The sequence below is a fragment of the Talpa occidentalis genome, unplaced genomic scaffold (genome assembly GCF_014898055.3).
Source record: "Talpa occidentalis isolate TD23 unplaced genomic scaffold, MPIMG_talOcc4v2.1 talOcc4.7, whole genome shotgun sequence".
Taxonomy (NCBI): domain Eukaryota; kingdom Metazoa; phylum Chordata; class Mammalia; order Eulipotyphla; family Talpidae; genus Talpa; species Talpa occidentalis.
Window position 1 is genome coordinate 51,413,984 of NW_023605083.1, and position 144,179 is coordinate 51,558,162.

Here is a 144,179-nt window from a genome sequence, read left to right on the forward strand (position 1 = left end):
CCAAACACAAAGTAAAAATTAAAGCAATAAGACATCAAAGCACATCAGGTCTAAGGTACTTGAGCCGCCACAGCAGTTGATCCATCCTAGAAACAGTTTTGAAGAGAAGCACGTTTACTGAGGGAAGAACTAGACAACATTCAGAACTGGAGCTTGGCAGGTTAATTAACATGAACAAAAATACTTTTCCTAAACAATTTACTTGTCTATGGGAGACTGAACCAAATGCGTATCAGAAGTCAAAAGGGTTAGTTAATAGATTTTGTTTGGATGGAAGTCAAGGAGGTGAGACGTCATGGGACCAGTGGTATTCTTAGAAATATATTACTCAAATATCTTCAGAATAGACTACAAATCTAAACATTTAAAAAAAAAATCACAAGTACTTCCTGTAAAAAGCTTACTGGAAATGTAAAGGAAAAAACAAAGTATCAACATTCAAATCATTGATTGAAATGCTTATATTGCTAACTGATGATGTATGATATTGCACCTTCTTTTAGGAAACAGCGAGTTGGATATTTAAAAATTTTTTTTTCACAAATGAATCAAAAAATCAGGTTCATGGAGTGAGAATCTGTTACACTTTTTTCTTAAGTAACCCACTGGGGATCACCACGAAGAGAAGGTGACAGCTGCCTGAAGCAAAGGAAGAAGGCTTTTCTCATTCCATTCATTGATGGGGGAAAAGGGAGGGAGTATTCAATGCTTATAATTGATGCACCCTTAGCAATCAGTGTGCAACAGCAAACACAAGGAAAAAAAAAACCAGTGTACAGTACTAGTGCTGTTTAAATAACACACCAGATTATACATTGCAGCATAATTAAAACTACACACACATTCTTGGTACATGCTGGTATATAGGATCTCATACACACATTAGCTACCATGCCCTCACACAAATAGTTGCATACTCTCACACACACGGATACATTTATCACCAACAGTCACACGCTGCATTCATTTCCACTCACAGTTTCTGAAGGCTCTATATAAGGTAGATTGCTATATCATCTGGAGCTACCACTTTTTATAAAAGCACATGCTAAAAGATCACGTCCACTGTAATCTTGCAGCAACACTCGGAATGATCACACAAAAACCAGGGAATGTTAGTGCACACACGAAATTAAGCTAAAGAAAAAGTCTTTGGAGTTCCAATCACACGGTTAGTATAACAATCCCATAATTGTGAAGACTAATTGTAAGCTTTTATAGTTGATTAAGTCACACAGTGCAAAGAAAGGTCCATTGACCCTTTTGGTAAAGGGAGGGCTGGAAGCCACACAGATTAAGTTCAATGGATAGTCCATATATACATGTGATGAGGAACACCCAAACTGAATTTGTGCTTAGGTTGGTCATTCGGAATCCCGATGCACTTCTGAAGCATCAGCTCGGCAAATTGGGCAAGTACGGTTTGCCTGAAAAACAAGAGAAAGTTGCCTGAATTGTGGCTCACGTGATGAAACATGTTCATGACAATGGAACTATTTTTACTTCTCATACAGCTTTTACATTCTTTGTTCCTTTGAGGAAGTACGAAGCAGTCATTTAATCTATCTTTAAAAATAATACCCCACAACCTCAAAGATGTAATAGCATATGGATGAAATTTTAGTAAGTCCGTTCACCTAGCACCTCTTCAGATAAACTAAATAAGTGGCTTAAAACTACATCTCAACAAAAGGCACCAGAGTGTCTGCGAAACTCAGAAACAGGCATAATCTGCTCTTTTACTTTGTTTTTTCAAAATTTATTTATGCATACAAGAGCTGGGGCACAGGCCAGAGGTGTGGGGGGTGAGAGGCTTCACCAGAGACAGAGTGGGGAACAGAACAGGCAGATTGACTGAAATACACTGCTGAGGGGAGCAGCGGGCGAGGCAGGAGAGGTCTGATGCGCCATGTGGGTAGCTCCCTGGTTGGGGATCGAACTCGTGCTGCAGTGGCTGTGGATAGCTTCACAGTACTGACACTTAAACCCTTGCGCCACCAGGGAGGCCCTGCTCTTTTACTTTCAACCAATTATTCTCCAAACACTGTCATTTCTAATTTATGACAGCTCTCAAGTCAGTCCTCTTCTTTTTACCCAATTGTTACTAATTGTTCTCTACTGCTCCAGAACATCCTTATCCATCACCCTGACTCAGAAAATTTGTCTTCTATTCCAGCCTCCAAATAGTGGCCAAATATCTTTTCTAAAAAGTATCAGTCATATCCTTTCCCATTGCTTTCAGGATCATGTCCAACCCCCTTTCCACTTCCTAGTAACTCCACAATAAGCAGATCACTGGTTATCTCTGATCTCATGTATTACGGCTTTGTATCTATCTTTTTTCCTAAAAAGTTAAAGACGCTTAGTCTTTAGGATTCAGTTTGGGCTAAACCGGGTGTCCTCTTAGTCACACAGAGTAAGACTGATCTTATTTTAACTCACTTGCTTTCCTCACCACACTGAAATGATCTAACCCACTATTATTACCCCCTACTGAGAATATTCTTTATATTTGTGTCACCTCAGTTTTTTATTTCTTTTTCATAGGAAAAAGGAGAAAATGGTCTGAGAATTAAATGGAAGCACTACAGGTTTATTCCCCCATGTAGCTTGCTGACAAAGGAGCTCCAGTGAGGTCTCTGGAACTCACAGAGCAAACTGTGGCCTAACATATTCAGGGGAAAGTCAAACACATTGCTAAAGGCAGGTAAACCATTTTCATGGTTTTCCATAATCACTCCCACAATGATGATCAAAGTTAATTTTAATTAGTCTTTTCATTTGCATATATTTTGAAATCTGTGTTTCACTTTTGTTTCCCATACCCACCACCCGACCAAACCATGGACTTTTTAATAATAAAGAAAATTCAATGTCATTCTCCTTACAGATGCCATAACTTTACCTTAAGCCATTTGTCAACACACTTGGCATGGAACTCATGGTTACAGGGTAAAACTCTAAGTAGCTGCCTTGACTCAAAATCACACATGCATACTACACACCTAGACAAAAAGAAAGAAAAAAGATCATTTTGCCTCAAAACCAAAGTGCCTTTCCATTTTGTTATGACTATCAAAGCTTACAAAACAGTTTATCATTTCACTTGTCAAAACACAGTAACATCTTAGGGCAAAACATCAGTACCCTAAAAAAAAAAAACCCCACGATATGAAGGCATTTAGGAAGAATGCTGTGCTTTACTAATAGATGATTAAGAAAATATCCGGTTTAATATCTAAGCCAGTCTTACTATTGAATAATATTCACCAAACAGTGCTGAAACAACTGATTACACGCTGAACAATGAAGGTGATTCCTACTGAACACATATACAAAAATTAACTCAAAATTGGATCAAAGGCCTAGACAGAAGCAGATCTTTGACTAGGCAATAGCCTTTTAAGAGATGATACCAAAAACAGAGATAAGTAAACTTAAAAAAAAAAAAAAGGTGAGTCAAAAGATATAATCAAATTGTAAAAAGACAATTCATAGAATGAGAGAAATTTTTGAAAATTCCTGTCTCTCAGTAAAACTTGTAAATATGTAATATACAAATAACTCTTAACAAAAACAATAAAAATATAGCCCAATTTAAAAGTGGACAATGTCTGAATAGACATTTCTCCAAAGAAGATGCATTAACAGCCAGTAAGTACATTAAAGAAACTCAACAGTACTAGCTCCCAGGGAAATGGAATTAATATTTCAATGAGATCAATTTCATCCCCACTAGAATGGCTAAAGTTAAAAGACAAACAATAACAAGTGTTGGGAGATATGGAGAAATGAAAACTTTTTATACTTCTGGTGGTCAAAAACTTAAATACAGAGTAATCATATGACCCAATATACCTAGACACCTAAGAGAAATTTACAAATATGCACAGAAAAACTGCATGAGTGTTCACAACAGTATTATTCATACTAACCAAAAAGTAGGGACAATCTAAATAAATTTATATCTGATGTAAGAATAAATAAAATTTGCTGTATCTATAAAATGGAGTATTATTTGGCCATAAAATGATTGACACTAAATAATAGCAAGCTATACCATGAGGGGCCTTGAAAATGTTATGCTAAGTGTAAGAGCTCAGACATAAGAGACTATGATTCCATTTGTGTGAAATGTTTAGAACAGGCAAATTTACAGAAACAAAAAAGTAAATTAGTGGGGCTATGCTGGGTGCAGAGGATTGGGAAGAAATAGGAAGTAGCTGGTAATGCATAAGGGGTTTCTTTTTGGGATGACAAAAACTGTATAAATTTCACTGTGGTGTTCATTACACAATTCTATGAATATACTAAAAGGCACTAAATTGTACACTTTACCAAGGAGTTGTTATATAGAAGATAGTATAATAAGCAGAATCATTAAATAAAAACCTCAAACTTTACACATTTTATATATAGCAATCTTATATAAAGCACTCTAGAGTTTGAATTAGAAACCCTAAAATTGCTAAGTAACCTAAAAACCCAGAACACTTCTAACAGAGCTTCATGAGATGATAAAAAAGTCCTCCATTTATACCTTCCTAGTTAGTGCAACTAAGAAACAGAACTTTTATTTAAATTAAATAGCCCCACATAAGTAGCAACTGCCTTATTAGACAATACAGGCCTAGAATATGAGATAAAGATTACTTAAATCTTTATCAAGTTATTTTTGATTACGAGCTTTTATCTTACAAAGTACAAAAAGAAATTTATCACTAGTGATATGTGAGAAAGATGTACTTACAAAGTCTGTTCTGACTGGTGGTTGTTAGGATTAAACCGGTAAGAAGGAAGTTGTTCAATATCTGCCTTAGTCAGCCCTCGAGGCTTTGCCTCTCCTAGTCTCTCTGCCAGGTTTAACAGGGCCTGTAGAGGGAAAGGAGACATCTTAATCTTTAAGTTTCTATTACAACAGGTTTTTGATTTTTTATTAAGTCTACTAAGGAAAAAACCTAAATACATACAAAAGTGGAGAAAGAACATAATGAACTTATATAAGCCTATTATCCAGGCTCACCATTCATGACTAATTTTATTTCATCTATTACTTTCTAAACCTCACATTATTTTGAAACAAAGCACTGGTAAAATAGTTCTGTGTAAACAGTATGTTAATCTCAGCACTTCGGACATTTTGGGCTAGATAAAGTCTTACTGTGGCGACTGTCCCGTACATTATAGGATGCTTAGCAATATTCCCAGACTCTAGTCAGGAGATACCAAGAACACCTCCCTGCCCTACTCCCAAATTGTAGCAATGAAAAATGTCTTGAGATATTGCTAAATATCCTCTGGGGAATAAACTGTCCCCAGGTTGTGAATCACAGCTCTAAAAAATAAGGAATATCTACAATATCATACCTAAAAAACTAACAATATCAAATATCTTCATATCAAAAAACTTCAATATCAAATCTTTTTTTTTTTACAGATTTATTTTATTTACTTATGCATCCAAGAACTGGGGTACAGGCCAGAGATGTGGGAGGTGAGATGATTCACCAGAAACAGAGTGGGGAAGAGAACAGGCAGACCTACTGAAATACACTGCTGAGGGGAGCAGCAGGCGAGACAGGAGAGATCTGCTGCGCTATGTGGGTAGCTCCCTGGCCAGGGATTGAACTCATGCTGCAACGGCTGGTGATAGCTTCATAGTGCTGAGACTTAACCCCTCGTGCCCTCTTTTGGTTTCTTAAGCACCCTTTTTGTTCTTATATTTGTTGACAAGATCAGGACCTGAAGAAATTTCCAGTCTCAATTCTGCTCACTGAACCTCAATTCTGATTTGTGTAATTAATATATTCTTTGGCCCCTGTATTTAGGCACATCATGTTTACTTGTTATGTTAGATCCACTGATGGAACATTGCATAATTTATTTAAGATGGTAAAAATAGTAACTCCTAATTTTATCATTCTTTTATTAGATGGAATATTTCTATATCAAGCAACTACCCCCCACAAAACTGTACTTAGTAAAATTTATATAGAAGACAGTAAAAGACCAACAAAGTTTTTTTTTAAGTTTCATTATTAATCATAGATTTTAACAAATGATTAATCACAGATTTTAACATTTATTCCAATATACTGCAGCAATTATGCTCTTTGATCCTTACATCATACCTCCTTTCTCCCAGTTTTTAATGGTTCTGATTACTCTGGTTTTATCCTACAATCAGGCAGTCTTTTCTGTGCTGCTTTCCCTCTTTTCCCTCTTTTAAAGGCTGCCACAGGATTAAGAGGATGGGTATCAAATAAAAGATGATGGACAACGAAAGGAACACAATTTTCAAAAATCTCAATAATTAATGCTGTGGTAGCTATGTGTTTTAATATGATGGTGCCACAACACTGGCCTCAGGGCAGCTTTATTTGGAAAATTGGGTCATTTAAATAAATTGCTATCCCCTCATCATGTCCCTGAATCCTTCTAAATGCTAAAATAGATGTTTGAAAATTGTTATGTTTATGTTTACTTGATGCTAATTGCAATTAACATAAAATTTTAATATACTTTCAATACTATTACATATACTATAGGACACTAAGGTGAACTAACAGAATTTGTGACAATTATATTCAATTAAAAAATGTTCATTAAGTCTTTACTGGACAGAGAATGTAATTATAATGAAGTCCTCAACAAATGTATATGATCTAGTAATCCAGACACCAAAAGGCAAGACATCCCTAGTTTTATATTTGGTTTTATAAGAACAAAAAGGAATAAGTAACTCATAGAAATCTGGAAACAGACTAAAAATGCCTTCCACAGAGGTATTTAGCTGGATCTTGAAAAATGTCCACGACCCAAACTGTGGAGGGAGGGGGGAATTTTCTTAGGCAGAAAGACCAAAAGGAATAAAAGCAATTAGGCAAGAATGTATAGAGCAGATTCAGAAAATGGTGAGTACTCTGAAGTAGGGTGTGTTGTAGGTATATATACCATGAGATAAAACCAGAAAAGCAAGTAAGACTTTCTGATCGGAATAAAGCAGAATGTCAAGCGTTCAACTCCAAATACACTTTAGAAAAGGATTTCAATGCCAAATATAAAAACATTTTTTTTTTTAAACAGGGAAGTTATCACCATTTTCCTATAATATGTACATAAAGGTTTAATGAAGAATGTCTTTTCAGTATGACTTGATTTTAATATAAAATACCTATAGGATAACCAACTTTTTCTTACTGCTTTGTACACACTAACATAAACAGTATAGAATCAAAAATTATTAGAGACCTCTCCTCTCCCAGCGATATCTGGGAGTGGAATATAACTGCATTTTGAAAAACTACATAAGAATAAAAAGCATTTGGCTAAATCTCTTCCACATGCACTAAAACAAAACAAAGGTAATCTAAAATTTTGTTTCTATATGCGTCTCTTGCCTGTCCCCAGGTTCAATTCACCTAAACTGCTGTAGTATTTATATTGAGGCTGGGGTAAAAGAGAGAGCTAGCAGCATCAAATAGAAGTCATACAGTCACTCACATTCAACATATATAAACAAATCCACATTTGCTATCCAACCCCTAAACTGTACCTATTCCTAATCTCAAATAATAACAGTATCTAAATTAAAAGATGCCATCTATTTGACCAACTGTATCTTTGATAGTTTCTTCACAGGCATTTGCAGAACATTAAGAGCATGTTCTGTTGCAACTTTCTCATCCCTGCCTTAGTCTTAAAAAGACCTTTCTTGTTCTTTAAGAACTGGTTCAAATACTTCTGCTTCCACAGCATCTTTTCAGAAAAACCCATCATAATTCATCATTCTTTCATTTACATTCTCTCAGAAGAACTTTCTGTAATTCTAACAGAGCACCAATCTCATCTTATCACAGCTGTGTAATAAGGGTTGAAGGGCTGAAATATCCTTGGGTATGCTAAACACTTTCATGACATATTTGTTATTTTAAAATGTATAAAGCACTTGCCTAATTAATATTTAATCAGATGAATGAGTAGAACAATACTTTTTATATACATACTACCTCTTAAATTAATTCAGTTCACCTACTAACCTCATAATTTTCTACTTCTCCATCTTCCACATCCAATTCAAAGCTGAAAGTTGGCCCCACTGTAGGTGGCACTGGAAGCATGGATCTGCAGTGACAATAACCAACACTAGCATTGATACATTAGTACATTATTTCAATGAACAAGACAACAACAAGGCCAACCCTACATTAGGAATGAGAAATAGTCAGTGTAATCAGTGTTTAAAAGAGTGATTTTCACTAGCAATAAGCAATTAAAAACTGACATTAAAAAATACCATCCACAATAGCAGAAAAAAAGAAACAAGGAATGTATTTAAACAAAGTAGGGCAGAACCTATATAATAAAATCTATAAATTACTGCCAGATAATTTTAAAAAGATGAATAAAGAAATATACCGTAAGAAGACCAGAAGACTCAACACTGTTTTCAATTTTCTTCCAAAACTTACTTACAGATTTCGTGCAATCCCTACCAATATCCCAGGAAGGTTTTTGTTTATTAATTAGGAACTGATTTTAAAATGTGTATGACTATGCAAAGAACTTTATACTGTTTTTATGACTTATATAAAACTGCAATTATTCAAATAGTGTGTCGGTCCTCTGATGCAAAGACTACACTTCCTAGTCTTCTTAGAAGGTAGTTAGTCATGAGTCAATTATGGTCAATGAGATATAGGCAGGAGTTAGTATCTACACTCTTCTTTTCTTTTTTTTTAAGATTTATTTTTATTTTTACACAAGAACCAGGGTACAGGCCAGATGCGTGGGAGGGCGAGAGGATTCACTGGAGACAGAGCAGGGAACAGAACAGGCAGACTGAAGAAATACAATGCTGAGGGGAGCAGCAGGCGAGACTAGAGAGTCTGCTTCGCCATGTGGTATTCTCCCTGGCCAGCCGGGATTGAACCCGTACTACAGAGGCTGCGGACATCTTCACAGTGCAGCGCTCAACCACCTGCGCCACCAGTGAGGCCCAATATCTACACTCTTAAGGAAGTACTTGTGAGAGAAGACAAATTAGGCGGAAAGATCCATTTTGTTAGCTGGAATGAGAAAAGTATTATCTAGAGTCTGAGAAGTCATCTAATGTAGAGGAAGATCAGGGAGAAGAAACTATATAATTCTGAAGATAGTATATCCATTCCTCAGTTATAGGGCTAAAATCATCCACTTCTGGACTTCATTACATGAAACAGAAATAAAGAACTATCATATTTAATCTATGAATATTTTGGCCATAATCCTTATAGAACATTGTCTTAAGAAACATTCTCTTTTTCTCTTTGAGAGAAAAACAAGCATCAGAAGTTGCATAATCAAGAAGGTGGAAGTGATGCCAGCTGTAAGGCAAAAAACTTTATGAAACTTTTTCATTTTTTGAGGTTAATTTATTTTTTGGCTTATAAAGTTCTTGTTCCCTCACATCTCCCATGTCCTTGGCCTGTCTCTTTCTTTTTACCTTTAACAGTTCGCCCATTTCAACCCCTCAACATGAAATAAAAATATCTAACACCCTCTATATACCACATAAAAGGTGTTCAAAAGGTAAGTGAATTTCAGGGGAGTCAAAATCCAGAACTCATTAAAAGAAGAAAGATAGAACTTACAACACATATGGTAGTAAGCTGGGATGATATGGGGGAGGTGGTATCGGCTGCTGAGATCGGTATCTACTACGTCCTGTGAGTCTTCGAGGCATAAAAGGAGGATAAGGCTGTTGAGGGAAAATGTTTAAATAATTTAATATCATTCCAACTTTAGAATTATTTAATCTGTCAGATAAAATCTCTTCTCAATACCTAGAAAGTTCTTTACTATTCAAGTGGTATTTAATTTCTTTTTTTTTTTAAAATTTATTTATTATGCATATAAGAGCTGGGGTGTAGGTGAGAGGTTCAGGGTGTGAGAGGATATACCAGAAACAGAGGGGAGCAGAACAGGCAGAGACAGAAATACACTGCTAAGAGGAGCATCAGGCGAGACAGGAGAGGTCTGCTGAGCCATGTGGGTTAGCTCCCTGGCCAGGGATTGAACTCGTGCTTCAGTGGCTGGCAACAGCTGCATAATGCTGCGACTTAACCCCTTATGCCACCAGGGAGGCCTGGTATTTAGTATTTCTTAAGTGTTAATTTAACATAGTTGCCACAACTAACTAAAAACGTACATTTAGGTATATTTCTTTTTTTTTTTTTAATAGAGGCATGTTTTATTTATTTGTTTGTTTGTTTGTTTGTTTATACATGCACTGGGTACAGTCAGAAGCGCGGGAGGGTGAGAGAATTCACCAGAGCCAGAGCGGGGAGCAGAGAAGGCAGAAGGACCGAAGCACACTGCTGAGGAGAGCAGCGGGCGGCAGGAGAGGTCTGCGCGCCATGTGGGACCCTCCTCTGGTGGCCGGGGAGCAGCCGGGGATCGAACCGGCGCCCCAGAGGCTGCGGGCAGCTTCGCAACCCAGCGCTCAACCGCTGCGCCACTGGGGAGGCCCCATTTAGGTATATTTCTAAATACAATTTCCAATTGAATATTTTCAAGAATACAGTGATACAACGCAAAACTAAGTTTTCAAAGCAAGTAATTTAAATTAATAACAATGAATCAACACTTACTACTCCAAAGGACACCTCTTGATGCAAAGGATCATGTGTTAAGAACTGCAAAGGAGCTGATGGAGGTAATGTTGGGGGATGAGCTGATGGAGGGTAAGTGAAACCTCCTACTGGAAGATGTTCTCCTAAGAGTTCCACTTCATTTTCTATCCTTTGCAGAGGCTGAGGTGAGGGAAAAAAGCAAACTTCCAGCATTTAGACATAGAGTGCTTCTTAATAATCAATCCCTCCCCCCAATCTTTAAGGTCAGGCATCTCAATGTTCACATCACTCTAAATTTAAACACCTGGACATAAAGTCTGTATTAAAATCTCCCTGTCTTTAATTAAATTTCAATAAAAAAGTCTCTGAAATAAACATTTCCACTATCCTTTAAAGGATACATTGCTTTTACTCTTTGAACTTTCTCTTTAAAATGAGAGAAAGAAAAGGCCAAAAGTCATGGAGTAAGCCACTTATATATGAAAGTTAAAATTACTCTGTCATGGCACACTATGTTCATAGGTTTTTCTGATACTTATTTCTTCAAAAGATGAAACTGAACATGGTATGTATTTTTAAGTCCGAACCTAAATTGGTCAGGGCTAACTGGGATAAGATACAGCAGGCAGTATGCTATAGTAGAAAGTTTATGGGCTTTGTTTGACATTAGATTCTTGGTCCTCTCACTAATCAGTCATGTGATTATACAAATTAATTTGAACCTTAGTATTGCCATCTGTAAAACTGACATATTTACAGCCTACTTCAAAAGAATGTCAGCAAATACTGAGATAATGTACAAGCAGCACACAGTGCTATGCAAAGCACACAGCATGTCTATGTGTTTTTTAAACAGCTTTGAGATATAATCCACATATTATAAAATTCACCTGGCTAATGGATATAATTATATAATTCAATGGAATTTAGTGTAATAATTGTCCAACAATCACAACAATCTAATTCCAGAATATTTTATCACTCCCACCAAAAATGTCCCATATCCACTGGCAGTCACAACTCATCAATTCCTCCCCATCCAGTCCTGGACAACTGCTAGTCTACCTTTTGTTTATTGCATTTGCCTATTCTGGACATCTCAATATGGACTGTTATAATATGTGGCCCTTGCATCTGGCTTCTTTCAGTTAGCATAATGTTTTCAAGGTTTATCCACCTTGTAGTTTATCAGTACTTCAATCCTTTTTATGATTTAATAATAATCCTCTTTATACACCATGCTTTATACATTCATTAGATGACACTTTGTGTTGACATTTTTAAATATATTCTCAAGAACATGTGCTCATGAATATTGGTTGAATTTCCTCCTGCAGGCAGACTAACAAATGCATTATTCCAATGTAAATAATTACTAACACATAAGTTTGTAAGTCTATTTACAATTGAGAGGAATCAAAACTGAGGATGTGATGACAACATAAGTGAACCTAAGTTCTGATTCGGCTCTGTGACTCAACCTTTTAAAGAATTCCAAATTCAAAAGAAAAAATACACACGCAAAGAAAAAGAAAGAAAGAATCCCAAATTCAAAAGTGATGGCTAATTTTTGCATAACCTTGAATTCCCAGATACCGGAAGTTAAGGAATCCTATCTTGATTTTAACAAAAGATTTCTTGCAGAAGTAGTTTTAGCTTTTCAGATAAGTCAAATTTCTGTCATAATTGGGTTTTACAGTTTTCAGGAACACAGCCAGGTAAGGTCACCTCTCCCTGAGACCCAATAAGATGCATAAATCCTTACTAAAGGATGGTTAGACTCTATTAGAATATGTTGTCATGTTCCTTCCAGAGGGATGAAAACTTCCACTCTAACCATTTCCACCATACGGTCTCCCTTCTATTCTCTCTCAGTGCCTAATGGTTCATCAGATGTTCACCTTGGTCTGTTCAAAAAACTTCCTGTGCCCTCCTTTCAATTTACAGTGTTTATCTACCCCCTCAAGCCCTTACTCCCCAGTAATATGCCTCTCAGCTACATTCCAATCCCTGAACAGATTTAACTATGTTAACAGATGATTACATCTACTTTTCATCAGAACACAATGAAAACAAAAAAGTTCTTTTGAAAAAACAATTTAAGGAATACAAATCCTAACAAGTATAAGCAACTCAGTAATTTTTACTTTCCAACTAAGAAATACAGGAAAGGGAAAATCAGTTCAACTGAATTTTTCTGCAGATTGTATTTCCTGAAGGACTGTAAATAAAAAGGAACAATTTTAAATTAAATAACATAAAATAAGCTGAAAGATTTAAGAAACTTTAAGATGAATGTATCTATATTAATTTGTATGTCTGTAGATTCCTTCATTCTTTTAAGAACCAGAAGAATGACTAAGTTACATCTACTAAGTTAATTTGCCTTTTATAGCTAAACACCATATGAAAAATTAAAGACACAAGAATAGATACCTACCGATCGTGATTGCTGTGTTTGGAAGGGGACAAACTGGCCTGGTGGTGGCAAATGAGGAGGATGATGAGGAGAAAGGTGAGGTGGATGTAAAAGAAATGGATCACTAGAAATAAGGGGTGGGAACGCAGCATATGGTACTGGTAAGTGCTGAACTGAACATGCTTGAAGCATCTGTAAGAGAAATGGTTTTTGTTAAAAGTATCAGACTATGTAATTAAAAAAAAAAAAAAAACAACTATACACTGAGACAGAAATATTCATTACTATATCACTCCAAAAACCATACCAAAATGTTTTTATAATTTAATGAAATACTAGCATAATTTTGCATTATTAGTAAAATACAGATAATTGTTACCAGTATTTTACTTATGCAGTTAAATACTGTATTATATCTAGTTATGAATCACTCAAAACACCTAACTTTCCTCTTAGCCTCTTAAGCGCCTATGAAATGGGAGAAGAGTGATGCAGAGAAAAGGAAAAGGGATCTCTACTTAATTTAATATATAGCAGACTCTACTGCTTTCCAAGAATTTCTCTTTTTCAATCTTGTAGAATTTTTTTTATTTCTAAAATTGCTATGCAAAGTATACAGCATGTCTGTGTCTTTTTAAAACAGCTTTGAGATATAATCCACATAAATTTATAAGAGCCCAATTCACAATTAAATGCTTTTTATGTGTTTTCAGTATTTTAGTCTGCTAATTTAACACACTGGTTGTTCTTTGACCTATTACCAACAAATGGTAAATTAATCTGCTAAACTGGTATAAGTATTTGTTGTATGTGTGCATTCATTTTAATCTCACTTTCAGCATAGGGTATTAGGATTATATATAGATTTAGCAAAGTACTTTGTTTTGAAGACATTATTGACCTTATACAAGTCATTTGAATCTCCTACCACTTTAGCTACCTCATTTATGAAATGAGGTTGGCCCAGAGGGTTGAAAGATTAAGAGGATAAAGGGTAAGAAATAGTAAGAAATGGATGTGAATCCCTGCTCTCTCATACTAATGATCTCAGTGACATTAAGGAAGCCATTTTCAATTTCATCATCTAGAAAATGGGGATACCATTGTCATCACAGTCATCCTATGTGAGGAATAAATTAAGACCAAGCACTCAAAGTGCTCATTAAAACCCGGTAAGCATGGAAACTATTACTGTTGAGCACTAAAGTCTCTGAGACTACTATTAACTAGTCCAATATACCACAAAGCCAATCATTAAGAAGCTTTAGTTATAAACAGCGCTAAGACCTTCAGGATATTCAAGTATGCATAAGTTAATTACTATAAAAATAAGTTTTGAAAGCTAATTTTATTAAATTGTTACTATAAGGATGCTATTGAGATTCTGTTATAAAACTATCTTTTTTGTTTGCTTCTACAATGCACTCAGCCATTCCAAAGAGACTGTACACACTTACTGGAGGAGGCACGCTACAGACAGGGAGGTGCTGTCCACTGAAAACCACAGAGCATCCTGGGACCTGCTGTGTGCTGCAAGCAGGGATGTGCTGGCCTGTGCAGAGTGGAATCCCATGTGGTGCAACTGTTGTTACTGTATAAGAAACAGGGACTGTGCCCTGATGGAGCTAATAGGAGAAAACCAGAACATTAGCTGTATAATAACTACTAAAAATTAAAACCTGGAATCAACAAAATTTCTGGAATCTTTTTTTTTTTAAAGATTTCATATATACATAAAAGAACTGGGGTATAGGCCAGAGGTGCGGGGGTGAGAGGACTCACCAGAGACAGAGTGGGGATCAGAACAGGCAGACTGAGTGAAGTACACTAAGGGGAGCAGAGGGCAAGACAGGAGAGGTCTGCTGCTCCATGTGGGTCAGCAACCTGGCTGGGTATCGAACTCATGCTGCAGCGGCTGCGGGCAGCTTCATAGTGCTGAGACTTAAACCCTTGCAACACCAGGGAGGCCCCTGATTCCCTTTTTAAGTTGCAAAGATTTTTACAATGTATTTCTCCAACTGCTTCAACCAAAATATTTTTTTGTCACTGAATAGGAAAGCCGACTGCTTGAAGAGTGGTATGTGATACACACAAATTAGAGGTAAACGCTTCCCTTAGAAAGGTTTGAAAAATCCCTAATAATAATGAATTGTTGCATTAACTATTCTAGCGTGCCGTACAGAGCAGAAAACTTTTCTAAAAGAGAAAATGTAGAAAACTGAAAGCTTTTATCTTCTAATACCCGGTCACAGCCAATTAGAAAAAAATTTAACGGTAACTAGTGAAACAATGTCAGAATGCATTAAATAAGTTAAAAGGCTTCCTCCTCTCTAAGCCAATCTTAAATATTAATATATCCTTTTATCTTTCTCTATAAGTAAACATATCCAAACATGATTGCCCACAGACTGCTGTCATGCTGGATTGTCTTTGGTTTTTTAATAAAACTGTTATCATATTATCCCACATCTTATTATTCCAGTTAATACTGTGGCCTTTTCTTCAAGGGAGATAAAGGCAATTATTTTTTTTTTTTTTGGATACTAACCAGATATTTCAAGTACAACTCAAAACAGAACTCTATTCATATACCAATGGACAGTCAAGTTGTCACTCTTGCCAACAGAAACACAATTGTGAAAAATATCAAATCATATCCTTTCACAGCAGTTTCATTTATTTCAGAGGGATTCTCGGGTTAAAGGGTGATTGTATTTTAAACTTTTGCAAAAGGTGGGATTGAGTAAGTCACAATCCCAACAATAACAATAGGGACCCATTTTTCTAGCACCTCTACTCTAGACGTATGTGCATTATAAGCATAGACTTATATGAATAAAGAAAAAACTGTGTCAACAAATTTGCTTAAATTTGCATTTCTGATTAGAGGCTGTACATCCTTTAAATGTTTATTAGGCATTTAGAGTTCCTTTTCTGTAAATAATCTAAAACCTTTGTTCACTGCCCATTAAAGACTGAGTCTAACTGTCATGGACTTTTCTATCCCCCAAAGATTTATTTATTTATGCATACAAGAGCTCGGGTGTAGGCCAGAGGTCGGGGTGGTGGTGGTGGTGAGAGGATTCACCAAAGACAGAGTGAGGAGCAGAACAGGCAGATTGACAGAAACAAACTGCTGAGGGGAGCAGCGGGTGAGTCAGGAGAGGTCTGCTATGCCATGTGATTTAGCCCCCTGGCTGGGGATCGAACTTGTGCTACAGTGGCTGGCAACAGCTTCATAGTGCTGAGACTTAACCCCTTGTACCACCAGGGAGGCCTGTTATGGACTTTTATTTATTTATTTATTTATTATTTTTATACAGGCCAGCGGTGTGGGGTGGGTGAGAGGATTCAACAGAGACAGAGTGGAGAACAGAACAGGCAGATGGACCAAAGTACACAGCTGAGGGGAGCAGCAGGGCGAGACAGGAGAGGTCTGCCCCACCATGTGGGTATCTCTCCCACCATGTGGGAATCAAATCGGTGCTGCAGAGGCTGCAGACAGCTTCACAGTGCTGCGCTCAACCTGCTGAGCCACCAGGGAGGCCCTATTACGGACTTTTCAATGATACTTTTTTATTTGACTATTATGGAGAATTTCTAACATGCTTAAAAGTAGTACAATGAACCCCAAAATCCATCACCTAGTCCCTAAAACCATTAAACCACAGTCAGTCCATCCCTAGTACTTCACCCTTTCCTATATTTTGCTAAAGCAAATCCCAGGTGCCCATCATTTCAGTATGTTTTTCTTAAAGACAAGAACACTTAAAATAACCACAACAGCACTATCATACCTAAAATACTAAGTCAATGTTCAAAAATTCCAATTGTGTCACCAATATCATAAATGATTTTCAATAGTTTTCCTGATCAGCATACAAAAATGGCTTACATATTACAATTAATTTGAACATCTCTTTTAAATTTATAGTTGCTACTTGTATGTCTTCTCATCACCTTCACTGCCACCACTTATCTATTGAAAACTCTGGGCTACTTATTAGTGTAAATCTATTTAAAAGTTTTTCAGTATGTTTGATTCTACTATTAAGAAATAAAACTGACTGCCATGTATGTGTTTTTGTAATCTATCAACCTGTTCATGAGTCTTAAAAGTGATTTATCTAAGGTGCTAAGGATTTTCTGTTTATATGATCTATTTTATCCACAAATATTAATGGTGTTATTTACTCTTTCTTTAGTCTTACAAAGAGTAATCTTTTTCTTGCCTTCTGTCCTCTGTCTTGGCTTAGTCTGGTTTCAATCAACTGAAGAGATTTGATAGTATTGATCATTCTGACATATTCCAAGTATAAAGCACTATAGTGCTCAAAGTCACACCATTAAATATGCTGCTGAAGCAGGTTATCTAAACTCATTGTACATATATTTCTATTGGTTATCATTTACAGTCCTTTCTTTATGAACTTGGTTAACTGTTTACTGTTTACATGCCTTGAAAAATTATTTGGGGAACTCCTTTGAGAATTAAAATGAAGATTCCATCCTCTAAGGAGAATATGCATGCTTTCTAGACCCCTGAAGTCCTAATCGTATCCCATGTAGGAAGGGAATCAAACTTAAGTGGTCTTTGATTTCTGTCCTCTTTGCCTTCTACTAGGAGAAAATGGAAGCTGTATAAAATTAGGAACTAAGCTAAAACAGCTTCACTTTAGGCAAAATTGTTTCCCTGAATGTAAAAATATTCTGGAAATGTAAAAAAAAAAAATGAAACACTTCAATAAATAGCCACCAACTTTTAGCATCTCTATTTCCCATACATTGTGTTACTGTACCTGATCATGTATGTCAACCATGACTGCATTCTGCTGGGGTGGATGAGCAGCAGGGTGTAACAGACGGGGAGATACATTCGGAGGGTGGAAGGCTCGAGGTTCCTCTATTGCTTGCTGCTGTGCATAAGGGAGATGGTGATAGTTTTCATCTTGACTAATGGAATTATGTCGAGACAGTCGATCCCTTCTTCCTCTCTGGCGCCTGACAGGAGGACTGTAATATAGGAAGTATCAAAAAATCATAATGTTCACAGTTGTGATCCATTAGGATTCTATCCTTTGCAACCCATCAGTGGTATATGCTTTGGTAAACTTGAATATTAAGTTTTAACAATTGGGGTTCCCCATCAACTTAAAAAACTTAAAATTAAATAAAATGTACATGTTTAAATAAAACTGGAATCAGTTCTCAAAGTATTTAGAACTCTACAACCAGCCAGTGTCTCTTTTTGGTTAACTATGAAATCTGCCTATAAAAAGATGAGCCATGTATCAGCAATTTCATATAATCTATCATTTTGCTCCCTTTATTTTATAAACATTACAAAATAAGTTTTAATCTGCAGTTATTTTACCAGTATTCCTCATATGCCTAATGGGTACCTGATGTTTGTCTATTTGGTTAAGACATACAGAAAGACAGTGTTCTTGTATGGCCCAAATGACAATTTAAAAAAAAATTAAAGTAGAAAATATATGAAACAAAAGAAAAACATTTAACTTGTTGAGAAGTGCAAATATAATATTAATTGAAGAAATGCTGAGACTGGAAATAATTGACATAGGTCCTCAATGCTGCTCTTGACACATCATCCTCCAGTTTTTGCGCCACTTATTAACTGCCTTGTCGCTATTTTTAGTATAGCTTCTTTTGCTTCAAAATCTATATAATGTATTTCAACTGAATTTAAAATGTTATCCACCTCAGAATTTACTTTAATGTTTTATTTTGAGATAATTTCAGTATGGTCTTTACATACCACTCTCTGATTTCCTACATGCTATTATCTTTCATAAGCATAGAAAAATTATCAAAATTAATAAACCATGGTACCATACTATTTATCAAATTGAGACTTTACTAGTTTTTCCACCAATGTCCCTTCACTGCTGCAGAATCCAATGCAGGATCCCATATAGTTGACATATCTCCTTAATCTCCAATCTGTGACCGTTCCCCAGTCTTTCACGATCATGTTATCTCTGAAGACAGGCATTTAGTATGTAGTACATTCTTCAACCTGTGTTTGTGTGATGTCTTCTCAAGATCTGCCTGAAACTATGCATTACTGGAAAGGTTACCATGGGGTAAGAGACCATTTTCAGTGAATCATATTAAGGGGCACTTGATACCAAATTGCACCACTAGTGCGCAAGTATTACTGACCACTTGGCTAAACTGCGATCAGCAAAGACCCTCTCCCATTCTCTCCTTTGTAATTACCAATATTTGTGGGAAGATAAGTTTCAGACCATGCAAATATTCTGCCTTTGTTCAAAGTCCTGCCAGTAATTTTAGCATGCATGAATGGATCTTCAACAATCACTCTAATGTTATTCCAGTGGTGATTTTCAATTTCATTTCATCTACATGTAGAAAGTATAATAAAAAAGGAAGAATCATCACTCCTCTCCCATTTATATTTATTCAGTTGTTTATAATCAGCATAGGCTCATGGATATTTATTTTATTCTCTGGGTTATATCTTATTTTGTTCAAATTATTACAATTTTATCCAATGGGAGTACTTTCAGTTTGGCTCCTGTGCCCTTTTCAATATGTCCCTATCCTTTTTTTTAAGATAGAAATGTTTATTTTATGAATAGCTTTCTTTTTTGTAAATTTTTTTAACATTTATCATTTTTTAAATTTTTTTAGATAATATTTGCTGCCCCCCACTCCCTCACATTGAGTCCCCATAGAATTTCCTTCCCCAAGGCCTCATGCACCATCACCACAGTACCCTGTGCACCTCCCTCCCTCCAATCCCTCTTCCACCTCCTTCCCTGCAGTATGTCTCTGGTTTATAATTGTCTGTTTTTGCTTTGTTGTATTTTTTACTATTATTAGTATTATTTTTTTACAGTGACGTCTTATTTGGTTCCCCTATATTCATTCCTGTTATAAGTGAAACCATCCGATATTTTTCTTTTTCCTTCTGGCTTATTTCACTGAGCATAATTCCTTCTAGCTCCATCCACGTTGCTGCGAATGGCATGAGTTTATCTTTTTTGATTGCTGAATAATATTCCTGTCCCTATTCTTTTGAGAACTTCCTTAAATATCTGGTAACCAATATGCCTCAGGATCTTTTTATTCCTCCCTATATCAGTCCAGGAATTAAACAGTTTGCCAAAGACCACATGCTCTTTTAATTGTTGAATGGTATTTAGAAGTCAAGATCAGGGCACTAGGTGTGCTCATCACTACATGTCACTGCTTCTAATCTGAGGGAAAAAAATATACATACTAAATCATGTTAATACACGTTATCGACACCTCTCTTTGTACAAATGTTCTACAGATGTGTTTATCAATATGTATCACTAAAAAGAAAAATAAATTGCTAATTAAACAATAACATCAATTTTAAGTCTTTATTTAATGTCAAGATGTCAAAAACATACTCCATAAAATCAAAATAGAATATATTTGCTCAGATTCACACTCACCTTCCCAAAAAACACCCAACCTGTGTAACAAACTTTAAGGGACCCTCTTAATATTGTTTCTGTCTCTTGTTGCCACTTACACTCACTCCTCTACTCAAAAACAATTTCAAAAACTCGAACTAAACACAAATCAAAATCTAAGGCCTTGGCCTGACATCTAAGTCACTTTACAATTTTGGCTCCTATCTTTTCTATATTGCTTCTTCTTTTTTTTTTTTTTAAATAGAGGCATGTTTTTAATTATTTATTTGTTTTGTTTGTTTGTTTCCTTGCTTATACATGCACTGGGTACAGTCAGAAGCACGGGAGGGTGAGAGAATTCACCAGAGCCAGAGCGGGGAGCAGAGCAGGCAGAAGGACCAAAGTACACTGCTGAGGGGAGCAGCGGGCAGCAGGAGAGGTCTGCGAGCCATGTGGGATCCTCCTCCTGTGGCCGGGGAGCAGCCGGGGATCGAGCCGGCGCAGCAGAGGCCGCGGGCAGCATCGCAACCCAGAGTTCAACTGCTGCGCCACCGGGGAGGCCCTCTATATTGCTTCTTATTAAATCTGTTTATATGAGTCTTTGTAACAGAACAATTAGGGAGCAGTAATGAAAAAAATCTAGAAATAACAGTGATAAAAGGTGGAGTAGTATTTCTTTCAGTTGACTTTAAATTAACAACAGATATATACTTAGTCATTTTGGTGTATAATTTTGTGAACAACAAAGTTTTTCCCCTGTGGCTTCACCTGCCTTTCATTAGATTACGTTTTCTGATTATGCTTTTTATCATCTTTTCAATTCTATGAGTCATACATTCTAGTTCTGTTCTAGTGATTGCCCTTAAACTTCTAAAAACATATTTCCATTTTTCTAAATACATCTGGATTTATTCAGCATTCCTGGAGGGTATAAAATGACATTTAATACTTTTATTTCTCACTGCTTTTCCCGTCTCATGTTCAAACTTCTGCATTTCTCTTTTTTAAACAATAGATGCATATTCAGATTTAGCAGTATGTCCTTTTTGCTTCCTCTGTTAACTTAAATGTCTTAAATCCTAATTCTTGCATTTATTCTTCCTTCTACTTCCCAGAGTATGGTATTTAATAATTCTTTCAGGAAGGATCTCTTACTGGTCAGCCTTCTTTGTCTCTGTAAGTCTGAAATGCTTTAATATTTTGACTTCATACAAAGTGATAAATCAGCTACTAGAAATCAAAGTTGCCTCTTTTTTTTTTTAAGATTTATTTATTTTTATACAAGAGCTGGGCTACAGACCAAAGGCGAGGGAGGGTGAGAGGATTCACCCGAGGCAGAGCAAGGAGCAGAACAGGCAGATGACAGAAATAAACTGCTGAGGGGAGCAGCGGGCACGACAGGAGAGGTCTGCCACACCATGGGGGATTCTTGCTGGCTGGCAGGAATCAAACCCGCACTGCAGAGGCTGTGGACAGCTTCATAGCAAGGCGCTCAACCTGCTGCACCACCAGGGAGGCCCCTCAAAGTTGCCTCTTTAAGAATGCTTGTAGGGCCTCCCAGGTGGCGCAGCGGTAGAGCGCTGGGTTGCGAAGCTGCCCGCGGCCTCTGTGGCGCCGGTTCGATCCCCGGCTGCTCCCCGGCCACCGGAGGAGGGTCCCACATGGCGCGCAGACCTCTCCTGCCGCCCGCTGCTCCCCTCAGCAGTGTACTTCAGTCCTTCTGCCTGCTCTGCTCCCTGCTCTGGCTCTGGTGAATTCTTTCACCCTCCCGCGCTTCTGACTGTACCCAGTGCATGTATAAACAAAACAAACAAACAAAACAAATAAATAAATAAAAACATGCCTCTATTAAAAAAAAAAAAAAAAAAAGAATGCTTGTAAATTTTTATTTATCCTTGGTTAATGTTTTAAATTTCACCAAGATCCTTCATCAACACTCAGTCTTTGAGGAAAATGAATTTGTATTAAAAAATGTTCCCTATTGTCTCTATCTGCAAACATTTTAGACATATTTAGAAGTGATGGCTCTAACTTATATTTAAGCCTTCTTCCCCATACTTTTTGCATTTTGCCCTTTTTATTCTACATTATGTGAAAATTTGTCTATCTTCCAGAAACTAGGATACTTTTTCTGCTCATTTATTGAGTTTTCAAAATTTCTAGCTGCCTTTTACAGCTATAATAACTCAAATTTCTGTTACTTACTCTAAAATTTCATTTATAACTTTTTCTTCAAGTTCTTGGTCCTACTGAGTTTAGGGCCCTTCTTTTACTTTGTTGGTTCTCCCCAAATGTTTGGTAATTTTCTGATTGTGTGCTCATCTTTTTATTTGAAATTATGCTAGACTACTGTTAAGTATTTCAACTGCTTGCACAGCCTGCTTCTGTGAGGAAATCTGGCGCTAAGCTTTTAATTAGCCAATGTTAAAGTACTAAAATAACAATGGAGTAAAGAGTAGCATACACTTCTGGATAGAATAGGCCTGAAGTTAGTATTTTAGGTAAGCATTCTCTATAACCTCCTTTGTGTTACCATGAACACAGAGCATGATGCTCCAAGAAACCAAAGCTAGTTACTACAACCACCTAGAAGGAAATACTTCTGATACTCTCTTTCTGGTGTACAGCATTTCCTATGACCTAGCAATTATGTGCCTACACTTAACATCCTGGTGCACATGTACACCAGGAGCTGTAAACATAAAGATTCCTAACAGTACTCTTTATAAGGAGGAGAAACTGGGCATGATCATTACCTAGCAGTAGATGGATACATAAATCACATCATTAATATAAAGACTAAAATTAGTTAAGATATAGGAACTCTTTTTAGCCATACTAAAAACAAAGTTTAATAAACAAAGTCAAAGAACATTACATTTAAATGAAAACAAAACAAAACACCAAAATTATAGTTTTAGAATACATTCTTAGATATTAAAATGTGTAACAAGGGAATGATAGGGTTTACCATCTAAGGAGGAAGAAGGGAGCTTCCGACATATTCATGTTCAATTTTAACCTAGGAGTTGGGTGCAACTGTGTATTATCCTTTCAAGTGTATACCTGTTTTATGTTATTCTGGATGTATGATGCATTTTACCATAAGACAACAGGTAAGATTTAGCAGATGCTCAGGCTGTAACCTTGTGACCAAACCATATTCTCACATGCTTTTCCTCCTTATAGCTGTAATATTAATTTTCTCACAGTTCTGGAAATGTTCAAGATCAAGGTGCCAGCATGGTTGGTTACAAGCAGAAGCTCTCTTCCTATGCTGCAGATGGACTTCTTCCCAATGTATCCACACATGCCAGTGAGTAAGCTCTCTGGTATTTCTTCTTATAAGGACAGTAATCCTATTAGATCAGGGCCCCATCCTTATGATTTCATTCAACCTTAGTCACTTCTGTAGAGGTCCCATTTTCAAATACAGCTACATTGAGAAATTAGGGCTTCAATGTATAAATTTTGAGGAGACACAATCCATTAACACCTACCAAAATCTAGATTCCTAAGACTGTCAACATCCTGATCCTGTACATGTACACAGTTTTCTCATTCCAAAGATGGACTATTTCTCTGGAAGAAGAAATGTATGACCTCAGAGAGTAACTTAGGAGCTCAAGGAGAATGTATTCCTCTGGGAAGAAAAGGCCAAAGGCCAAACACCTCGGCAGAAACGACTTAAGAGTTGCTTAAGAGTTTCAGACTGCAGGCTCCAGTTTTTGCTAAGAAACTTAAGTTCCCAACTGCCTATGGGACATAGGAGAAACTGAAATGTAGTGAAGAGGTAGCTTATATCTAGGATCTCTGTATTTCCTTATACTTGTGAACTACAAAATATATTTTCCCATGATCAGAATTGCAGGAGAGCAGACCAAATTTTAAACCATAAGCAGTTGAGCTCATAAGTAATGAATGGTACAGACTGACTTTACGTAGATCATTTCAGTCTTTCAATTTCTTGTCAATCAGAAGCGAAACAACTCTAGTGTGGAAATCTTTACAGACAACTTAATAGTTTTTGTGTGCGTGTATGGGTTTCTGTTAATCTGTTTATAAAATGTCTAGAGAAAACAATGCTTTCTTGTGTGAAAAAAGACTTTCAAATTAACCAATGAAAGAAAATATGAGAAATCAATTGTAATCAACTAACCTTCTTCTGTTGCGTGCAGGTGTGTTGCATCGTTCCCCTGAGAAGTGATGTTGACTTGGTCGAACTGAAGGGGGCTGCCTATTTGATGTCATCTCCCATGGTCGCATTGGTGGTGAGGGAGCTGGTGATGCTGATGTATAATCAAAGACTGAATGAGAAAGGCGCTGTCGCTTGGGACTTGGACTATCTTCACTCTGCTAATGCAACAAAAATCAATCAATTAAGATTTTTTATCCCTGTATAAGCATGTGTTAAGTATATTACACCTAAGTGTGTGTGTGGGGGGGAGGAATACTATCAACCCAAAACTATATACCTTAAAAGAAAAAGATGATGAGAGGAAGAGGGAGATGCAAAGTAAACAATACCAAATGAGAAGTGATTTCTTATCAATCATCATAAAATTCACCATCAGGTAAGAACATAGTACCAAATAGGGTAACATGCAATGGTATGGTACTTGACTGTCTCCTTAAAACCTAATCTGAGAAATTCCACTATGCTTTCCCATCAGTTAATAGTTACTCTTTTTTTTTTTTTTTTTTAAATAGAGGCATGTTTTATTTATTTATTTATTTGTTTGTTTTGTTTGTTTGTTTATACATGCACTGGGTACAGTCAGAAGCGCAGGAGGGTGAGAGAATTCACCAGAGCCAGAGCAAGGAGCAGAGCAGGCAGAAGGACCGAAGTACACTGCTGAGGGGAGCAGCGGGCAGCAGGAGAGGTCTGCGGGCCATGTGGGACCCTCCTCCTGTGGCCGGGGAGCAGCCAGGGATCAAACCGGCGCGGCAGAGGCCGCGGGCAGCTTCGCAACCCAGCGCTCAACCGCTGCGCCACCGGGGAAGCCCAATAGTTACTCTTTTTGGCATCAATTCTCAGCAAAGATCTATTTAGAATGGGGTAGGCCGCTGATTTGATTCTAATTTTTTTTTAAAGATTTATTTATTTATGCATACATGAGCTGGGGTACAGGCCAGAGGTGCAGGGTGTACATGAGAGGGTTCAGCAGAGACAAAATGTGGAACAGAATAGGTGGATCTACTGAAATACTCTGCTGAGGGGAGCAGCGGGCAAGACAGGAGGAGAGGTCTGCTGCACCATGTGGCTCAACTCCCTGGCCAGGGACTGAACTCGTGCTGTGCTGCAGTGACTGCAGATAGCTTCATAGTGCTGTGACTTAACCCTTTGTGCCACCAGGGAGGCCCTGATTTGATTCTAAATCACACTCTTCTATCTCCTATTTCTATTGCTTAAGGTCATTACAATTATTTTAATAAAGCTTACAAGGATAAAATGATCAGTATGTAATAGACAGTCAACTAGTTTAGATCATCAGTTCTAGACTAATTAGAATGACATAACATTTGGGAAAGACATGGAGTTTCAGAAAGATTACAGGAGTGGTGGATAATTCTGTATCTATTATAGATTGAGGGATAACTCAAATTTTCAAGGGTTAAATCTTGCTTCCAAGATATGAAATTGGTAGGGATCACTTAGTAGAATTACTAACTTTAAGTCTCTATGGATCCACAACACATATTTATTTATTTAAAGATTTATTTATTTATTTATATAAGCACTGGGTACAGTCAGAAGAGCAGGAGGGTGAGCGAGTTCACCAGAGACAGAGAGGGGAGCAGAACAGGCAGACTGATGAAGTACAATGCTGAGGGGAGCAGCAGGCATGGCAGGAGAGGTCTGCGCGCCATGTGGGACCTTCACCTGCGGCCGGGGATCGAATCAGCGCTGCAGAAGCTGCAGGCAGCTGCGCAGCCCAGCGCTCAACCGCTGTGCCACTGGGGAGGCCCCACAACACAACACATATTTAAAGACAGGAAAATATTAAAAAGTTTACTATAATGCAACAAGGTTTCATCACATTCCTCAACTGTAATATTCTAAGGAAAAACTCTCAAGAAAGAAAAATCCCCAGTTTCCAGAAAAGGAAGAAGTAACCTACAAAGAAACACCAACTAGATTAGCATTAAATTTCCCACAGAAAAACAAAAGATCCTAAAAGTGTTGTGAGGGAAAATAACATTAAATCTAGAATTTTATACTCTAACCAAACCATTAATCTAGTGTGAGGACAAAAAACAAAGACCTTGCCAGATATATAAAGATTCAAAGTTGCTTTTCATACATCCTTTCAGAAAATTTTACTTGGTTTTATAAGAATGTCTCTCCCTCTTGAAAAGATAGAAATATAGTTACACATTTTAAGTATAAATGATACAAGAAAAAACAAACAGTAGAAATCAGTAGTGTGATGAATCAAAATCCCAGATGACAAAATCCCAGTCTAGTTAAGTCTGGGAAGTAATCAGTCCAGGTTAGGTTAGAATAAGTCATCAGAGGACTCTTGAGAAAAATACCTTAAATACTGTGGTTTTAAACAATACAATCAAGACCTTGGAAGTTCTTAATAAAAGTTAAGCACATAGCTCTTTTGTCATAAGAAATACAGCGGGTTTTGGAAAAAGAAAGAAGGGAATGGAGGCATCACACTCCCAGACTTCAAACTATACTACAAAGCCATAATCATCAAAACTGCATGGTACGGGAACAAGAACAGACACACCGACCAATGGAGCTGAATAGAAAATCCAGAAATAAACCCACAGATTTATGGTCAACTAATATTTGACAAAGAAGCAAAGAATATGACTGGAGCAAAGAAAGTTTGTTCAATAAATGGTGCTGGGAAAACTGGGTCGATACATGCAAAAGAATGAAGCTTGACTACTACCTCATACCATGCACAAACAACAGCTCAAAATGGATTAAAGAACTAGACATAAGACCTGAAACCATAAAATATATAGAAGGAAATACAGGCGAAACACTACATGACATGCACATCAAAGACATCGTTACAGACACATCACCCAAAGCAGTGATAGTAAAGGCAAAGATAAACAGCTGGGAGTACATCAAATTAAAGAGCTTCTGCACAGCAAAAGAGACAATAACCAAAACAAAGAGAAACCCCACCGACTGGCAGAACATTTTTGCACATAACACTAATGATAAAGGATTGATCACAAAAATCTACAAAGAGCTGACGAGACTCAACAAAAACAAAGAAAATAATCCCATCAAAAAATGGGCAGAAGAGCTAAAAAGAAACTTAACTTCTCCAAAGAGGAAATGCAAATGGCCAACAGGTATATGAAAAAATGTTCAACATCACTTGTAATCAGGGAAATGTAAATCAAACTAAAATGAGATACCACCTTACACCAGTGAGAATGGCACATATTAAAAAAACTAGCAACAACAAATGTTGGTGAGGTTGTGGAGAAAAAGGAACTCTCCTACATTGTTGGTGGGAGTACAAACTGATCCAACCATATGGAGAGCTGTGTGGAGATTTCTTGACCTACTAAACATAGAGCTTCCATATGATCCAGCAATTCCACTCCTAGGTATTTACCCACCCAAATGACACAGAAACATTAATTCCAAAGAACACCTAAACCCCTATGTTTATAGCAGCACTATTTACAATAGCTAAGCTATGGAAGCAACCCAAATGCCCAAAAACAGATGACTGGATCAAGAAGATGTAGCACATATACACCATGGAATATTATACTCAGCAATCAAAAAAGATAAACACATGCAGTTTGCAGCAACACGGATGGAGCTAGAAGAGATTATGTTCAGCGAAATAAGTCAGAAAGAAAAAGAAAAATACTGGATGGTCTCACTCATAGCAGGAATTTAGAAAACCTAAATAAGGGACCAGGAAAAAGACTAATTAATACAAAGTAAAAATCAAAATCAACAAGCAACTATAAACCAGAGACACACTATGGGGGGGGGGAGAGGAGGGAGAAGAGGGATTAGGGTCATAATTTGCAGGGGGGATTGTATGGGGAATATAACCACAATGAAAATGCATACATTGTGCAAAAACGAAAAGTGATGTAACTATATAAAATAGCAGGGGTTTTTTTTTTTTAAAAGATTTATTTATTTATACAAGAACCGGGGTACAGGCCAGATGTGCGGGAGGGTGAGAGGATTCACCAGAGATAGAGCAGGGAACAGAACAGGCAGATGGACGAAATACACTGCTGAGGGGAGCACCGGGCGAGACAGGAGAGGTCTGCCGCGCCACGTGGGACCTTCACCGTGGGACCTTCACCGGCAGGATGGGATTGAACTGGCGCTGCAGAGACTTTTGACAGCTTCACAGCACAGTGCTCAACTGCTTGTGCCATCAGTGGAGGCCCCAGGTTTGTTTTTTGATGCCCCCAGGACAGAAGATAAGACCTTATCACTGAGACCAACAAAAGGGATCCAATTAACATACAATCACTAAGAAAACATGTCCACTCTATCTGGAGGAGCACTCAGAGACCCAAGAATTTATTTTTTTTAAAGGTTTACTTATTTATACAAGAACTGGGGTACAGACCAGAGGTGCAGGATGGTGAGAGGATTTACCAGAAACAGAGAGGGAGCAGAACAGGCAGATGGACCAGAAACAGTGTTGAGGGGAGCAGCAGGCCAGACAGGAGAGGTTTGCTGTACCATGTGGGTATCTCCCTGGCTGGCTGGGATTCAAACCCATGCTGCGGAGGCTATGGACAGCTTCACAGAGCTGCCCTCAACACCCTGTGACACCAGGCAGTCCCAGACCCAAGAATTTAAACTGCAAGTTAATTCCTTATACCAAGATCGTAGTTAAAATTTTTCATTACCTGCCATTGTCTAAACTTAAGACATGTTTTTAAAGTTTAGAAAATAATATGAAAGCTGATCTAGAACTAAGCTACCATAAGATCTTTTGACAGAAGTAAGAGCAGAACAGAATCTGGAAGACACATTACCTAGGTCAAGTAGTTCTCAAACTTTTGTTATGTATCAGAAACCTCAAGTTGCTGGGCCCACTCCCAGTTTCTGATTCAGAAAATTTGAATCAGGGCCCAGAATTTGCATTTCTAACATGATCTCAGGTGATGTTTGCTAGATTTTGGGGGCCAGTGAACTAAGAAATAAGAGACTCTCAGGCAAAGTCCCTGAGGATAAGCGCACAGTAACAGAAAAATTTACATTTTTTTGAATCCTCAGACAGGTAAGTCTCCTTCTCTCCTTGTTGACTCAGTGCCAGTGACTGACTTTAGAAAGTATCAAACATTGATGACTTAAATTCAAAAGGTGTTGATTCAAATTAGTACAAGTATTAGTTCTTTACCTACAGAATATCATATAGATATTACAGCACAGAATACTGGTGCAGATTTAGGGATCAAGAGGTCTGAAGAAATGAAGGGAATATCTGAAGAAAACCAGCTAGCTAGCTTATATATTCAGTATTACTCATCTGATAAAATGAGTACAGGATTACAGACAAAATGAGTACAGTGACTACACTGTATTAACACCAAATCATCTGTAACCAAAACATTATTATAAGTGAAAATGTTATAGGACAGGGAGAGGGGCAGCCCAAACCCCCGCAAACCTGCCTATTCTAAATGGGTTCTGCCATCCGCCGCATCAACACAAAACATAGGAGACTTTAATGAAAAGGAACTTTAATAAAACTAGGAAACAATACAGGTAAGGCAAAGAATCTAGTTTCTAAATCAAGCACCCAAAGTTACCCGTCCCCTCGTGGGTAAAAGTCCATCCAAATAGAATTGGCCCAGAGCAAGGCCCCAAGGCCTGCCACAAGTCTAAAGCATCTTCCAGTGGGGACCCACAGAAAAGGGTCACAAACAACCAGACAAGCCCGGAAGGAAAAGAGCAAAATCAACATTAAGATAAAAGCTGCCATTGTCACCTCCCCACGGGTCTCACCCACATCTGTGTCACCCAGTTCACGACCAAAAGACAAGCGCAGTTTCTTCACGAGTCTCTAGGCTCCATGCGCCTCCTCCAGGTCTCCTTCTGGCTCCATCCTGCTTCCTTCCTCCATCTCTTCTGCAGCTTCTCCTCTTCCTGCTCAGCTCCACCCTCCCTTGGGTGGGGCAGGGAACCTCCCCCTTTCCTGGGGACCACCCTGTTACAAAAACACTCTGGAGACATAAGAATGCACTTTATAATTCCAAAAGAGGAAGCATACTAAATACTATGAAACACACACATATATGTGTACAGTCTACATGTACACACACACACACACACAAACATGTCTAGCTCAATCAGAAGTCTTGGAGATAATAGGAGATGCAGTGCCAGACAAATTTCCCCCAAGCAGAAACAGGTTACAAATTCTAGATAAAAACTGGTGATAGAAATGACTCTGACTTCAGCAACCACTCATGAAGCCCAGAGACTTCTTACTCAAAGGAGGAAAAGGCAACTAGAGTGGGAAGAGAGAATAAACTCTTCAATAACTTAACCTGGTCCTCTCTCCAATCAACACTGAGAAGACTACACTCCATCTCAGTCTCACACATAAAGAAGCACAGCATGACTTATTTACAAGTCCCCAATTCATCCTTAAACTCCCAAACTTTCTCTACTTGCCTTAATGGCAAAACATGACATCTCTCATCCCCCAATCAAGAAAAAAAAACCTCAAATTCAAAACTGGTCCAGGGAAAGAAAATACTCACTGAATTCTGCTTACACAGATGTGAAAAAAAGAAAACAGATGTGAAAGCACTTAGGAAATTAACAACTACATAAAGCAACTTGCTAATAAAGAATAACCACCAAAGATTCCTCAACCTACTAAAGATAGAGCTTCCATATGATCCAGCAATTCCACTCCTAGGTATTTACCCAAAAGACACAGAAACATCAATTCCAAAGAGCACCTGCACCCCTATGTTTATAGCAGCACAATTTACAATAGCTAAGTTTTGGAAACAACCCAAACGCCCAAAAACAGATGACTGGATCAAGAAGATGTGGTACATATACACAATGGAATATTACTCAGCAATCAAAAAAGATAAATACATGCAATTTGCAGCAACAAGGATGGAGCTGGAAGGGATCAAGTTCAGAGAAATAAGCCAGAAAGAAAAAGAAAAATACCGGATGGTCTCACTCATAACAGGAATCTAGAAAACCTAAATAAGGGACAAGGAAAAAGAATAACTATAAGAAAGAAAAAATCAAAATCAACAAACAACTATGAACCAGAGACACACTTGTTGGGGGGGAGGGGTGGGGAAAGAAGGGATTGGGGTCAAAATCAGGGGGTTGCAACTGTATGGTGAATTAAAAAAAGAAAAAAAAAAATAACCACCAAGACAAATCTTTGTTTTGCAAAGCAAGGATATAAAGAGGAGACAGAAAGAAGTTAATAATTTTATCTTTGAATTACTAAATAAAGCAGAAAATAATCTGTACAGAGCTCATAATTCACTACAAAATGAAGTCTTTGTTCAAACTATATTGAGATCTATTTAAATGTGTTTGTATTAGTGAAGAGGAACTGAAGATAATTCAGTGAATATACTGCCTTTGGACTACATTATGGATACAGTACTACACACTTCACCTAATTCACACAAGACTAGTATACAGTTCTGATATTTCTCAAGTCAAAAGATTTCAGGATAAAATCCATATTCATAGCCAGTCTCACATTATGTTCTCCTAGGATGTTAATGTTACTTATAAAGGATGGGAAAGAAAATTTTGAATATTGTGTTTTCAAAAGTAATTAAGTGTACATTAAAAAGAATCAGAACTTGGCTTTTTTTATACCAAGTTGTTTTTTCACAATAAGGTCAAAGGAAAATAACAGCTTTGTATGTAGAGTGCTTGAGAAGAGAGTCTCCTGATATAACTTATCAGAATTCTATCATAGTGAATCTTGTGAAAACATTATGTTACTAACATCACTGGCCCTAATTCCTAGTCCAGCAATGTCTTCCTAAGTGCAGGGAGAATACATGCCTAATTTTGAATAACATTATTAATAATCTCAAGTTCTTTTTTAATTGCACAAAATGACATTGGTTCACAAAAACTGGTTCACCTTGATGCTAAACTGCAATGTTTTCAATGCTATAGTTAGCTCTACCATAGCACTAAATTGTATACATCATAAATCTGTAGCTATAATTTTAGGCTATAAACATAGATCAACAAAAACCAGAAAACCACTAAAAATAGAAAAGATAGTAAAAACAACCTAAAAATCATGAGACCCCTCTGGGATACCCAGGTGGAGCTGCTTTGCAGACAGCTGAAGTTTAGACAATAGATGTAGAGATTTAGGAGTCTGGAGCATCTATAGAGAGATGGTAGGTTAAGAAAGCTGTAGTCAAAGCCAATGTTGCTCCAGATAATTTATGCAATGAAAAAGAGGCCCAAAAGCGAACCCTGAGAAACTCCAACATTTTGTTAATTAGCTGATGAGAGGAGAGTGAAGTGGGTGGTGGAAACCAGAGAAAGGAAGGTAATTTCAAGGATTTAACTAAGAAGTCATGGCTGGAAAACATTAGTGAGTTTAAAAACATTGAGCTCACTGACAAAAAGCTCTTTCTTTATATAACATGATTTAGTATCTATTATGGTATAACTCCCCTTACAACAATTTTCAAAAAAGTTATTTTCCTGCTTTTGTTTAAAATAATTTTCATATGAATTTAAGGGTAACTGTAAATTTCTAAAAACCAAAGAACTCTGGTATATCTTTCTTGGAATTTTTATTGTCTATAAATTTGCTGGAAAATAGATATTTTTACAAGAATTAGTCTCTTTCAGAAAGGTAGTATTATATCTTTATGTGTATAAGTTGTAAAAATTTCAATCACTGATGGAAGAACACAAAGGACTATGATGAAGGTTCACAAGTGCTGTGATGGTGGGAGAATTATTAGGACTACAGCTGAGGGGCGAAATCAAATATTGTCCAAAAATAAACCATGATGTAAAAAAATTAAAAATAGATAAATTTTAAAAATTATCAACAAGTTAAAAAGATTTCAATCACCTAATTAACCAGTAAATTAGTTATCACATAGCTGTCATTCTCTCTCTCTCTCTCTCTCTCTCTCTCTCTCTCTCGCACACACCCCTCTGAAATCAAGGGTAGTGTCCAACATGAAATTCAAGTTCCCTACAATGCCCCTGATTATTTTATAAAAGCATACTATCTTGAATCACAATCACTGATGCCAGTTGGTAGTACTGAAACTGCTAATTTTCAAACTAAGAAGAGGCTGACATCAAGAGATACTTAAGTGTAGTCAGGTGGGTGATGAAACTATTCTCTATCTTGATTGTGGTGGTGGTTACACATCTTTATGCGTTTATCAAAACTCACAGAACTGTACACTGAAAGGGTAAATTTTACTATAAGATAATTATACCTTTAAATAAAAAAAGTAAAGGAGGCATTTTTAATGTTAGACTTATTTTTATAAAGATGCAATGCAAACCTATACCCTTCTGTAAGAAAACCCTAAGCAATCAATACACAAAGCCATCACTTTAACAGAAACATTAAAATGCCAACTAAATCTACACCGGGAAACACATACAAGAATGAATATCCATAGCAATTTTATGTGTAAGAATAGTAAAAAGCTGAAAACTACCCAAACACCCATCAAAAAAAAAAAAAAAAAAAGATAAAATACAGTATAGTCATACACAGGGAATATTAAAAGCAGGGAAATGAACCAGCTACACACTCACATGCATTGATATGGATGAACCTCAAAATGGCAAAAATATACAAAGTTTGGTCCCATACTTTTAAAAATTAAGTTCAGAAATGAATGAACAGTTTAGTACTGAGATATACTGCATATGGTACAACTACACAGAAAAGTAAAAGGATACTTGACACAAAATTCAGCTATTTACTCAAGCTGCAGGTATGGGGCACAGAAGATGCATATAAAATGTAAAGTCAGGGCCTCCCTGGTGGTGCAAGGGGTTAAGCACCGCACTATGAAGCAATCTGCAGCCTCTGCAGCACAAGTTCAAGCCCTGGTCGGCCAGGGAGCAACCCACATGGTGCAGCATGTTTCAGTAATCTGCCTGTTCTGTTCCCCATTCTGTCTCTGGTGGATCCTCTCATCCCCTGCACCTCTGCCCTGTGCCCCAGCTCTTGTATGCATAAATAAATTAATCTTAAAAAAAGTAAAATAAAATGTAAAGTCATGCGGAGGCTTCAAAAGTATTGGCAATGGTTGATGTCTTAAGTTGGATAGTAATTTTTCTTTTAAAGTGTATGTGTGTCTGCTTTATACTTTATAATCTGCAATATGAAATACCTCAAACTTACAACAATTTTTTAAAAATGCAAGGTTTGAAACACTTGAGTAGGAGTAATCCAAAATGAAATAAGTCAAGAAGGTGCAAAGTGTGAAAGGTTAATGACAAAACTGACAGTAAAGATGACAAAAGAGCTCAAAAATGGGATGAACTTTTTGTTCTAAGATTATTGATGCCTGGAAACAAGGATGCAGGAGGGTCCTGGGCCCATTAAGTATCCAAGAGAATGTCAAAACATTGTCCTCTGACCACTTACAAGCCCCATACCCAATCCCATGCCTGGAGTGGGAAATAATCATTTCTGTACCCCTAGAGAAGGCTGCAGAGTAAATGATGTCCTCAGAAAAAGAGACCAGTTTCAGTTAAGATAACAAAGCACAAGGGGTGCTTCAAGAAAAAAATGAAAGAGGTAGGTGAGTATTTAAAATGCGACTATTACAAAGGAAAGGAAAAGCAGGAATAGGGAAGGAAGATGTTAGGGGGAAAGCCAAAAGAAAGAAAAAATAACTCATAAAGGAACTAACTTAGTGAGGATAGGAGATGGCTAGGTAGGTTCTCTTTCATGTGGTTACTAACTGTTGCAAGGATGAGAACCTTAACAGGAACTAAGAAATCACACCCAATTTTGATATCACAATTAGTTGAAGGTGTTTTACAGTATTGCAAAGGGGAAAGAATAAGGATCTATTTTACTTCATGCAGAAAAGTGAAAGGACAGTAAATGAGCAAAGAAAATCTCCTCCTTTTGGAAGCAAAGTACACAGATAGCCGTGATCTAAAATTAGAGAAAAGTAAGATTAAGTTAAATTAGAATAATAAAAATTTAGCAATACCTCATACCTCTCTGCATTCTCAAATCAAAATGGCTCTAGCCTTTTTTGTTTTATTTCCAAATATCTACTGCATTTGACAGCTATTTGGAATTTGCAGTTATTATCAAGCTCATGCCTAAAGACTGAAAAGAAGTACAAATAACACAGAAAAGTATCAAGTAGCTGTTTAGTTGTGGCAGCATGAAGGTCCTAAGCCAATTTCTTGCTTTGACATTAGTCTACTACTAAATATCAAGTCATTGTAGATTTATGACATATTTCAAGTGGTGGTCAATATGCTATTCAATTAAATACACCTACGTCTCAACTGCACTGTGTTGACAGAACTGTACCTGTTCCGATCTAAAGGTGGTATGACATAGCTAACAAGATATATACCAAAAACTGGATTTGAGCGTTTGCTCTGCCAACAGCTAGATATGTAATGGGTTATAATTCCAGTCAGTGAGCTTTTCTGAACTTGTCTCTACGTTAGAAAACCATGAGTGACATTTATTGTGAGGGTTATAAACAAAAGAGCAGAGAACCTGACACAAATTCCAAGGAATATCCGATTAAAAAGTCCTGTGTCACCTACACAACTCTTTTCAGAAACCCCAAATCTTCCATTTAATGTATCACAAGCATTTCTCTTTCAGAGATAGTGCCAAGTCCCAATCTATTACAAAAAACAAGCAGGCTCTATTTAAACATCCTAACCTTGATTAGTAATTCGTATTATTCAGGCTTATATATATACATGTCCAAATATAATACCTTGGCCACAATCCTACCATCCTACCAATTCTGTATTGTAGTTTCCTTTGTGGTAATCTTCCATTACTAAAACATGCTTCTCTAGGAGTAATGAATAAAAAATTTAGTAGCCATTTACATGAGCACATCCTAGAATCTTATTAATAACTTAATGATCCTTTCAATTTATATCTTATTTTCATTTTATATGTAACAAAATTTTAAGTCACATTTACCCACAGGTGTCAAAAGTTACAGAATGCAAGTAACCATGTTTTCTGTCTGAAATAAGCATTACTATCAACTCTGAGCATTGAGCAAATAAGTAATGATGGCTTTAAAAATACATCCTTCCATTTTCCTTTCCTACATGATTTCACATATTCTGTATCTTCTACTTTTCTACACAACTTGGCCTATGAGAACAAGTGCTTAAGACCAAAAGAAAATAATAAACAGCAACTCAAGAAGACAAACATTCTTCAGAAAAGCTGACTAAAAAGTTAAGAAGTCCCCTAAGAAGATAGTGAGAATTCTGTTTCAAGCCTACCTAGAAACAACCTAAAATGTATCTGTGACTTTTTGCCCTAGGTAGGGAAAGGGTAAATATATAAGAACCTGGAAGAAAGCTTTGAAGTGGGCATCCTCTTGAACGGTAGTATTCTGATCACTTGGGAGAAGAGGGAACAGGCTCTGAAGTCTCACCCTTTCACAAATCACCTTGTTAGGATGGCCAGGTAGAGGTGCTGAATTGGCCCCGGGAGATATCTGAGAAAAAGAGGGAGAAGAAAAGGATAGTTCATGGCTAGCTGCACCAATGTGGAGAATCATGCCTATGAAGGACAGTCTGGATTTTCTAGGTATTTGATGATTTTGTCAGAAGATACTGGAAAAAATGAAAAATTAATCTTAAACATCAAAACAAATATAAGGATGGCAAATGTTGCCTCTAGTAGGGGATCATTCTTACAAAATCTTTTATGGTAAAACTGCATTGTTTAAGAATGCAAAGTCCTCCCTGTGTTTTCCATATTTGTTTTGCCAATATCAATTCTGAAATCCTAAAGGATAAGACTTTATATTAAGAAAACCTGAGGTAAAAATCACATATTTTAAGTACAGAAAGAATGGTGTCTGCCTAGACTCAGATTAGTATTTTTTTGCTTTCTATTTTTTAGCTAGCTTTCCAAATGATCATGCAAAGGAAGGCAAGAGATTTCAGAACATTTGTGACAAAACTCCTGTAGTAATCACAAGCATAAAAAAACAAGACTTTGACTGGAGGGATCACAAATCCAGTCAACACAAACCTGCTGACCTTCCTAAAAAAATACAATATCATAGCCCCAAAGTAAATGTCTGGTATGTTTTAAATGTTTGACTTAATTGTGGGTTAATCCCCTTAAACTCATACATAAATATACTTAATCTGTAGCATTTCTAATCAAGGACATCAAGGGCATTACCTGTTGTCCTGTGCTGTTGAGTAAAATGCCCCTGGGGGTTAATGTCTGTGGACCTGGTGGTCCATACAATGAAGATCAAACATGTGCGATAAGGTTATTGTTTTCAGTTGCACTGCCTCATTCATTCCCTTATATATAAAAGTCTAGTATGTCACAAGTACTAAACCAAGAGGCATGGATTCCTGCCTTTAAGAAGTATACGCTATTAAAAAAAAAAAAAAGAAGAAAGAAAAGCAAATCACCTTACAATATAAGAGTATCATCTTTCTATGATAATGGTAGGCTCTGGATGCTAAGGATACATAACTGACAATAGACAGCACTATAACCAGGAAATTGCAAAATGTTCAGCACAGCTGGCAAGTAAGGAAACAGCAAAAAGGGAAAGATCATTAAGTGGCAAATTAATTATATTAATAATCCCACCATAGTAATCTTTCTTAGTTGCTTTCTAAATTGTTTCTGGCTTGCTATGTGTCTGAAAAACAGGATAACCATACCTGTTGGTATGAGCAAATTACTTCCAAAAAAATTCTAAGAATAAAAACAAAACACCTGAGGGTACACAAAATGTTTTGGGGATGAGCTAAAGCTTATTTCTGTGCTAGGAACATAACCAAGCTAATATCCTTTACCATTATGCTAAAGTAAGAATTGCTGAATCAAGGACTATTTACTGATTGTCTCCATCAAGCAAAGAGTTCCACAGGAAAGAAGATGAATTACGGAATGGCCCTCAAAAAGCTTATTGTAAAAAAAATAAAAACAAAAATAGATACAAGCTGCTGCCCCCAGATGTTTTGAGTATCATAATACAGGCAAAAACTACAACAGAGACAGAAACCTTGGGTTTATCAGAGGGCTAAGAAAGAAAAGATTTCATAGGAAGAAGTGTATTTTGCATTCCTAATTCCTCATTCAATCTAATGCTTTTTTACCACTTTAAAGTAATTCTCTCCTCTCTTAACATGGTTTGTTCCTTTATGTAGGCTTCATATTATTTTTTAAATCTTCTTAAACTTACCATTTGCACAGTAAGTACCTCTGCTTTCAAGTATATGATACCTAAAACGGTATGACTTGCACTCTTAAAAACTGCTAGTACAAGTAGCTGGCTGGGAGAACAGAAATCAGGGGTCAGGTTTCAGTCATGTAAGTAAAAAACTAGAAAGCCATGCATGCCCCTGTGGGTCACAAGTTAAAAATTTCAAGCATATGGGGCCTCCCCAGTGGCGCAGCGGTTGAGCGCTGGGCTACGAAGCTGCCCGCGGCCTCTGCGGCACCGGTTCGATCCCCGGCTGCTCCCTGGCCACTGGAGGAGGGTCCCACATGGTGCGCAGACCTCTCCTGCCGCCCGCTGCTCCCCTCAGCAGTGTACTTCGGTCCTTCTGCCTGCTCTGCTCCCTGCTCTGGCTCTGGTGAATTCTCTCACCCTCCTGTGCTTCTGACTGTACCCAGTGCATGTATAAACAAACAAACAAACAAACAAACAAATAAATAAAATATGCCTCTGTTAAACATGCCTCTATTAAAAAAAAAAAGAGAGTGCTGGGGGACAGTTGACAGCAATAAAGGATATGTCTCTCTCTGTCCCACCAGATTACCTCTCCCATTTAAAAAAAAAAAAAAATTCAAGCATATTACTCTCTTACCCATAACATTTCCCACAGGTCAGAGTTCCTTTACCTCTAAAAAGGGGAGGTAAAACAACAAAAAGGGAAAAAGCCATATTCAAATCCTGTACTTACTACAGATCTGGAAGAAAATGATAGATGGGTCTGACTGAAATCAGTGCTTCCACTGGACAACAGAAAAACCACACTATTATTTGTGTGTGTGTTTGAGGGCAGACTTTAAAGAGGACCTCTAAAATTCCCACTTCTGGTGTACATACCCTGTATAATTCATTCCTTTCTAGTGTATAAGTAGGACTATCAACACAGTGCCATGACTAGCATAAATTTTATGACCTAAATTACACCAAATCCTTCATGGAGGTAAAGGAATTCTGAGATATAATTAAGAGTCCAAGTCAACTGATTTTTAGTTAATCAAAGAGGAGATTATCTTGGGTAAGCCTGAATTAATCACAGCAAGTCTTTAAAAGGCAGCAGCCTAAATTGCTATGTTGTGAAAAGGTATAGAAAAGGGCCACGTGGCAGAGTCACCAGATGACAGTTAGTATAAGAAAATGGGGACCCTCAGCCCTACAACCACAAGAACTATATATCTAACAACCAGTAAGCTTTAAAGAGGGTATCAAGTCTTCGATGAAATCACAGCCCCAGCCAGTTAAGACAATGAACCTAACAGCTAAGCAGGACTCTTGATCCATGGAAACTCAAAAGGTAGATCTGCTACATTACTAAATTTGTAATTTGTTACATACAATAGAAAGTGAATACAATGCATATGACTGTAGAAATTATACCACAATCAAGGAAAGTTTCCTCTCCAGAATTTTAGCTGTACTACTTAATCATATAAGATATAAATTGAGACATTTAAAACCTCAATCTGATAATAGCTAACATTATGCTATGAATTCAACTGGACTCTCTGGTCTTTATATACAGCAAGTCAGGATTTACTGAAGAGTCATACACCTCATAAATACAAGGGCCAAAATTTGAATCCAAGTCTACCTGGCTCTAAGGTTTATACTCAACCCACTAAACCATCTTGTAGTTTAAAATTTTTTTAAATCACATTGTACTTTATAATCTAGATGAATTAGTAACAAATGCTCCACGAGGCTGTTTAAAGCTATTTTTTAATGTCTCCGTAAATTATTTGAAATAATTTCCCACTACTTCCCTAATTTGCCCTCAGTTAAAATTACAGAGGTTATACTGTATCTGAAAATCGATACAACTGTATTCTATGCCAACTGTTGAGTATTACAAAGATATGGTAACTTTCTGGGATAAAATAGCCTTTTCTGGGATAAAATAGTGATAGAATCTTTATTTAAGAAATTCAATCAGGAAAACATTCCAGAGACAGAATTAAATCTGCAACTTTAAATACTTCTCTTTTTTAATATTTACATGACTATGACTAGCTCACCCCACATGGCTGAAAAAAGCACTGTTTCGCAGGACTAAAGTTACACAGAACAGTTTAACCTTTTAAGAACCAATACCTTACTATTTTAGGACCTCTTTAGTTAAATGTGGGGACCCTCTTGGTAACCACCTTTCCCTATCTTGGTAACCACCACATAACCAACAATTTAACCTGCGTCTTGAAGTTAGGTCCAAATATTGTCCCAGAACTTGCTTCCTCCAAAATGGCTTCTTATGACAGCTTCTTTCTTCATTTACATTTTTCTCATAAAGATAAGGTAACAGATATCCAGGTGCATAACCTATCAGCTAGTGTTAAATAATGTACATTCTACAAAATAAATTGCTCTAAGAGCCAAACAGCCTTCTCTCCAAATGACCACATTACTCTCCAGGAAAAAATTCACTGTCACTAGCGCAACATACCATCTGGTCAAAAGCACTCAAACCATAGCCTACTAGAAATGCAGCAAAATGAAACAAAAGATAAAGAATGAAGTGCTGATTTGTGTTGACTATAAGTCCCTTATGCCTTTGGGTACAAGTCTGGCTACCTAAAAAAAAGAAGACGACAAATCCGAATAATTAAAATATCCAAACAGTCTCATAGCTTCCATAATGGCAACTATTAAGACTCCTGGAAGTAATCAAGAAGATTTCTTAAAGTCTGAATCAGTAACCTTTCATCTGGTAAATTCTCAAGCTATACTCCAAAATATGGGGAAAACCATACGCACAAATATGTTCACAAAACAAACAAACAAATAAAAAACAGTTATAACAACTTAAAAGGGAACTAAAAAGTAACCTAAATGTTTAACAAGTATTTGCTAAGTAAATTTATGGTAGTTTTTAAACCATTTAAGAGTGATAATGGGGGGAAAGGAGCAAAATCAGGGTTAGTGAAAATAGCTTCAAGGGTCTACACTCCTTTCCCTATCCCACAGTCCCACAAATTAATGAGAATGAAGGGGAAACGGTAGTCTCTAACCAGTGCATAAGTTATGATGTGGACACAGATATTAGGAAAAATTAAGTGCTACTCATTTTGAATGGAGTTTATTTCCTTCCCTGCCACAATCCAGATTTCCCTACACTCGGATTCTCTCCTCAAGAAGAGCATCTTAAAGCATTTTATTAGACTGGTACCCTCTTAGCAGATGACTCTAAAGTATTTCTTCAAGATTAATCTCTAAAGGGCCTCCCCGGTGGCGCAGCGGTTGAGCGCTGGCTGCGAAGCTGCCCGCAGCCTCTGCAGCACCGGTTTGATCCCTGGCTGCTGGGTGAGGGTCCCAGGCGCGCAGATCTCTCCTGCGGCCCGCTGCTCCCCTCAGCAGTGTACTTCATCAGTCTGCCTGTTCTGCTCCCTGCTCTGGTGAATTCTCTCACCCTCCCGCGCTTCTGACTGTACCCAATGCTTGTATAAATAAATAAATAAATCTTAAAAAAAATTAATCTCTAAAAATTACACGGATTTAAAAGACAGACTCCAAATCAGTACAAAACTTTATATATGTTGAAAAAATGAAGTGTGACTGAGATCTTACAACAAATCATAATTAATTCAAATATTTGCTGAATGTCAAGCATGTGCTAGATACTGTGAATCCAATGGGGGGAAAGCCCTTGGCCTCCAAGAGATTCAGACTAGTGAGGAGTAATTCAAAAGGAACTAAGTGAGGATAATAGGGACACCTAACCTAGATAGAGGTGAGGTGGTGGTCACCTTTCTAAAAAAAAGGAAATGAGGAGTTTGGGGGTCGGGGAGAGGAAAAAGACTGTTTATGTGGTCCTTCATCTATTGCTCAAATTCTTGCTCATTAATTTACTACACAGAATTCAAGCATTTGCATGGTCTTCTCCAAATAGGCACTGTCAAACAAGGACTTTAACATTTGCCATATTGATAGAACTAGAACTATAGGGTCCAAACATAAATTTATAATCCATACGCTCTCCCTAGAGAAAAATAAAGCAAGTTGTCAGTCAACCAAAAATAGAAACAGAAGTGAAAATGGGTATCTTTAACATAGTTATAATACGAAAAATAACCAGCAAACTAGTAAGTAAACCCAGATATTAAGCAACAATCTTGGGACCAGCCAAGAACTTCCTTTCCAGCAAAATGAATTACAAAAGGGTGGTAGCCTAACAAAATTGGGACAGCAGAGAGAGAGAATAAAAGATGGAACAGCGTGGAAGTAGAATACAAAGGAATCTTGACCAATAATTTTTCCATACTGATCAATTATTTCAGAGATTCTTACCTAAGAATTTCTCACCCATTATTTCCCACCCAAAGTGGGTGGGGGAGAGGGAGGCAAAATGAATACGAATACAGAGTAGCTATGTAAAAGCCTTATCCAAAGCTTTTGACAGAAAGACAATAGATCTACACTCTACATTATGACACTAACAGTTACATCTGTCCCTCTCTGTCAAAAATCAGGTTGCTCTTTAAGACAGCATCCGCTGAGTATCCGCTCAGATTAGTAGTTGTCAACTTAGTTTGGCTATAAAAACAGGATGAGTATATATACTTCACCAAGTACAAAAACACAAACTACTTTCAAGAACCACAAGATACCAGAGGCAGAGGAACCAGAGATCATTTACATCTGTTTCACAGATGAGGGTAAGGTCCACCTGACTGGTCTGTGGTGCAACTTACTCAACCACAGCCTGGAAAGCCTCCCGATTCTCTCAGAAATAATTCTTACAGAAAAATACAGAAATCAACTTAAAACAGAACCCATAATGAGCAGATTTAAGGTTTACTAGGTTTTCAAAAGGCAAAATAAATTGTGCCAACAAATTTTTAAGCTAGCAAGAACTGAAGTGCTACAACTCCCACTTAAAATCCAGTTGTAATTTCATCTGGCACCTATATTTGGTCTAAATTGTTACTTTTATAGAAGTCCTATTACTTTGATTAACCGCATTCTCAATTTCATTTTGATTCCAATTGTTCCTAGAACCTTATTAAATTTTGATTTCATAGAAACTATTAACGACTTTTTCTAAATTTAAGCGTAGTTACACAGGTTGCTTCCTAAAGGGATTTTGTGGTAATTGTGTTAACAGCACCCAAAAGGAAGGCCCAAAAGATCCAAGAAAAAGCTCACCATTCTAAGGTAGCAAACTATTGTATTTTGAGTTACAGCCATTTAAATTTTCTTACATTAAGTGCACCAATTCCGAGGATGCTAGCAATGACTACATACAAATATTCTTTCCCATTTATGGTGTCAGAATTAGTATACCCAACTTTTACTAATAGCATACAGGATTTCTGCAGCACAAAGAAAAGCGAGGTTCCTTAACAGCCATACGCCATCCACACAAAAACAAAAACTTTATTTTTTGACTCCCAATAACTCGAACAACTCCCGGTTCAAAACCAACCTCTCTCATCCTTCAGCCCTGAAAAGAAGAATTTTCATTCCCTGAGAACAAAACGCAGCCTGTCCAGAAACCCGCGGCGGCAGGACTCGGGGGAGCAGCCTTCCGGCCGGGTTCCGCGTTCGCCCAGTGACATCATTTCACCCGCGCCGCGGCCGGGAGGGCGGGAGCGAGCGCGAAGCCATCTGCCGGGCGCGGGCCGGCGCTCCGGGGGGCTGCGCCCACACCTCCCGCCGCCGCCCCGGGAACAAAGAGCGCCGGCAGCCGGCCGCGCCCCCGCCGAGCACAGGGCGGCCACACCTCCAGAGCGTCGCTGGGCGCGGCCCGCAGGTTCCCAACGGCCTGCGGCGCGGCCGGGTCCGCCCTCGCGCGGGCGCCAACGACCAGTACCTGCGAGGGGAGGCTCCGCCCTGCGGGGCTGCTCCCGCGGCTCCTCGCTGGGCCGCCGCCTCCTATTGTGACCGCTCGACCTGCCAGCGGCCAGCTCGCCAGGCCCGCCGTCCCCGGGCCTCCTCACCCCCAGAACCCAGGCTCCGACCGAGGCGCTGTTACGGCGCTTCCTTCCTCCCCGCACCATCACACGGGCCGCACCAGGAAACGTCGAGTGCACGCCCAGAGGTGACAGCAGTAGGCTAACGCCTCGGAGGCGCCATCCTCTCTTCCCCCCGCGCCCCAACCGCCCGGGCCTCCGCGCTGTCCCGGACAGCGGCACGAGGGGCCCCGCCCCGCCCCACCGTGCTGCACCGCACCCCACCCCGCCGCGCCCCGCCCCGCCCCGGTGCAGGCGGACGGGCAGCCGCGCCGGCGCACTACCCTCCGCTGCGCGCGCAGGCGACACCCTGCTCGCTGGGCCGCAAAATGAGCGAGCAGGAGGCCCTCCCGCTTCTGGGTTCAGGGTCGACCCCCGGCCCGCCCCTCACCGGAACAAACCTAGCAGGCCCAGCGCGCGACACGGGCGAGCGCTCCGCCCCTTTCCCCGAGGAAAGGGCCCCGCGTGCTGAGCCCCCTTTGTTTCCATCCCGCGGGGGAGGGGGCGGGGCTGCGCGCGTCCCGCGCGCTCGGGCTAGTTCCGGCAACAGAGTCGCCGCGCAGCGCCCCGCGCAGCCCCGCCCCGCCCGCCCCGCCCGCCGTCGCACGGCGCTGGCCTGCAGGCGCCCCCCAACTAGTGTACCGAAGTGGTGGATGTTAGTCCGTACCTCCCACCTGCACAACTCCGCAAACAGTAATCTCACTCAACTCACAATATTTACTCATCTGGTACGAAAGATAGGGACTTTTACTGATATATAGGGTGGTAATCGTCTCACAATGGAACAAGCTGGTTCAAACCTAACTAGTCCACATCTAAGGCTTAATTAAGCCTGGCACTTAATTAAACCTGGTGATGTTGGGAAATGAGCTGGTATTACTACCGAAGCCGACTTGGTTCCTGTCCTAATCACATTCAAGGACTAAAAGTACGAGCGTCCGTAAAATACTAAGATAATTAAATGATATCGGAAGGAAAAGAGTCTTCAAGGACATTATGGAAGTGGGCATTTTTAAGCAGACAGGAATTAAATTATGTCTGAAAGGTTTTGGACTACACTTTAGGGCAGTGGGACAAAATTAAGGGCCAATCAACAACAAAAATCAACCCAGCTTTTATTCCTCGACATCCCAGTCTAGTTGCCACTCTGGACATCAACAACCTCCAGAAGAAAGTTAAGCAATCAGACTAAAATGATGTTCCAGGCACCTCTGAATCTCTACATATTAGTATCACTATGTGGTAATTAGTTGTATATATTTGTCTCCCATATCAGAATGAGTACTAGACTTAGTTTTGATTTTGTAACCCCAAGGTCCAAACCTACAGTATGAAACACAACATCAGGTGCTTAGCAACTGCAAAAATCAAAGTTCCAGCAATAACATCATAGGCTTTTGCCATTCCTAGACAAAGAGAAGCTCCAATGAGGTAATGGATCCCTGTGAATACATCTCCTCCAACTCCACACCCATCATGTAGCTCAGTTATCTACCCCTTACTGCCAACCTTCTAAAGCAGCCAGTTTGGAAGACTGCACCTAACTTGTCCTCCATTCTCCCATTTCCATGATACAGAGTCAAAAGCCCAACCACACTTTCAGATGATTCACTAATCCATTTCTAATCTCTGAATCCCACAGAACCCCCAGTTCACTGTTGTGGATTCACCTAGTATTTACAGATCTTCCCGGAATCCTGAGCTACATTTACTTTCTTTACAGAGTAATATAGACCACCTTGAAACTGATTTTCTTATATACTTGGATATGAGCTATGCAGTGAGAGGGGGAAAGGTACAGAAATCACCACTTGGGAGCTGTCCAATCATAAGAGTCACATTCCTTAAGTGCTGAATATCAAAAGTTAAAAATGGTTACTGTCCTCCAGGGTCCCTAACCCTTAAGCTTACATCAATCCCCTGGGCTTCAACCAATCCTTTGTGAGGGAGACTCCTTGAGAACCCTTCTCAAATGGTTAAGGTCTTAGCTAATTGAGCTCTAGGGACTTAAACCAAGGAGTCTGTCAAGACGTAAACCATAATCCCACATTTGAGATATGTACTGCAATTTCTTATTTTCTTAACCAGAAAAGCTGGTACCCTACTATAAACACACCACGAATGAACGGGCCCCACAGTGGGCCACTGTGAACTATATGATGTGGCAGGGAGTAAATAACACCAGAGCAGTTGTCAAGCCCAGTCCACCAAAAATTTCATTTGGTGTCAGTTCACAGAGGTGGAAAGTCTTGTGGAGAGGCATCCAGTAAGACTTTCTGCAATGATGGAAATGTTTTATACCTACACCATCCGGCTGGTAGCCATTAGCCACATGTGGGTTACTGAGTACCTGAAAGAGTGCCCGTGCAATCATTGAATTGCCAGGATCAGCTTGAATAGCCACATAGGCTAAGGCACAGCAGAGCACCTGCAGGAAAAGTAGTTTCTTGTGGCAAAAGCTTTTGAGAATGACTCAAGACTTGAAAAAACAAACATTTATCACACATTTATTAATGACTACCAAAAAATTTCTTCCTAGGTACCCAGGTCATTTAAGACCACTCACCTTTATAATAAAAATATACCAACAATACATTTCTTACCAAATAAGACACTATTAGAATTCTCTCAAATGTGCCTGATCTTTAGGACTGTCTATCCTAATTCATGGGAACAACAACAGATTTTGATAGGGCTGCACTGGATCTAGAGATGAATTTTAGGGAATATTGGTATCTTTACAATATTGAAACTTCTGATAGATAAGCAAGATACATTCTTCTATTTACCTGAGTCATTCTTTTTTTTTTTTTCAGTAATGTTTCAGTTTTCCTCTAGGTCTTATACATTTTTGTCTTTAGGTTTACATATATAATTTTATATATAATTACATATGGTTTATATGTAATTATTTAATGGTTATCTTAATTCTGCTGAGTTTTCTATCCATGGAATCCTGTTGGCAGAAAATAATGACTATTCAATTTCTTTCCAACAGTCCTTTTCTTTGCCTTCTTTTACTGCATTGGCTAGGACCTCTAGTACAGTCCTAACTAGATATGGTGAGAGCAGTCATTTTTGTCTTATTCCAAACCTTAAGTGGAAAATTTTCAACATTTCACCATTTAATATGTTTGCAGGGTTGTTTTTTTTTTAAAAGATCCATTTAGCAAATCAAGGGAGTTCTATTTTATTTCCATATTGTTAAAAGTTCATCATAAATGGATGTTTAATTTTATTAACATTTTTTGCATCTATAACATAATCATGATTTTTCTGTTACTATATAAATTACATTGACTGGTTTTGGGATGTTAAACCTATTTTACATTCCCAGTAAAACTATGTCTTGTATTACTTTTATATACTGTTAGACTTGGTTTGCTAATATTTTGTTTCAGATTTTTATATCTGTATTATTAAATGAGGGCTGGTGTTATTTTCCATTTTTGTAATGTCCTTGTCAAATTTTGTTACAAAGGTTATGCTAACCTCAGAAAATGAATTAGGGAATGTTCTCTTTTTCTAATCTCTAGCAGAGTTTCTGTCACAATGGTGTTATGCATTTTTTAAATGTTTGGTAGAATTTGTTGGTTAGCAACTATGAGTTAAATTTCTTTAGTAGTTATGGATTTCTTATCAGATTTTGTATCTAAGTTCTAACAAAAGAAAAACAGCCATAATCTTAGATCATATGTGAAGATCTCATTCTGAAACTCAATCTCCTTCTAGAAAACCATTTCCTATTCTTGTGAATTTGAAGAGTACTACTGCCAGAAACACATTTTCAAGCACTGCATAAACAATAATCATAAACAAATTTTACCAAAGTGACAGCTAATAGTCATTGAAACAGTAGTGTATAATTTAGTTCTGTGTTCAACTTGGCATTTCTAGACATCATAGAATATCTAAATAATGGTTATCTGAAGGACCTTTAAATAAAAAAGGTGACCTTTAAATAAAAAAGGTGAGGCTATATGCTTTCTTTACATACTTTACATACTTTACATACTTTTATCATAAAAGTATGTAAACTTTTTTTATTTTGCCCCTTTACATACTTTTATCATAAAACCTTACAGTAGTAAATGTCTGTTTCCTCTATTAAACTGTATGTTCCTATAGGGCAGGTTCCATTTCTCCTTCCTTTGTACACACACCACTTACTTCCATATTAGGAGAGTGATGGCTGGTACAGAATGCACAAAACAGGAAATAAGAGCATCTCCTATTTTAAGATGTTAAAAGGAATGATGAAAGAGCTGCAGATAAAGAATCACGTGTTCAGATGCTGAAGAACCAGGCACACAAAGGAAAAATATCAGGGGTAAAAAAATGCTATACATTTCTAGGTCCAGCCAAAGGTGTTTGAGTACAGAATGGCCCTCCCACCGGAAGTTCATGTCCCCCACGCCCCCCACCCCCAAACATTGTCAGGAATGCGGCTCATCCACTGCCAAGTTTACTGAACTCTAGCCTCACTCCAACCGGACCACTACTGCTAAGTTAGTGGCCTCTACTCAGTGTTCAAATACAACAATCATTTGCCTTGCAAATGTGTATTTACTCGACTCTGCTGCCTATTAGTGAACTCCTTCAAGCCCAGGACTAGGTCTCACTGATTCTGGGAAGGGGTAGAGCACAAGACAAGTGCTCAATAAGTCGTTTAATTCAGATATGTAAATACTTCACAGCTGGTAAATTCCTAAGGAAAACTGTGTACACACACGAAAAAGAGTGGGTAGTACAAGAGAGTAACAAAGAGATAAAAAATAATTGCAAAATTTCCTAAAGCTAGTTTGTTCTTTCCTTAAACATTTTTCTTCTTTCACCAAAATTAGATAAAAGGACCTAAATAAGGTGAAGTTTACACAGGGGAAAAGTCTAGCACTATTCAAGCTAAATTGTATCTTAAAGTATAACGAAGACTTCATCTAAGGCAAAACAATAAATATAAATCCTTTCACCTGTAAGTATTACCAACCTGTCAGAGTAGAAAGTTGATCAACAGCCATGAGCGGTAGCTGCTAAAGACCAGAAAGGGGCAGCAAAGGCACATCAAAACCCAAGTTAACTTAAGTCCACAGGCTTGGAATGCCAAGAGTGATCAGACTGCTGTTTCTACAGTGCAAGTGAGATGACAAGGACTGAACCATGGCAGTGAGAATGACAGGGAAGAAAGCTCTTAGGGCAGTGAAGGTGGGAATGAGGCTAAAGCAGACCCAGGGTGAAAAGTCATCGATGAGCTAAGAAGGAGTTCAAGAGGGAAGATGAATAAACGTAAGTGTTAAAATAAGTCATCAGATACAGAAAAACAGAGGTCTAAACTAAGTTAAAAGTGCTGAGGCAAGAATGCAAATAAAACATGTACTGCACGAAACAGCGTATTTAATCTGTGGAATAAGGTATGTCTGTAGGAGGTGACTCTGAGGCATGGCCTGACTTTACACGAGCCCTTTGAAGCAGAGATTTTTAAAGGCTCCTTATCCACTCTGGCCTGAAAACAGTGATCTTGAGTGCAATTCTAGCTGCTTTTACTCTCATTCTAAATTGCTCCAGCAGCTTAGTCTCCAGGCAAATCATATTCTGATGCTGTAATTTATCACATTCAACTGGACAGCCACAGGCAGAGTTGAACAAATACAGATCTAGGTTATTCATTTAAACAAAGCCTATTATTTTGTTTTAGAGATGAACCAATTTTTATTTTTAAAATCATGTATTATATTTAGATTGCTTTCAGTGTTTTGATATTATATAAAAAGATATATTATTGTACATACATATAATTTGGATTGCATTTGAATATACTGCCATAAAGGTTAAATTTCTTTTTTTTTTTTTTTTTTTTGGCCGGTCTCACAGGGACATTTATTCACGTCAAGGAGGAGACGGGGCTGGACGAGGGCACAGGGACGTCCCACGCTGCCGGCTCCATCGGCCTGGCGCTGCGGCGGGCCGGTCAGTGGTGGCCGTGGGCAGGTGCGGGACTCGGACCTTTCAAAGCTTTACTTCTTTTATCAGCACTCCTGATCTTGTAAATGATGACGCTCATCAGCCCCATTCCTACCCAGATCTCCTGGTAGACCTGGGTATAGTAGGGCTTCATGGGGGTCCAAACATTTTTAATGAGGCTCTGAAACATCTCGGCGCCGACCCCGACCCACGGCTGCGGCCGCCCGACCCGCACGCCAACGACTCGCGAAGGTCACCGGCTGCGCAGGCGCCGCGCGGGGCCCGCCGGGAAGGCCAAGGTTAAATTTCTAATAGTGGAATTGTTGAATCAAAGGGCATGTGCCTCTTTTGTTTTATTTTTGAGAAATGTTGTTAAATTGCCACCGAAAAAGTTGTACCAGTTTTGGGCCTCCCCTGGTGACACAGCGGTTGAGCGCTGGGCTGCGAAGCCTCCAGCAGCCTCTGCAGCGCCTGTTCGATCCCCAGCCACTGGCAAGGGTCCCACATGGCGTGTCAGACCTCTCCTGCCGTGCCTACTGCTCCCCTCAGCAGTGTATTTCTTCATCAGTCTGCCTGTTCTGTTCCCTGCTCTGGTGAATTCTCTCACCCTCCCACGCTTCTGACTGTACCCAGTGCGTGTATAAATAAATAAATAAATAAATAAATCTTTAAAAAAAAAAAAAAAAAAAAGTTGTTCCAGTTTTTGCTCCAACAGTTCATGGAAGTAATTGGGGGTCAACACTAGAGGAAAAACAGCAATGTTTAACAGGCATTCCCTCAGAAAATAGGCCAACTCCACCTATAGCAGTAGCTGAAGACTAGGGTAAGAGAAGCTCTGAAAATGAAACCTGGGCCAAGGTACTCTGAGAGCAGCCATATTTCAAATCCATCTTTAAGTTCTCTTTTATAATTTCCTCCTGTTAAATGCTCAGACTTTTATTATGTTCTTATTAAATGCTAAAGTCTAGGAATTAGGCCCAAACTGGAGCCAAAGTGACACTAATAAGAATAGCGGTATTTAGGTGACCAAAAGGTTCTTGGTCAAAGGGCTAACTAGAAGTTCAATAACCAGAACAGATACCCAGGGAGTCCCATAAATGGCTGCAGAGGAAAGCCAGGTAAAACTGGTCAAATGCAATTAGGAGGAACAAGGGCCCAAATCATTAAGAAATACGCACTAAAGGAAAATATAACCTGAAAAGCCAATGAACATGGGCTATAGTTTAGTGTGTCAACAAAACATATGATGATATAAACACTGATTTAAGAAACAGCAGCACAGACAATTGGCTCCTTCACTTTAGGGAAAAAAAAAGCTGCTGAAAAAGTCCAGGGGAATGAGATGGTCTTAAGATATTTGAGATTCAGGGCCTCCCTGGTGGCACAGCGGGTTTAGTGCCACGCTGTGAAGTGCTGTGAAGCTGTCCGCAGCCTCTGCAGTATGGGTTCAATTCCCAGCCAGCCAGGGAGAAACCTACATGGCATGGCAGACCTCTCCTGCCTCGCCCACTGCTCCCCTCAGCAGTGTCTTCGGTCCGTCTGCCTGTTCTGCTCTGTCCCTGGTGAATTCTCTCACCCTCCCGCGCCTTGGACTGTACCCAGGTCTTGTATAAATAAATAAATCTTTTTTTAAAAAAAGATATGAGAATAAAAAACCACCAATAAACTATTTAAGATGGCATTAAAAGCCACATGGGTGAGTTACTCAATGATGCTGGGTCTCTCCTATGTATATTAAATATCTACATTACTTTTAAAAAGAAGAAGAGAAACATGAGAATGTTCTCTAAGCAGAATCAACCACAACATCTGTTTTTAAATCAACTTTGTGCTATTCTTGTTTCATGCATTTTAATTCCTTATATATATTTAAATACAGATTTGTCACTACTGTTGTCATTCTTGTTATTTATAGTAATATTCCTTTATTTCTTCCTACTGTTTTTATTCCTTTGTTACACAGTTAATTCCTTTTTTGGATCATGAAATGTTTTAATTTAGGGATTTTAGTTTTTAAAATATTCATGACGAAAACTAGTTATTGGCATAAGGATGCTTAACTTTTCTGTTTGAAAGTGTATAATAACAAACTTGATCATTTGCATGTACACAATAATTTTAGCTATATACTTAGAATATATAAAAGAGAACCTAAAAATCACCTAAATGCTTTTTTTTGGGGGGGGGAGGTCATGTTTTTGCTCTACCCCAATTATAACCCTATGAAAAATATATTCAGGAATATATTCACAAAATGTCTTTGTAATTCCCAACACGTGTCATGAGGAACAGACTTCTTAGGAACCTTGGTGGAGCTCATGTGACTACACAGTTGATAACTTGGCTCTAGATGGTACCCGTACCTATAGAACTCTAACATCCTGCATAGTAAAATGTGACCAGCTCACTAAAACTTTTAGAGTTCTCATGGTACCTTCCACTGATGATACAGTTTTAGGAGCCTGCCCAAGCACAGACACTGATACATGGCCCATTTCTACAAATTTTGTACTTTATCTATCTATTCTGCATTCAACAGAGCTTCCCAGATTTTATCTAAGTTAAAGAAAGAAATGTGTTATGTGAGCAGAATTTCAATTTACACCCCAAAACAGAAATGATAACCTAAAATAAAACCTTTAAAGCAGGACAATTCTTTGTAGAGCAAATAATAACATTTATGCTTCCATGGGAAGTTTATTCATTCTCCCCTTGTCCTCGCACCCCATACCCCTGGCTTGTTTCTATCACAACAGCATATTATAAATAAAAACAAAATAAACTTAGCAGGCACTAACATTTTAAAGGCCAACAAAGAAATGCCAAAATGTTTATCATTACTGATATTTCTAATCACCTCAAATATTTTGCCCCAAAATTAGGCACACAAGAACTGGAGTGTAGGCCAGAGGTGTGGGGGTGAGAGGATTCACCAGAGACTGGTGAATTCACCAGTGATTCACCAATGGCTGGTGATAGCTTCATAGTGCTGAGAATTAACTCCTTGTACCACGAGGGAGGCATTTCAAAGAAAGCTGCAACAATAGATGTGTTTCCAAAATAACTTCAAATTTTCTATATAGGAAAGCACTCATTAAAATATAAAAGCTGATGGGGGCCTCCCTGGTGGCGCAGGGGTTAAAGTCTTAGTGCTCTCAAGCTATCACCAGCCCCTGCAGCCTGAGTTGGATCCAGGCCAGGGAGGTGACCCACATGGAGCAGCAGACCTCTCATCTGGCTGGCTGCTCCCCTAAGCAGTGTATTTCAGTAGATCTGCCTGTTCTGTTCTGCCCCTCCCCCACTCTGTCTCTAGTGAATCCTCTCACCCCCCTACACCTCTGGCTTGTATCCCAGTTCTTGTGTGCATAAATAAATAAATCTTTAAAAAAAAAAAAAGTAAAAGTTGAGTAATTTTTTGCCACTATGACACAGATGAGAAATGTCCCCATACAAAGTGATGACAGGAATATCCAAAAAGAGAAAAATGTGCAAAAGGTGACATTTTATAAAGCAATTCAATAAGTGAACATAAAAGCTACAGAACCTCAGTAGTAAGCAAAGAAATACACATTTTTAAAAAAGACAAAACATCACTTACAAAGTAAATGACACTATAGAGGAGTTAATGATGTGAAAAGGGAATGAAACAAGCATTCCTCTATTGTATAGGTGAAATATAAACTGATGCACATGGATGTGTATAAAACTAGAGAGACAGACTAAGGTAGAAAAATGTTCATATCCTTTGATTCAGTTCTACTTGTGAGCTAGGTTCAAAAAAGCAGATCATTCAGAATATAATACAAAGCTATAGTAATGAAAACACTGTGATACTGGCATAAAGACAGACATATAGGTCAATGGAATACAGAGCCCCAAAATAAACCCTTATATATGTGGCCAAATGATTTCAACAATGGTGCCAAGATTACTCAGTGGGAAAGTAAGTCCTTTCAGCAACATTGCTGGAAAATTGGTTATCTATAATGCAAAACAATACAGACAGACCCTGACTTTTACATAATAAACAAAATAGTACCTCAATATGAATCAAGGCTCTAACTGTAAACACACAACTTTTAGGGGGATAATATTTGAAAAAAGCTTCATGACAGTGATTTTGGCAATCATGACACCAAACACAGACAACAAATAAATTGGGTTACTTAAAATGAAACAATATGTACCTCAAAGCATACAATCAACAGAGTATAACAGAAACCTACAGAATGGAAGAAAAGATTTGCAAAGCATGTGCCTAATAAAGGGTTAATATCCAGAATATATAAAGAACTCCGATAACCAACAGAAACAAATCCTTATTTAAAGATGGGCAAAAGACTTGAATAAACATTTCTCTGAAGAAGATATACAAACGGCCAACAAGCACATGAAAAGATGTTCAACATCACTAATCAATAAGGAAATGCAAATCAAAATTACAATAAGATACTGTTAGGATACTACCCTTTAGGATAGTTATTTAAAAAAAAAACTCCACAGGGCCTCCCCGGTGGCGCAGCGGTTGAGCGCTGGGTTGTGAAGCTGCCCGCGGCCTCTGCAGCGCCGGTTCGATCCCCGGCTGCTCCCTGGCCACCGGAGGAGGGTCCCACATGGTGCACAGGCCTCTCCTGCTGCCCGCTGCTCCCCTCAGCAATGTACTTTGGTCCTTCTGCCTTCTCTGCTCCCCGCTCTGGCTCTGGTGAATTCTCTCTCACCCTCCCGCGCTTCTGACTGTACCCAGTGCATGTATAAACCAACCAAACAAACAAATAATAAATAAATAAATAAATAAGACATGCCTCTAGAAAATTAAAAAAAAAAAAACAAAAACAAAACTCCACAAATATAAGCAAGGGTGTGGGAAAATAAAAATCTTTGTGCACTTTTAAGGGAAATGTAATATGGTACAGTCAGTAGGGTTAACAGTATATAGTGGGTCCTGAGAACATTAAAAATCGAAATGATCCAGCAATTCTACTTCTGGGTACATAGCCAAAAGAACTGAAAGTTAAGGTCTCAGAAAATGAATGCCTATGTTCCTAGCAACATTATTCAGAATAGCCAAACCATGAAAGCAACACAACTATGATGCAGGGATGAATGAATAAGCAAATTCTGATATATATATATATATATATATATATATATATATATATATATATATAATGGGTTATTCAGTCTTAAAAATGAAAAAAATTCCAATATGTTGTAACACCAGTTAATCTTAACAATGCTATGTGAAATAAGCCAATTACAAAAACACAAATATTATATGAAGTACACAAAACACTCAAATTTACAGACACAGAAAAGAAAATGGTGGATTGCCAGGGTCTGTGGGAGGTGGAGAGACTGAGTATTTACTGTTTAATGGGTACTGAGTTTCCATTCTGCAAGTTGAAAGTTCTGGAGATTGGTTGCACAAAAAATGTGAATGTACTTAACACTATCTAACTGCACATTAACAATAGCTAAGATGGTAAACAAATTATGTTAGGTATATTTTACCACAATCAAAAAAAAAAAAAAATCTCATCACAGAGGTAAAGGGTGTGTTTTAAAAATATAAACCAGCTCTTATGACTCCTCGGCTTGAAATCGTCCAAAGATTCTAACAGGCAAAAAAAAAAATCTAACCTCCCCTCCTGACTTACCAAGAGCTACATGATCTGTACTGTGCTTACTCATGTTGTTCACAAGGCTTGTTCTTTCTCATCATTTACATCTTAGCCTAAGTGTTACCTTAAAGATCTTCAGGCCTTCCCCAATACTTTAAGTAGGCAACTGCCCAATACTTGCACAGCACTTATCTGATTATTTACTGTTTACATATATGGTTCGTTTTCAGCCCCTTCTACACAAAGTAAGAACCAGAAGCTGGCAAGGACCTTCCTTGGCAGTCTTTTCACCACTGTATCCTGGTGATTCAACAGTGCCTGGCATAATAGGCACTTAATAAATATTTGCTAAATGAGTTTTTTTTAAAATGACCGAAAGCTTCACAATTAAAGACTAGTTCAGTAAATTACCATATATCCTATGATGGAACATTATGCAGTCATTTTAACTGAAGTTTCTTGTATATTTAGTGCGCAGGTTGTATTTTCCAAGATGGCCTTATAAGCCCTCCCACCCTTCATTCTTTTAACAGTATGTTGACATTTCTCCCCAGTATGGGATTAATGTCCCCTCCTTCTCTTGAATTTGGCCAGTTGTGTAACTATGGTGGAAGTGATGCTTTGTGACTTCCGAAGCTAGGTCATAAACGGTCACACAGCATCTGCCTGATATTGTGGGACACTCACTCTTAGAATTAAGTTACCATATTCTGAAAAAGCACGTGTGTGTGTGTACGTGCGCGCATATGCGCACACCCAGACTGAGAAACTCAGTTAAAGTCCCAGCTGAAATCTGTATCATCCATCAGACATGTGAGAGAGGTCTTTGAAATGGCTGCAGTGACACATACCATTTGAGTCACCTAGATGAGCCCAGAAAACCCAGCATCTTGAAAGATGCAACAGGTCTGTATCACCAAGTTTTAGGGTAATTAATTACACAGTTGTAATCAGGACAATTTAGTTTCATTTTGACCATGCAGAGAAAAATAGGAAAGAAAATGCTATTTTGAGAATAGTTACCTACTGAAAGAAGATTAGATTACACAATCATTTAAGTGTTTGCTACCTGGAATTGGGTATGGCGCTATGAATGAAGGTAAAAATACTGCTGGAGACTAGTGTAAATTGCTGTGACCGGCTTAAGCTGATAATGAAAGTTTTCAAGTGACAGCATTTAATAGTAAACTGTACAGCTGTGATCACCTCCTTCCAGCACAATACGCTACAAGCCAGTGTTCATCAGCTGAGAATAGGTCAAGTCAAAGAATTTGGGGGAATTGTCACCACTTCCAAAACTATATGGAGGATGGGGGTAGGAGGGACGATGACAACAAATGGGCTGGCCTTCTTTCTCCCTGCCTGAACCCTAGTTCCATCCTCCGTCATACATTAATTAGTTAAAATGGAGGCAATTTTTTTTTTAAGATTTTTACTTAATTTTTCATACAAGAGCTGAGGTGTAGGCCTGAAGTGGTGGGGGGCCGGGGGAGGATTCACCAGAGACAGAATGGGGAGCATAACAGGCGGACTAACTGAAATACACCGCTGGGGGGAGCATTGAGTCAAACAGGAGAGGTGTACTACATAAAATAGAGGCAACTATTAAGAAAAACCACCTTCTATCCCTAAATTTGAAAATGGACCATACCTTAAATTTAAGTGAGGATAATAAGCAAAGCATCAACATGTGCTTTGACACTGTGTTCAGAATAGCTAAGTAAATATTTTATAACTTGTAACAGAGGCATCTCCAAAAAAGGAAATGACGCACCCCACTTAATGAGGGGTAGAACTGAGTGGCCAGGTGAAGCTATAAAATGTGGAAGGCGGGTAGACCAGACAGAGGAGACATGAGAGACTCACAGGGGAGAAACATGTAGAAGAGAGGTATGCAGAGACACTTGAAAGAGACATGTGGAGGAGAGACTCATAAGGAGGCTGATACTGGTGGTTATTACCTTGATTTGTAATTTGATTTTGTTCCTTTCATTCCAGATTTGCCTGGCTCCTTTCACCCCTTTCCTATGGTTCCCAGTCAGAAGTCTAAGGACTTGGGCTTCAGTAGTCCTTCTTCAGGCCAACCCTGTTTGACTGGGCACTACCCACAAGGGGATGGGTAACTTTGGGTGTTTTATTGGGAAATTGTTACCCTTTCTGCTCCTCCCTCTATTCACACTAATCTTTAATTAAAGTTCTTTCACACTAAGTATGCTGTGTCTTTGCGTATATGCATGGCCAGACCCCTTTAGAGCACACAAGTTTGGGGGGTTCTGGGGTGTTCCCTCAGTCTGCCTCGGTCTAACAGTAGCAGGGATAGAAGATCTGGGCTAGCCACAGCACTACAGCTGATTCCTAAACAAGTCATTTCTTCCACTGATGTAACACTTTCCAAATTTATTTTTAAAAAGGGGTTGGATTAGCTGTTTTCTATAATCCCTTTTGACTGTCAGAAGAAGGATGTGTTTGTGGGTGTGTGTGTGCATGCACGTACGTGTATACCTACATACATCCAAGAGGCATGTATCAGGCAGCAGGTTCAGTTGGGTTTTGCTTTAACAGACCAGTACCCCTTTATCATGGAAAGGAAGAAATCAGAAGTTGTTAACAAACACAGAAATAGGATTTTTAAACATTCTATCCAACACTCACTCTCCTCCCCAGAATGATGCCTAATGATCCTATTCAATTGCAATCTGTATCCGTCAACTCTTGTTGGTTCTCATTCCACTTATCTGCTCGATGTTTGCTCTATTGTGTTTATTTTTATTGTCTGTTTCCAACAGATGGTAAACTCAGGAAAAAATGGTCATCTTTGTTTTGCATCATGATGTATCCCATAATGCTAAAACAACATAGATGACGATCAATATTATCTTCTGACTAAATCTGTTCGAGAAATTATAAATACATCATCAAGAGACCCTAATCCATTCTCTCCATTTCCCTGTAGGAAACAATCATTAAGCATATGTACAGGAGGCAGAAAAAAGAGGAGAGTATTTCCTGACAGCTCTTAGGGTCTCATCAAGTGATAAAATCCCTTAAGCTTTTTTCCCTTCTGCTCATATATTTCTGGAAAAACCCCATCTCCTAAAAGCACCAAATCAATTAGACGGTTCAGAAATTAGAAAACAATCTTTATAGTAGATAGAAAGTGTCTGGCAGTGGTGGACAGAAATCTCTACACTTACACACCTAGAGACAGAACAGCACAATTTGCCTTCTTTGCAGTAAATAAACAAATGAATTTTTATATAAGTGAATATAAACAAAGTAAATTTTATATAAAAGTATATTAAACTGAGCAGAAAGAAAATGTATCCTCAGAATACCTTCACAATTACAAAACACAGTTGCCTGTGGTATTACTGACCTAAAGTGATTTTGCCCATTCCCTCTCATCACTCTTATTTTCAAGATCATTTCTGAAATCTGTGGTATGATGAATTTTATGGAGCCACCTATATAGCCTGGAAGTCTCCTTCAGCAGCTTGCTTCTAAAATGGAAGCCGAAAATTCAGCCTCTGTCTCTGGATTATTGTGATAATAAAAGAGACTCTGGAATGCTAAGACCATACCACTCTGTAAACAGAATGAAGTTTATCTGAGTAAAGCTCACAAAGACAGAGAGTTCAACATACAAAACAAATAAAGTCATCTGGAAAATCCCAATAATTAATTTCTTGATGGAGGTCCAACAGGATCTTGATTAAAACAACAGAGAAAAAGATCACTTGTATTGGTCGCCCTGGGGAAACCACCAAGGGAGTGTACATTCCTGCACATAAGACACAGGAAATGGGAGGAAAGTCACTGGAAACTTTCGGTGGAAAAGACTATCCAACATCAGTAGCCAGATGTTACAAACACTAGTATCTACTACAAGGGCAGGGCCAGCAAGAGTGGAGTACTGGAAAGCCCCCAAAGACTATCTTTAGAAATAAAAGAACAGAAGCAACACAATACAATGAAACAAAATCACCAAGTTTCACCTGATTTTAAATAACGAAACAAAAAGAAGGGCCCAAAGCAGGTCCTTTTACATGAATTAGGCAAGTTCCATTCTCAATTCTCAACATTTAAATTTGACTTTAGAAACTGAGTCAAAAAAGAGAGAAAATGGAGAAGAAATCAGAATCTAACACAATCAACTGCAAAAAAACAAAACAAACGCAAATTGGAATGTCTAAGACATTTCAAACTGGAAACAGACAACACAAATTGCTAAGACAATCATCAACTTTGGGAGCATTTGTTCATACGTGAAGATAATTCATCCAGGCTGTGCAGAGAAGAGGAAGCATGGTAATGGGAGTAAGCAAATGCAGGGCTTATCAAAAGTCCAGCTCACCTCCTGGGAACTAACCTCAAGTTTTCTGGAGCAGTTTAATAATCTAAGGCACAAACCAGCAAGGCGCTCTGCAACTTGACATTGTGCCCCTTCCCCAAAGTCAAACTGTCCTACCTATGTCCAGAATTATGCAAATGAATACAACAATATAAGGGAAGCATGCATTTTCATCATCGTAGACATCAACACAGACCTCACCTTGTCACTGTCATCATGACAAATGTGGTCGTGATGGATGGACTGGCACTGAAAAGAAGCACCAACACTACCTACAAAAAAAAGGGAGGAAAAGTTAAGATGAAAATAATTCCTTACATTTAAGTGGTTTTACCAATTAAAATTGTCTTTATACCCCTTTTATCCCATCTAATTCTCAACAATACTAAGTAAGCAGGATAAGGATTATTATTACTACAGTTTAATTGAGCAAAACTAAAAATAGGAAGGCTGACTTATACAAAGTAACAGTAAAGTGACACATCCAAAACTAAACCATTCAACCCCTGATTTCACCTCTTTCACCTAAGAAGATTTCAAACTATGGCCACTTAACATAAGCACATGCCTTCAATAAAGCAGACTTCTATTTAGAAGAAAAATGTACTCCTTTTCACACTACACATACTTTCTTCAAGAAAAAGACTGACCCTATAAATTCTTAGCAAATACACAATCATATTATAAATAGGCTTGCTACTTTAAAGATAAACACTTAATACACTCAATCATTTGTTGATTTAAAAAACTATTTCCTAATAATAATTGCTCTGTGATACTAGTGACATTTCTGACCCACAGAGAAACAAATGATTGGTACAAATGATTAGTCTTTTTTTTTTTTTTAAAAAAAGATTTATTTATTTATTTATTTATTTATTTATTTATTTATTTATTTATTTATTTATTTATTTATACAAGCACTGGGTACAGTCAAAAGCGCGGGAAGGTGAGAGAATTCACCAGAGCCAGAGCGGGGAGCAGAGCAGGCAGAAGGACCGAAGTACATTGCTGAGGGGAGCAGCGGGCAGCAGGAGAGGTCTGCGCGCCATGCGGGACCCTCCTCCAGTGGCCGGGGATCAAACCGGCGCTGCAGAGGCTGCAGGCAGCTTCGCAACCCAGCGCTCAACCGCTGCGCCACCAGGGAGGCCCCAAATGATTAGTCTTTTGGGAAAAAAGGTCTGGTTCCTACCTCACACCATACAGAAAATGGTGAGTTAAAGATCCAGGTAGATTAAAAACATGAGAAGAGTTTTAAAAGACAATATAGATTCCCCTCTCCCACAATCTTGGAATAAAAAATCTTCTGAAAGAAGATACTAAAACAATACAAAACAACTTATGAATAGTCAGCATGAATAACTGGATCAACAACAAAGCTACATACTCCTCCTATGTATAAGAATTTGAACTTGGGTTTATTCCCATTAACCTGTTTAAGATAGCATGTCACCTAAGTTACTTGTCAACACGGTTTATGATAGAATTACCAAATGGAGAAGTTACATCTGGACTGGAAGTAGAACAGACAGTGGTAAGCCATATTTTTGAGGTTTTCTGACTATAGTGACATGTTATTAGGCATTTTCTTGTAGAGGATTCTGGAAATTAATGACTATGGAGTTCTCTGTATCACCCAACATGGATATCATCTCTTTGGACCTGACCTATCAGTTGAACATTCAGGAAAGTATGAATTACTACATATACTGCTCCAAAGACTCCCAGTTTTTGTTCTACATCCTTCTGAATAAAGTAATGCCAAATGAGACTTATAATAATTTTACTGGTGTGAATGTTTACTGGAACCTAAGAATATACCCCCCAACACCCTTGTGGACATTACACTGACAAATACCATACTTTATAAAATGTACAATGCATCAAATGTCCAATTATTCCATACTCCATTATGAAAGAATGTTGTGGACTATACTTTGACACAATGTTTCCTAAAATTAATTTTTTTTTACTTATTGAAATAACTCCTTTAGACTTGTTAAAATGTAGGTTTTCATCAAATATTATTCTTATGCATTCCTAAAAAAGGTAAGTGTAAGTCATTAAATTGTCAATACCAGAGAAAGAAAATTTTAAAACCACAAAGAATAAAATATACAACCCTACTAGACAGATTTATCAGTTAAATTCTTTATATAGATATTCATAATCCCTGTGACAGTGACTATTTCTAACCTACACAGTATATAAACTGTTGTCTGCCAACTAATTTTTTATGGTATTGATTATAAGATACAAAAAGGACAGCATTAAAAAAAGAAAACATTAATCTTACTCAAACATGGGAATAAAAATACTACACACAATCAGCATAAACAATATGTAGAACATAGTGATAGCAAATTTAATATAGTGTGTCAGCATAATCTACACATGCTTACATATGGAAAGCCTGATTCCTAACCCCATTTAATACAAGAAAGTCTGCCAACAAAGTATTTGGGTAAAAAATAAATTTTAAAAGCTTAATCAGGGCCTCCCTGGTGGCGCAGCGGTTGAGCGCTGGGTTGCGAAGCTGCCCGCGGCCTCTGCGGTGCCGGTTCGATCCCCAGCTGCTCCCCGGCCACCGGAGGAGGGTCCCACATGGCGCACAGACCTCTCCTGCCGCCCACTGCTCCCCTAAGCAGTGTACTTTGGTCCTTCTGCCTGCTCTGCTCCCCGCTCTGGCTCTGGTGAATTCTCTCACCCTCCAGCGCTTCTGGCTGTACCCAGTGCATGTATAAACAAAACACACAAACAAACAAATAAATAAATAAAGTATGCCTTTATTAAAAAAAAAAAAGCTTGATCATATCAAAAGATGCTGAAAATACACTTATATTTATTACCAATTTCTATTTTTCAGAAATAAATTTATTAATCAATTTAAGCTTTTGCTGATGGGTGACAACTCTGGGCAGGCTGAAAGGGGACGGGTTCAGTTGCCAAAAATATACAATTATGGGTAAAAATAATATAAACATAGAGTTCCCTCTAGTACTGACATCATTTGACATATTCCAAATCCATAATTTTTGAAGAAAATGTAATATCCCAAAATATTAAAATCTTTTGGGCTTCCCCAGTGGTGCAGTGGTTGAGTGCTGGACTGCGAAGCTGCCCGCAGCCTCTGCAGTGCTGGTTCAATGCCCGGCCGCTGGCGAGGATCCCCACATGGCGCGCAGACCTCTCCTGCTGCACCCGCTGCTCCCCTCAGCAGTGTACTTCATCAGTCTGCCTGTTTTGCTCCCCGCTCTGGCTCTGGTGAATTCTCTCACCCTCCCGTGCTTCTGACTATACCCAGTGCTTGTATAAATAAATCTTTAAAAAAAAAAAAAAAGATTTAAAAAAATATTAAAATCTTCTGGGATAGAATCATAACAAAGTATTGTGTAAAAAATGAGGTAGATATGTTTCAGGGTAAAGCTAGTAAGTGTTTTCAGTCTTTTACTAATCAAATATTATATAATACTAAAGTTAAACCAGTGTAAAAAACCCTAAGAGTTGATGAGTATGAGATTCCTTCAAAGAGATACCAAAACAAATCTTATTCTTACACAAAACTACTGCATTTAACATATGTCATATTTATTTCCAGTGAACACAGTTAAAGAAAGATGAGGTTGAGCTGGAAACAGTTCACATAATACCATGTAGGAGACCACCACTTGGAACCATCACCAAAAACTGGGACTCCATGAGTGCTAGAAAGATGACAGTTGAGATACACTATTTAGCACCTCAAAAACCTTTTCTGAAAGAGAATATTAAAAATAAATAAAATTACATCCACAAATGCAAAAAAAACCTAGATGCTAACCCTATACCTTTCACAAAAATTAACTCAAAATAGATTATAGACCTTAAATGTAAAACACAAAACTATGAAACTTAGAGAAGATTAACAGGAGAAAATCTAAGTGCCCTTAAATTAGGCAATTAGTTTTCAGATATAATACCAAAACATAATCCAAGAAAGAAAAACCTGGTAAGATGGACTTTTTAAAAATTAAATATTTCTATTCTGCAAAAAAGACACTGTTAAAAGAATGAAACGACAATGCCACAGACTGGTTGAAAATTTTTTCAAAGCATATCTGACAAAGAAGTGGTATCTGAAAGTATTCAAAGAACTCTGAAAACAATAAGAAAACATACAACACAATGTAAAAATGGGCAGGGTTTCCCTTTGACCTTTTGCTCTGAATATCAAAACTCACTCCTTTGCACTAAAGGAGTTCTTTGATGGAGAACAAGGCAGAAGCATCCTAGAGGTGAATAAATGGACACAAGCACCAGCTTTCTTCTACAGCTGCCCCGTAAGATAAAGGATGTAGACAGAAAGCTCAAAATGATCTTCTAAAGAATAAAATACAGGTCTTACAGCAGCTTTGGATAAGCTATTCGGAGAAAGAAGTACATAGCATAAAAAGAAGTACCTTATACTAAAATAAGTGGGTGCCGACCTTTAAAACTTGAAAGAATCTAGTACAGGATATAAGTGAAACTACTACATTAAATAACAGTGTTTACTACAAATTTTCTGAGATTTTTCTAATATATTTTACAAAGTTGCTTGTTATTCATACTCAAGAACCTAACCTGCACTCTACTTACTACTTAAGATATAAAGTCCTATCTGAATCCTTTCCCCATAGGGCTTGTTGCCTGGTCGATGCCAAGGGGGCCAAAGTGCAGACAAAGCTTGTTCTTCCACCTGGTGACCAGCTCAGTGGTCTGCTCATACCAACATTACAGTTCTCTAGTTTCTTATCCTAGGACCAAAGGCTTACATGGGAATAAGTTTTCATTAACTTTAAATTGAAATGTAAAAATTCACCAAATTACGAATACAGAAACAAAACCACATTAGTGTTAATGGTATGTATGCTAATAAAACCACAAATATTTTCATATAATACAGTTACTATCAGTATATCGAAATAATATTTACACTTCTTGCTATTTGAATTCATAAGAGGTATTTGGTAGGTCCACTGCTAGAATGTTATTCAATAGATTAATTAATATGCAAATATATTTTAATCACAAATTAGTTTTTAATATTTTGAGAACTACATATACCAGAATAATTAGACTCCTTTATGATCTCGTGTATTTTATTTATGCAATAAAAATATTCTCCTGGAAAGGACCTATAAACTTCATCTATTTACCAAAGGAATTCATGATACATGCCCAAATTGGTTACAAACCTAGAGAAGATGCTGGGACCAGAGGAATCAAATAGATCAGAAATATATATATTTTTTAAAATATCCAAAAGGGCAGGCTTGTTATTAAAAAAAAGTAGAAGAAAGAAAAGGACACTTGCGTAGACACAAACAGGAAGAAAGCTTCATTTGGAAGGCGCAGGTTTGTTAAAAAAGATACCTGCATAGACAGAGGCAAGCAGTCTTGGGAGGAGAGCTGAATTTTTAAAGGGGTAAGTTTAAGAGTAGCCTGCATAGACTTTTGGTAGGCAGTCTTGGAACAAGAGCTGCCTGGATCAGAAATATTTTAAAGGAAAAGAGACATGCAACATCCTGGGAAAAGAGCAGAAATGAGGGTTAAAGTCAGAGTATGGTGCCCAAATCTTAGAACTAGGGAACCCTAAAAGGTTAAGATTGAAATGATGGTGGGGGCAATTTGAGAAAAATTGCTAAGAATATAAGCTATTTTTTTTTAAGATTTATTTATTATTTATACAAGCACTGGGTACAGTCAGAAGTGAGGGAGGGTGTGAGAATTCACCAGAGCCAGAGCGGGGAACAGAACAGGCAGACTAACGAAATACACTGCTGAGGGGAACAGTGGGCGAGACAGGAGGGGTCTGCTATGCCATATGTGAGTAGCTCCCTGGCTGGGGACTGAACTCAGGCCATTATGGTGATAGCACTAAGATTTAACCCCTAGGCCATCAGTGGGGACCCAACATTAACGGTTCTTTGTATGCAGTCATACGGCTTACAGTACCAGGTTCATCTATCCCCTTTGTTGACATATATCATGACTTCCCAAATGACATGTTCTATCAAGGATAACTGGGTTGTAACTGAGTTGAGCATGCTGATATACATACATAAATATTTTAAAAATATATTTAAATGTATATTTAAAATGTATATATATTAAATGTATATATATATATTTAAAATGCATTGAGTTTGTTCAATGTAAGTATACAATCCTACAGAAACATCAGCTGAAAAACAATTCTGAGTCATAAACATATTCCTTGAAGTCTGGGTACAAAAAAAACTAGAAGTATTAAACCATGAAACAACTGCAGTGACTTAGAGAGAATGCATATATCTTTAAAGGTGTTTAACTATTCATAAAAGCGTGAATTATTCCTCAGTGGGCACATTTGAGGCAGGGTTTATAGTGTAATAATAATGTGTGTGGGCCTGCTGGTGGCACAGGTGGTTGAGCGCAGTGCTGTGAAGCAGTCTGGCAGCCTCTGCAGTGCCGGTTTGATCCCCGCTGGCCACGGAGCAACCCACACGGCATGGCAGACCTCTCCTTCTCGCCCACTGCTACCCTCAGCAGTGTATTTCAGTTAATCTTCCTGTTCTGAACTCCACTCTGTCTCTGGTAAATCCTCTCACCACCCCCTGCACCTCTGGACTACACCCCAGTTCTTGTATGCATAAATAAATAAAAATCTTAAAAAAAAAAGAGAGAGAGAGAGAAAGAGTGCCTGCTAATAAATGTACAAGGAATTAGAAAACTTTCTGCAAACCCCATAAAACTGTTATTGAGGCAAGGACTATCTATTTAGGCTACACTCATTGGGTGAATGGATGACGGAGATTTGTAAAATGCTACAACTACAAAGTCACTTGTAGTTGCAGGGAGAATCTAACTGCACAGTAGAAAGATCAATTCCCATTATCTTAATCCAATGGCCCAATCTTAGCATCATTAACAGTGGGCCAACCAAATAGATTCCTGACATGACATAGTATGAAGTTCAGATATAAGCTCTGGCATTCAAGTCCAATACTTCACTTGATTCCAACAAACTACTGACATGATTTTCAGTTTATAAGAAATAAAGGCATTAAGCAAACACCATCACAAGAAGTAATCAGCTCATGAAAATTTGTTCTGTGAAACTGACTCAATTTCTCAATAAGTGAGTGTTATTATTACTTTAAAAGGAAAAAGACAAGAATTGTGCTGGATTAAAAGAGACTTAAGGAAATAATCAGATAGAATGTGCAGTACCAGATTGCATATTAGTTTGAATAAATCAGTTGAAAAGATATTTGGGAGAGAACTGTAGAAATCTGAGTATTTTAAAACTTAGATGAGATGAAATTACTGAATATTGAAATGTTAACTTTAAAAAGCAAGTATAGAAGATTATAAATAGTATTATTTTATGGTGGTTAAAAAAACACATTTATACATACATATGTCAAGGAAACATTCAGAATATATACTAAGATATCAACAACAGTAATAATCCCTTGTAAGTAATAGGAGGAATGTTTGTTTTGCTCATCAGTATTTTTTAAATTATCTATTTATTTTTATTTATTATTTTTTTTTACTCTAGGAAAAAAGGGTGCTTGCTTCCAGGAATACTGAATCAGATGGGACAACCAGTCTCAAGAAAAAAAGAAAGAGGACTCCAAAAGCACTCCATGAACATGAATAGGATTCTTGAGGCGAGCTATCCATGACCTTCTCTCTCCTTTGAGATCCTGGTGACTCTGTTAAGATACAACCATTAAGCCTGAGTATAAATAGGGTTGTCTGGACTCCATTCATTTTATTATTAAGCTCCAGTCCAAATCCCTAATGTTTTCTGACAAAAGCACCTTGGAGAAGGCAGCTCAAACCAACCTATGAGCACTTGATCTGGTTTGTCCATAAAACCTGTCAGAGGAAATCTCACTCTCTTCCCTATCCATCCCATCTTTTCCCAAACACATACAGAGAATAGGAAGTAGAAATACAAATAGAATCTTAGACCTAGGCAGGCTTGAGGACAGCATCAGGTAGGTAAGTACTGAACTTCATGTCTCAGTGATCTAATCAGAGCTTCAATTAAGTACACAAGCCAATGACTAAGGGTTGTATTGCTCATATATATCCCAAGAAGGCCACATGATTAACTTGGGGTCACACATGGACAAAAACAAAAGTCATGTTTTAGACAAGACCTCCTTGATAATCCAAAAACAGGCTAGCAAAGTAGAATCCAATCACACATTGTTGGCACATGGATTTATAAATTCCCCTATGGAGACTAAGATTTAGACAAGAGTCTTAAGCTGCTTTTAGATCCTTGAGGACTCTGGTAAAGACCCTCCACATGGGGGTACCCTATACATATATAATTGATTGGCTGGAAATCTGTTGCTGTTTTCTGAGGTATTAACCCTTCCAAAAACAGCCTTTTGCAAACTTAATTAGCCTATGAGTCACTACAATCCATATAGTTGATATAGATTCTAAGAAAAACATTTAAACAATCAGTAATCAAACTTGTTACATTTTGTTCATACTACACTAAGAATGACAGTTGGACTTAGATTTTTTTTTTTTTCAATCCAGCCCTAGGAGTCTTGCCATTTTTTAAGTAACTATCACTACAACTACACTCTAATTCCAATTTTTAAGGTTCAGCACTTAAGTCTAATTTTTTGGTTCTGCTCTCATTTACTATTCTTTCAGGTATCGTTTCCTTTCACTTTGGCAGAAAGAATTGATTTAGATGCCTGATTTTACAGCAGGACATCAAAACATATTAAGCCTTACCCAATACTTGTTTCAAAGTTCAGTAAATCCTAGAACATCATCTGTCTGGGTTGACTGGTTTGTTTACAATCACATCACTTGCAGTAGCATTCAAGACTGCTACTGGAATACCAGGATCTATGGGATGGCCTCAAAGAAATGTGCTAAGAAGGGTTTCAAGTCTTATCAATTAATCATTTTCAGATTTCTGCTCCAAAGATTCAAGTATCATCCAATTTGTCAAATCCAACTTTATTACTCATCTATTCTGAGTCTTAAGTTTCTCCAAATGAACTTCCAACAAAACACACTGTACTGTTTTTAGGAATCTTGCTTAAAATTTGCAAGACAAACTACTGGCTCTAACACATTAAAAATTATTAATGTCAGGTCAATGTTGATAAATAACATGCAAGGAAAAAGTCTATCTTAGTCTATAAGGAAGGATAAGTGGCATATTTACTATTACAATAAGATCTAATTAATGCTTTTAGCTAACAACAATCAACAAATTGAATTTCAGACTTTGGGATTGTTTTGTTTTGTTTTTAAAGATTTATTTATTTATGCATACAAGAACTGGGGTACAGGCCAGAGATGTCAGGGGTGAGCGGACTCACCAGAGAGAGTGGGGAACAGAGCAGGCAGAATGACCGAAATACACTGCTGAGGGAAGCAGCGGGCGAGACAGGAGAGGCCTGCTGCACCATGTGGGTAGCTCCCTGGCCAGGGATCAAACTCATGCTTCAGTGGCTGCAGACAGCCCCATAAGCTGCGTCTTAACCCCTTGTGCCACCAGGGAGGCCCCGGGATTGTTTTGTTTTAAACAACCTTGATTGTTTGATACAATTCACATACCACACAGTTCAGTCATTTAAAGTATAAAAGCAAAATTTAGTATATTCACAAAATTGTGCAACCGTCATCATAGTTTTTGAACATTTTCATCATCTTAAAAAGAAATCCCAAGGCTATATCTCACTTCACCCTTCCAGAGTCCCTGACAACCACTGTTGCATTTGGCTATTCCAGAATTCCTATGAAATAATGAATGGAATCATAAAATATAGGGTCTTTATAACTGACTCTTGTCACCCAGCATGTTTGTAATATTTACCCATGTTGTATTATGTATGTATAATTCCATTTTATCCATCAACTGATGATATTTGGGTTGTTTCCATTTTAGGACTATTATGGACAATGCTGTTATGACAGTCACTTGTAAGGCTTTGTATGAATGTTTTTTTCATTTCCCTTGAGTGAAATTGTTGGGTCATATGGTACCTCTCTTCAACCTTTTAAGGATCTGCTGAAGTGTTTTCCAAAGTGGTTGCATCATTTTGCAACCCCACCAGCAATATACAAGCATCCCTCTAGTAGTTTTTGAGTAGACTGAACCTTAGCGTCAGACCTAGACAAAATTCAGTCATTTACTGGCTATGAAATGACTTACCTTAGGCAAGTCACTTAACGAATCACATGCCTCCCTCATCTGTAAAATGGGAATAGTAATATCTACCTACATCTACTTCATAGAGTTGTTGGGGCGAGGGGGGCGGTTATTATTAAAATTAAATACATGAAAATATAGCACAGTGTATTGTACACAGCAATTCAAGAAACAGTAGTATAATTAACATCAAAACAAGGGTGCTGATTTGCCTGTTAGACACTGCCTAACTCCTTAATTTCTGCTAGAACTCTTTCATTGCATTTATCATATTGCAATTTTTGGTTACTTGTCTGACTCTCCAATCAGACCATAATCTACTTAACCTATTTTTTCATATTCTAGCATGGAGCACAATTCTGAGCTCATGGCAGGCACTATGTCAATGCAGAAAAACATAGAAAGGCAAAAAGTAAATAAAAGTGAGAGAAAAGGGGGGGGGAATAAAAAGGAGATGGGAAAGGGAAGGAATTTTTCCCAGTTTATCTCCTTTCTCTGATACACTTCAATCTGTGTCTCTACCCACCCCACTCTGCAGTGAGATTTAATTATGCATTCTTCCTTTCTCCCATACAGGTTGCTTAGATCTCACAATATGTCTTGTATATAATAGTTAAATACAGAAAAACTCAATTTCTCCTGCTGGACAGTACAGTTTCTCTGGAGTTGGCCTTATTCATCTTTATAACCACTTTAGAGTCTAATGCCAAATTTTGTTCATAGAAGGCCCCACTAAAGAAAAGTTGACTAAATTACATAAGACTTTGAGCAACTGAATGCAACTGAGTAATTCTGACTTCATGTCTAACTAAAGAAATCAACCAGGTGAGGGAAGAGGTACACTACAACTTCTCACACTGGGCTGTGATTCTCCAATCATCACTTCTAAAGAGAGCCCTAAACAGTATTTACTCTATCATACAGCATCCAGATGATTCATCTCTGAAATTCTGGTTCCTAAATGTTCAAACACAACTACTGATGCCTTGTCCTTGTTGAGTGGCATTTTCTAGGCAGCAAATATAATCTAGTTCTTTGAAATTCTGTGTTTTTCTATGTTTTTCAGGACTTGTAGATTTTTATTTCTTAAAAAAAAAAATCACTTAGTACAAAATGGCAAAAAAATGCATGTAGGTGTTAAGGTCCCCATATGATGCTGTCAGCTCCTAATGATAAAGTCTCTGAGTGTATATTTCTAATATGTAATAACATTCTATAATAAGTTTCTCACTGAAATTAGGTTTTTAACACTCCTAAGTGGTAGCACATAGTTCAATTTTTATGAGGGAAGTGCCAAAAATATCAAATGTAGGGAGAAACATAAAATATCAGGCAAGTGCGCTGTAAAGTCTATGGAAGTCAATGGGAAAGCTAAAAATAAACAGACATAATCAAAATGAAGAGAGATCTCAATTCTGCTGGAAAAGAGCTAAACCACTCAGTTCCTTGTCTAAAAGATGGTATATTGGGCCTCCTCTGGTGGCGCAGGCGGCTGAGCGCCGTGCTGCGAAGCTGTCCGCAGCCTCTGCGGCGCCGGTTTGATCCCTGCTGGCCAGCGAGGGTCCCACATGGCGTGGCAGACCTCTCCTGTCACGCCTGCTGCTCCCCTCAGCAGTATATTTCGTCAGTCTGCCTGTTCTGTTCCCTGCTCTGTCTCTGGTGAATCCTTTCACCCTCCCGCGCATCTGGCCTGTACCCTGGTTCTTGTATAAATAAATAAATCTTTTTAAAAATAAATAAATAAATAAATAAAAGATGGTATTATTATAGTATCAGTAGTAAACATATTCTATTATTCTAATTCTAATAAGCATTATCAATCCATTTTTCCCCTTCTATAATGTGTGGGAAATATTCTGATAGAAGCATAATAACAGGAAATGATCACAATAAATTAGCGCTAATAACACTGTATTGCATAATTGAAAGTCTTCATCATAAGGAATAAAACTGGCCTCTAAGGGGCCTCCCCGGTGGTGCAGGCAGTTGAATGCAGTGCTGTGAAGCTGTCACAGCCTCTGCAGTGCCGGTTCGATCCCCACCAGCCACAGAGCAACCCACACATCACAGCAGACCTCTCCTGTCTCGCCCGCTGCTCCGCTCAGCAATGTATTTTGGTCAGTCTGCCTGTTCTGTTCCCCACTCTATCTCTGGTTAATCCTCTCACCCTCCCGCACTCTGGTTTGTACACCAGTTCTTGTATAAATAAAAATAAATATTTTTAAAAAAACTGGCCTCTAAGATGACTTAATGGTCATCATTTTCAATATATGTAGATATCAAATGAAGTATACCTGAAACTAATGGTACATGTCAATTATACCTCATTAAAAGATGAGTAAAGAATTAGGAACATAAGGGGTGGAGGAATGATGTGGGTAGCAAAGGGTGATAGAAGAAATGATGAGAAAGAAAAAGTTCAGGGCCTCCCCTGTGGCACAGCAGGTTGAGGGCAGCGCTGTGAATCTGTCTGCAGCCTCTGCTGCGCAGGTTCGATTCCCGGCTGGCCAGGGAGATTCCCACATGGCGTAGCAGACCTCTCCTGTTGCACCCGCTGCTCCGTCTGCCTATTCTGCTCCCTGCTCTGACTCTGGTGAACTCTCTCACCCTCCAGCTCCTCTGGTCTATACCCCAGCTCTTGTGTAAATAAATAAATCTTAAAAAAAAAAAAACAAAACAAACAAAAAAAACAATGCCTTAAAAAAAAAAGTTCAAGGGGAAAAGAACTCAAAGCAAAACCATAGGGCGGAGGTCACAGAATGATCTTTGCCCAAAGAGACAAGACACCTATGGTGACCCAACTATGTATATATGCACTGCACTTAACCTCTCCATGAATGTCAGCTGATAAGTGAAGAGAAAATACGTATGATTTCATTTTCCAGATTTTGAACCTACTCAGGGTTATTAAATTCCTGACAGGGGCCTCCCTAGTGGCGCGAAGGGTTAAGTCTCATCACTATGAAGCTATCAGCAGCCACTGCAGCACAAGTTCAATCCCCCGCAAGAGAGCTAACCCACACATGACACAGCAGACCTCTCCTGTCTCCCTTCTGCTCCCCTCAGCAGTGTACTTCATTCAATCTGCCTGTTCTGCTCCCCACTCTGTCTCTGGTGAATCCTCTCACCTCGACCCCCCCCCCCATACTTCTTGCCTGTACCCCAGCTCTTGTATGCATAAGTAAATAAATCTTCAAAAAAAAAAAAATTCCTCTGACAAATCTTTGGTAACATTGAATGGCTTCACCCTAGGATGGATTCCCATACATTTTTCCTCAGTTTATTTTATCAGACATTATGGGCTAACATAATATTCATAAACACATCCGTCAACAATTAACTTGCAGACTCCTTCAAAAAGACTTGCTTTGGGGCATTAATATTGATGCCCAAGGACTCTTTCAAGTCCATCTACTAATTAGTCTGGGAGGGGCCTTTCTGTTCAAAGAAGTCACAGATACTTAAGAAATGACTACCTTCTAGAAAGATTATTTCCAAGTATATTAAATCAGTTGTACTTCCAAACTGACTTATTGTGAACATTAGGTTGTAGGTCTATTAGTTGTCACCACTGAATTTAGCCTATTCTTTGACACTGATGGTTACATATGCTTTTACATGTTATACCATATTAAAACACCAATTGATTACGCTCTTTCCTAATATATCACTGCTGCTTATGGGGTTAAAAAAGTCCAATTTGTCATTCAAACACTCAAAGTCCTATACTATTTACTCTGGCCAATCTTTCTAGTCTCATCACTACCCACATCTTATCAAAACCTTTTGTACAAGCCAGCTATCAACTTCCTATTTTTTGAACTAACTGTTACCTGCCATTTTCATACCATTCAAGCCACCTTTAAAAGCCTTCCTGAATTCTAAAATCTTTCAATATCCAACTCAAACTTCAAAAAAGCTAGAAGAGGTCATCTCCCTATGAACTTTTTTAGCAATGATTACTACTGGAGTTTAGGGGATAATTAAATAAAATCCCTTCCTCCCAATCCTCTTCCTATCCACTTAAGACAAAAAAGTCATATGAAGATCAACCTATCTGCTTTATTATAGATAAAACCTATCTTTTTAAAATGTAACTTAAAGTTATAACAATGATGGGCTTTCTAAAATTGTACCCCAAAATTGAGTCAATCCACCCACCCAATCACAGTCACAGTTAGAAAACCACAGGTCTTCAACTACAAGCAGCGAAATTGAAATGGTAATCAAAAACCTCCCCAAAAACAGGGCCTCCCCTGTGGCGCAGCGGTTGAGCGCTGGGTTGCGAAGCTGCCCGCGGCCTCTGCGGCGCCGGTTCGATCCCCGGCTGCTCCCCGGCCACCGGAGGAGGGTCCCACATGGCGCGCAGACCTCTCCTGCCGCCCGCTGCTCCCCTCAGCAGTGTACTTCGGTCCTTCTGCCTGCTCTGCTCCCCGCTCTGGCTCTGGTGAATTCTCTCACCCTCCCGCGCTTCTGACTGTACCCAGTGCATGTATAAACAAACAAACAAACAAATAAATAAATAAAACATGCCTCTATTAAAAATAAATAAATAAATAAAAAAAAAAAAACCTCCCCAAAAACAAAAGCCCAGGACCTGATGGATTTACAAATGAATTCTACCAAACTTTCAGAGACGAATTAGTGCCTATCCTTCACAAACTCTTCCAAAAAATTGAGAAGGAACGGACAATACCAAACACGTTCTATGAAGCCAACATTACACTAATACCAAAACCGAACAAGGACAACACAAAAAAGGAAAACTACAGGCCAATCTCCCTAATGAACACTGAGGCAAAAATCCTCAATAAAATTTTAGCTATCAGAATCCAACAATGTATCCATAAGATAATTCACCACGACCAAGTAGGATTCATTCCAGGGACACAAGGATGGTTCAACATCCGAAAATCAATCAACGTTATCCAACACATCAACAAAAAGAAATATAAAAACCATATGATAATATCAATAGATGCTGAGAAAGCTTTCCACAAAGTGCAACACCCATTCATGATAAAAGCCCTTGAAATTCTTGGGATACAAGGAACATACCTCAACATCATAAAGGCCATCTATGACAAGCCAACAGCCAGTATCATTCTCAATGGTGAAAAGCTGAAAGCAATTCCATTAAGATCTGGAACAAGACAAGGATGTCCACTCTCACCACTGCTTTTCAATATAATACTGGAAGTCCTAGCCAGAGCAATAAGACAAGAGAAAGACATCCAAGGAATCCAAATAGGAAAAGAAGAAGTCAAACTGTCACTATTTGCAGATGATGTGATAATATACACAGAGAACCCCAAAAACGCCACAGAGAAACTAATTCAACTTATCAATCAATTCAGTAAAGTGGCAGGACACAAAATCAACACGCAAAAGTCAGTAGCCTTCCTATACACAAACAATAAATCTGAAGAAGAAGAAATCAAAAAAACCATCCCTTTTATTATTGAAACAAAAAAAATCAAATATTTGGGAATAAATCTAACAAAAGAGGTAAAGGACCTATACAAAGAAAACTATAAAACACTGTTAAAAGAAATAGAAGAAGACACAAAGAAATGGAAAGACATCCCCTGCTCATGGATTGGAAGAATAAACATTATTAAAATGGCCATCCTACCAAAAGCAATATACAGATTCAATGCTAGTCCAATCAAAATTTCAATGTCATTCTTCAAAGAAATAGAACAACTATTGATGAAATTCATATGGAATCACAAAAAACCCCGAATTGCCAAAGCTCTCCTGAAAAAGAAAGAAGGGAATGGAGGCATCACACTCCCAGACTTCAAACTATACTACAAAGCCATAATCATCAAAACTGCATGGTATTGGAACAAGAACAGACATACAGACCAATGGAATCGAATAGAAAATCCAGAAATAAACCCACAGATTTATGGTCAACTAATCTTTGACAAAGGAGCAAAGACTATGCATTGGAGCAAAGAAAGTTTGTTCAATAAATGGTGCTGGGAAAACTGGGTCGATACATGCAAAAGAATGAAGCTTGACCACTACCTCACACCATACACAAAAATCAACTCAAAATGGATTAAAGAACTAGACATAAGACCTGAAACCATAAAATATATAGAAGGAAATATAGGCGAAACACTACGTGATTTGCACATCAAAGACATCTTTACAGACACATCACCCAAAGCAGTGATAGTGAAGGCAAAGATAAACAGCTGGGACTACATCAAATTAAAGAGCTTCTGCACAGCAAAAGAGACAATAACAAAAACAAAGAGAAACCCCACCAACTGGGAGAACATTTTTGCACACAACACTAATGATAAAGGACTGATCACAAAAATCTGCAAAGAGCTGATGAGACTCAACAATAACAAAGAAAATAATCCAGTCAAAAAATGGGCAGAAGAGCTAAAAAGAAACTTCTCTGAAGAAGAAATGCAAATGGCCAACAGGCATATGAAAAAATGTTCAACATCACTTGTAATCAGGGAAATGCAAATCAAAACTACCATGAGATACCATCTTACACAAGTGAGAATGGCACATATTAAAAAAACTAGCAACAACAAATGTTGGCGAGGGTGTGAAGAAAAAGGAACTCTTCTGCACTGTTGGTGGGAGTGCAAACTGGTCCAACCAGTATGGAGAGCTGTGTGGAGATTTCTGGACCTACTAAACATAGAGCTTCCATATGATCCAGCAATTCCACTCCTAGGTATTTACCCAAAGGACACAGAAACATCAATTCCAAAGAGCACCTGCACCCCTATGTTTATAGCAGCACTGTTTACAATAGCTAAGCTTTGGAAACAACCCAAATGCCCAAAAATAGATGACTGGATCAAGAAGATGTGGTACATATACACCATGGAATATTACTCAGCATTCAAAAAAGATAAACACATGCAATTTGCAGCAACATGGACGGCGCTGGAAGGGATCATGCTCAGCGAAATAAGCCAGAAAGAAAAAGAAAAATACCGGATGGTCTCACTCATAGCAGGAATCTAGAAAACTTAAATAAGGGACCAGGAAAATGAATAACTATAAGAAAGTGAAAATCAGAATCAACAAAAAACTATGAAACAGAGACACTTTTGGGGGTGTGGGGGGTGGGAGGGGAGGGATTGGGATCAGAATGGGGGGGTTGCAATTGTATGGGGAATATAAAAATAAAATTTATTATTTAAAAAAAAAGAAAGAAAGAAAACCACAGGTCTTCCCATACAGAGGCTTGTTTCAAGAAAACTTATGGCCTGGAGGCAAAGGCTACAGGTGTCTGGCTATGCAGAAAAGGGACTGAGTGCTAGGCCCTCACTAGTCCCTTGCCCAAATTCTCCAGTATGATCTGGCACTTCCTGCCTGAGACAAAGAGAGGCGAAGGAACTGGTTGACGTCGCTCCACCAGGAAACAAGAAATTAGGCCAAAAGAGGCTCCCATGCTTCAAATAACTGGTTGTAAAATTTGATGAGCAATTTATCAAACACTGGCCTATGCCACTTCTTCCACCGATGTCTTAAAAGGTTATTTTTGTTTTTTACTGTTTTTACTCACTATGTTATCTTCAAGGAGATTTTGAGTATCTAAAGGGTGACATAGTAAATGAATTTAATGTCCACAGGAATAGTGGTGGCAAGACTTGGAGTGAAGCAAGCAGCATTATGAACCAGATGACAAACTTGATGAGCTAAGGGCAGCAGGATGAGAGAAATGTCTCTGCCAGGAGTTTCAGTAGATGACAAAGAGGGGTAAAGGGCAGAAGGTATAAATTCAAAGACAGATTTTTACCCTAAGATGTTAAAGCAATGATACAAAAGCTGCAAGAATAAGAAAAATGCCAATGTTGCTATATGTTTACTTTAAAAAGTTAAAAAAAAAAGGAGATTCAATCTTCACATCATTTATATGCACAATATAACCACTCAGTTGTTGGGACACAGAATACTCAAATGGCAATTAGGAATCACTACAAGGAGATAAAGTCTTAATTAACATACATTGGTGGAAAATTATTTCAAGCTATCAAACTATATAGACCAGAAAGCAACAAAAAGAAATGTGATTAACATGCAAAGAAGAAATGAACTCGAACATTTAAAAGGCAGGCATAACTACTGAACTGAAAAAAATTACTTAAGATGGCAAACAGCCTCATCTACCTGGCTTCTGCAACTGATAGGAGCAGATATACTCACAGAGAAGCATGTGAAAAGAAAAAGAAATCATCCCAGATAACATTCTGGTGAGGGGCCTTCCTGTGGCACAACAGGTTAAATCACAGCATTTGAAGCTATCCGAAGCCACTGCAGCATGAGTTCAATCCCCAGCCAGGGAGGTGACCCACATGGCACAGCAGACCTTTCCAGTCTTTCCGGCTGCTCCCCTCAGCAACGTTTTTCAGTAGATCTGCCTATTCTGCTCCTCACTCTGTCTCTGGTGAATCCTCTCACCCCCCCCCCACACCTGTGGCTTAAACCCCAGTTCCTGTATGCATAAAAAAAATAAATCTTTAACAGAAAATAAAAGAACCTGGTGAGTATAACATGGAAGACAGGGTTTGCACACCCAAACAGACAGAGAGACTAGGTGATTAACAAATGAGTGAAGTGCAATGGATGGTGCCAAACCAGCTAGAGTGAATACACGTCTTTCCCAGAGGAACAGCTCCAAGGATGACTAGGAATTGGTCGTTTCCCCCCCCACCAAAATAGCTGAACATTCAAATTCTTTTTTTTAAAGGAGAACTCTTGGTTTTTTTTGTTTGTTTTGTTTTGTTTATACAAGCACTGGGTACAGTCAGAAGCACGGGAGGGTGAGAGAATTCGCCAGAGCCAGAGCGGGAAGCAGAGCAGGCAGAAGGACTGAAGTACACTGCTGAGGGGAGCAGCGGGCGGCAAGAGAGGTCTGTGCGCCATGTGGGACCCTCCTCCGATGGCCGGGGAGCAGCCGGGGATAGAACCGGCACTGCAGAGGCTGCGGGCAGCTTCGCAACCCAGCGCTCAACTGCTGCGCCACCGGGGAGGCCCCTACATTCAAATTCTTAACATAAAATGTCATATTTTTCATTACTGGCAACTACCACAAGCATTTTCAAAACACTTGTGGGCCAAACAAGATACCTCAGCAAAGTAGACTTGACATACAGATTTTGAGTTTGCCATTGTTGATTTGATACATGAACAAAAAAAAAGCAACCAAACCATCTGAAAAGGAATAGTGAAAAGGGAGGATTTTAAGAACAGTGATAAATAGGTAGTTTAACTAGATATCAAGATTAGAAAATGTCTAAAGAATTTAATTTACAAGAAATTCACTGCTGGGAGCCTTGGTGAACATGTAAAGGTTTAGGGGAGAAAGGCACAGCTGGAGAGGACCTAGATGTTCTGTAACTTTTACCTACAGCTTACCTTAAGCATCTCTTTCATCTGGCTGTTGCTTCATACCCTTTACTGATAAATCTATACCTGAAAGAATCCAAGAAGGATCTAGAAGAGAGATTTACACATGCATGTTCAGTGTTACTCTTACAATTCTCACCTATTCTTACAATAGCCAAGAAGTGAAAGGAACCCAAATGTCCACTGTTAAAGAAAAACATAACATATACGTAAAATGATTATGTGGCCTTAAAGGAGATCTTGTCACACACTACATCAATTAAAATTAATCTTTATTATGCTGCTTGTCACAAGAGGACAAATACTATATGATTCCACTCATGAAGTATCTATAGTAGTCAAAGTCATAGAAACAAAAAATAGAAGGGGACTACTAAGGCTTGCAAAGTAGGAAAGGAATTAGCACTTTTAATAGGTACAAGAGTTTTAGATCTGCTACTAAAAATGGAGCTTCCATATGATACAATTCCACTCTCAGGAATCTACCCAAAGGACACAAAAATATTAATTCAAAAGGACACCTGCACCACTATGTTTATTGCAGCACTTTTTACAATAGGTAAGCTATGGAAACAACCCAAATGTCCAAAAACCCAAGAAGATGTGGTACATATACACAATGGAATATTACTCAGCAATCAAAAAGGATAAACTCATACCATTCACAGCAACATGGTTGAAGCTAGAAGGGACTATGCTCAGTGAAAAAAAGCCAGAAAGAAAAAGAAAAATATAGGATGGTTTCACTTATAGGAGGAATGTAGAGGAACCAAATAAGGGATCAGGAAAAAAAAGTAATTATAATAAATTAAAAATCAAAATCAACAGGCAACTATAAATCAGAGACATTCTGTAGGGGAGGAGGAAGGAGAAGGATCAAAACAGGGGTAGGAAGAGCACAATAGGCTATGGTGATGGTACATGGGTGAATCAGTGGTGGGAATTTCATGGGGACTACACTTGTGAGGAGAAAGCATACATTGTACAAAAATGAACAATGATGTAAAATATACAGAAAATAAAAAAGTAATAGTTCTGAAGGATGAAAAAGTCTAGAGATATATTGCACATCGATGTGCATATAATACCAAACTATACACTTAAAAATGATTAAGATGGTAAATTTAATGTTATATAATTTTTACAATAAAAACATCCATCATCAAAACAAAAACTATTCAGGGAATAAAGGCACAGAAAACACAATAAGCTGCTGCCTACTTTGTAGCAAAATACTTCAATAAATGGCCATTTTTGAGAATTTAAAGAATTTTCAGTTTAAAAAATCTTACTAAACTAAGAAATTATATATAGTTGGTTAAATCAAACAAACCCTGGCTTTACGAATACTATAGCATAGTTTAACTTTTCAGAAGAAAAAAATAATATAGTCTGAATAAACAAGGGGATGCCATCCTGCACAAAAAAAATGCTGTTCGTTGTCTTCATTAACCTGAAAAATTGGTCTTATTTCATACAGCACCTTTAAAAGCCATTTACTTTTCTTTTCACAGCTATCTCTGGAGATCATTTATGATCTACTTTATTTAATCCATTAACCTCCTCAGGCTACACATCAAATTCTGCATAGACCACAAAGGTTCAAATCTCCTAAATTATACTAGTCCACCCAGTACTACAGTCATACTTTACTTACCATGGGATAGCATCGTCTGATTTGATGCTTCTCCCTTAAAATTAGATGGCACACTCAAATGAAGTGCCTTAGGAACACTTAAGACAATTATCAACAATAAACAAGTATTACAAGCAAATAGAAAAAATTAGGAGAAAATAAGTTAATCATGAAATGCGTTCTGGAAAATTTGAACATGATAGAAAAACTGAATATGGTTAGGAAAATAAACAATAGAAATATGAAGTATATATCACAGCCATGTGTCCCCAAATTTGAGAAAATATGATTTCATGTAATAGTTTTAAAATGATTGTTAATTTTATAATTAGATGGGTTTCATTTTTCATATTGATAGTTTTAGAAATTAAAAAAATAAATCCTTTGTCAGACCGTATACACATACACTAGTAGCACATTTGAGACTAGATAACTGGTTGCCATATATATAGCAAAGCGGTGGAACCTACACCACAGTGTACAGATGCTTATAGAGTTGGGATGAGAGGCAGTGCAAGAAGACAGTCCATACTAAGACAAGTAAAATCACAGAACAGAAGACCTGGAGATAGTAAACAAAGAAACAGACAAAACCAAGTCAAAGCAAACCACCGGAATTTGCAGAACTGAGATTACAAGAAGGGATGGAGGTAGAAAAGGGAGGAGGCTGCCCAATGGACTGTGGTGGAGAGTTATTGGTATTCTGGTGGTGGGTGTAGTATAGCAACATCCATGCGAAAAGCTGTGATCTTGTACTCCTAATATATACACGTGCTGTAAATCAACATTACCCTCAATGAACACTCTCCTGAAGCAAGCAGGCATATGATCTGAGAAAGCAAGGACACAATTCCTTCATCCATGTTTTCAATTTAATACTTCCAGAATGTCAGCTGATCTTAAGAAGTGTCACAAAACAAGAGAACACAAGTCATAAACACTTTCCTTTACAAAAACAATTCATAGCTTCAACGTGTCACCTGAAATGACAGCCTAGAAAGAGATGGATTGAGAGTCTTCCTCCTTTCAACTCTCATCCAGGCTGGACACACTTCACCATGAGGTGGAACCTGACAGTCAGTCCCACATACCACGGCATCTAGGACTTGATCCCACATCCACTCTCCTCTAATCTCATCCTTGTCTTTCTTTTTTCCCTTTCCCCAATATTTTGGCTCTTGTACAGGAAAGCCTATCAAATTTTGTGATGTATCTCTCATGCTGCTCTATGTGGTACACAACATCATGGGGCTCCTCTATGTGGGGGAGCCTCTCTGTGGATTGGACCTGCCAAAATCCTAACTATGCCAGCAACCTCCAGGCAGGACTTAAAGCCCTTCAAGTACAAATTCTGGTAGCGTTAAACTGATTTTCATCGTGTGGAGTTACTTTTCGTTCCTAGAGCTTGATATAAAATTAATATAAAAGGCTATAAACACAGTGAGGATTTTCCCAACAAACTCTTTGAGACTTGAGGACAAATCAATTTCAGTACAACAGTTTACATGAAATGTTTTTATTCTCCCTGCTTGCTGGAAAATTTGGAAAAGGGAAATGGTTTGGAAACAATCGTTTGCTCATTTGCATTAAGATAAATAGGAAATCTTGGGCCTCCCTGGTGGCACAAGGGGTTAATTCTCAGCACTATGACGCTATGGGCAGCCACTGCAGCAAGAGTTCGATCCCCTGGTCAGAAAGTTAACCCACATGGCGCAGCAGACCCTTCCGGTCTTGCCCCTGCTCCCCTCAGCAGTGTATTTCTGTCAATTTGCCTGTTCTGCTCCTCACTCTGTCTCTGGGGAATCCTCTCGCACCCCCTCACCCCCAACCTCTGGCCTACCTCAGCTCTTATGTGCATAAATAAATCTTTTTAAAAAAAGATAAATATGAAATCTTAAAAAATGATGGGTTAGTGTATACTTAAGTTTAAATACACATTAGTTACACTGATTAAGGTTTTGTGATTAAATGTGGCTAGAAAATGACTCCAGACCTCATCACTGAGATTGAATAGCTTGATTTAGACACTCCTCCTCTGTGCTGCCACAGACCTTTTTGCATGACGTGTCACAACACAGAATGCCTCTTTGCTTCTCCTTTTAGACCAAGAGTTGCTTAAGGGCAGAAACCACAACTTACTTGTTTCAATAATCTGAACCCAGGACAGCACTGATGGCATAGCAGGTATTAAATAAATACTTCTGAATGGGAATACATGATACTTGTTATGAATTTAGGAGAACAATTTTTAACTAAAATTCTGCTATCACTGAAATCCAATTAGTGGTAAAGAGTTACACCCTTCGGGCCTCCCCGGTGGCGCAGCGGTTGAGCGCTGGGTTGCGAAGCTGCCCGCAGCCTCTGCAGCGCCGGTTCGATCCCTGGCTGCTCCCCGGCCACCGGAGGAGGGTCCCACATGGCGCGCAGACCTCTCCTGCCGCCCGCTGCTCCCCTCAGCAGTGTGCTTCGGTCCTTCTGCCTTCTCTGCTCCCCGCTCTGGCTCTGGTGAATTCTCTCACCCTCCCGTGCTTCTGACTGTACCCAGTGCATGTATAAATAAATAAATAAATCTTTAAAAAAAAAAAAAAAAAAAAGAGTTACACCCTTCTAGCTCTAGATGTATGGGCATTTGGTAAAATGTGATATTAGTAAATGTTTAGAAACAAAAGGACAACTACAGAAAGGAATAATTCCTCGGAAAAAACTAGTAAAAATTCATGGTTTTTTTTTTTTTAACAGATTCTGAGTTCATGAGCTCTTTTCACAGACTTGGTACTCAAAATAACTATTGAAAAAGTAACAGAAACGTAAATACATAAAGGAAATGCCAACTACCATTTCCTTTCTTTTCAAATCAATGGTCTTAAAGACCCAGGTCAAGAAAAAGACTGAGATTTTAACACTTGAAAAATACATTAACTGTATTAAGAGACCTAAATAAAAATTCACTCATGAATTTCATAATTGGTTTTTTTTTCACTATGTGCATGACTACTGTCACAGGCAAAGCAGCAGCAGCTTTTACCCTGTAAATTCTTAACTAACAGCAAAGAGGGCGATTCTCCACTGCAATGTGGAAGCCTAAACATAGTTCAACAACTCTAGATGGAGTGGTGAAAGCAATCTTTAAAGCTCATCAAATCTACCTCTACCATTTTATACTGAGCATAAAACTGAGGTCGACTGAAATAAAATGACCTGCCCCAAGGTACATAGAAAGTTAAAGACAGAGCAAGGGTAGAACAGGTTTTAAGGTCGAGGCCAGTTTTCTACTACTCCAAACTATCTCCCTGCAGCTATTGCATCTGAGTTCACAGTAATAAACTATATCGTATTATGCAAGTGCAAATGCAAACTGAAAGGATCAAATACAGCAAAACTTTCCTAACCACACTCCTCTGGTTGATTTAGTTTTCACTGGTTTTGATAACTGAACCTCACAATTATCAGGACGAAGAACTTGAGAACAAGGGAAAGGGCAGAATGAACAAATACTTGCACTGTCCTGGACATATGTAGAAAAGTCATTTTCTTTATGACAGAACTTTGCATAAAATAGTAGTGGTCAGCAGAGCCCTACCACTGGCTGACTAGCAGTGTGGCATTATTATTATTATTTTTTTTGTGTGGGACCCTCGCAGGCGGCCGGGGAATGAACTGGTACTGCAGAGGCTGCGGGCAGCCTCACAGCCCAGCAGGCAACCGCTGCGCCACCAGGGGAGGCCCGCGGTGTGGCATTATTTAGGCCAATCTCTCTGGAATTCAACTGTCATATCTTATAATAAAGAGGTTGAACTGAAGAATGTATGGTCCCTTCCAACTCTGAAATTCAGAGCCTCTAGAACACTAAAATGTTTTCTTATAATTTATTATGTTCTCCAGAAAATGCATATAGTCTTCCCAACCCTCCTCCCCACCCTTACCAACACCCCCCCCCCAAACTTCTGAGTATATAGCTGAGGTTGAAATATAGACCTGAAACAGTTAAAACGTTCAGTTGACATCTGCAGCTCCTCAACAATTAATTATAGCTCTGATGAGTAAAGGTTTTTTGATTTATGAAGAAACTGCTCAGAAGTTTACCATAATTTAAAACATTTAGGGGCCTGAGAGTGGGGTGAGATAAGGGGAGGTTGCTCAACTAGATGGAAGCAGCTTTCTAGACCCCCTGACTAGATATGAGGAGTTCCAATGTCATTTTTATTTATTGTGGTTTTGCTTTTCGGAGTAATTTCAAAAGTTCACTAATTTAAAGGCTAATCTAAGTCTCTCTACCCCCCAAAAAAGGCAGTGTAACACACACCTACTAGGTCTTTCCACAAGAACCACATGACTGAATCTTGTGCATTTATACACCATCATATACAGTCATGAGGTTTTGCCTTTTTTGGTTTGTTTTTATTGTGGTAAATATATATAATGAAATTTACCATTTTAACTATTTTTAAGTATGTAATTCAGAGGCTTCAATTATTTTCAAAATGTTTTCTCTTCAAACACCTTCATTGCCTCAAACAGTAACCCTACAGCCATTAAGTAGTAACTTCCTATTCCCCCCTCCCTTATTTTTTATAATTATATTTTCAAAGCACTTAACAACTTTTAAACTATGGTCTGCTGCCACCAGGTGGCAAGAGCGTGTCATAGCTGCCCAAGAGTGGGAATTATTTCAAAATAATCCAAGGTCGGGATGGGGATGGGGGAAGTAATCTGTAACTAGATTTTCAAGGTTTCGTATTGGAAGTAAAGATGAAATAAGATTGCCACAGTCTGTAAGATGTTGATCCTTGGTGACTGGTACACAGGGATTTCATTATACTAGTTTCTCTGTATCTGTACATGTTTCAAATTTTCCATTACAAGTATTAAAAGCATGCCATTACAAATACACAGTATTATTTTACACATTTTCACACCCTAAAAACAAAATGTCATACCTATTATATTATGTGTCGATAATGCACAAATAATATATTCTTTGGGATTTTTGACACCTGAGAAATTATTTTATGACTATCAATTACACACTAACTCTAACATTTTATAAGTAGATTTTCAAGGTTTCATATTTATGCTATTTAACAAAAATTTTGTGTTCTTCTCAAATAGAACTCATTAGCTACAAATGCAAAAAAATTTAAGCTTATCAATATTCAACTCCCACATGTATGCAGAACTAAATCAGAGTAATTGCAAATGCAGTATTATACTTTACTACAATTGAAAAGGTTTTGTTTCTGTATTAAGTATTAATAAAAGTCATTGACTCTCAAATATTCCCATCCAGTAGAAGTTAAGGGAAAGTAAGTCACTTTAAAAGTGTACTTGTTTTCCTTTTTTATTTTTCATAAATTGCCATTTAACTAGACCACAGGGAAGTTAGTCCAGTAACTTTTTTTATTTTTATACTATAGTAGGGAGTTCTACCCAAACGAATATTCTTGATAACTGATCCAACGAAATAATTTTTATTTTTACTGATATGAAAAAGGTAATAAGCATTCCTTTGCTTTATAAAACATTAAATCCAAAATGATTTAAAATTTTTCATGATACAATAATCATCGCTAACATCAACTAACAAACTGATGTTTGCTGCTGTAGAATCAAAGGAGAACTAGACAGCTGCTCTTCTGAATGCTAGGCTCATTCATGGCACTTCTCTTCAATAAAGATTCCTAAGCTCTGACTTGCTGGTGAAATTGTCTCTCCTTCCGGGCTGAGGGCTGCTCTTGGCCTCTTCCTGTATGTCAGCTCTCAGCCTTCTGGCCTCATTGAATCTAATGAAGGCCCACAGTGTCTTTGTTCTCGGCTAACACAAATACCACCCTCCCTGGTTCCAGAATTACTATATCCTTCATAGTGCCGGGTGAGAAGCCCAACAAACTGTTCAGTGTTGACCACTGTGCTTACCTATTTAATGGTGGGGGTGCTTTAGAATTATAAGATATTAAAACCTTGGTGGTAAGAGTTCCATCTTCCTGTTTTATAAATTATGAGTAAGCCCAGGAAAATGAAGTGACCCATGCTAGGTCATAAGGTAGGTTGTTTAGTGCAGAAAAAATAGTCAGAACTGCTAGTTTCTGGTTCAACTGTTTTTTTCACTACTTATATCAACACTGACAGCAGGCAAGATTATCATCCAATAAGATGCAGCTAAAAAAAACCATTAGCGAGTCAAACTTTACCCAAATTTTTAAAATTCATGTGCTCAAGTACTTAAAAGGATAAAACAATATAACTGTTTTTTATCCTCATAAGAATTAGATAGGGCCTCCCCGGTGGCGCAGTGGTTGAGCGCTGGGTTGCGAGGCTGCCCGCGGTCTCTGCAGCGCCGGTTCAATCCCCGGCTGCTCCCCGGCCACTGGAGGAGGGTCCCACATGGCATGCAGACCTCTCCTGCCGCCCGCTGCTCCCCTCAGCGGTGTGCTTCGTCAGTCTGCCTGCTCTGCTCCCCGCTCTGGCTCTGGTGAATCCTCTCACCCTCCCACGCTTCTGACTGTGCCCAGTGCTTGTATAAATAAATAAATAAATCTTAAAAAAAAAAAAAAAAAGAATTCGATAATAAACCCTAAAATCTGATTTCTGTTAACTGAACACGTTTAAGGTAGGATTAAGCATTATCACAGGTGCTTTTTTCCCAGAAGATAGGTACAATAAACTCATAGGAATCAATAGCATTTAAACCAAACATAAGCTAAAACTATCTGCAGAACTATCCTTTCAATGAAGTCTTGCTCATACCATGAGATTATGAAAGTCTGCAGGTTGGCACAGACATTAATGTTTATTCCAATAATTTAAGGGTTTTTTCAGAATAACTTTAAAGCCCCCAAGTATAAATTTTATAAGCCTGCATATGTGAATATTTAAGGCACAGATTCTCAAAGTGAAGTCCACAGAACCTAAAAGTTTGACAATGGATTTTCAGAAACCGGTTAACTCCAAAACTGTACACAAAAGTCTGTTGTATATGTGCATGGGCTGGAGATAATATCTACAGTTTTATCGTATCCTCAAAGAGATAGGAATATCAAAAAGATTAAGAATCACTATTTTCTATAAAACAAAATGTTAAGGCTTCAGAAACAAAACAGCTTACTAGCTGCGGAATGCTCATGGGTTTGCACACTTCACACACACCAACCATTCTGTCATGCAGAACCTTAATACAGGAGCAATACTGAGAGACTAGTCTACTATATATTTCTGCCCACGTTGCTGCACTGGATCTCAGCAGTAGAACTTCAAGATATTTTGTAAGATACCAAGATTGCCCTCCATGGCCACACATTGAAAAGATGGGGGAAAGGGTAAAGAAGTGATGGGGGAGTTCCTAAGATAAATGGCCTTCAGCACCTGTGAACTAACAGAAACCCCCACTGAAATTATTTTATCTCAGTTGTTACTAATACCTCTTGGAGTTAAGCTTACTATGCCATTTTAAGGTGCTAACTCATTCTATTTGTTCAAAAAGAAAGCATCTGTCAAGCATGAGGGGTAGAATACTGTTCTCATTTTGATAGCTAGCATTTTGAGAATAAATCCATTATCATAGTCTTACTAATTTTTTTAAAGATTTATTTATGCATACAAGAGCTGGGATACAGGCCAGAGGTGGGGGAGTGAGAGGATTCACCAAAGACAGAGTGTGGGACAGAACAGGCAGATTGACCAAAGTACACTGCTGAGGGGAGCAGTGAGCGAGTCAGGAGAGGTCTGCTGTGCCATGTGGGTAGCTCTCTGGCCCGCGGATGGAACTCTGGCTGCAGAGGCTGCAAACAGCTTCATAGGTTGCGTCTTAATACCCTACGCCACCAGGGAGGCCCCATAGTTTTATAAATTTTGATCACAAATATCCTTAAGTGTTTTCAGAAAATGAGGAATACTTTTATATTTAACACCGTGGATGAGAGAGAGATGGAGAGGTAAGGGAGAGAAAGTGCATACTCTACCACATACAGACTACATAAAACACTAGCTCTAAATGCCATACATTGTTTACACAGAAATCTGTCCTTCCACCACCACTAAATATCGTTAATTGTTCACTTTGGTGGTTTGTGGATTTTTAAAAACATTTTATTTTCATTATTCTCTTCTACAACCATGTACTGCGCTAAAAAGTTTTTCGCTGATTTTAACATTTTTCCAAAATCCAAAATTTTTCCTACTTAGTTAGGAAACTTGTGAATGTGAGATCTCCACCATGATTTAGTAATACCAGAATAAATGCTCTGTTTTACAACCATATATTTTTGGGCTACTGCTACTCAATATTATAGGGAAAAAAATTTCAGCTTAATGCAAAAAAATTTTTTTACTCAAAAGGCAGATAATTAAACCCATTCACCAAAACCATGCCTCCTAAATGTGAAAACTACATTTGGAGTCAAAAATAAAAACTGGTGGGCCTCCTTGGTTGTGCAAGGGGTTAAATCTCAGCACTGTGAAGCTATCCACACAAGTTCCATCCCAGGCCAGGGAGCTCACATATGGCGAGCTCACATGAGGCGCAGCAGTCCTCTCCTGTCTTGCCCTCTGCTCCCCTCAGCAGTGTATTTTTAGTCAATCAGCCTGTTCTGCTCCCCACTCAGTCTCTGGTGAATCTTCTCACCATACCACCCCCCACACCTTGGCCTACACCCCAGCTCTTGTATGCATAAATAAATAAAAACAAAAACTGGTGCTCCCAAACAGAGATCACAAATGTAATTTAAAAATTTTTTTCTTATACTTTCTTAAAATGATGATCAACTATCTATAAGACAATGTTGAGAATTAAAAACAATAATGACCAAAAAATATATGAGAAATTACAATTCTTCATTTACAGGCACAGCATGTTTGACATAAGCAGATAATTATCCACACATCTTCACAACTCCATATAGGTGTCTAACAAACAAAGAAGGTAGTAGAGTATTAAAAATATATTGTCCTGGGCCTCCCTGGTGGCACAGGGGTTAAAGTGGCAGCACTATCAAGCTACTGCCAGCCACTGAGGCCTGAGTTTGATCCCTGGCCAGGGAGCAAACCCACATGGTACAGCAGACCTCTCCAGTCTCGTCTACTGCTCCCCTCAGCAGGTATTTCAGTGGATCCATCTGTTCTGCTCCCCACTCTGCCTCTGGTGAAACCTCCACACCTCTGGCCTACAACCCAGTTCTTGTACGCATAATAAAAAGAAATCTTTTAATAAAAATAGACTGTCTTCAGTTTGCAAAACAGATGGATTACTTCTCTAGTGCAATGACCACAAGGCAGAAACTAACCTAATCCAAAGTTTAAGCAATCAAACAGGAAATTCAGAAGCAGGAATTTAAAAAAAAAACCTTTACATACACTAGTTTTTCAAGCTATTTTAGACACACAAGAGTAAATAGAGGTGACAACAAAGTATGTGAGTGCAAATGCCTGCCTCACACACCATCCCAGGAACAGGATTAATTCAGAAAGTGTAGTAAATCAAAACACAGTGGTAGGAAACTGGCTTTCCTGAGGCCTAGGAACATTTAATGGACTGGGAGAAGGCAACTAGCTTAACCAATGACATGAGCACATATGAAGAAACAACAGATCACCAGAAAGTGGCAAATATTCAAGATGAAAGTTTCTGAGATGAAATTCCAGTCACGCATAGCTCTGCCCAAAGGAGAGACTGGGTGAGGTGGGTTTGGGGGGATAACTCGGTGAGGTTTTAATAAGACACAAAACATTCTGAATACTAAAGGCATTCCCTGCTGCTGACATGAGATGTTTCATCAAGCCCTATACCACTTAGATGAAATTCTCACAAGACAAGCCACCTGCTTTTGCTCAGATCCCTTCCCATGTATATGCACTAAACAACTATTAAGTGTCAGGCACTATATAAGTATCAGCTATATCAGGACAGTGAACAAAGGAGATAAATCATCTTGTCATACTGCTTAGAGTCTAGTAGGGAAGGCATTTTAGAGAGGGACAGGAGGTGGGTGGGTGGGGTACTCCAGCCCCCTTCAATCTCTCTGTTCTTCCCAATGCTAAACTCCTCATACAAAAGAGGTACTTTAGGGCCTCCCTGGTGGTGCAAGGGGTTAATAAGCACAGCACTATGAAGCTGTCTGCAGCATGAGTTTGATCCCTGGCCAGCCAGGGAGTCACCCACAGCAGACCTTTCCTATCTCGTCCCACTGCTGCCCTTAGCAGTGTATTTCAGTCAGTCTGCCTTTCTGTTCTCCACTCTGTCTCAGGTGAATCCTCTCACCCCACGCACCAAATGCCTGTACCCCAGCTCTCATCTGCATAAATAAATAAATCTTTTTTTTTTAAATAGAGGTACGTTAAGATAACGTGTCAAAGTTACATTAGGAGAGAGATGATTTGAAAAATATGTTTTCTAAAACTCTTACTGGTTTGAACATAAATTGTGAAAGAGCTTTCCAGTCTTGAACAAAAGGAAGGTTATCAGAGTAGAAAGGTTAAAAAAAAAAAAAGGGAGGAAGAAAAATCAAAGTGTTACAGGGCAGGGAGAGGGGCACCCCAGACCCTGCAAACCTGCCTGCTCTAAATAGGTTCTGCCATCTGCCGCATCAACACAAAACAAATAAGACTTTAATGAAAAGGAACTTTAATACAATTAGTAAACAATGCAGAAAAGGCAAAGAATACAGTTTCTAAATCAAGCACCCAAAGTTACCCATCCCCTTGTGTGTAAAAGTCCACCCAAACGGGATTGGCCCAGAGCAAGGCCTGAAAGTCTGCCACAAGTCTAAAGCACCTTCCAGTGGGGACCCACAGAAAAGGATCAGAAACAACCAGACAAATCTGGGAGGAAAGAGCGAAATCAAAATCAAGATAAAAGCTGCCATTGTCACCTCCCCACGGGTCTCTCACACACATCTGTGTCAACCAGTCCACGACCAAAAGGCAAGCGCAGTTTCTTCACGTGTCTCTCTGCGCCATGTGCCACCTCCAGGTCTCCTTCTGGCTCTCTATCCTGCTTCCTTCCTTTTGAGTCTCTTCTGCAGCTTCTTCTCTTCCTGCTCAGCTCCACCCTCCCTTGAGTGGAGCAGGAAACCTGGAACCTCCCCCTTTCTTGGGGACCACCCTGTTACAAAAGGAGAACTCACACAAGGTAAATTCACACAATGTAGTGAAAAATTATCTGCAGCCTCTTGTGTCCTACAAGACCAAGAGAGACAAGTGTCTGCTCACATATGTAAACAGATGATTATAAATTCTGCTAAGTGCTATGAGGGAAAAACAAGGTGCAATGACAGCAGAGATAGAATCTCCTTTAGATAGTTATGGAAGCTCAGAGGAAAGCTGAGAGTCAATGGATGAGTAGGAGATGGACACTCGGGAGGCAAATAGCCTAACAGAGGGAAAGGAAAAGCCCAGGTAAGCTCAAGTACAATAAACAAATGAAAGGTTTTAAGCAGTCATAGGACCCATTCTTTAAAGCTCTCTGGCTGCTGTGCAGAGGGAAAGTGGAAGAGAAGCCAGAGAAGTGTAAGGGCCAACTGAAAGCTTACGAAGATAGGGGGGAGTGAAGAGATGGATTCAATGGAAAGAAGTGGAAGGATATATTTGAAAGGACTTGGGGAAGAATATGGAGAGGTGTATGAGAAAAGAAAAGGTACCAAATGACTCCTATGCTCCAGATTTAGGCAATCAGCTCTGTTCTTTTCAAATGGACAAAACTGGGGCAGGGGAGTGGGTGCCGCATGGACAATCCCACTGGATAATAATTTTGGCTGGATAATAATTTTAGCTTTAGACATGAGAAATTCAAATTTGGAGATTCTCAGTATATAAATGATATCTAAATCCTTGGAAACAAATTGTATCATCAAGAAAGAGATCACAAAAGAGACAAGTGTACAAGGCAACCCCCTGAGGAAGTTAAGACTATAATGATGGAGGGGGAGGAAATAACAAAATGTACACATAAAAGAGAGAGGAAAACCGGGATTATGGAATTACAGAAACCCAGAGACCGGGATTCAAGAAAGAGGGTGGGGCCTCCCTGGTGGCACAGGAGTTTAAGTCTTAGTGTTATCAAGCCATCACCAGCTAATGCAGCATGAGTTCACTCCCCCGCCAGGCAGTTAACCCACATGGCGCAGCAGACCTCTCCTGTCTTTCCCGCTGCTCCCCTCAGCAGTGTACTTCAGTAGATCTGCCTGTTCTGCTCCCCACTCTGTCTCTGGTGAATCCTATCACCCCCCTGCACCTGTGGCCTACACCCCAGTTCTTGTATGCATTAATAAAAATTTTTTTTTTTTTAAAAAAAGGGTAAATTCTATAGAGAATTTTTATAAGAGATGCAGTGAGATGTGACTGAGTGTCCACTGGCTTAGCAACTCACTTCACTTAAGATCTTGGGACAAGTGCAGTTTCAGAAGTAGAAACAAAGGGATAAGCTGAGGAGGGCTTCCCTTCTAAAAGGGAAGTCTTTCACATCATTATTCCTCTGCTCTATGATGGCATCTCACTCAGAACAAAAAGAATATCTGCAATGAATGGTCTAGATCACCACCCTACTTTCTGACACTCCTCCCCAATCACCCATAATTCCCGCGCTTTTTGAATACAGCAAGCACAGGTCTGGCTCAGGGCTTTTGCACTTGCATAGTTTTATTCCTCACTTCCTTCAGAGCTCAGCCCAAAGGTTACCAAACATAAAGACTTTCTTTAGTCAGTGTCAATGGATTTAAATTGCATCAACTCCTTTCATTTTTTGCTTATCTTGCGTTGCCCGATTTTATTTTTTTAGAACATATTTTATAGTATATTATATATTTATTAGTTATGGTCTGTCTCACAACATGAGAACATAGGCTTCTTAACTGTTTTTGTTCACTACTGTATACCCTGAATAGGTCTGGTACACAGAAGACATTTATATTTATTTGTTTCATGTAACAAATAAGAAAGTCCCTTTTAAGGATCTACATGGATAATAAGGCAAGAAAAAAAAAATGCTCAATATCATTAGCCAGTAGGGAAATGCAAATCAAAATCACAATGAACTACCAATGTATACTCATTATAGAATGACTAGAATAAAAAAGACAGGAAATAGGGCCTCCCCGGTGGCACAGCGGTTGAGCGCTGGGTTGCGAAGCTGCCCACAGCCTCTGCGGCGCAGGTTCGATCCCCGGCTGCTCCCCGGCCACCGGAGGAGGGTCCCACATGGCGCGCAGACCTCTCCTGCAGCCCGCTGCTCCCCTCAGCAGTGTACTTCAGTCCTTCTGCCTGCTCTGCTCCCGCTGTGGCTCTGGTGAATTCTCTCACCCTCCCGTGCTTCTGACTGTACACAGTGCATGTATAAACAAAAACAAACAAACAAACAAATAAATAAAACATGCCTTTATAAAAAAAAAAGAATTAAAAAAAAAAAGACAGGAAATAACAAGTGTCAATAAGAATGTGAAGAAATTGGGATTCTTCAATACTTTCTGGTATTATATTTCTGGTGGAAATATAAAATGGAGCAACCACCTTGGAAAACTTTGCCAGTTCCTCAGAAGATAACAGAGCTTCAAGACTAGGTGTGGATGTATATGTATATCAGAAATGTAAACACATGTTCACCAAAATCTAGTACACCAGCAATATTTGTAATAGTGTGAAAGTGAATGCAACCAAAATGTCCACAAAATGATGGCTGGATAAATAAAATGTAGTATTTCCATAAACAATTATTATTAGGCCATAAAAATGAATAAAATGCTGATGTTACACATGGATGAGCTTAAAAACATTATGCTAAGTGAAAGGGGACCATTATCTTCTCTGATACATATTTTTCCTAAGGTGTGAGTTCTTCTGCAATGTGCATTTTGTAATCAAACACAATTAATATACACTTAAAAAAACTATCAGAAGGCATAAAGAATTTAATATAAGAACAGAAATTCCTGAAACAGTATACAAAAACGGAATAATAATAAATGCCAGAATAGATTCTTTAGAAGATAGTTTTTAAAAATTATTTGACTGTTTATTATGTAATAGACACAAACATTAACTAATTTTTAGTAAACCTATTTTACAAAGGAAACAGGAGATGGATTTTAATGGAATCAAAAAAGATCAAAATATAGCTTATGAGGATTAAGAAAGTGGATAAAACTGTATTTACAGAGGAAACTTGTAAAAGACCACAATGAACTCAATCACACTTTTTTGAAACTGGAAAAGGACTTAGAGACAGATCAATAGAACAGAATGCAGGGATAGAACTAAGTATTAATGTAAATTCAGTATGATTTAAATGTGTTAAAAATATGAAGAAATGGTTAAATGCAGTATATTTATATCAAATTCAATTTTTTAAAAATTGAATTCACCAAAATCAAATAATTATTCCATCCCCCCAAACCCAGAAAATGTAATGCAATAAACTGAAAAACAAAATTGAAACAAGTTCTACTCTCCTCCCCAAAAAAGACTATTTTTCTATGCTACCAAAATTTTGATATCAGAGAACAAGGAAAACTATAGCTCTTCTCTCTTTTGCAGTTACACCAAAGCCCTACATACTAACAAATCAATCCAGTACCATGAAATTTATTCCCGAAATTTAGGGATAATCCCAGACTGAAAATTGATTAATATAATTCAATACAAATAAATCAAAAGAAGAAACAATCTCTAAGGGCAGAAAGGCTTAAAAGGCATTTGACAAACTTACCCTTTCTGAGAAAAAGGTTTAATAAATAAAAATACTTCTTTAACTTAAGAGATTTCAGAACAGTCAACTCCACAAAGCACCACATCTGAGGCAGCCTCTTGAGACTAAAGTCAAGTCTGTGATATTTTTCTGGATAGTATAGTCTAGCCAACAAAATAAGAAACATAAGGAAAAAATACTGGAAAAAGTCTAAATTAGCATCATTTGCAAATAATAAAGAATAACCAAGAAAAATCTATGAGAACGTATTAAAACCATTAAAAGAGCTCAGGAAATAGGAAGGCTTTAAAATAAATACACAGATATCAATAGTTTTTCCTAACATCAGCAAAACTCAAGAAGTATGATTAAAAATACCACACTGTCATATACAAGTAAGAAGGTAAACTCCTATGGAATTAACAAGTATGAATTAAACTACAAAATCTCACTGTAAAAAGAGAGCAAGTGGAAAGGAATTGTGATATTACATGAAAAGATTCAATAGTGTGAAGAGATCAATTATATCCAATTTAATAAATTTAATGCCCTTCCAAAATCAATTTATCAATGGGATTTTGCTAGAAATTCTGGCAAAAGCTTTTCAAATACATGTCTGGAAAAGGGGGAAAAAAAGTATGTGATGAAAGTCAAAAGTCATGGTGGTGGCACAAGGGGTTAAGATGCAACCTATGAAGCTATCCGCAGCCACTGCAGCACAAGTTCAATCCCCAGCCAGGGAGCAACCCACATGGCGCAGCAGACCTCTCCTGACTTGCCCGCTGCTCCCCTCAGTAGTATATTTCAGTCAATCTGCCTGTTCTGTTCCCCACTCTGTCTCTGGTGAATCCTCTCACCCCGCCATCCACACCTCTGGCCTGTACCCTAGTTCTTGTATGCATAAATAAATGAATGTTTAAAAAAAAAAAGTCATTTTCAAAATGATATAGATTTGTCGTACCAAGCATTTATCTGCATAAAACTACAGTAAGTAGAACATGTAATACTGGTGCCAGAATAGAGACAGATCAATAGAACAGAATGCAGGGATAGAACTAAGTATTAATGTAAATTCAGTATGATTTAAATGTGTTAAAAATATGAAGAAATGGTTAAATGCAGTATATTTATATCAAATAAATGGGATCTTGCACAGATTAAGAATGAGGAACAGGAGGGGGTAAGGGAAAAATTGTTTTTAGTTAAAAAAAAAATAAGAATGAGATTACACTTATGTATAAAGATGGTCACGAAACAGTCATGTTAAAAAAATTATACAATAGGAAGTACAATATGTTCTTTATGTGTTATTTATATATATGACATTTGAGTGCCACACATGCATATAGAAAATATCTGGAAGGACAGAAACATCAAAATAATACTGTCATTACCTCTGGGATTGCAGTAAGGGAGGAATGATCATGGAGAGTACATCAGTCAGGGTTCCCACAGTAAAGAGATGGCAAACTCAGATTAGAATTACCTAAAGAGGGTTTATTCATAAAAGGAATGATTATAAAATAGGACATGAGCTAGGACTATGCAGGGCAGAACAAAAGCAGATAAGCAACAATGATTACCAGAACCCAGATAATATAATTCAGGCTACCATTAAGAAAGGGGATAAATATCCTGACCTCATTTGCCTCCTTCCCTTCAACCTGCTCCTAAGTTGAACCCAACAAGAAGCCAAAGAACCTGGGGATTCTTTTTTTTACAGCTGAGAGTCAGGTGAAAAAGGGTAGAGGATAGATCTGGAGAAGTAAATGAATGATAACTGGCCCCAATTTCTTCTAACATTTTATAAAATTAAAATTACAGTCTCATCATTAAAAATTAAAACCTTGCTTAGAAAGCTAAAATTCCACCCCCCATAACCCTAAATCCTTCCCCAGAAGTAATTAATTTGTTATCTTCATTTTGGTAGGGTTTGTTGTTGATTTTTTTTTCCCTTGACAGAGAGATACACTCACCACAATAAAATAGAATTGTGTCATAAAGTGTTATTTACTTAACAGTATTAATAACACTATTAAGATTGCTATTATTTTCTGCAACTTTTCTTTTTTTTTTTGAGGTAACACTGGTTTACATCACTGTGTACGACTCAGAGGAATAGGTTCACACCTCTTCAGATGTGCATCACCTCACCATACCCAACCCAGAGCACCAGCACCCCGTATCATATACCACTGACTCTCCTCCCCTCTAGTGGCCTCAATTCAGCACTCATTTCCAGACTTTGTATTGGTTTAATTTTGTCAGTTTGTTTTGTTTTATATTCCACATGAGTGAAATTATCTGCTATATGTCTTTCTCCCTTTGACTTATTTAGCATAATCCCCTCCACTTCCATCCATGTAGCAAACTGCAGCTGATCCTTTCTATAGTTGAATAGTATTCCATCACCTATATGTACCAAATCTAACTTTAGTCACCATATCTTCTAAATTTAGCAACTTAGGTTGCTTCCATAACTTGGCTGTTGTAAATAGTGCTGCAATGAACATAGGCATATATATACTCTTCCATTGTGTTTTTGCATTTTTAGGATAAACGGCAAGGAATGGGATTACTGGATCATAAGGTAGGTATATCTATATTTAATATTTTGAGAAACCTCCATTCTTTTTTCCATAGGGGCTGTTCTAGTCTGCATTCTCACCATTAGTGTACAAGGGTTCCTTTTTCTCCACACTCTAGCCAAAATTTGTGGTTTCTGGGGTTTTGATATGAGCCATTCTCATTGGAGTGAGGTGGTATCTCCATATGCTTTTAATTTGCATTTCCTGATGATAGGTGATAATTAACATTTTTTTAAAGATTTATTTATTTATACATACAAGAACTTGAGTTCAAGCCAGAGGTGCAGGAAATGAGAGGATTCATCAGAGGCAGACCAGGGAACAGAACAGGCAGATCTACTGAAATACACTGCTGAGGGGAGCAGCAGGCAAGACAGGAGAGGTACGCTGTGCCAGGTATGTTAGCTCCCTGGCTGGGGATCAAACTCATGCTGCAGTGGCTGCAGAGAGCTTCAGAGTGCTGAGACTTAACCCCTTGCACCACCAGGGAGGACCATGACAGTCAACATTTTTTTCATGTGCCTTTAGGCCATTTTGTATGTCTTCTTTGGAGAAGGGTCTGCTTAGCTCCTCTGTCCAATTTTTGATTGGAGTTTTTGTTCTCTTTTTATTGAAATGGATGAATTTTTTTTTTTTAAAGAGGCATGTATTTTATTTATTTGTTTGTTTGTACATGCACTGGGTACAGGCAGAAGCGCGGGAGGGTGAGAGAATTCACCAGAGCCAGAGTGGGGAGCAGAGCAGGCAGAAGGACCGAAGTACACTGCTGAGGGGAGCAGCGGGCGGCAGGAGAGGTCTGCGCACCATGTGGGACCCTCCTCTGGTGGCCGGGGAGCAGCCGGGGATTGAATCGGCGCCGCAGAGGCCGCGGACAGCTTCGCAACCCTGCGCTCAACTGCTGCACCACCGGGGAGGCCCAAGGATGAATTCTTTATAGATCTATATTAGCCCCTGGTGGGATGTATGACATGCACATATTTTCTCCCATTCATTAGGTGTCTTTTTGTTTTACTGATAAGTTGCTTTGTTTTGCTGTACATAGTTTGATGCTCCATTTGTTTATTTTTGCTTTCATTTTCCTTGTGGTTGGAGTTGAGTCCCAAAGACAACAGTAAAACTAATGTGTGGAGTATTTTGCCTAAATTCTTCTCCATGTTTAATGGATTCTGGTCTTATATTCAAATCTTTAATCCACTTTGAGCTGATTTTTGTTTAGAGGTGAGCGAGTGGTCCAGTTTCATTTTTTTGCATATGGCTGATCTCTGCAACCTGTTTTTTTTTTTTTTTAATTTATGAATATAAGAACGAGGGTTTAGGCCAGAGGTGTGGGGTGGTGAGAGGATTCACCAGAGTGGGGAACAGAACAGGCAGACTGACTGAAATACACTGAGGGGAGCAGCGGCCGAGACAGGAGAGGTCTGCTGCACCATGTGGGTTAGCTCCCTGGCCAGGGATCGAACTCGTGCTGCAGAGGCTGCAGATAGCTTGATAACACTGAGACTTTACCCGCTGCACCACCAGGACAGCTGCAGGGAGGCCCTGCAACCTTTTTTCCACCATTTTTACTTCAGTTATAAAGTACTGCTCAAGAAGTCAAGAAAGAAGGCTTGATTCTCTACCTCAGTGGCTCTCAAAATATACCAACACCACCCTCAGCATATTAACATCACATGGAAAATTGTTTAAAATACAAAATATTAGGTCCCATCCTAATGAAGTGAACAAAAACTTAGGAGGTGGAGCCCAGTAATCTCCTTTTAAGAATTTTAGTCACTTTAAGTATCATGCAGGTTAAAAAGTCTACCACTTGGCTACTCAAAACTACAGCATCTAGTGTTAAAGCTAGAAAATCTGTGTTTTAAGATTCCCAGTTGATGCATAAATAACTGAAGTGTGAGAAGTGCTGGTCTACCACAAAGCTGTCAAACAGAACCCCAATTCATATTTCCCAGTTCCCATCCACACACTGTGGATGAGTGGTTTCTGGGGATGAGACAGGGGAAGGCCAACAGAAAGAGCAGAAAGGCTTTTAATCTCTTTGAATATGAATCTATCATTCCTGTGGGAAAAACAACAGCACTGCTGCCCTAGTTAGACAAAGCATGTTAGCAGTGTCATCTTTGGCACTGATAGAGAGCACGTAAGTAACATTAAGTTACTTTGGAAAATGATTGCTCTTAGTGTCAATGTTACATCATAAGTTTTCATTTTCCTTTTAAAATAAGTGAATTTCAATTTTAACCCCAGGCACAATAAAAGTAGATAAGGGTAGCTAACCTTTGTTTGTATCACTTATATTGTAGTGGCAATCCATTTTGAAACAAACCACAGAGCAACAACTTTCCTGTTCTAACAAGTGCATCTACTACCACTTCCAGGCTGCAACTCCAACTCTGTACAGCTTGAGGGGAAGGGAAATGTCCCCAGAGTTCCTACTACTTTCCTCAAAGGCTCAGAACTATCTTCCAAAACCAGCACCTTAAAGCTCCTGCCTCAGCCTCTCCTTTTGCTCTTCTGTCATTTTCCTCCACTGAGTTTTAGGTCTGTCTTGAATCAACTACAAATATGACTCTCTCAGGAAACCTTCCAGGAGAACTACATGCTTATTTGTGCCAGAGAATCATAGCCTCACTGTTCAATTCAGCCTGACTCCGCCTAATGCAACAAATGATCTGCTTTTTAAAGGTACTTCCAGTTTCACTTCTAGTTCCTACCAGGCTTATGCCTCGCTCCAATGTAAGACAGGCCCCCCTTTTCTGAGCTTTCCTGACCAAGGAAGTAGCATGGTTAATTCTGTGGGGCTCCTACCCAATTTGACTCGTCTCCGTAAGATAATCGTGGAACCAACAGTTCTAAAGACCCTTTTCAATTTGACAACTTTTTTTCCACCATAGAAACAAAGAGTTCATAGTCAGGACCTAAAATAAATTTGGCCCTTGCCTTTTAAATTATATCGCAGCAGGAAAAAATACAACCATTCTATCAAACAATATCAACTGATATAGTTCATTTTTAAAAAAAGATTCTGTTCTGCCAAAAGTTAGACTTAAACTAAGTATTATCTAAACATTCTAAAGTGAAATTCTAACTTTAGTTTTGAGCTCAACACAGACAGCAACAACCTCAAGAGTAACATTCATTTTAAGAAAGCAAATCTTTTGACATGTTACCTTTGTTGTTTTTTTGGTTTTCTTTTTAAAAATCACATAATGGGTGAGGGCCTCCCTGGTGGCACAAGGGGTTAAGCCTCAGCACTATGAAGCTATTGGCAGCCACTGAAACACGAGTTCGATCCCCGGCCAGGGAGCTAACCCATGTGGCAGACCTCTCCTATCTTGCTAGCTGCTCCCCTCAGCAGTATATTTCAGTAGATCTGCCTGTTCGTCTCCCCACCCTTTCTCTGGTGAATCCTCTCACCCCCTTCCCCTGCACCTTTGGCCTACAACCCAGCTCTTGTATGCATAAATAAATCTTAAAAAAAAAAAACTAAACCAGTAAATGGATGGAAATTTGTTAATTATCTAGATTAATTAGCTTTTTACCATGCCTGGATGAAAAGGATATCTGTCTCTTATGAATTAATTCCATACTGTTTAGAAATTTGATAGCTGGATAATTCATTTTCCTTTCCAGGTATCCATAAAGTCTGGTACTGACCTTAAAATTCCATTTTCTTATAGAACATTTTCTAAATGAATGGCCCATCACTGCCTGCTAAGTCCATAATATACAAGAAACAATAACAGAACAACTACCTACTAATTGCTTATGAGAAGACTTACTCAATCTTAGAGCTCAACTTTAGGCCATTTTATAAATTTTTTTTATCAATTTTTAAGTAGTTTATTTGGGAGCTACTAGGCTACATTATCTTCCTCAAACAACCCAGTCTCAGTGGCATCAATACAACACCTCTCTCTCCAAGTGATGCCTGAAAAGTTCATATTCTATACTAATGAATAAAAGATTGTTTAAGCTTTTGCGTGTGATATATCAGTTTATCTTAGAAATAAAGAAGGCTAAAAAGAAATCTAATATCAACTTTTGCACAGATTAAAGGGTGGGGTACCCATATCCACAAAGAAATGGTGGGATTCTGAAGTTCTTCTGAGTAGGGTCAAATTTTCTGTGGAAAGTTTTGTATCTATTTAAGCACCAAAACAAGCTCTCGGTAAAGATCTTAATGTTCAAGAATCATAGAACATGGGGGATTTTCTAAGAAGCAATTTAAATATGCCCGAACCCACTTTACTCCTACTCCTGACATGAAAAAATAATGAATGATTAAAATTTTTTTATTTTAATAATGAATTATTATAAAAATATTACTTTAAAGAAAAAAAGAAAAACAAAATAAATAATATAATAATAAATTAACACAATAATTCAAAACTTTTAAAAAAAAGGATATTTTTCAAGAGCGATGGTGAAACTCAAGACTGCAAATTGCCTTCAGGGGCATAAGCAGTGATCACTGTGCTTATAGTCTACTCTTCCGTTACCAAAACTGACCACAAATTTTGCTCAAGGTACCTATAAAGTGCGATACAGTAAAGCAGGATAGCTAAAAATACAGACTCTGGAACTGGATGGCTTGGATTTATATCCCAGAAATCACTCTTAATAGCTCCATCATCTATGGCAAATTATTTAACCTTTCTGTGCTCCAGTTTATTCATCTGTATAATAAGGACAATGATAGCACCAACCTAAAAGGACTGTAGTGAAAATTAAATTAATTCAGGAAAAGCACTTAGAACAAAGTCTTGCACATATTAAGTACACAGTAAGTGACCACTATCCAGATATTAAAGAAATAAGTAGGATTTGTAAACACTGAAGGACGATAGGCATTCCAAGCTGAAGTAACAGAAGGACAGACAGAGGTGAGTAGATTATACTCAAAAGGGCAACAGGACATTCTATTTCCCTGGAGAATAATATTCATGAGGAAAATAGCAGAAATTGAAATAATGAAGGCCCAATATGCTGGCCCTGAATGCCAGACTTCTTTTAGTCAAAAGACAGCCATTTTATTTATTTTATCTGATCAGATTGTGCTTCAATAATGTTAATTATCAAAGTTATCACAGCACTTCTACTAACTCTGATGTTCTCTGACCTCTTATTAAGGGTAAGCAGACCCAAAAATGAGTTTGATCTGCTCACATACTTCCCAAATCTATTGCTGAACTGTTGCATATTTGAATTATATCTGAAATCCTCGCTGTGCCTGGTACACAGTAGGCATTCAACAGATGCTTTATCATTACTTTCAAAGGCCAAGAGAGTGCAATAAACAAAGGTTAGTCACTAAAGGAAAGTAGCCAAAATAACAGTTTACAATTAAACTAAATTTGCCTAAAATAGTAGGGGGAAAGTGACCAATCTTTTCATTAAAACTGGATAAAATGAATCCTTGTATATACTTTTAAATCTCAAAGTATAGCTACCTAATTGGTTATCTTTTGAAAGGATTATTTGGGCAATATCTTTGTAATGGACTGCCCAGTATTCCAATGTGAAAATAAATTTAAGGTAGATTTCCTTAAGATAGCTCTACTCCCATGTTCACTGTAGCATTAATCACACTGGTGAAGAGAGAGAAATAATCTAAATGTTTGACAGCTGAAGGGTTGAGGAGGATATAGCATCCACATACAATGGAATACTATCCAGCCATAAGATAGAAGGAAATTCTGCTATCAACAACAACTTGCATGAACCTGGAGATTATGCTAAGTGAAATAAACCAGAAAGAGAAAAAACACACAACTTCACTTCTATGTGGATTTAAAAAGCATTATTTTTTTTAATTTAAAAATTCAAACTCATAGAAATAGAGTAGACTGGTGGTAACCAGAGGCTGGAGGGTGGGGGGAAATGGTAATGTTGATCAAAACAAGCCTTCAGTTATAAAATGAGTAAGTTCTGAGAGTAGAGAGTGACATCTGCTGAGAGTAGATGTTAAACATTCTCACCAGAAAAAAAGAAAAAGTATGTAAGGTGATATATATGTATTAAAAACCTGACTGTAGTGATCATTTCAGCGCATATCAAATCTTTAAAAATACTCAATTTTTGTCAATAAAAAAGGTACATTTCCTCAAACAGGACAAAACCATGCTACACAGTCAAAATAAAAGTCCAACTCCTGATCTGACACCACCAGTAACAGCAGGAAGGGCAGACTCATGTAGCTATGGGCTCCCATGGAGTACACTACCTGGCTGCCTTACTCAACCAGATGTCAATGCTAATTACAACAAAAACAGGGCTCGTTTCAGCTCACCCAGAGAAAGGGAGACTGGAGTAAAACTATCCTGAAGTTTAAAGATAACCTTTGCTGTCAACTGTTTGGTGCATGTCTTAAAAAAAAAAAAAGGTTTTTGAGACACTAGTAAGAGTAATATACAAATAGTTAACATAGTAAGAAAAAAAGTGTTCACTAAAAGATTTCAAGAGAGCTTGAAAACATATCATGACATAGGACAACTGATGTGAGTTTATTATGCAAATATCCCCAGATTGATTGATTTTTATTTTTTATGCTGGTCAGGGGAAATCAGCTGCCCCAAAATGTCAGTGCTTACTTTCATCAATAGAAACTTTAAAAAAAGGATTAGTGGGAACCCCCCTAGATTGTTAGCAAGTTATGTGTTGGGCTTTCTTTGGCAATCTCATTCTGCAACACAAACACAAAGCAAAAAGTAAACCCAGATTTCTACATACCTTCTTGCAAAGTACTTTTCAGTTACAATTTTAGACTGAAAAAAAAAAAATTCCGGCTGTCTTGTGCTTTTTAAAGCTTCAAGTATCTCACAAGTATTAGAATTTAAAGCCCTGAAATATATTCACTTAAACATATTCCCGTCAGCATTACCAACAACGCTCCATTATCCATTTTGGTACTGTCTCCAGATGATTTTTAATCCCCGCCTGACTTCTCCCTACCAACAAGTACTTGGATACCATCTTTACCCTGCCTGCCCCCATTACTTAGTTGTGCTCAGGGAATTATAATTACAGTGATCCCGCCTTTAGAACATCCTCACAGCACAAAGCCTCTTTGTATGATTGGGGGTGAGAGGGGTGTCTTACAAGCTCCACGGCTAAGGGTGGGTGGTGGCAACACAGGCAGCAGTGAAGGAAAAGGAGTGAAGCCACTATGGGGTCCTTGGAGACTTCGAGCTCGATATTATTTAGAGGTGTTTAACTTATGTGTGCCCAGTCAAGGTTCTAAGAAGCCTCTGCAGCCTTCCCATGGAGGGTGGGGGCAGGGGATGTTATCCTGACAGATGGGCAAAAATTACCACCAAGTCCAGAAAGTCAGGGAGCAAAAGGAAGCACGACAAAATGAGAAGAGAAAGCAAGAGGTAAAGCACGCTCCTGTGCTGTTCTCAGGACCTGACAATGAATAGGTGGTCAGTACTGGTATAACTGATATCCAATAGGTGTTCAAATATGTGTTGAGGCAGCAACAAAAATCTGTTTAGAAAGACAAATCTATTGAATATATGTATGGCCTAAAAATCAACTGAAAAATTATTTTTATTATGAGAGTACCAAGTTCTAGTTGCAAAAGTGGTTATGAAATGAATACTCATTTTACTTTTACCCTACTACTTCAGGCCAGTCTTCAAAACCACTCACTTTCTGGCTCCGTGACAATAAAAGAGGTTCAACTGAAGATCAGTGAGTACCATTTGCAGACACTGAATGCAAAGGTGCTGAAGCAGAACGGATACACAAACAGGTAACTCTCAATTCAATGAACATCCCAAAAGCACTGCAAAATGTCCTATTACTTAACTGCCTGCTAAGCTCTAATCCAGGTATATATTTCTTTCTCTTACCACTTCTTCCCTGTTTTTTTCTTTCAAAAAAGCCAAATGATTATAAATCAAAACTCACAATCTCTCTTATTTCTACACAATTTATCACAAAATCAAAATGCAGTGTTAGCTTTCCATAGTAGAACTGGAGGCGATTACTGATAAGCCCTAGTATAGATCCATCATTCTCTTCCCCCACCAGTCCAACAACACTCTAGTTCACTGTCCTAAGAATAAATAGTCCCTAGAAGAGCACTAATATCTATTTTAGCAAATAGGGGGGGGAAAAAAAAAAAAAAACTGCTTTGGGCTAGGCCTATAGGTGAGAACTGCTTATTCTCCATGTGTGGGCATATAATCATTGTTTAACATTTGTGATTTTATTTACATACATTTTCTTCACAAAAAATAAAATTCCTTCATGATAGCAGGCAAAAGCACAATGGAACTCTCTATCCATCACCCTCAAACGTGTTTTAAAAAATAATAAAAAAGACAACAGAAACCACTTCAAATGTACCTCTCCCTTGAGCCCACAGAACAGCACTCTTCCATGACAACTGTTCTGAAAAACACACTGTCATTATTTGCAAAAGCAGTAGGAAGTCCAGTCTTGTCCTTGGTTAGGTACTCCCCCAACTCCCAAGAAAAAAATGAAACAGCAGGAAGCAGAAACAACCACTTAATGGAAAATACAAATGGGTAAATATTTTCAAAATTGGCTAAAAAGCCTCAGGTCTTAAGAAATTCAGGAATGATGGTGCAGAGGGAAATGGAAAGAGAAAAATACAGGTACTTCGCCTTCAAAGTGGAGAGAAAGATGGCAGAGAGCTATCTACCTTCCCTCCTTCACTCACCAGATGCTTTTGTCTTTTTTAATGATTTCTCTCTCATTCTATCTCTCTACAAATGATGGTATTTTTCTAAATAGCTTATTCTGGATATATTTCTCTAGCCCAGGAACAAATTTTACAGTTTTAAGCTGCTGATCTTGGTGCTCTAACTGAATATGTTGATGAAGAGTAGGAGTGTCAGATCCCTTCCCAAGGCAAGTTCACTGGAGAAACTCTTTTGGCGCACCAGACCCAGCACTGACCAGGCCTCTTTGCACAACAAACGATGAAGTGGATGGCACAGTTAGTCAAAGTTGAACCAACAGTTCCAAACCTCCAGGGTGCCCTCTCAGAGGAGACAGTTACATATGAGGTACCACCCCATACGACAGCTCTGCAAAAGTATACCAATGCAAAACTGCACCTCCAGGGTAGGCTTCTAAAAAGAAGAACCTCACCAAAGAAACAAGTATTTCACAAATATTACCAGAAATGCTCGTGTCTGTTAATACATATTCATTACTAAACACATTAGGACTAGAGCAAAAAGGTTCTAGCAGAGAAGGAAAACCAGCAAATTTGGGAGAAAGGAAAGTCTTTTTTAAAAAAAGATTATTTATTTATGCATACAAGAACTAGGGTGTAGGCCAGAGGTGCGGCGGAGGTGAGGTGAGAGGATTCACCAGAGACAGAGCAGGGGGAGCAGAACAGACAGAACAGATCTACTGAAATACACTGCTGAGGGGAGCAGCAGTGTGCGAGACAGGAGAGGTCTGCTGCCTAATGTGGGTTAGTTCCCAGGCCAGACGGAACTCTGTGCTGTAATGGCTGGCAATAGCTTCATAGCACTGTGTCTTTAACCCCGGTGCCACCGAAAGGGATAATCAGTTGTTTCCTAAAGACCTAAATGTTTCACTACAGGCTCAAACAGCTGAACTTAAATTGCGTGTCAAGAGATAAAATACTTAACAATCACCATCATCTGCAAAGAAGGGACGATCACATACCCATTTGATACAGGGAGTTTGTTTTCTCCAAATTTGCAAGTTTTCCTTCTCTGTTAGACCCCATTTTGCTTTTATCCTAACGATAAAACCACATGTAGTGACCCGTGTGGTTAAAGTCTAAAAAACCTCATAAACTGCCCTGTGGTTGGTGGGCACCCTAACTACCTGCATGGTATTAAGAGTAACAGACAACCTGGACTAAGAAGGTTTTAATATTTGCAGGTTTCCAACCCCATCATTCTTTCATGCCCTACAAAAGAGCTAAGTATCACTTGGGTCCAAACCAGTCCCAGACCCACAGGAGAGGCAACAGAAGGCTGCCTTGCGGCTAGGTTGGGGCAAAGCTGAGATGCAGTGCAGCCCAGAGTAAGAAGGATCCTAAGGCAAAGGTTCTCAAACTTTAGTGGGTATCAGAATTTACTGGGGAACTTTTTCCAGAATCAGATTTCTGGGCCCCTCCTCACCTCAGATAAGTCAAAAATATCACCAAAAAGCACTTACATTTTGACAAAGCTCAAACTGTTAACCTAGGTCCACCAGAAAGGTTACTATAGACTGGGAAATCCTCCACCCCATCAGCAGCTCCAAAATAAGAGTCACACACGGCAAAACTAGGCTTTGCAGGTTACAAAGGGGTAAGAAAAGGATCACCAGCCTGCGTGATTAACAGGCTGTACTGGGCTAGAGTCTGCAGCTAGAGTTTCATTATTACAGGACAGGAACCCTGTGCTCTATAAATAAGAAAATGTTTTTCAAGTGAGAAATATCTCAAACATCTAAAAGATATTTTAAATAACATGACTATCTCTGTAACCTGCACCCAACATGAACAATCTTAACTCACAACTGATTCAGATTTTTTTAGTAATAGAGTACAGATATAAAAAAACAAATTAAGTAAAGCCCTAGGTACCTCCTGTTCAATCCAATTCCTCATCTTCTTGTCCCAGAAGTAGTCACTACTCTGAATTTTCTGTTAGCTGTTACTGCACATTTTTATACTGTTAATACACATGTAAATAGGCACAAACAATATTTTACATGTTTTCAGACTTTATACAAGTGGAAGCATTCTGTAAGAAATCTTCTGTGACTTGCTCCTCCACCCCATATTATGTTTGTGAAATTCAACCATTTTAAGGCATGTGGCTATAGTTTATTTTTCACACTGCTACATTATTCAGGACTATCTAACAATTTAGGTATCCCCCCATTGGTGGACACTGAAGCTGCAATGAGCATTCTTATACTGCTTTTGTACTAACTTTCTTGGACAAGTGTGCAAGAATTTGTCGGGATATACACCAGGGAAATGGACATTTTGAGTAGATAATTTGCCCTCACTCAATTAGACTTCACTATACTACCCTGCAAACTGCATATCCATTTACAGTCCCACTAGAAACATATAAAAGTTGATTTCCCTACAACCTAACACTTGGTCATCACAGCATTTAATTTTTGCCAGTTTGATGGGTGTGAAATGGCATCTCACTGTTGTTTTAATTTGTATTTCTCTGATTATAAATCTCTGACAAGTGAATTTTCATGCTTTTACAAATATAATCTGTCAAATATGTGCTCCTAGTAGTTTTTTAAGAAAAATCAAACCCATCTTGTCTGAATCAGGGCAGTTCTTCCCAAACCACCACAGCTGGAAAGCTGAGGTGCATGAGGGCAGCAAGCAAACAGCTGACTTAAACAAGGAATCCTCTTGGACAAAGGGCCTAATTAATGCATTTGCTAATTATCTTTCCCTCCCCTCTTTTGTCAAGTCTTACAAGACAATACTATGGGCACTAAAAGGCTGCAGCCTTAGAACAGCAGAACATAGGGGTAGGAATGCTAAAACATTTATATAAAAGTACTTGCAACTATTTTTACTCAAAGAAAATGAAGAAATTGCAGACCAAAACCTATTACTCAACCTTACAAGATACCATCCACCTCTAATAGACTCATACATGTGACTCCCTCTTTTTTCCCTCAAATCTTTTTCTCTAGACCTACCCTTAGGCAACCCCCTCCCTTCTCCCACAATGACTAAACATCCTCTTCTTTGCCCCATTCCAGAGCTTCTATTTTCTAGCTCCACGGTACCCTCTTCATTGCCTATAACAGTTGCTGTCTCTACCACTTCTGAAGATCTGTAAGTCCTCTCCTCCTTCCCGTTCTAAAATACATCCACAGTAAAAACAACCCAACCAATCACTCTTTCCAAAGAAAAGCGGAAAACCCATGCAGCACATGGCCCTGCATTATATGTGGGGGGCGCGGGGGGCGGGGGGTTGGAGTGGAAGGGAGGGCCGGGACTTGTCCCAAGCCTCCCTGTTTCCTTCCCCTTCAATCCTGGAGTAACTGTTCTTTCCCCAGGGGCTCTCCAAGTATAAGAGGTCCAGAACACCTTAAAAAAAAAAACCCAAACAAAACTCCTTCTGCCTTCTGTGACAGAAATGCCTTTACCAGAGCCACACAGGCATTTCTGTTTGCGGAATGAAGGAAACTCGGGTCATTTCGTGGGAAAAGACACCTAGGGCGTCTCCACAAAAGTAGGAGGCCTCCCTCCTATTAATTCCAGCTGGATTGGTTTAGCCCGTGCAGTGGTGAGGAAGGTGGCCTGGCAGAGACCAAACGGTCCCCATGTTAAGAAGTTTCGACGCTCTGCACCACTCACTCCAGAAAGCCCTCTCCCCGAGAGCGCACCCCTCACAGGAGTCTGTCCCCCGCGACTCCTCAAATCGGCTCCCCGGGGTGGCTGCATGAAGCCCCCGAAGCGGCCCCTGCTCCTCGGTCCCACCACGCGAGAGATCCTTTCTCCTCATCCAGCCCCAAAAAGCGTCGGGTGGGCGTGCCTGGGACCGGGGCCTAGCGCCCCCTCCTCCTCGATGAACCTCTCGGGGCTCTCGAGGGCTGAGGGCTCCGCCGCCTCCCAGCGCCCCCCGCCCGGGGACCGCGCCGGCTCGGGGTGCCCCCTGGGTCCCCGCCAGGCTACGCCTCTCCCGGGCTATGTGACCTTGGGCAAGTCACTTTCCCCCGCAGCCTCAGTTTCCTCGTCCACCAAGTGAGACCCAGAAGGGTCCTGCCCCGCCACCCCCGGGTGGGGGCCCCCGCCGGATGGGAAACGCTTTGTGAGCCGCTCCGCGCGAGCGGGACTCGGGGCTCACCGGGGACCCGCGGCCCGCCCGAGCCGACCCGGGCCACGCTCCACCCCCTCGGCGGGGCCGGGCGGCCGGACCGCACGCCCCGGGGCCCCCCACCCCCGAGCCCACCCACGCCCCTCCCCGCCCGGCCCGCCCCGCGACCCCGTACCTGCTCCGGGCGCTCGGCCGCAAGCGCCGCCTCCCTGGGCGCCCGCCCGGAGAGGCCCGTGGCCGGGAGGGCTGAGGCGGCCGGCGGCGGCGGGCTCGGGCCGGGGCGGCGGCGGCGGCGGCGGCGGGGGGCGCGGGCGGCGCGGGGGCCCGAGCTCGGCGGGGCCCGGCCTGGGAGACGAAGACTGAGGCTGGAAGTGCGCGGCGGCCGCGGCTGCTGAGGCGGCGGCGGCGGCGGCGCTTCCGCTCATGGCGGAGCCTCAGGCAGCTGCTCCGGCTGCGACTCGACTCCGGCGCGGCGGGCGCTGGCTGGGCCCCGGCCGGCGGCGGCGGCGGCGGCGGCGGCGCTGGCGACGGAGGCGGCTCCCGCAGGGGGAGGAGGCGGAGCCGGGAAGCGGCCGCGGCGGAGGAGGGGGCGGGGACGCGGGGGGCGGGGACGCCGCGCCGCCGCCGCCAATGGGCTGCCGGCTCCCGGGCCGCGGCTCCGGGGCCGGGCGGGCGGCGCCGCGGGGCACCCTCCGCCCCGGCTGCTCGCGGAGGTGGGGCGGCCGAGGGCCCCCCGCCGGGAGCGCCCGGCTCCAGGGGCTGCCCCGCCCCGGGCCCGCCCCCGGGGCGCGGCTGCGGGCCTCCCGGGCCTGGCCTCGCGCGACCAGGCCCGGCTGCGCCTCAGGCTTCGCTGCGCCGCTGCCTCCGGCGCGGAGGTTTCGTGCCGCGGAGTTTGCCGGGGCTCGGCCGGGAGCTCATGCCCGCCCGCCGGCCTCTCTCGCCGCGGCTTCCTGCCTCCGGTCCTCCCAGCTGTGGCCGCGGCCCCCGCGCCCGCCCCTCCCTCATGACTGTTTCCTCAAAGTTTTTCCCCTTCAGACACTTAGGAAAGAAGCTCGCGCTCCCCGTCGTGGGATGTGTCTCAGTGACAAATCCGTCCCCGCGGGCCCGGGAGAGAGAGCAGCAGCAGACATGAAAGGGATGGAGATGAGCCGCTTCTCTGCACTAGAAACCCATCTTGAATTCTGAGCAGAGGCCCGCATGGCTCCGCCTGGGCCCCTCGCCCCTTTCTCTGACTTTCTCTCTTCCTCTTTCATACTTTAAATGCCCTTGTTGTTCAGAGACTTACAGGAAACCATTCAACCCTCCCAGACCTAGTCTCCAAAGAGGGGAAGGCTCTGAGATGAGGAAAGGCTTTTGAGTTGACTTTTCCAGTGAGAGAAGAATTCTACAGATTCGTGACCCCTGCGACCACATCTCCTTGCAAGTGATGTTGGTCACTGAACCTATTTCCTTTTCAGGTTTCACTGAGTCTTATGTCAGAAGCATAGTGGGATAAAATAAACTCAGCCACGTGCTAGGAGTGCCTCTAAGTACAGCCATGTGAATGAGGGTACAGCTAAATTGCTGACTAGATCATTTCAATAACCCATTATCCTTAGTCATGCCACACATGTAGTCACCAGTCGGGGACTTAAGCAGAGGTAAAGACTACTAGTCGACAAGACACAGGGCTACAGTGCTAGACTGGTCCCAAGAGAAAGGTGTGGCTGAATTTTTGGCAACAAACACTTCAGATGCCTCCCTGAACTAAGTGCATGCTCTTTCATTCCTACAATCATCAGCAGTGCTAGGCAATGGAAATTCAATAATGTAGATATAGTCCTGGACTGGAAATACAGGAACCACGGATTTCCTGTCCTGACTTTTTCTGATGGCAGAGGAAGTAGGTAACATCACCTTAATAGCTGAGGTTTAGGTCTCAATGTCCACTGTTTCCACAGATCTTGGCAGCCTGGAGTAAAATCAGACCTATTACCCACCCCAAAGACCAAACCCCAGTTTCTTACAACTTTAATTTGATCCAATACCTTGCCCACCAGCCCAGAAGAAAAAGAGTAGGCAAGCCATTTATTCCGGAAATCAAAGAAACCCACTAAGGCTGCTTTGCAGGCTAGGAAGAAACAAGAGAAAAAAACAGGCCAGTCCCTGGGCCACCTCACTTTGCCAGTTAAGGTGTACGAAAGAATGCACTGTGTCCATGTGTGCTGTGACCTTGGTCTCAAATTTTCCATCTGCCTACAATGATCAGGAAGAGAAACGAGCATCGTGTGTTTAGACAACCACAAGTTTAACAGGGCAGGAACATAGCCTGAGTGATGGGTGGTGAGAAGAGATCAGAACAGAGAATTAGGAAAAGACTGGATCATGAAGAGTCTTGAATGCAGTGCTGAAGCATTTGAGCTTAACCCTCCAGTAACTAAAGGGAGAGAGTTCAGTGGGAAATTGACATAATCGGATTGGATTTTGAAAAGGCTACTCTACAGAAAATGGATTAAATAGGGGAACAAAAAGAAGAGCGATAAAACTGACTAAAAATTGTTAGGCAAGAGATGAAAATGGCCCGAACTGAGGCAGAGATGGCAGCAACTAGAGCACTATTAAGGTGGTAGAATCAACAAGACAGAGCTGTTGAGGACGACGACAATCAACGGTAATAACAGATTTTTGGCTTGGGCGACTGATTGATGGTGGTACCATTCCTGAATACAGGAAATACACGTGAGGGACAGAAAACTCGGGTTCAAGTTAAAGCTTTTCAGTTCTGTAACCCTCACCTCATCCATATATGGCAGAAGGACCAAGAGAGTTGGGCTACTAATAATACGATTAATATGATTATTAGTAGCCTTATAAGATTGGGCTCCAAGGACTTGCAAAGGAAAGGTGAGACAGTAGAGCTGCCCATTTCACCTCCTTCTTCCCCCACCCCCAATTTCTTAGTTACAGCAAAGTACACATTTCCCCCTCATTTTAAGTGTGCCATTCAGTGGCATTTATTAACTGCTGCCTTGGTCAGCTCAGGATGCATTAACAAAATACCACAGACTGAATTGTCTGGTGGCTTAAAATGTGGGGGTTTTTTGGTAGTACCGGAGGCTAGAAGTGCAAGATCAAGGTACCATCATGGTTGGTTTCTAGTGAGAGTTCTCTTCCTGATGTAGGTAATGGATTTCTTACTGTGGCCTCACATGGTGGGAAAGAGAGAACAAGCCTTCTAAGTATCTCTACCTATAAGAACACTTATCTGATCTTGAGGGCCCCATCCTCATGTCCTCAAAATCTAATCATCTCCACAAAGCACCAAATCCATATATTATCACACAAGGGGAAGTTAGGGCTTCAACATCTGGGGGTACGGGGGATGGCAATGGACAATTCAGTACGAGCAACTGCATTCACAATGTTGTTCATCAATACCACCATCCATTTCCAGAAATTTTTCATCATCTCAAACAGGACTCTAGACCTATTAAAAGAATAACTCCCTCTTTCTTCCCTTCTCCCAACCCCTGGTATCTCTATTCTACTTTCTGTCTCTATGATTTTGTCTAATCTAGTTACCTCATTAATGTTTGACTTTTTGTATTTGGTTTATATCACTTAGCACAATGTTTTCAAGGCTCATCTATATTGTAACATATAATTAAAGCTGACTAATACTTCATCATATATATATATATATATATATATATATATATATATATACACGACGTTTTGCCTATCCATTCATCCATCATTGGACATTTATGTTGCTCCATTTTTTGACATCATGAATAATATTTCTATGAACACTGGTGTAACGAAAGTCCTTGCTTTCATTTTTTTAAAATTCCCCCCTTAAGTGGAATTGCTGCATCATATGGTATTTTTCCACATCTTATGAACACTTTCCCATTTATTTTGTGATTTATTATTATTATTATTATTTTCTTATTAGCCATTCTAATGGAATGAAGTGGTATCTCAGTTTGGTTTTGATTTGCTTTTCCTATTTCACTTTCAAGCCCAGCATGTCTGTTACTTATATCTGTCTTCCAGTTTGGATTACAAAAAATTCAGAGACTATTACACTTCTAATGGTATGTAAAACCCAGAACAAGATAGTCTCAGCTATACCACAGACTAACACTCTTCAGCCTTAGCAAATGAATTCCAGACAAGGCTGAACTCAACAGCAGTCACAGCCATGCCCAGCAAAGGTAGCAATGCCAAAGGGAAGGGACTCAGCAGGAGATGATGAATTTAACCACCAATAACATGCAACTAACACATCACAAACACCTTGGAGAGCCTCTAAGCTTTCCCTGATACACTTGGGGACGTATATTGCAGGACAAGGATTAGGGCAAAAGAACATATGCTGACCATTTTTCTCACTGTTCTAACACGAATTAGCCCAAGTTTCGTATTTCCTTAGATTCCTAAAAGTAGAATTGCTAGGTCAATGTTTTTAAAGGTTTTACTTTCTAGAAAGATCATAGCAATTTGTTTGTTTTTACTTAAATATAGGAGATGGACTTGATCCTTTCCCTTACTTGCAAGGTCTCTGGCATGATTTTCACTTATTGATTGACTGATTGATTTTTCTCTTTTATTGAAATTCTCCAACTTCGTTCCCCTTTCCTACCATAAGAAAGCATTCTAGGGCCTCCCCGGTGGCGCAGCGGTTGTGCGCTGGGTTGTGAAGCTGCCCTCAGCCTCTGAGGCGCCGGTTCGATCCCCGGCTGCTCCCCGGCCACCGGAGGAGGGGCCCACATGGAACGCAGACCTCTCCTGCCGCCCGCTGCTCCCCTCAGCAGTGTGCTTCGGTCCCTCTGCCTGCTCTGCTCCCCGCTCTGGCTCTGGTGAATTCTCTCACCCTCCTGCACTTCTGACTGTACCCAGTGCATGTATAAACAAAACAAACGAATAAATAAATAAAAACACATGCCTCTTTATAAAAAAAAAAAAGAAAGCATTCTAATGTGTTTAGCAAATATTCTTTTGTTTGTAGATATTTAATTATTATTGTATTATTGTGTGTATATACTTATATGTGCGTTTAGGTACATGAATTTTTTTTCTTATGTAAGTAGTACTGTAAGATATACATTTTTTCTTTTTTTTTTCCTACTTGCAGCAATGGTCTATTGCTTCTAACTATTGCAGATTATGCCATCCACCACATTTTACTAAGACTTCATAATGGAAACCCAAATTGTCCCAACTCCCCACAACTAATACTAATGCTGCCATGAATATCTTCATTCATGCCCCTTACGGGACAACTGTGAGAATTTCTTTGAGTTATATGTACAGTAATAGAATTGAATAAAATGTATAGTTTTTTTCCTTTTATATAATTTTCATTTTCATTAAAAATTTTTTATTAAAGTAGGGGCCTCCCTGAGTAACATTGCTTTTCAACATTAGATAGATCAGTTTTATAACATTATAAATCAAAATCTGTATACACTATATTATGTTCACCACCAAAATTCTAATTCCCAAGATTTAAATTTTTTTATTACTGATAAGGCTAAATGTGTTTCTTTAACCACTACTTTCTTCCAGAAGTTTTATGATCACATCTTACCCCTGTCCTCCATTGCTTCTTTAAAGACTAATTTAGTCTGTAATTGAGTGTTAACACATTGAATAAATGTGATACATGGGTCCACATGAGTCTATAATGATACTCAGTGAGAGAAAGGAGAAAAAACTAATTTGCCACCAATGAAAATACCATGACGCTAGCTTCTTTGTCAGGAAATTGGTAATTAAAGAGAAAGAATGGAGCACTTAACCTGCCATTTTAGGAAGAAATGAGTTCATCCCCATTGGTAAGAGAAAACTCTTCGTTACAGAAGAATGTCAGCTAATAAATGTAGGATTGATAGAATTAGAAAATCACCATTTTGCAATCTCCAATGAGATAACTGATTCAGCCAGGGATCATCAGTGAATGTTAGACTATTAAAAAAGAAAGAAAAAAGACCTATCTACCTTTGTATCTATTTTCTACCACTCATGTGCCCTATAACACTTCCAATTTGCCTTCTGCTCCCACCAATCTATTGAAATTGCAATACCTGAAGGACAACGGTGATTTCTCAATTTCTCAATACAACAGCCTTTTCTCATCCATGATCTTTTTATGGTATTTGACTTTAGAGGCCCCGTCCAACCTCCCTTTTCTTGTAACTCTTATCCACAAAAGACAGGTTACCTGTAGCTATATAAAAAGTAACCTAATATTTAACGGCTCCAAATGATAATTTATTATTATTTCCTCATGATTCTGTGGGTAGACCTGGCTCAGTTAGTTGTTTTCACAATCTCTTATGAGGTTGCAGTGAGAGGGTGGCTCTGGTAGGAGTCATCTGAAAGTTCGACTGGATTAGGTGAGGCCGGCGTGCGATGTTAATTTAGCCCTTGAACCACCACAGGTGCTTGTCCCATAAAGCCTTGTCCTGTGAAAAAGGAATTCATAGACAAACCCTCAGATAAATAAGTGGAGAGAAGCAAATCTTTACTTAGAGAGTAAAGAAAGGTTTACTTAGAGGAGAAAGAACAAAAGCAAAGACTCTAAGGCAGCGATGCCAAGAAGGGGCAGAAGATGCCTTATGGGCCTGTGTCTAGGGATATTTAAACCTTTTTTCTCTATTCTAAAATAGCATCATCCTACTTTGTGATTGGCTCTTTCTGCTATTGGCCACACTCCTCCAGGCAGATGTGCTCATTTTCCCAGCTTTTTTTTTTTTTAAAGATTTTATTTATTTTATTTTTGAGTAGAAGAGCTGGGGTGTAGGCCAGAGGTGTGGGGGATGAGAGGATTAACCAAAGACAGACTGGGGAGCAGAGCAGGCAGATTTACTGAAATACACTGCTAAAGGGAGCAGAGAAGCAAGACAGGAGAGGTCTACTGCACTATATGTGGGTTCCCTGGCCCCAGATGGAGCTCAGGGCATTGCAGTGGTAGTGCTAAGACTTAACCCCTAGGCCACCAGGAAGGCCCTTTTTCCTATTGCTTATCTTAGAGTTTCTCCTTTTAATTCCTCTGTCCAAGTTCTCTTAAAATTTACAGTCCCAGTTAGCCTTAAATTTTAGCCTTAAAGTTTATTGCCCTCGTCAGCCCTCCTGGATTTTTCTGCCCTTATCTCACAAGCTTTTTTAACTCTTCCCTAAGTCCCTGCCTGTACTGTTCCTGAAGCTGCCTAATTAACTTTAATTTGCCATAGAACTCATAGGCTTCCAAGATGACTTCCTCACTCATTTGATAGTTAAGCTGAGAGGGCTGGAACAGTCAGCAATTAGCAGGGCAGCTCTTCCTCTCTCTATGTAGCTGACTTGGGCTTCCTGACAGCATGGTGATCTCAGGATAGTTACAGTTCTTACAGGCTAACTGGCTTCCCTGAAAGCAAATGTTCCAAGTGTCCTAGGTGGAAATTGCAAGACTTCTTATGTAGCAAGTAATATTCCCTTTTTCACCCAAAATGCATCATATCCACTATTTACAGCATTGGTTTCTTTAAGGAGGGAAAAGAACTGAAAGACCCTCCCAAATCTAAATGTAAAGCACATCCATATTTTTATTATCTCATTTTTAATTATGTATTCAATCCATATTTAACTCAAAAGCAATTTTGAAATAGCTTTATCAAGTCTTTTAAAAGCATTTTTTTCTTTTTTTAAAGATTTATTTATTTTTATACAAGAGCTGGGGTACAGGCCAGAGGCACAAGAGGGTGAGAGAATTCACCGGAGACAGAGCAGGGAGTGGAACAGGCAGACGACGGAAATACACTGCTGAGGGGAGCAGCGGGCAAGATAGGAAAGGTCTGCGGCGCCCTGTGGGATTCTTGCCATTCTCACCGATCAACCCGCATTGCAGAGGCTGCAGACAGCTTCACAGCGCAGCGCTCAACCTGCTGCACCACAGGGAAAGCCCCAAAAGCATTTTGGTTTTCATAGACTCAGGTGCTACCTTTCTTTTCCACTTGTGTTTTGGTAGTTTGTTTAATATTTAGTTAAATAACACAATTGAATTAATTAATGCAACCAACACAAACAGGTTTAGGAACAAAGTACCAGGAAGCAGCCTATTAGTTGTGAGAATTTTATACACAGAGGCATAAATTGGTATATTTGGCATAGGGAATGGAGAGCATCAGTTAATCTAGTTGATCAGTTAGGAGATTTGCTAATGTATTTTTTAATTGAATCTTTTGAACTGGAAGTACCATAAATCACATAGAATATACTGACTCCTGTTACCCCAAGTCTGGGGTGGATTTGGTGTATCTTGATTCAGGGGCTCAGATGATGTCATCAGCTCCCAATCTTCCTCCATCTCTCAGCTGTGCTCACCACCATGTTGGCTCCATACTAGATTCCATATGGTGGCAAGATGGTGATGGCAGCTCCTGGCACAGAAGAGAGAACATCCCTCTCAGACTGTACTCCTTTCAGCAATCCTTGCAAAAGACTCACTACTCTTCATTCGCTAAGACTGGATGTGTGTCTACCTCTGTGCCCATCTGTGACCAGGGCAATAAATACGATGACTGGAATAAATAGGACTGAGTTCCATTCCCTGTCCTGCTCCCAAGCCCTACCTAACTCATAGAAAGAGAAGAATTACCCCAGAGTGTTCCATCATGCTACTGGAGAAATCTATTCCTGAAGTAATGATTGAAGGAAGAACTATGTGAGCTTGAGGGCAAGAATAACATCTTGTTACTCCTTATACTCCCACCCCCCACCCCAATACACACACAGCATAATCGCTGCACATAGCAGGCATTGCTTATTGTGAACAAAAAATTGCAAGCATCTATTTCTTCATTTACTGTGCACCTTCTGGCAGTTTATAGATGACTTGCCCTTGGTGTGCAAAATGCCAGTCCCCATTTGCCTGAATTTTGTTATCTTTTGATGTCTCCCTCTGTCAAAAGCCCTCAAAGCATAGGTTTCAGTGGGGTTTGGACTCAAAGACACACAGAGCTGAGCTCCATATAGAATCCCCTGAGTCAAGTCTTTTCTTCGCAAGTCTCACATACATAATATGCTGGTTATGGTGAGGGTGCAGTTTTAATTTCACCTTCTAGGTTTGTACTGAGGCCACTTTTAAAGACTCTCCTTGGGTCTTTCCCCTCTCCCTGGCCTGCGGTCCCCCTCCCCCTAGTCCCTCCCTTCCCTGCAGCCACAGCTGCCTGGCTCCAGGGCACTCAGACGGCACTGTCGCCTAGGCAACCCAGAAGGGGGCTTCAATCTACCATCTCCCCAGAGAGGCTGGGCTGGCCCTGAGCCAGGAAGAGGCAGGGGGCAGGGGACCTGACTGGCCCAGCGCAGTAAGCATTGGGAAGTAAACAGACCACTGGTGTGCTGCCTGGCAGAAGAGACGGGAACGTCAAGGGTGTGATTGAGTGTTGTGCAAGCAAACTGCCAAGGATGCTCGGCCAGCTAAGAGAATGGGAATGGGACAGCAGAAAGAGAGCCAGATTTGTCTGGTGTTCAGATCTGTAGTGTCAAGGTTAAACGGCTAAGGCTCTGTATTAGTTTCCTGGGACTGTGGTAATGAAATATTAGAAACTGGATGGCTTAAAACAATAGACATTTATTGTTCCACGATTCTGGAGGCTAGAAGTCCCAAATCGAGGTGTTGGCAAGGCCAGGCACGTTCCCTCCTCCCCTTTGAAACCTGCAGGGAACCTGCCTCTTCCTAGCTTCTGTGGTTTACTGGCAATGCTCAGTGTTCTTTGACTTGCAGCTGCGCAACTCCAATCTTTGCAGTCACGTGGAAATCTCCCTTTCTGTCTCTTCATGCCAACAACTTCCTATAAGGACACCAGTCATATTGCATTAGGGACCCATCCTACTCTAGTATGACTTCATCATAACTTATTACATGTGCTATGTACCTCTTGCCAAGCAAGGTCACATTGTTATGGCCAAACAAAAGACATAACGGGACACAATTCAACTCATAACAGGCTGCCAGAGAGGTATGAAATGATGGGAAAGATGATTTTAAAAGTTCCAGTAATATAAGACCAGAGCCTGAAAAGGTTATTTGACTGTACTAGTGAAGGCCAGAACACCAAGTGAGAAGCATAACTTTTATTTAGCAGAAGGAGGGTCATAAAGGGTCTCAAAGTAGGTAGCAGTATGTAGCTCCTATGATACTCAGAGGTTTTGTCTTTGGTTGCTTTTTATTTTTTAGTGCCAGTGGAATAAACCACTGCTTTCTCAATAGTTCCCCAACTGCCCATTTAAGCCACATAGTTGAAACATGGCAAAAGCTTCCAAAGTGAATAGCAGAGTTCAGTGCAGTTCCGAAGACTGCCACCTGCCATTTTTGTCATCTGCAGCTGCCTCATCAGTTAAATGAAAAAAATAAAGAGTACTTTCATCTCACAGAATTGCTAGAGGGATTAAATGAAGAGTATCTATCTATCTATCTATCTATCTATCTATCTATCTATCTATCTATCTATCTATCTATCTGAATGATATCTGGCAAATTTAGAACTCAATAGATGTTCACAATTATTATTCAAAGATAGGACAGTTCATTTGGCTCATGAAGGCAGGGAAAGCAATTACTGATGTGCTAGTTGTTAGACTTTAGACCCTAAAATTATTGCCCATCTTCTTTTCCTCCAGGAACAACAGTGTCTCACATCTGCACAGCACTTTTCAGCCTTCAAAGTACTCTGATCTCCATTTTCCTATGTCACCCTCACAATAATCTTGTGAGTATTCTGGGCTTTCATTATTGTCTCTATTTTGCAAGTGAGAAATGGAGTCACAGGTGGGTTAAATCAATTGTTTCTTGGACACATAACAGATATGTTCAGGCGGACACACTCCCATAAGTTTAATTCCTGCCATGTCTTCATCCCTTTCTCGCCCACTGGAAAGTATTTGATGTTATGCAGCCATAAGAAGGTGAAGTAGGGGCCTCCCTAGTGGTGCAAGGGGTTAAGCACAGCACTGTGAAGCTGTCCGCAGCCACTATAGCACGAGTTCCATCCACGGCCAGGAAGCTTCCCACATGGCACAGCAGACCTCTCCTGACTCGTCCGCTGCTCCCCTCAGCAGTCAGCAGAAGAGTCAATCTGCCTGTTCTGTTTCCCACTCTGTCTCTGGTGAATCCTCTCACCCCCCACACCTCTGGCCTGTACCCCAGTTCTTGTATGCATAAATAAACAAATCTTTTTTAAAAAAGGTGAAGTAATTGATATGGAAAGATATCCTTGATGTATATGAAAAATGTCAGGCTGCAAATTTACTTCTCATAGTAATATTCTATGTATGTTTTCACCTGCATAAAATTGTCAGAAAGACTACCTAGAAACTGTTAATAGTGGTTAAGTATGGAACTGAGAATGAGAGGTATTAGAGTAGGTAGAGGGAGCTTTCATATTTACTTTATACAATTTTAAAACAAGTATGCATTATTTTTATAATGAAATTTTAATTCAATTTTGAAAATATTATAAAACATTCAGTATGCAAACAACATTATTGTAGGTATACTTTGAATCTGCTCTGATCTTATTCAAGGAAGTCATTCATGAATATGTATGGAGTATCTCTGGAGGGATATTTAAGAAGCTGATGACCATGGTTGCCTCTCAAGAGGGAACTGGGGGACTGGTATTTGGAATCAGGGAAGGGAGGAAAATAGACTATTCATTTTACACTCTTTTATAAAATTTAATTTGTTTTTAACCAAATCCATGTATTATGAATTCAAATGAATTAAGAGAAAATTATTAAAAGCTTCAGTGGTTTGTAATTACTAGTGAATAATTTGTAACTCACCTCGTTACCAATCATAGCATATCAGTGCTTCCCACTGCTTGAGATACTAAACAGAGGGCTGAGATCCAAACTCAAGACTACTGATTCCAAGTCCATGACTCTTCATGTACTATTACTGACCAGTGCGGATGCTTTGGGAGCTATACCTTTCTACCCCCCAGGATCCAAAAGTCATGACTGTGAAATTAACTCCCCAACCAGTCTTTAATCAACTACATTTGTATATTGTTTCACCTACTTTCTTTACTTTCCATTGAGATATATAACGTATATGTACTAAAGTGTATAGATATTAAATGTTCATCTCAATGAATTTTTATATATGTTCACCTTAGTAACCTCCACTGAGTTCAAAGTATAGATCATACCACCTTTCTGGAAAGTTCTTTTGAGCCCCCCCTAGTATTTACTACCTCCTAATGTAAACACTATCCTAACTCCTATCATCATAGATTAACTTACCTGTTTTTGAATTTCACATAAATGGAAACATATAGTATCTATTCTTTGGTGTCTGACTTCTCTTACTTAACACTATTTCATGACACTTATTCATGTTGTTTGTGGCAGTTGTTTGTTCCTGCCAGGAGTAGAAGTACTGATACATATATATTTAACTTTTTATATACTACCATACAGTTGTCCAATGTAATCACACAATGTATACTCCTACCTACAATATAAAAAATGGTCTGAAACTGGGAGAAACCAAGGGGTGCCCAGAACCCCAAAGTGTGAAGGGAAAAACAATTTACTTTGCCTTTTCTAAGGGGGTTTGCTCATCCATGCACACAAAAGCAAAGAAAGCAGACTCTGAGTGTGCTCAAAAACCTTTAATTGGTGTGAAGTTCAAAGAATATAGAAAAAGATAGAAGAGGGAATTTAAAATAACAGACTCCTGTTATTTGTTATTTGCCCATCCCCTTATGGACAAATGCCCAGCAAAACAGGCTGGGCACAGAGTGGTGTGGCTGAGGCCCACAAGCTTGCCATGATTCCAAGTCACCTCCTGGTGGGGAACCATAAGAAAGGGTAAGGCAGGTCCCAGAATGATGGGACAGAAGGAGAGACCTGAAATTCACAATGTACCATATAATCCACCACAAGGTCAAGATGATGGCTGTCATTGTCCTGCCCATCTGCCAAAGTGTTAGAGTCCCAGAAGCAGCCTCTCCATGTGAGTCTCTTTCCTCCCAGTTCCATTTCAAATAAATATTCGCCTAGCTCTTTCCTCTTTCCCAGCTGCCCCCATTCAGAAAGTCCAGTTTCATGGCTGGGAGTTGTAATTCAAACTATCTGAGATGTTGCAGCATGGAAGTGGCAGCTAGGAAAATGCCACTCATTCCTGAAGCCACAGCGACACTCTTCCCTCTTTTGTGGTGACGCATCCTGTAACAGTTTGAATTGTTCCATACCCTCACCCACACTTGGTGTTGTCAGTCGTTTTAATTTGAGTCATTGTGGAGAGAACTGTCAACTCTGTTTTGACCTCCTCTAAGGTCCCTAGTTCCCCATCTTTTCAGTCCTGTGGGTCTGACAGCTCCTCAATGAACCCTTCAGGCTACTGACCAATGCTTTCTCCCTCTTCTTCCTGGAATAGACCCCCATTTTGCCATGAGGCCAACCCCTGATTGAATCTTAGTGCTCACCACAAATAATCTGATCTCTATCACAGACTGGGACTTTAATGCTAATCACTGACAGGTCTCTCCCCAGTCATAAATTATCCACATAACCTAACAGAGTCTGAGACCTCATCACAGCTGCAGGGTGGACCCTGATCCCAGCCATAGTCTGAGCCATGACACTGCAGTAGATTGAAGTCTAATCCTAGATGTAAGCTGACTCCTGGCTCTGTTCACAAACTGACCTGATCCAAACTCATACTGGTAAATGCAAGTCAAACTGATAAATACAAGTAGACCAGCCTAATGGTAGAAATTATTAGAGAATGTGACATTACAAGAATAAAATGTATTGCGAAGAGAACTACAATCTCTACAGCCCCTCCTCAAGTCTCTTCAAATTTTGTGACTGAATTTTGCTAAGTTAGGGAAAGAGACTATAATCAACCCTACCCTGACATGTTGTGAAGAACAGGCTAGAGGCGGGGGAGTGGCTCAAGGAAGCCTAAAGCTGAGCTAGCCCTGCAGATGGTGGTGAAAAGATGGTAACCTTCTTCCTGTCCTCACAAGATGGCAGGTTTATTTTAAGGGTGTTTTTAACAGCTTTAAAAAAAATGGATTCAAAGAACACTGGGGGAAGCCTCTGATTTTTGGGTTTCTGCCCATGGTGCCTTTTTTTTTTTAAACAATGGTATTTGACTCCCAGTGAGATTTGTTCCTTCATCACATTCTTATCATATTGCTTTTCACATGCCCCTCCCTGTAGAGGCTGTTGGGAAGGAAAAAGGAATCAGAGCCTTGGAGAATGAATGCTTAGAGGTTCTGTTTGCCCTTCATCTGCTAATCAGCAGCAAGCTGAGAACATAATTTTCCACTTTTCTTTTGCCCTTGAGAAAAATCTTGATTTCACCCTTAATGTGAGGAGAAGCATGCCTAAATGGACTGTATCCAGTGAAGGATGGCTGAAGCAACCCTTACAAGATTTTCTTTCCTTGACAAAAATGCTGACTGGTTTGAAATGTCTAATTTCCTAACCATTTACTAGGAAGACAACTTGTGTGAGGGGGCCACATGGTATCCCAGGCTATGTACTGACAGTCAAGAGACATGAATAGTTCTGCCACCATATGTGACCTGGTCCAAATTCCTTTCTCTCTTGAGGCCTCCTCCCTCCATCAATAATAATGACACTAAAGTGTAGCTTTCTGTAATATCTTTTGCATACCTTATCTTGTGTAATCCTTATGAGATTCCCAATGAAATGAGAACTATTATTATTCCCCTTTTTATAAAAGAGATAATATGAACTTTAGAGAAAGGAAGTCTAGTCCCAGGTAAAAGAGCAGTCAAGAAGTTTTGTTTTAGTTGAACGGGGCCTTTAATAACTTGTCATTAATTTGTTCTTTGCCAAACATTTATTAGGCATGTCATGTACTATCTTCATATGCCATATACAGTTTTTGACTCACAGAACAGGGATATTTTTAGAGCTAATCTTGTCAGTTACTCTATAAAGGTCAGCATGTCAGCTGATGGGTGTATGAATAAAGGGTTTCCCTTTCCTCCTTCTCTTAAGACAAATTTGGGTTAATTTTATAGTTCTGTCCCCCTAGAAGTCTATAGAGGCACAATGTCTACTGTAGTATTAGACAGTATTGCTCATGATAAAAATAATCCCTGATAGGTAAAGTGCATGTGAGCCAGGATATATAAGCACCTGGTGGGAAAACATGGCTTTGGGCTTTCCTAAGTGCAGTGACTTATAAATAGGCTTATCTCCCACAGGGAACCTGAAAGCTAGTCCATGGGATGCAAGATGTTGATTCCAATTTTGGACAGGATGTTTCTAAACTAAGGTTGTTATCACATTCACTGATGTGATCTTGCCTCCTTGTACCTGAGCTTTCACCTGAGGGGCCAAAGATGACTAATCACTAGATGACTATAAGAACTCCTGCTGCAAAGAAGTACCACTGCTATTGTGCTGACATGTTATTAGCTTGGACTCTTGTGAGTTAATTTAATGCCATGTGAGATTCATGGTAATTGACTAATACCTAGTTGAGCCCAAGGGCCACCTGATTGTAGACATTTCAGCAGCAAATCGAGGTCAAGTATTTTTTTTAACATATTCTTTTTTCTTTTTAAAGATTTATTTATTTATGCATAAAAGAACTGGGGTACAAGCCAGAGGTGCGGGAGCTGAGAGGATTCACCAGGCACAGAGTGGGGAACAGAACAGGCAGGCTGACTGAAATACACTGCTGAGGGGAGCAGTGGGTAAAACAGGAGAGGTCTGCTGTGCCATGTGGGAAGCTCCCTGGCTGGGTGGGAATGGAATTCATGCTGCAGAGGCTGTGGATAGCTTCACAGCACTGTGCTCAACCCCTTGCACCACCATAGAGGCCCAGGTCAAGTAGTTTTGAAGACAGGACTCCAGTCCTGCTTTTTCTGACTCTAGAACCATGATTCTCAATCTTAGCCGTGTATTGGACAAATTGAAATGATATTGGAATCATAAGCCACAATGGACAGAACAATGGAAAAGAACAAAATACTGCTACATACAACATGGATAAATCGCTCTGAGGTAAATACGAAGAAGCCAGACAAAAAAGAGTATAGAACAGACAATTCCTCTTATTTGAATTTCAAAACCAGGCAAAACTATCCACAATCATGGTTATCACTGAAGGATGGGTATTGTATACGAAGGCACAGAAAGCAGCCTTCCAGAGAGCTAGAAATATTCTCTATTTTGATCTATGTGGTGGTAACATAGGTGGGTGTTGATATACAAAAAAGATATGAAGGCAGAGTCATTCGGGGAATTCATCAGCAGAAAGGTATGTTTGTGGGGTGCTTAAATGGAGGTCAGGCAAATTTGGGGGTGTGGGCTAGAGGTTATCTCTTCTAGGAAAGCTCCCATTGATCTGGCAGGGTAGAGTGTGCGATCTGCCTGGGGTGATATGTGAACATTATTTCATTTAGACAGACACAAGATTCTGAGGACAAAAAAAGTAGAGGCATGGGACCTAGAAATTCATCTCCCAAGGAAAGAAGGGAAGTCTGAGGTAGCAACCAAAAGAGAAAACACCATGTCAGGGGTTATTAATACAAAAGAAGGCAGGTAATAGTTTGTACTGTCAAATGAATTTCAGGAATGGTGCTTCACTTTTTATGCATTTCTCTTTTCCCCCTATCTTCTTTGTAAGAGGTTTAATTACAGAGAGATTTTAAAAATTAGTTTATCAAGCCTTATTTTAGCCAGTTTTGATTCCAGACAATAAATGAAATTAGACCCTGCCCATTGTCAAAATGGATTCATTCATTTCTGGTTTCAGTTTAGGACAAAACAACTGCCATAAGACCAAACTGAAAGGGAGAATCCAAGAGTCATGTCTTATGCAAAATAGTTGAGAGGATGGAAGCCACTGTCCTGAAAAAGCAAATATCCAGGGAAGGGCATAGGACATGAGAAGTGTCATTAGAAAGTTGAAGGTTTGTTATGTGGGAAAAAGGCAGATTGCTCAGGGTGACTTCAGAAAGGAGTGAGGACCAGTGGGAGGGAATTCTGGGAAATAGAGGGCAATGAGGAGAACCCTTTATGAGAAATCAAGAGACATTGCAATTTTCCTAATATGCAGTTAATTCATGCATGCTCACAGTCACTATGCGAGGCTCTGGGATACAGAGAACATGACCCAAAAGATCCCTTCCAGAGCTTATTAAGTGTGGCAAAAGCTGCAGGTTGCCTCTCTAATATTTGTTCTTCTCTGCTTTCTTACTGACAAAATTACGATTTTGTGATGAGTTATAATGTGTTCAGCTAAAATATTATGTTGCCTCCAAATTCTCTTGCAGCTAGGGATGACCAGTGAAATGTGAGTTTCAGGGTTTGACTTCAAGGAAATTTCCTTTAAAAAGGCTGACTTAGGGGCCTCCCCGGTGGCGCAGCGGTTGAGCGCTGGGTTGCGAAGCTGCCCGCGGCCTCTGCGGCGCCGGTTCGATCCCCGGCTGCTCCCCGGCCACCGGAGGAGGGTCCCACATGGCGCGCAGACCTCTCCTGCCGCCTGCTGCTCCCCTCAGCAGTGTACTTCGGTCCTTCTGCCTGCCCTGCTTCCCGCTCTGGCTCTGGTGAATTCTCTCAGCCTCCCGCGCTTCTGACTGTACCCAGTGCATGTATAAAACAAAAAACAAGCAAACAAACCAGCAAACAAATAAATAAAGCATGCCTCTATTAAAAAATAAATAAATAAATAAATAAAATTAAAAAAAAATAAAATAAAAAGGCTGACTTAGATAACAGAGGTACCATTATTGCTCTCCCCTTCTTTCTTCTTTGACTATGGATGTGATGCCTGAAGTTTTAACAACCATATTGGACCATGAATTTCTTTTAGAACTGAATTCACTAAGATTATTGGAAGGGAATGATATAAGAATCATGAGTCTCTAGTAAGTATGAGGTCTCCATATCAGCTCTATATTGACTTCTCTGGAAACAAATTTCCACCTTTTAAAAAATTATTTATATTTGTTGTTATATGCAGCCAATCCTAATCCTGATACTAAACGAAAGTATTTTCAAATTACAAGTGCATAAAAGGACAATTAAGATCCCTTTTAGCTTAAACAGTTGGGCACTTATTTTTTTTTTAAAGATTTATTTATTTATTTATTTATACAAGCACTGGGTACAGTCAGAAGCGCGGGAGGGTGAGAGAATTCACCAGAGCCCGAGCGGGGAGCAGAGCAGGCAGAAGGACCGAAGTACACTGCTGAGGGGAGCAGGGGGCGGCAGGAGAGGTCTGCGCGCCATGTGGGACCCTCCTGCGATGGCCGGGGAGCAGCCGGGGATCGAACCGGCGGTGCAGAGGCTGGGGGCAGCTTCGCAACCCGGCGCTCAACCGATGCGCCACCGGGGAGGCCCCAGTTGGGCATTTATTACTATTATTCTCCTCTATCCTAGCATGTTGTATCTTCTATGTGAAACTTCCCCACATTCTTTAGGAAAATTCAATCACTCCCTCCTTGGTTCTTCCGCAGGAGTTTGTTTATTTAGCTAGGATAACACCACCAAGTTGTGTCTTTGGCAGGTTCTGGACAAGCACATTTATGAGAGTGTTTAAATGGGGAGGGCTCTTTGTTGCTGTCCGAGGTCCTGAACCTTCAAAGCGCACTAGGACACCGTTGTTTTCTCCAGTCTTTGAGTCACTAATTCCACCTGACCAATCTCTCCAAACTATTCTGATGAGGCAAGGAAGAGGCAGTAGCAAGAAATAACAGTAAGAGTTGAGAGACAAACAAACAGAAAACAGGGTTCACTCAGAGCACAGCCACTAAGCAGAAGCCAGGGAGGAAAAACGAAAAAAAAAATATTTTGACAAATTCAAATAATGTCATCAGCATTAATAAAGATTGACAATGAAAGATAAGTCATAAATTTGTGTTTTAAGTGATGCAAACTTGTGAAAATATTGATATGAACAATTATATTGTGCAGACAGGGAAGTAGGTGGAAGTAGATACATCATCCAGGTAGAGATGGCAGGAGGTATGTTCTTCACTGAATTTACATAAATTCATTACTGAATTTACATTACTCTGAATTTTCAATATTGATAGTTTGTGATTTTTTTAAATAGTGCCACACAAGAATTTGGACTGTGATTAATGTTTTACAATTCATACAGCTGATTTCTTGTACTTTTAAAATGGTCTATCAAATTTTTACTTGTTGCAAGAAACATTTTCTGTCCCCTAAACTTGGAGAAGGGCTATTGCACCCATATTTTCCTCCTCCTTGAAACCTATGTCAGTTGCTCACTCTATGTGTGCCTTGGCTAACCAAGTGATTTCCTCCTCATAAGATTCAGACAGAGCTCCTGATTCAGATACATTGTTAGGTGCTTAAAAAGGCATTATCTCAGTTAATCCTTTCAACATCCCACAATATCGTATAATTATTCTCATTACAATAAAATTCATGCCATGGTTCTTTGAGGCTGTTTTTTAATTTGAATTGTCAGAATAATGAGGAGTAATTCACAAATTTCAAGGGTCTATTCCACCTCACCTGTCTTCCCAAATAGTCTATGAAAGCTTTGAATTCATGAACCATATCTTATTCATCGCTATATTTTCAATAATATCTAGCATGGCTTCTGACACATAGTAGGGGTTCAAAAGTATTTTTGGAATGAATGAATGAATGGAATGTATAATACATTGCATTTAAATAGGGTGTATTTATGAGCAATAATAGGTCAAAGATACTTAAGGAAATCTCAGAATAGTCTTAACTGTGGTGAAAAGATTAGAAAATATCCTACATGCCATTTCCACCATAGGAAACTACACATTCTTGAAAATTAAAACAGGAAGCTGAAATAGTGAAATCATTCACCTTCTCATCTAGGAGTCACTCCTGTGACAAGACAAAATGATTCAGCTGATTCTTTTTTTAAAAAAAAGATTTATTTATTTATGCATCCAAGAGCTGGGGTACAGGCCAGAGATGCAGGGGGTGAGAGGACTCACCAGAGACAGAGTGGGGAACAGAACAGGCAGACTGACTGAAATACACTGCTGAGGGGAGAAGAGGGCGAGACAGGAGAGGTCTACTGTGCCATGTGGGTAGCTCCCTGGCCAGCCGGGGATTGAACTCGTATTGCAGAGGCTGTGGATTGCTTCATAGTGTGGTGCTTAACCCCTTGCACCACCAGGGAGGCCCGATTCAGCTGATTCTAATGAATGAAAGGGTAAGCTCCAGTACCTGCTCTTTCCCTTTCTTTTCCTCCCATCTTTCCTTTCCCCTTTCTTTCCTTTCCCTTCCATTTTCAAACATTTACTGAGATCCTACTGCATTAACTATTAGGATCTGAGCCCCTGCCTTCACAGAGTTTACTTTCTAGTTAAGAGGGAATAAAATAACAAATAGCAGTATCTAACCATAGAGATAACATCTGATTTTGCACAATAACATCAAACCCACAATTTTTCCCAGAGCTTCTCTCATACCCAACATGAACCCCATCTTGGAAGACTTCCCTGACCTTAGCTTCTGATGCAGAACCAACGAAAATTCTTTTCCTCATCTAGAAGCACCCATTGAATCTGGCTGACAACAACAGCAAGGCTTTCCTCTGGAATCAAAACCTAGGGAAACACCTAGAATATCCAAAATCATCCAAAAGCTACTGGAAAGAAGATTTGTAACAACTGGAAGGGGTCTCTATAACTGTTCCAGTCCAAACCCCACATTTTTAAGATATGGAAGCTGGAATTTAGAGAAGTGGAAGGATCTACCTCTGGTCACACAAGTCAGTGTCACAAGAATAGAGCACAGGTTTAGAGTTTCCTATCAAGTACTTCTGTTATTTTCCACTATTTCTAAAATCCCTCAGGTCTTAGTCAGGGCCAATGTGTACAAGCACAAGTTGTTCCCTTGAACAGCTCAAACAGCACAGCACCCTTAGAGTTTTGCATGCAGCAGCTCTGATTTCACCTATGTGCTCCTGAGATTATTTGAAGTAGTTGAAATGTTTAAAGTGACTAATAAGTATGTCTTTATTGTATTAGGAAACATAAAAACCACATCTAACTTTAACTTTATGAATAGGGATATTATGTAGTGATCTAAAGGTTTTTAAAGTTAAAAAGGTGAATAAATTAAAATAAAAGTTTAAAAAGTAGTGCTACTGGTATAAAATTTTGCTGAAAGTCATGAAATTAGTATGCAAATTACCAAGCTTTAGGAAACATTGTGTTTCCTTTATCATGCTACATCCTTCCAGGAGCAGATAAAGGACTTTGACAAATTTACTTGCACAGAACATTATGAGAAGAAAACATCTTAATGAAAGTGATGATTGTATAGTTGGATATGTATACATTTAGCAGAAACAGATTAAAAGTGGACAAGAGAGAATATTTATTTATGAAGTATAGAGGCAACTGGATGAAGATTTAGTCCATTTAGTCCTGAGTTTTGGCATGTCACAGTGATATTTTTAAATATGAACTCAGATTAGCAAAAGATCAGGTAGACATCCTGTGACCAATTTTCCTATAGTTGAATGTGAATATTTGTTAGAAGAGCTGGGTTCAAGTCCTGCTTCTTCCACTTCCCAGCTTCTGCTCTCTGCCAAGTCACTTAAGCTCTCTGAATTTATTTTAAAAAAAAAGTTGTATTGTGAGGAATAACTATAAGAATATAAAAATGTCTTGAAAGGAGAGTAAAGGATTGAAAGAGAAAGAAAAAAAGAATAATGATGAAAGAGGAGGCCAGCTTGGAGGGACTGTAAGAAGAATGGGAGCTGGTGAAATTATCTCAGATTTTATGTGCTGAAATAGTCATTCTTGTCACAAGCTGCTAGATTTTCTTCTTATGAAAACATTTCTAAGGTGGCAGATGAATATATTTTTAAAATTTTCCTGAAACATAACACTCTAACAGGATGTGTTAGAGAAATGCCAAGAAAAGAAGACAGAAGGAGGTAAAGTCCTTGGATGAAGAGGCTATAAAGTGATTTATGCATGGATCTATGGAGGCAGAATCCTTGCCTCCTCCAGGAAGTCTTCCTGACCTCCTGGGTAGAATTGACTGTCTCTTCCATGGACCCTATGCTATACTTAAACACTGTCTACTAGAGTTGGTGCAATGATTTGGGAATTTCTGTTTGTCTGTCATTCCCATTAGATAATAAACCCCATGTCTTATTCACCTTCTGTATTCCTAGCTCCTCCTATGGAACCCAAAACATATGGAATGTTTGGTTAATGTTGAGTGACTAAGCCTGGGTCAAGGGATTTAAAGCCATGTCCTTTGAGAGATAAAGGGTGGTCTGGGGAATATTTAACCCAGAGAAGAGATCATTTTGGTAAGACATACTCACTGTATTCTAGTACTTGTAGGACAATCTTGGGGAAGTATATTTGAAATGGGCTCTATATGGTCCCCAAGGCACAGATAAGGACTAATAAAGTAGGTCTTGACTCACTATAAGGAATTCTAATCATGAGAACTGCCAGAAATGTCATGGCCTATCTCAAGGGGGGCAAGAGTTAATTTCAGCAGTGACTAGATCCCCTTTTCAATGTTTCAGACACTGAATTAGATTATATCTGCAGTCCGCCTGTATTCTACTCCTCATATGAGTCTCTTCTCCATTGCTTTTATGGTTTCTGGATGATTGAGAACATCTTTCCACTGGGTAACTACATCCATTCTTAGAACCACAGAACTCACAGCTGGATGGGACCTCAGAATTCCTTTGGTCTAATGCCTCCTTTGGATAATTCTATAGATGAAAAAACTAAGACCCAACTCAAATAACTAGATTATAGTGGAAGAAAGCCCTAAGCCCAGATCTCCAGGATACTCTTCATTGCTGACCAAGACGCAGTGTCACTGTGTTTGCGCAACATGACTCTCTTTGTTTCCTTACATATATGTCATATAGTATTTCAGCAGACATCTCTATTCCCCATTCTCTCACTTCAGAATGAAAATTGAAAGAATGACTTTGGGGCCTCCCTGGTGGCACAAGGGGTTAAGACACAACCTATGGAGATATCTGCAGCCAATGCAGCATGAGTTCCATCCCCGGCCAGGGAGCTACCCACATAGCGCAGGAGACCTCTCCTGACTCGCCTGCTGCTCCCCTCAGCAGTGTATTTCACTCAATCTGCCTGTTCTGTTCCCTATTCTGTCTCTGGTGAATCCTCTCACCCCCCCCCCACACTTCTGGCCTGTACCCTATTTCTCATATGCATAAATAAATAAATCTTTAAAAAAATACCTTTGAAGAATTAGCACAGATTTATCATAATGAAAATGTCATCATTCTTTTGATAAACCACATTGCATAGTGGTTAGGGTCATGAGCTTAGAGCAGAATGCACAGCCCAAATGCAACAGAATGTACTTCTCATGAGCCCTGGTGCAGGGTTTCACCCAGAGGCAGAGGCTCCTATTTTCAATTTATGCAGATGACACCAGATTGAAATTTGGGGGTCAGAGAAACCTGGGTTCTCTGAGTTAGTCCACCTTTCTAGTATGACATTGGCCAAGTTAATTAGCTCTTTGAACCCTAGTTGCTCCATTTTTAATATGAAAATAACTATACCTCCCTCCCAGGGGAGTGGTAAGGCTCAAGTTAAAAAAACAAAACAAAACTATAGAGCTTTCAGCTCTTCTGCTCCTGGAGGATTCCACAACGGGCTGAGTCTTTGGCTCCAGCCCAGGAGAGGGAGACTGCAGTAGTCATGGCCATGTTTGAGCAGATGAGAGCAAACCTGGGCAGGTTGTTCAAGGGTATCAACAGGTACAACCTGAGAACCTGGCCACCCTGAGGCCTATGTGGAGATGCAAGCCAAGGAGAATGCCTGTGACCTGGCAGCCAACCGGCTGCCCTGAAGCTGTACCAGTTCTACCCAGCCTTCTTTCACTCTGCCCAGATCTTGCTTAAAGGCCCTCACCAACCTGTTCCATGCTGACTTCACGCTGTGCAAGTGCATGATCGACCAGGCACACCAAGAAAGAGTGGCCCATCTGACAGAATTTGTACCTCAGAGACCTGCTGGAGACCTGCCACTTTCAGGTCTTCTGGCAAGCCCTGGATGAAAATATGCACCTCTTGGAAGGTATAACTGGCTTGGAAGACTCTGTTTGAAAATTTATCTGCCATGTTGTGGGCATCACTTATCAGAATATTGATCGCTGGCTGCTGGCAGAGATGCTCAGGGATCTGAAGGGTGGATGAGCAAGGACAGCTGGAGTGCCGACCAGTCAGGCCAGATCCTTATCTGTTTCCAGGGCATTAAGCCCAAGAACATGGTGGAGAAGATCATTTTTGGCAGTGTGTCCAGCATTATCTTCTCTGTCTAGTAGCTGTGCAGGTATTTAATAAATATTTGTTGATTTGGGGGGAAAAAAGCTTTCAGTGCAGTACCATAATAAGCATTCAACTAATTTTTTTAAAAGACACCACTGATCTTTTTGTTTTTCTTCTCAGTCTCTTCTCAGACATAAAACAAGATAATCAATATTCCAGCCTCTTTCCTTTCTCTGGGGAACGATCCTGCTCCATCCCTGCATCTGTCCCCAGGAAGACTTCCTCACTCACTAACTAGATAATATTGCATAGTTACTTCCATCTATGAGTTTGTTTTTCCATCTGTAAATGAAGGCAGGAGTATGAATGTCTACTTTCTATTTTTAGCAATCCATGATCACAAGTATATCTTAAGTTTGTAATGTAAGGAAATAAAGGACTTTAAAAACAACTGGAATGCTAAGTTTCCTCTCTGCTTTGACATTATTTGAGTCTGAGGATCTAAAACTTCCCTCTTTCCCTCTCCCACTCCCTCCACCCCCCCATCCTACCCTCTACCTCTGGCTTTAGAACACGGTGCTCAGCAAGATTACATCATGCAGGTCAGAGGATTGTAAGAAATGAATTTCTCCTCTGGACTCCCCAGTAAGAACCAGCCCAAGAAATCACTGTAGGGAAATCCACGACATATCGATATGGTTGCCTCACTTCACCCGAGTTCTGCTTATCTTTTAAACTTGAGCACTTTCCTTATTTTTCTTTTTCACTGTTCCCCCTGAGCACATTTCTTTATGATTTCATTGTGTCATCCCCATCTTGTACCCAATTTCCTTTTTGGGAAATCTAACAGTTGAGTTAGAGAACTACAGACTTAAAAATATGCAAACTGGGTAATAAAGAAACCAAGTTTCCACAAAAACCTTGCAATAAGCCGTGTCCTTATTCTGGCCTCTTTTTTTTTTTTTCCTCAAGAGTCAAGTTGCTTAAGTTTTTCTGAGCAAATGATGCTAATTTTATCTTTTCTTCTTTGGCCCATTTTAATAGAGACCATGAGCTCGTTACCCTAAAGATTACCGTTTTTGAAAAAGAAGACAAATTTAAAAAATTAACAATACTACATAAGAAAAGTCATTTCTGACTTCTCTGGGAAAAATCCAGTTATGCAAGATCAGTAACAATGAGGCCACGTTTGCTCAGGGCAAAAATTGACTGGGACTGAGCAGCAGCTGCCTCCTTGGGACATGGACTATCCAGCTGAGCAGTATCTTTTCCTCTCATATATCACCTGACCCTCAAGGTCAATATCAATTTTAAATTGTTAAACACAACCCATTTAACTACAGCCTAATCCCTGTAGACAAATGAGTATATGACTCCAGAAAGAGATTGTAACTGTAATCATCTGTGAATCAACAATCTTACGAAATTATTTGCCTTCAATTAGAAAAAAATTTAAGTGCAATTAATGAGATTACGAATGTGTCTGGACCTGGCATATCATAGGCACTCAATAAAGAGTAATTGCTATTAGCAGTAGTACTAAACTTGTTATTACTTAACTGAAATGTATCTTGTCAATTTGAAGACAAAATTAGGTCAGTGATGCATCCAAGAGAAACACTAATAGGACTCTATAAAAGCTCTGAAAGCAGTTTAAATCTTTACAGAATGTCCTTGAAAACAAGAGGGGAATTATAGCACAAAACACAATTTCATGAAAATCCTCAGTACAAAGCTCTCTCCCTAGAGTTCCACTCTTCAGGGTGACAGGTCATTTGATCATCTCCTCTTCCCACCCCAACTTCTACCAACTTCTTTCCTCCTCTTTCCCTTTTTCCATTCTTTCTTCTGAAAGGCAGTCTGGCTTGCTCTCAATTTCTGTTATTTTCCTTGCTAGAGGGGAGAGAGAGCAGGCAGAAGTATTTTTGTATTATTTGTAAGTCTTAACATATTTGTAAATACATTTAAAGTTCTTTTTTATCTCAACTATTGATAGTTAGAGGATAATTCCCAAGAAACTGCAGAAATCCATCATTCATTGTCAAATATGTCATATAATTTAGACTAGGATGGGTTGATGAGACCCATAATAAAGGCCTGTATAAAGTACATGAGGAATACAGAGATGAGGGCACAAATGGATGTAAATTGGTGAAATCCAGACAATGTACGCTTTCTCCCACTACTTTACCCCCACTCCTCAAATCACTCCCCAACATTCACAATGAGCTCGGCAAAAAGGAGTGGAAGTTTCAGGTTGTGAAGTACATACCTAGACCCAAGATAGAAATGCTCCTACGCAGGTGCCACATGAGCAAATTGAAATTTAGATCACTTTCCTGACCTTGTAAGTGCTCTGCTTGACCAGAAATTCAGTCTTTAGTCAGTCAATCCCACACCCCAAATTAGGTTGACTATGTGGCCCCACAAATCTGATATTTCCTATTTTTCTCTTCCTTGTTCTTTATTCTTTATCCTATAAACGTTCCCTGCCTTCTACCACATTTTGCAATTCTCTGGATGGAGACTACCTCCTTCATGGAGAGTTAAAATTTGTATTAACTTGTATTAATTGTATCACTTTAATTTTTTTTTTTAAAAGAACAGAGCAAGGGCTGCTGTTTTATTTTTTATTTATTTTTTAATTATTTATGTATACAAGATCTGGGTACAGGCCAGAGATGTGGGAGGGTGAGAGGATTCACCAGAGACAAAGTGGGGAACAGAACAGGCAGATTGACCGAAGTACATTGCTGAGGGGAGCAGCGGGAAAGACAGGAGAGGTCTGCTTTGCTATGTGGGCTGCTCCCTGGCCGGCCAGGGATCGAACTTGTGCTGCAGAGGCTGCGGATTGCTTCATAGTGAGGTGCTTAACCCCTTGTGCCACCAGGGAGGCCCACTTTAATTATTTTTTAAACACATACTAGGAGGGGTCATCTTTGGCTGTTTCTAAGAGAAGATAGTAGCCCTATTGACATTTGGCAGAATTCTGCAGTTTAGAAGCTTCCTCAATCATTTCTCTTCCCTTCCATAAGTCCTGACCTTCACACCCAGTTTGCTGGTATCTCCTTGCAAATAGACTGAAAGCATTTTCAGCTGGAAAGCAATTACTCTTTTTCCTTCCTTTCCTCAGTCCAGGAGTCTTTGGTGGGTGTAGGCTTGAAGCAACTCTCTGAGGAATACCACCTTTTGAATGGGATGTTGGAGAATCTTGTCATAACAATGTTTTTGTTTACAATCCATGACTATTTCCTTCCTGTGTGACTTCAGGCTAGTTGTTTTTTCTTCTCTGATTCTCAATTTTTCTCTTCCACAAAATGGAACTATAATCCCATCTCTGAATGACTCACCAGACTGCTGGGAAGCTTAAGCTATAAAGAGGTGATCACAGGGGAGTTGTCTACTTTACTCTGATCCTGCTTTGCCATCCACAGTTACCCAAGGTGAGATCTCTTCTTGCAGTGATACTTGAAGACTCCTTCCCTGCCAACTCCACCTCACTCCCAATAGTTTAGGGTCTTTGACAGTGTTTCTTAGTCTATGAAAGTAGTCTCTCCCTTGGATATTGGTTATTCTGAGGTCTGTTATGCTTTTCAGAAATACCCTTAGCAGTCTCCCTCCCTTATTCATTTATTCATTTAATTAGAAGGCTTTCATCTTCAGCCAATGCACTTTCTTTAAGCCTTTCATGTGTCTGCTGTATTAGGGACAGCATTAAAGGAGGAAGTCCAAGGCTCAGGGTTCCAGGAGTCCAAGGTCCAATCAGGGAGGCAGCCATAACCAGGTAGTTTGTAAAAATGTGAGCTGTGGTCAGTGGTGATGAACTTGTTCATTACCTTGGTTGTGTTGATGCTCTTGCAGGTATATGGGAAGACCAAAACTATCAAATTGTACACTGTAAATACATGCATTTTGTTATATGTCAATTATACCATAGTAAAGCTGGGGGGAAAACCTAAACAAAAAAATGTAGAAAGCATGTACTTCCTATAATTACATGATTTTATTATAAAAAACAATGATAGCTATAAAATTTATACAGACATAAAAATGGGAAAAAATTGTTATCCAGTTTCAAAATCTTCCAAATAAAGAGCATTAGTTGGGTTTTGAAAAACTTACTTGCTGAAATTACTATCATAATAACACAACTTCCAAACAGTTGGCAAGTAAAATTAGTTAATATAATGGAAATTTACCTACTAAATTTCAACAAAAAGCAATGGGAGTATGGACTTGAAAGAGGATCAGGTTTTGCTATAGTCTGGAATCTATGTATCACTGTGAAATACCTTTTAAGCTATGTCAGCCTCAAAACAAAGCTCTCAAAAAAGCTGAAATGAGAACAGACTTTCAAATTTCTGTATGACAAAATATTAAAAAAACTTTTAAAAATATATTCAATCACAGGGTACCCACTAAAATATTATCATTAATAATAAAACTGTTTCCTATAACTAATAGATAAAAAACAAAGCAATTTAAAATAATGTTAAAATAAAGATTTCAAGAGATAACATAAAAATTTTAATTTTAAGGAAAATAAGTCTGCCTAATGCCTAAAATAAGTCACTTGGCCTCAAACATAAGCCAGGTTTCCCAAACTAGAACCTTTTTTTAAAAAAGATTTATTTATTTATTTATACAAAAACCGGGGTACAGGCCAGATTCGCGGGAGGGTGAGAGGATTCACCAGAGACAGTGCAGGGAACAGAACAGGCAGACTGAAGAAATACACTGCTGAGGGGAGCAGCGGACATGACAGGAGAGATCAGCTGTGCCATGTGGGACCCTCACTGGCCCGCCAGGATCAGATCAGCACTGCAGAGGCTGCGGACAGCTTCGTTCAATGAATTTGAATGTTCCCCTGTAAGTGATGGAGGATTGGTTCTTCCTTTCCTTTATTTTTTTTTTCCCTGTAAGCTAGTCCATATAATTTTTCTTAATTTGGTCAATGTTGGTTTCTATTGCTTGCAACCAGAGAACCCTACCTAATTTAACCCCCTGAATATCTCTTCCATGAAGTTTACCAAGGACATCCAAAGCGCTTTCAGTAGTGGGCCACAATTTCAGAAATCCCTGGGTGTGCATCCATTGGCATTTAAGCTAACAAACATGGTGAATCAAGAGGGCCCATATGTGTACTAGATGGAAGTCAAGTGTGTGTATTTAAGTCAAGTGTGTGCAACATATGAATGAGCAGAAACATTAAACATAACCTTTAGGAAAAGACAACAGGCAAGTGCAAACAAAAAGAAAGCAGAATATGCATTATTCATATTACAAAATAAATTCAAGGAAAGCAAAATCTATTTAGATATTTACCAAAGGGAGAGCACTACATAACAAAGTTAGTGAAGATGGAAAGCTCTACTTACAAGAGGATTAACAACCTTACATTTCCTTATTATAGAAATAAGAATGGAAATACCTGAAGCTGGCATTCAAATTAAGATAGAAGGGAACAGAAAGAATGAAGGTATTTGACAGTAGTCAGGTCCATCAGTGTGGAATAAGGAAAGGAGGAAGGGCTTCTCAAATGCACGTATCATATAATCAGAGAGGTTCAAGGACAACCAAGAGTTCTGTATCACAGAAGCAAAGGAAACAAAGTTTTAATGAAAAGGTAATGAGTTGCAGAAAGGAGGATCTAATGCAAAAGAGAGATCCCATTAGAAAATTACTTAAATTTCTACAGAACTGGTGAATTATTAGTAAGAGGGCACTAGGATTTCTTCTGAGCTTTCCACAGAAAGAAAAGACTTGTAGATTAAAGGATATTGATGTAGTGGTCATTTTTCTGGTTTGCCATCCAGGATCTATATCAATTTTGACAGGGAAATCACCCTTACTTTCAGTCATGAGATTCAGGTAAAGTGAAGGTGGCAAACTGTGGGTTGAATATCTTAACTCCATCCCCACTTTCTTTTCCCTTGCCTGCCTCACTGCACTCACTTTCCCAGACACCATGTAGTAAGCAGTGGCAATATGTATGCACAAAAGAGACAGAAATGATGACTGGAACTGGGGCATCCATTTTGTGAAAACAGTGCAATGACTGAGAGCATCACAGCTCTGCTAGCTCTTAATCACTGATCCACTGGTGGACACCAGAGGCTATGTGCCCCCAGACATTTTGTGATATAAGAAAAGTAACACCTGGGGGCTTCCCTGGTGGTGCAGGGGTTAAAGACAGCACTATCAAGTTATTACCAGCCACTGCAGCGTGAGTTTGATACCCGGCTGGCCAGGGAGCAACCCACATGGCTCCTGCCTTGCTCGCTGCTCCCCTAAGCAGTGTATTTCAGTAGATCTGCCTGTTCTGCTCCCCACTCTCTCTTGGGTGAATCCTCTCACTGCCCCCACAGCTCTGGCTTACACCCTAGTTCTTGTATGCATAATAAATTAAAAAAAAAGAAAAGTAACACCTGGATGTAAATTATGTCCTTACAGCTGAATTAATCTCTATTGCAGAAGACTTGTGATTTTAGTGATGTTGACCTTGCCTCTAGTTCCAGAGGTGGATAGATGGCTCAGGCTTAAGCCAATTCATATGGAACTTGACTTGTTCAGCAGTGGGCACAAAAATCAAATCAGATCATTAGAGCCAAACTCAACTTCTAGGATGTTTGTGTAAAATATCAGAGAAATAAACTTCTCTCTCCTGAAGTAACTGAGCAAGAAAAAGATATGTGGGTGAAGCTGTGGCAGCACCTTGCCTCCCTGAGGGGAGAAACTGTCTGCCACTAGCATTAGCACAGAGAAAAGCTGAGTCCAGAGATGAAAAAGAAAAACTGGGTTCTGATGCCATAGCCTGAGATTTAGTTGTCTTATCTGAAGTCAGCCCTACCCCTAGGGTTTTCACATATGGGAATCAATAAACTCCCTCTTTATTTATTTAAGACAGTTAGTCTTGGGTTTTTTTTTTTTTTATACCAAGAAACTGAGTCTATAGTAGATTATATTTTCCACAGATGACTGCATCAATATATTTATTCCACGGCATATGCTCTAGCAATGTGACTGATTCTCCTCCCACCAAGAGAGGTGTGTTCACACCCCTTGAATGTAGGTGGGGCTTGTGGCTGTACTAACCAGAAGAGTAGAGCTTAGGCATAAAAAGGCAGGAATTCTATCTCTCTCCTTTTTCTGTTTGCCTTTGTAACCCATCCACTATATTGTGAGGAAACCTAAAGAGAGACCAGTGTAGGTGTTCTAACCAACAATCATAGCTACAGTCTTAACTGACTGCCAGAATCAATCACCAGATGTAGATGAATGAGCCTTCAGATGATTCCAGCCTAATGATTCAACTGTTGAGCTGATACCCGAGACATCCAGGAGCATAGACAAGCCATTCTAGTGGTCCCCTGTCTGAACCCTAATTCACAAAAACTGTGAAAGATAATGAAAGATTATTACTGTTTTAGTGCAAATAAATTCTGCTATAATTAGCTTACCCACTGTCACAGGTAAACTAATACAGAATACTAATTAATAAAACTGGTGTTCTATATGAGAGTGGGTTATAGGCAGTGAAATGGATGTGAATTCTATTAGATTATTATTATATTCACTATTCCACAGATAGTAGAATGGATTGGGAGAATCAATATAATCAAAATGACTAGGCTACTTAAGTTATATAAATATATAAATTTGATACAACCCCATCAAAATACTACTAATAAAAATTGAACAAAAATTCTTTAAAAATTGAACAAAAATACAGAAACTTATATGGAACCATAAAGGGCCTCAAATAACAAGAGGAATCCTGAGAAAAAAGGAGAGAAATAAAGGCA

General features: G+C 39.3%; 2 protein-coding genes and 1 pseudogene across 17 annotated transcripts; 1 reads left to right on the top strand and 2 right to left on the bottom strand.

The window, feature by feature from the left end:
- Nucleotides 1–1,202: 1,202 nt before the first annotated feature.
- On the bottom strand, nucleotides 1,203–61,068 carry RNF38 (ring finger protein 38). Of its 16 annotated transcripts, none has more exons than XM_037494535.2 (12): nucleotides 60,998–61,068; nucleotides 37,020–37,169; nucleotides 24,625–24,821; nucleotides 17,832–18,045; nucleotides 14,490–14,657; nucleotides 13,054–13,224; nucleotides 10,632–10,793; nucleotides 9,633–9,739; nucleotides 8,040–8,124; nucleotides 4,751–4,872; nucleotides 2,906–3,005; nucleotides 1,203–1,427 (listed from the first exon to the last, which is right to left on the bottom strand). In XM_037494535.2, the coding sequence occupies exons 3-12, from the start codon at nucleotides 24,729–24,731 to the stop codon at nucleotides 1,365–1,367; spliced, it is 1,299 nt and encodes a 432-aa protein (XP_037350432.1). In that variant the 5' UTR covers nucleotides 24,732–24,821; nucleotides 37,020–37,169; nucleotides 60,998–61,068; the 3' UTR covers nucleotides 1,203–1,364. The 16 variants fall into 16 exon arrangements, with proteins under 16 accessions (XP_037350432.1, XP_037350425.1, XP_037350434.1 ...); XM_037494528.2 differs by lacking the exon at nucleotides 60,998–61,068 and adding an exon at nucleotides 56,857–57,015; XM_037494537.2 differs by lacking the exon at nucleotides 60,998–61,068 and adding an exon at nucleotides 44,728–44,830.
- LOC119232505 (ATP synthase subunit ATP5MPL, mitochondrial) lies at nucleotides 50,697–51,081 on the bottom strand. The gene has a single exon (XM_037494541.2). It carries the CDS (start codon nucleotides 51,012–51,014, stop codon nucleotides 50,832–50,834), a length of 183 nt encoding a protein of 60 aa, XP_037350438.1. The 5' UTR covers nucleotides 51,015–51,081; the 3' UTR covers nucleotides 50,697–50,831.
- A 74,737-nt stretch (nucleotides 61,069–135,805) lies between the features above and the next one.
- LOC119231415 (eukaryotic translation initiation factor 3 subunit K-like) lies at nucleotides 135,806–136,427 on the top strand (annotated as a pseudogene).
- Nucleotides 136,428–144,179: the final 7,752 nt, after the last annotated feature.

Excerpts from the sequence above, each read along its gene's own strand:
- LOC119232505 (XM_037494541.2), bottom strand. The coding sequence starts at position 51,014 with ATGTTTCAGAGCCTCATTAAAAATGTTTGGACCCCCATGAAGCCCTAC.
- RNF38 (XM_037494527.2), bottom strand. Across the intron at positions 18,046-24,624 it reads CCTGCACGCAACAGAAGAAG|TCCTCCTGTCAGGCGCCAGA; the intron begins GTTAGTTGATTA and ends CCTATATTACAG. Across the intron at positions 14,658-17,831 it reads TGGTTGACATACATGATCAG|CTCCATCAGGGCACAGTCCC; the intron begins GTACAGTAACAC and ends TTCTCCTATTAG.